The following is a 144,179-nucleotide window of genomic DNA, read 5'->3' on the forward strand; positions in this document are numbered from 1 at the left end:
TTCTGCATTAGAGCAAGGATTAGATGGCTTTATGTTTTTTCACTCTCTCGGAATGAATGGATATGGCTGAGCAGATGGACTGCTGGCTTCTGGATCAAACTGTTGATTTGCCTGGACAGCATGGGATGGATTGAAGGTTGAAAATGTGTGCATTGGCGTGAGCGCGTTAGGGTGTCTGCATTCCTGGTAAGAGAGTGTATCAGTGTGTTGAAGTGAAAAAAGTTGAAAGGCTTGTGGTGCAAAAATCCAATTCAAACAGGGGGGAATCAGAGATAGTGAGTGCAACAGATCGCAGTCGACTGGTGAGGAAGAGTGTAATGGGCACATTTGCCTTCCTTTACACACCCGTTACTCTGGCACCACACACTGGTCCTTCCAGACTGCCATCTATGGCTGAGGCTATGCTGCTCACAGCCATGTAACCTACCTCACTAGGCAGTGGATATAGAACAGCTCAGCCAGGGATTTCTGAAAACATGCACTCATCCGCCTGTGTGCCGTGTTTATATACAATCAAGACAAAGTTAATGGGAGAATCCTCTGTTGCAAAACAACAAAACACAATTTCATAGCTTTTTCACCCTCAGGGTTAATGGATGGCACATTTACACACCATATGACAGCACTCAGTTCAAGTTTTTCCACTCCAATTTTTTCATGCTGCACAAAGATAAAAAACATCTTACTGTAGATACAGAGCTTCCCCCTAATTCAGATTTTTTTCACAATTTGTTCAATCTATACTAGAGAGTAGCACATTTATATGTCTCCTCAGACCAAATGCTTTGATTCACATTCTTAACCTATATATATATACACTGTATATATATATTTCCGATGACTGTCATGAGGCATAAAAGAGTAACCTCCAAATCATATGACATTTATCCTTGGAATCATTGTTCTTTAGGTATAGCTTTTTTTGGGAAATATATGAGCATGTTCAGGATTCACTGAAACTATGAAAATGAAACATGTCATCGTCAATGAGCCGTGTAAGTACAGTCAGGTAGTTGTATAGCAGTGGTCTGCGGGTCTGATTTAACAGAGTGCTCCCTTATTCCCCACAGGCTGCAAAATTGCAGAGTGTCACAAAGTGGTTAACTGCTTAGCTGTCAAAACTGCTGAAAAAAATTGTGTTAGGTACGTGGATCACTGGGCGCTATGATTTAGAGGAGACGGTGCCTGGACTAATATGTACAGCTTAAGGTTATTGTTTTATTAATATTTGTGAAGCTAGAGGAATAATGTCCAAAACTCTTTATTTGTTCTTTGGTAGTTAATTGTATTGGTACCTTTATTGTGACATCCCCATCCAAAAACACAATTATGGTAAAAACAAAAACAAGAAAAAAAGGGCTATCCCTTTTAAATCTACAAATAGTTTTACATATTGGGAAGGTTTTAGGGTTTCATTAGTCTTTTAGAAAACCTTTACCATTTTGGTTTTATATATGTTTATTATAATGAGGTAATACATGTGAACTACTTCAAGCAGTCAACTTGAGCTGTGCTACTGACAGGCCCACCCTGATGAACTGGGTGGTCTATTTAAGTTGCAAAGCATCCTGCTGCACTTTGTATATCATGAGTTGTTGCTGGCTTTCTATTCACCTGCTGCTGCTAGGTTCTGCTGGTTTACCTGCAGCCTGTCCACCTTGCTGAACACCATGGCCAGTGAAACAATTTTTGTTTAAAAAGTAGCATATTTATATTCTACAGGTTGTTAAATTAATGGGAAACCATTTGTCCAAAGCATCAACGCAGCAAATTCTAACATTTATTTATTTTTCATTGTATCATTCATCATTTCCACAAAATAACAGAATGAAGCATAGAACTTATGCCTTTTAGAGGCCGCTTTTAAACTAAAGCAAAGCAAGTTTTTTTAATTTAGTAAAACTTCAATGCATTTCTGCAGCTTCTGAAAGGCAACACCATTGCCTTAAAGGAAAGCTTCAGTAGATCAAAACCCATGAGTCAAATCCAAAATCTATAACAAAGCACAAGAAGACATGGCTAAACCTTTCCCGCACCTCCACCCACACACTGAGAGCTACTTCAAAGAAATGTTTCTAAAGAAGTGCACAGTTTATTTGATTATGACGTACGAGTTCTTTTTCACAGTTATACAACAATCCCAGCATTTGCAATCTTGTCAACAACCCAGGCACTAGAAAAACCGTTTTTTCAGTGGCAAAGACATCTCTTCCAACATAAATCATGAGAATATGTGTTTAAGTCAAAGAAGTCAGAGTTTTCAACTGCATTTCTTTCTCAGTGTTGGAGCTGGGATTTTCACTTACACTTTCGAAACATGTCAGAACATTTGTCTCTGCATTTACGAAAGAAAATGTAAAAATCAAGCTTTGATCAATTGGAGAGATTAGACAATATCACTAAGTAATTAAGTGAATGACTTATCTACATGAATGGAAATAATAAAACTACAAAGTTATATAGTAATTAAGGAATACAATAAAAAAATTTGAACAAATTGGAAGGTTTATTGAGGGTTCATAGAAAACATATTCTGTGAAAAGTCTGATTAATCTGTTCCTTTGTTGATTCAAGTAGGCTTTATGTGTTTCCATCCATCCACCCATTTATTCATCCATCCGTCTTTTGTGCCCAAGTCTGTTTAAAGACTTGGTGCTATGCCAGTAATCAGCAGGCGAGAGGTCTATGTAAGTGAAACCAGATTTTATTATATAATTTCTTCATAGGAGATTAAGAGAGAAATTAAAAAAGACAACGCTGCAGCGTTTTAGAGCTGTTTGTAAGGGCAAGATCATTTAGAAGAAGCCAGTATGCCCATGATAGCTCTGAGCTGCAAAGATTCAAAGCTGAATCTGAAGAGGATTATTATTAGTACTGCATTCCACAAATCCTATCTTTTACCGGAGAAAGGCAAGAAGAAAAACATTTCTTAAAGAAACCCAGAAAAGGTGCAATGATTCAAACGGGAGGAGAAAAAGAAGATGAAATTAATGTTGAACTTTTGGGCTTGCATTCAAAATGCTACATGTTGTGAAAAACTCTTACTTTACACCATCTTGATCCCACCATGTTCACGGTGAAACATGCCTATGGCAGCAACATGCTCTGGATATGTTTTACTGTCAGCAGACACAGGAAAGATGCTGAAAATAATGGGATGGTAGGTAGAAATAAATACAGGAAATATATTCTTCCAAAATACATAAGACTGTACTTTAGTCTTGGAGCAGGACACCTGCAATAAGAAAAACACACAACAGTAATTATGAAGCCATTTTTGTGTGTGAGAATGTGTCCTTTCAAGTCCTTTGTGGTAAGAGTCGAAACATCATGTTAATTGATTTTATTTAACTGATCAGACTGAACTTGAGAAGTTTTGCAAAAAAGATTAAAACATTATTTTTGCCTCCAACAATTGTGAAAAACTGATATTGGCATATCTTGAAAAGACATGCAACTGTAATTGCAGTAGAAACTGTTCTGACTAATTATTTAGTGGGGAATGAGTACACCCCCGCACGCCTACACGCACATGCACACCATCGTTTTCTGATATTCATAAGTAAAATCTCTTTATTTCCCTTATATGTCACAATTATGTGCTACTTTGCGTCAGACTATTACATAAGCCTATTTTTTTTTTACCTGCACAAAATAATATAAAATGTTTTAATATTAAAGCTTGAAATTGAATATTAACTGTGTGAAAAAAAGTATCTAAACCATATACTTTCAAACCACATGCGGATTGTACAAATGTGGTGAACTAAAGTCGAGTGTGGGCAGATTTATCCCACACAGGTTCCTGTGTTCTCAATTTAGTAAATGTCACTGTCTTCTGAATCACATCTCTTCTGCAGTGAGCTCTTGAAGCAATTCTGTTACAAGAAGTTAACAGCCACTGCCACACATTTTGTAAGGCTTGTCGTGTGAAAATGTATTGTCCTTTAGGTCAAGCATGAGTTTCTTCCTTTTGATGATTTCAAAAGATGAAACTTGCCCATGGAAGTCAGAGGCCAGTTTTAGCATGAATATGGGTCATCTAATGTGACTATATGGCTGTAATAGCAGCCTTATACACATATATACGTATATATATGCTGTAATTATGAGTTTAACAAAGAGCCTCAACTTCAAAGGTTCTTCTGAGTTTATGATCTCATCATTTAAGGATGCAATGATCATAGTGCTTGGTAATCTCGTTAATAGGAGCTTCACTGCATTACAAGGTCAAACTTTAAAAAAAAGAAAAGAAAAAAAAACATTTCACCCTTGATTCTGGCAAATATTGGAACAGTTACTATTAGTATAACATCTTCTTACTGCACATGAGCAAGGTACACGGCACACTTCAGCTTAATCCATGGGGGTTTCATTAATTCTGTTCTGCAAAAAGCAGATCAAGCTAATTTGCCCCCAACGGTCCGACCTCACTGTTCATTAAGAGAAGCATCAGAGAGACCAATTAATCAGTGCTCCTTTAATCTGTCAAAAAAGGGCTAAAAAACGAAGGTGTTCTCCTCTTCATTGAGAAATACAGTCATCAGAGGATACAGCATGGTTTCTAGTCACTTTGGTCTATCCCTGAGAAAGCTAATGCTTCCACTTTAATGCTTTGAACAATATATGATACTGCATGTTTTTGAATATGCAGGACTCTGAAATACTGCATATTAATAGAGAGGAACATACGTTTTTTTTTTTTTTTTGTTTGTTTTCAGAATTAATGTATATACTCATAAATCACTTTGTGTTGGAAACAACCTCTTATCATACAAAGATATTTCAGTTGCAACAAAAAGTCTAGAGGGTAATTTATGCAATAAAATCAAATCATGTTGCAATATTTTAAAGATGCATCTCAGGTTTAGCTTATTTGTTTGCATAAGGTGACCATAGTATTTTAGTTACTCATTATGCTAATTGGCTAAAGATGACTCCAGTTACAAGCTACTCCTGCTGTGCCTGAATAAGTGTGACGAACAAACTGTGCACTGAGGTGTGCTGCTTAAAGTAGAGTCTTGAGGTGATGTTTTCAACTTTTGTCCTTTAGCTTTGCTAAAAAAATCTTCAGGACACCTAATTGGTCTATGGATTAATTTTTTGTCATTTCCCATGTTAGCTTCTTTTTAAGTTTTTAATATATTTGAAATAAAGCAGAAATTCACAAAGTCAATTTTTGTTTATTTATTTATTTAATGTCAAATGTGATGATAATGAATGACAATGTACATCCATGAGGTGAAATAGTCAAATGTCTCATTACTTGCTTTAAATGAGATTTGCACTGTGCTCATTCATCATTTTTGACTTCGTCTGCAACAGAGTAAGATCCCCCATTATTGCTGATCTGTTGTCAATTGTGAAGACATAAACCTGCCCTCAAACATTTATGTCTTGTTCCAGTAAACCATTTCTCATGAGATTGCCCTGATGGACCTTGTTAAGTCAGGCGACATGCTAAACAGCAAGGCATCATTAAACGTCTCTTGCAAGTTCAGTGGAAGTTGCTGTTAGCAGGGGTTGAACTCTGAACTATTTAATCCACAGTTAATGATTATAATCAGCAGATTTACATCTTAAATTGTTTTTACTCAGCTAACAAGTTTATTTCTGATGGAAAATGATACAAGAATCTCTCAAAGGATGACAGTTTGACAGCCACATAAAAGGAAGCACAAACACCCATAACCTTTGAAAACAGCTAAATTGAATAAAGCTAATTAGCATTCAACTGTTCGTGTAAGCCTCACTGAACCAGGGACTGTTTTATACAGGACATTTTAGAAAAGATTTAGAAAAGCAGGAAGGAGGTTGAAAAGAAGCAAGAAAACAACTGCAATTGGTTGTGACCCTTGCTTGGTAAATGCAGAGAATCAGTGCTGTCAATAAGAGGTTTGGTCAGGTCCAAGTCAGGCTGAGGCTTGTTGAATAAAAACCTCTTAGTATTTGAATGTTGTGCTCTGAAAATTCAGTGGGTTGCCCCAAACTTCAACCTGCTTTTCTCTGTCATCAATAGGTAAATAGACATGTTTTGTTGTTAGTTGAGAGGCCAAATAACAGTATACATTTGCTATCTACTAAAGCAGAGAAATGAATTGATTTCTGCAACTGACCTCCCAAACAGCTGCAAACAAAATGTATTTATTTGTTTTACATTTCTGCCATGATGGTTCAAGCTTGTTCAAAAGACATCAGCCTTCTTACAGAAAGAAAAGTGCATGGCCCCAGCAGGCGCTCTTGGAGACGATGTTCAAAAAAGAACAAATTAAAGACAAAGACGGAATAATTTATGCAACAGAATAATGAGTTTAAGCAGTGTTTCAGAAACTAATATTTTTATCATCTTATGCGGTTCAGAAGATAATTTTTGTTTAACTTAATGAAAACTTGCAGCGAGCATGTGTAAGAAAAAACAACACTACGTAAACGTCCATATTAAACGCTCCTTCCTTGAAAAACAGTCTGATTTTCAAATTTGACATTTTGACCAACACCTGTCATGTCGGAAGGCAATCTGTGTATTGTTTTCCCCTATTGTTCCAAACCATCAACCTCCGATCTTCAGAGCTGCAGTGAAATATTCACTAAATATGAGCCAAAACACACTGTAGTTCTCCGACGGAAACCCACACTTCCTGAGATATAATATATCAACCCAGTTAATTTGTTCCTCTTTGCAATTTATAATATTCATCCATGCGGATGACTAACTTCACAGAACTCTTCCATTTTTCCAAGAAGCAATTACCTGATGTCCTAGTATCTGTCATGTCTCTGGCAGTAACGCATTAAACTAATTTTGGAGCTGACCTTGATTGTAGGAGTCTCATGCATTTAGATGTTAAGAGACTGACTCTCTACCTATCTGTTAATGAGGTACCAACAGCTAATTATGCAAAACAGGCACCGTAGTGGGAGCCTTATCCACACATTACTTGCATTTCCTTCCTTTACTGTGATTTTCTGGATGGACCAATTTAAGGAAGGTGTATGCTCGTTGAGTTCCGGAGATACATTCCACTTTATTCCAAGAGCCAATGGTAATATAATTAGCCATGCATTATGCTTGTAAAATCATTGAAAACTGAAAATGTTCTACAGCATGTGGTAAACATCAACAAACTGTGCAAGTCTACTGCTGAACAACAGCTGCTTTATATAGAGATATGTGATGAGCAGCAGGTGTAAAATTGAGGCTCTGATCATAAGAAAACAAAATGCAGACATAAAAGAGATCATGAACAACAAAGTAGATTATATAAGTGTATCAGAGCACCGAGGTAGGAGAATAACTAACTTTAACAAGCAATATGAAATAAGGAGTTTTGGACAGCAACTTAAGCCAGTTTTATCATTAGGTCATCTCTAGTTACACAAATTTTCTCTACAAACAATAAAGTCATAGCAAAAACAAAATCATGGGCTCTTATGTAGCTTACACTTCCAGACTGTTGTGTTTTTATTTTTTGAGAGTTTTCCACTTTGACATTACTTGTAATCTATGACAATTGAGTTTGTCATGAAAACTGTTAGACCGAGACATTGTCTCAGTTAAATCTGAGATCCTAGTTTTATTGATCATCACAAGGAGAATCTTCTTTAGGGCAGCCCCGTATCTTTCAGAATGACTTAAATGACGGACAATAGCACTTTAACTTTGGACGTGCTGTGAAGAACATTGAGTGACAGACATGGTAGAGAAAAGGTTCAAAGCTTCAAGATCTCTTTGTCCAAACAAATCCAAAATGATCAGTCTGAGTGAGAGCAGAGGTCACAAAAAAAATTATCCAGTTGTGAGAGTCCAATGTTCAAACTCAGAGAGAAGAGAGGCCGAGGAAGGGGCAGAAAATAGTTAAAGTTCAATCACCAAAATGAAGGCAAAACACAAGGAAATGACAATCAGTCATAGAACTGGAGAAAACAGGTGACATTTATAGAACAGAACAGGTGCATACAATTCAGCAATCAAAGACGGGTTATTTGGAGGAGTCAGGGTTGACTGCAAAATCAGAACACAGTTATTGATGTCCGTTTTTGTTTGATATCAAATGCTGCATTCTTCTAATAAAAATACATTAAATTAAAATGACCTTAAAATTTGCATTTCCAAGAAATGCATGAATGCATACACATACCTGTCTAAAATTGTTACAGATTTATTTTACATTTTTTGATAATTGCTCCTTTTAGTTGAGCAATGAAAGTCTTATCTAATATATAAATACTAAATATATATGAGTTTCTAATGAATTTTACAGATTTACTTGATGACCGTTCAGTCTTTTAATAGTTACCCCAATTTCATGGTTTTGACAAATGATTGGGATTTTGACTCCTTTAGCCAAATACATATACATTTGGATAATTTTGTGAATGATCTCATGAAATGAGAATATAAATGTATGAAAAATAAATGTAATTTCTTTTCAGTCTGGCAAGGTCCAATAGGTCACCTCTAAATCTTATGTGGCCTAATCCCGGTACGCAGTACAAGCTCCCACCCTTTGAACAAGGTCATATTTTAATTTGCAAGAAAGTTTAAAGGATTCCTGGTCTTTAAAATGCATATGTGTTTAGCGGCTAAAAACAGAATATTACATCCAGAAATTTTAATTATAGGAACAAAGTAAAACCCTGAAGATGTGACCAAATTTTATCTTTAATCATAAATGTTTCATTTAGGACAACCAGTGCCCTCAGTCATACATGACATTAAAACGTTGTTGGTGCTTAGATGGTATCAACTGCTGAATTTGATATCAAGGCAGCATTGCTTGATGAGTTGCTTAATGTTTCTTTAGTACATATCATTGATGTGTTTAGATCTGAGCAAATGGCAGTACAGCAGTTAACAGAAATTGCATGAATCATCACACACTGAAAAATAACTCTTTGCATTAAATCCTCCAATAAAGCATTCAAGACTAGATTATCATCCCTGCAGTAGATATTTTATAGCTTTTAAATGTCAAAGCTTTACTCATTCTCTCTTGATACAAGTAAAAAAAAAAAAGCTCCATTGTTTCCAAATGCAACCTCGTACAGTCCTTGTTTCTGTTGTATAGTTGATCATTTGACAGGATTCATTAAAAATATTCAGATTTGACAAAGTAGAACAAGTATTGCTTCTAATCAATGCAAGGCAGTAAAGTGTTAAGTAATTGCTAATCCATGCAGTTTAAACCGTTAACTGGAACATCCTCTCTTTCCTTTTCTGTTAGTTAATTTGGTCACTGGGAATAGAGCCAGAGTCTATCAGTCTGGAACTGAGTGCACTCCATGAAAGATCAGACAACAGATCAATACTCAACATCCTTAAGGATGAAGCTGGTAAGACAAACTGAAAGAAAAAAGGAGTGCTTTGATACACAGGAAATGCAGGAATAACAAATCATGTCAGGCAAACAGACTAAAACGATCCCCATAAGTGTTGAGAGAAAGATCAATGTGGATAAGATAGATGGCAAAATATATTTTGAAACAAAATCCAGCAAGACCCAATGGTTTTAAAACCAGAAAGAATCATTGACAAAAAATGGGGAAGCAAGACATTCACCTTTCACACTGTTAAAAGTAGCATTTGCACTTCCTTAACACTTGTTTGGTGTTCATGTTTTTGTCATTTAGCCATTGTTCATGGGTCTGGGGAACTCACAACTTTTTAAAATGTTTAATTCACCACAATTTTAAACTTTTACATTAAAATGCTTAGCAGATATTAACTTCACTTGATTAGCAATCAATTTAAATAGAACACACGGTTTAATTTGTCTGCGACAGACTGGCGACCTGTCCAGGGTGACCCCGCCTCTCGCCCAAAATGTTCGCTGGAGATAGGCACCAGCACCTCTCCCAACCCCACTAGGGAGAACAGTGTAAATGGATGGATAACATTTTGTCTCACACCAGTTTATCCAACGGTAGAGGCAGAGTTTTCATGGTTTGGATTTCCAGAAAACTGCGAACATTGAGTTCATTTAAATAAAAGCTAAACCTCTATCTGTTTAGAGTTGCTTTTGAACCCTAATAATTGGAACATTGACCAACATATTTGAGGTGTTTTGATGATTTGATAGTACTTGACGAAATGTAATGTATGTTATTGTGTTTTTATTATGTAAAGCACTTTGAACTGCCTTGCTGTTGAATATATGAATAAACGTGATTGATTGAGTTAGAAGACAATAATGTATAATTTACATTTGAAGAATTGATAGAGTCTCACTATGCAGTACACAATGGTGACATATAGTAATCGCTGTCTTGTTTATTTAACTAACTGAATATGAGCAATCATCAACTCCTCAATTCATTTAATTTGTCTCATTTTAATGCTATGTTAGGTCAGTAGAGTGGACTGTTTGCATAAAATTTATTAGAAAATATATATTTCTCATGTTCAGTTTGGAAAGTTTGCGTTGCTGTTGCAACTTCACAAGGGCATGATTATCTCTGTTGTGGATATTAGATTTATGTGGTATTGTTCGAGGATTAATGTTCTGTTGTTTTGAGAAAATGCCTTAGGCTTTGTTTTGAAACGTAAACTGCATCCTGTGTAAATGGAGGGTATAGTGTGTGAATGGTTTGTTGCCCAAATCCTCAGTTAAAAGCAGTCCACCTAGATTTATACTGCAGTAAACAGAATGATTTAGCTCTTTGGTTACATAACAGATTTAAGAGTCAATATTTTTATTGTTTTATGATTTAAAGAATATTGGTTTTGTTTTGAAATGGAAAAAACACTACATTTTGCAACATCAGTGACTGCTGATAAGGCTGGGCTTAGACTATGCCATTTTTGGCCAATTTTGAGATGATTTTCCACTCGTCCAACAAATTTTTGGACCAGGACGAGTTTTGGCAAAATTGTGTGTCATGCTCTTTTCTGTAAAATACAGAAGGAAGCAAGAAGCAATTAACACCTTATGATAAGCCCCTGATTAGTAGTAATATAGACTCATGGAAGTCAAACCTTTTTTAAATTTTCTTCACCCTTTATGAGGACATTGCACTGTTGAAGCAGTACCACAAGCCAAATTTACTTTGGTACTGTGCACTGTGCAGGCACCAACATATGAAGAGATGTGATATAGTTGTTATTTTTATACTTTTTGAACATTTCTCTGCATAGAATGGCCAGGATTACTGTGGAAGCACAATTGCTTTTGATGAGCATTCTCTCCTTTGGTGAGCGTCTGCTCACTTCCAGGTTTCTCTGTTTCTTTCTTGCAGTTCCACATTCAAGAGTCTGAGTTTGCAAGTGAAAGGAGTTGGTGGCATCTGAGAACATCCGATTGTTTAGTGTGAGAACATGATTCATGAGCTGTGAATTACTGAACCCCGTGATATAGTCATACAGTTTGAGCCGGAGCTGAAATGACTACTAAAATTATTGTCCAGTGAATAATCTGCACTAACCTCGACCTGTAAATTTGCAGGTTCTGTGTGTTAAACATATAAAGTATACTTGTTTATTGATTATTATTTATTGCTTACTCATTATTCTCTAAAGATAAATTGGTTTCCTATCTTCTGATGAGTAAACTGTTTTTAAATTTAGTGAAACTAACTGTTTACTGTTGAAAATGGTTTAGGGTTTTAAAGACAACCATAGTTGACAACTGAGATCTATTTGTAACTGAAACATTTACTAAATGCTATAAATATCTTGACAGACATTAATTAACATTAAAATAATGAAAATATAAAACTATTTTGGCATGTATTTGTTCGTCAAGTTTTTCTTTGTTTTTTTTTTCCGGAAATAATTGCTAAAGTTAGCTCATGAAGTGGGTTGGCAATGTGTCCTCCTTGCCCTGGGTTGGTGTCTGCCTGTTGTGTTGGAGGTTCTGGGGGAGGCAGGGCTTTTCCTGATTTGTGCTGGGTGGTGTTACTTCTGGGGATTGGTGGAGCTCCTGGGTCCCCAGTGGACTGGTTCACAGGCTTAACCTGCATCACAGGAGATGGCATTGTGGTTAGATCTGGGGGGCTCAGCACTCTGCATCTCACCCGGTGCCTCTTTGGCCTGGGGGCTGCTGCTACTTTACCTCGTTGATGACCTACCACAGTGAAGGGCCGTTGGCTGCCCTGGGGTGGTGCTCTGTGTCTGTCTGCCGTTTGGCTCTTGCAGCCTCCCGGAGCCAGGTCCACCTGTCCTCTGCTGCTCTTGACTGCTGTGTGTTGCAGACCTTTCACTGTTAAACAGAGAACATTCATTTAGAAGTGTTTGATAAAGCTTGTCAAGAGATCATTTACATATAACTTTTGTTTTATTTCTTTATGAGCAAGAAACCGTTATTGATGTTACATGAATCTCAAAGGACATGTCCAGGATGTTTCAGTATCTGTGTCCCAAGCAAGGTAAACTAGAAGACATATTCAGAAAACTGTTTAGTAATTCTCCTCAACTTTTATTAGAGTTTTGATCCAGCTGAACTAATATGGATTAACCCATTTAAAGGAAATTGCCTCTGAATAGCTATGAATAATCCAGCGCATTTTTGAGTTTGTAATGACGGTCTTCTCAACTCGTACGCTCCAGACTCAGAAACTGAAACTCTCTGAGTCACTTTCTGTGTTTAAGTAATTTACTTTTAAACATGAAATTTTATTAATATTTGACATAAATGGACATAAACCTACATGTTTTGAGTTTATGTTACTGTACTGTTGTGTTCAAACTGACTTTCCCTGACATTAGTGTAAGATGACTAATTTACATTAACATACACTAGTTTTTATGAGGAAACACATGTTTATGTGAAAGTCATGGTTTCCAAAGAAACCAACAAAAAAGTTTAAAGTGTTTTAATAGAAGAAAATGTGGTGCACACATCAGTCTTGAACTTATGCAAACACTTCCAGACATTTGTTTATATTCTTTAGCTTTACAAAGTCATAATCACATTGTTTAGATTATAGAATGATCCTATTGACTGTAATTAAATTGAAACATTGATGCAACTTGATTTCTGTTTGTCAGTGTAACAGCATTCTTTTTTGTAAAAGTGATAACTATGTATCATTTTACCTCAAACCACGTTTATATTTAAAATCCAAAAATGCTAACATAGGTTTATTGAGCTCTATACCAAGACTAGGACTTTTGCCAAGAAGGGAGTCAGAACATATTTGGCAATGTAATAATTAACGTAATTATATTCACAGCAACAAGAGTCCTAAAGACAAATCGACTCTTCAATCTCTTTGAATAGTCCCATAGGAAGAATGCTATTCACTTAAAATCTAATAGGTTTAATTACTTATTATATCATTTTGTGATTGACTGTATTGAAACAGATATAATTATCATCTGCTATGAGACATTCATGCTAATACTGTAAGCACGGAGGTTCTTCAGGCATTGTTTGAATGAGTGTCTCAGATATTCCACAAGACAGGCACACATTTGTTGGAATATAAAACTATAAAACTTATGAGGTCTGCAGGAAACACTTCCTCAGGGAAATCAGGAGAACCAAGGTAAATGTTGGACACTGATCAGTTTAATCAGCAATTAAAAGTGGCTTAAAGATTTCCAATCACCACTTGAGACTCTGTCTTAACTATAACAGCAGTGTGCACACTGTTATGTGTTTATGGAAAAACAAAAGCAGTGATGAATATAGTCCATTTGCATTGGAAGGTGAATGAGTACATTTATGTCGTTCAACAAATGAGCTCACAGTGAACCTGCATTACAAATTTATGCAGGCTAATTTGAGTTTTGATGATTATTTCTTGAACAACCATTATGGTAAGTTAATTGTGCATGATGTTGATATAATCAGGCTTTAGTACATTAAGAAATGTTAGGTCAAACATCTGCAAAGTTATGGGACTGAAAAGGCAATTTTAAAAAACGGAGTTTTAAAATTTAAACCTACCTTGGTAAAACCAGCCCCTTGTTCTACGTTTTGCTTCCTACAGAGTGTATGGACCCTTGGCTATTGAGAAATAGTTTCTTGCTAGATGTTTATTACACAAATGCTAATGTTTGGTCATAGCTTATATATCCATCTCGACCGTGAAAGAAGCTATGCTATGAAGCTTACTGAAACGTATGTTCGCCGTAAACAACCACCCCCCACTGTGAAGAGTGACTGCAAACATAACATTTTCCAATGCTGAACTAAAACATGTGTTTATCAACATTCAACAGATGAATAGTCCCTAACAGTAAAGAATCAATTCTAAAAATACAAGTTTTAATTCTTAGTCTGTGATAGTATTCCGTTTACTAATTAGCTTATGTGAACTGCACAGAAATGTACTTTTGTGCAATCCTTTGTGACCACAATGATTAAACATGTATATGTCCTGCTATTAACTGTTGCTTAATCTGAGTTGGACTCTCTGTACTTTTTGAATAGCTATTTAAGGCTCTCTCCTCATACAGAATAAGTTAGAAAAATACATCTGGAAATTATCTAATTTGCTCTTGATACTACAATATTCATGCTATCTAATTTCCTGAGATATTATATATGGTTTGTGATGTATAAAGGCAATATTGGAGCAGTTAATTACTTTGCAAATCTTCACATGCCATTGTAGTTGCAAGACAGACATACAATTTTATGACATGACTACAGTATTTATGTTATCTTTCTTTCCGCTTGTCCAAATATGTTGTTAATCTATATTTGTTTGGTTGTGTAATTGACTGGCTCATCATCCTGGAAGGTAATCGGTATCCAACATCCCATCTGCTATGACTTGTTGTCCATTTTCTACAGACAGTAAACATCTAACAAAGTGTTTCTGCTTCTATCTCCATAAAGAACAACATTCTCAAGAATTATGCCCAATATATAATTTTGTTTTTACATTTGAAACAAAATTCAGGTTCCATTTAGATTTATCTGTTTAACTAAATTTCTGTTAAATATTTTAGTCTTTTAAGAAATAAATAGTCTACTTTCTTACATTTTGGGCAATATGTCGAACTGCATCTGAAACAAATTTCTTGGTGAAGTTAATTTTGTTCACAAAATGCTGTGCACAATAGTGTTGAACATCCCGTTGGGTTAAAACTCATTACTATTCCAGATTTAAAAAAAAAAATCTTTTGATGTAACTGCTGTGAAAAGGGTGTTCCACAAAGAAAACCTTCCGCCATCTTCATTGGAAACGGATGACACCCAGAATAGAATTTCTGGGTGAGGAGAAAATTATAAAATCTTCTCCTCACATATAAATCCCTTAATAACTAAGCACTATTGTGCCTTAAAGACCTCATAGTACCAGTTTATCCCTGTAGAGCTCTTTGTTTTTCTGCTGCAGGCTGACTTGTGGTATCTGGAGTTTCTAAAAGTAGATAGGGATTTAAAGCCTTGAGCAATCAGCCTCCATTCCTGTGTAACTACTTCCCGGTTGGAATTGGGGTGACACTAATTTCTAATTAGCCTTCAAACTTATGTCCTCCAATGTGGAAGAAAATTACATCATGTTCAACATTTGTTTTTATTCTGTTGTGATAAAGGAAAATGAACCCTTGCCTTTTAAAGTATCCACATATTGACAAAACTATTCATACTTTGTATAATCTCACTATTTACACAGTTGTGTTGTTGCTGGTGACATGTTTTAGCCTCATATGAGCGAAGACAGCTCAGTTCTCTTACTTCTGTTTGGTGATTGTTCCTGAACAAGGGGCAAGCAATTAAACTCCTTGTTGGAGTGAGGTTATCGCTCTGTGTCTGAAAGAAGCACAAGAGATAAAGACCAGCTGAGAGTCAACATAAACAAGACATGCCACAGGATGTTTGTTGCCCTTTAGGAGGCAGCTATCGGCACATGGAAGGGATCAGGAGAGACTAACCCAGTCCTACATCTGTATGAACAATACAGATTAACCTGAACCACACCCAGAGGTGATTAAGGAGGCTCTGGAGGACTGTGCTGCTGTTTTAGGGAACGACTGCTCTGGTAGAAGGCAAACAAAAGGGCAACACATTTAAATGTGGAAATAATGAAGAGTGAGCTTATGGCCCTTTTGTTACTGCTCCTGTGATTGTGTGAAGATGTCATGCAACACCCCAGCAGATACCCTCATCAGTTATCTAACGTGCAGAGTAGGACAATTTAGATCCAATCTCCCAGGCATGGCTTTGACTTATTCTTCTCTCGGCTGGGAGAGTTTTTTTTTTCTGCTAGGAGAAATGACTGCATTTCAGCTAGTTACTTGAAGCTGGGTGAACTAAGAAACAGATCTTTCATGTATTTCCCTCTAGGGAATGATTTTCTGTATTTTTATTTGTATTACTAGTTTATTTTCAATTTTGATGTGAGAGACAAAACATTTGTGTAATTGTTGATCAGAATTCTCTTTTTCTGAAATAATGTCAACTAATTTAAAAACAGAAAAAAAACATTTATGAAGGTATTGTTACTTGAAGATTAGGTACAGAAAAAAACATTACACAGTTTTCAAGCTGCAGGATGGCAAGTGTTAGCCTATAATTGATAATCTCATGTGTTGAAGATTTGTTGAGCCAAATCACAAAACTGGAGCATTTAAAGTTTTCCACAATTGCTGTTTGTGTCTCAGTAGTCTGTCTCATTACTGCATCAATACCCAGTTCTCTTTGTTTTTGAAACATAACATTTGTTTTTCAAAAATCATCATCCATTTACCACAAAAAGATGACTTTATTTTTTTAGAGATTATTAAAGTCTTGTTTAAATCAATGGAATGTTTACCTTGCATTTCATAAAGCTTTTCACAAAAAAACAAAACAAAACAAAACAAAAAAACATACAGTACAGACCAAAGGTTTGGACACACCTTTTAATTCAATGAGTTTCCTTTATTTTCATGACTATTGACATTGTAGATTCACACTGAAGGCATCAAAACTATGAATAACACATGTGGAAATATGCACTAAACAAAAAAGTGTAAAACAACTGAAAATGCCCCTTATATTCTAGTTTCTTCAAAGTAGCAACCTTTTGCTGTGATTACTGCTTTGCACACACTCTGCATTTTCTTGACGAGCTTCAAGAGGTAGTCACCTGAAATGGTTTTCACTTCATAGGTGTACCCTGTCAGGTTAATAAGTGGGATTTCTTGCCTTATAAATAGTCATGAAAATAAAGAAAACCCATTGAATTAGAAGGTGTGTCCAAACTTTTGGTCTGTACTGTATGTCATATAGTAAAAGGCAGGGCTTGTTTGTATTCATTTTGGAGGCTTTACACTTTTTCCAAATTAGTGTGGAATTGGTTGCACCTACTGGACGAGAAAAGGTGAGGTAGAGGGTACATTTGTAACAAGCAGTGGGATGGAAAATTATGCCAAGGGATTTGCACAATCTGTGCCATTGTTGCTCTCGCTTACACCAGTTGTCCTTGATGCGTCAAGCACTAAGTTTTAGGTATTCGCAACTGCTACACTCACATTTATTTATATATATATATATATATATATATATATATATATATATATATATATTCTCTCTTATTATATGTATTCTGTCAGATAAAGCTAAGTCAAAGCAAAATTTCCTCATCTGCAAATGTGTGACTTCACTCCATGGATTAGCTAGCAAGAGAAAAGGCCATTTTAATCTAGTGAATCAGAATAGTGATTTTCTGATTGTAATACAGCTAGCATAAACAAGATCAGCAACAAGAAATAACAAAGACACTTTGCAAGATCGTGAGTATTGTTCACCTCAAGTGTTCTAGTATTTTGTTCAAGTTTTTTGCAACCTTACAATACTGTTGAGATTTATTTTCTCAAGAAAGTGAAACACATAACAGAACTGTCTTAATTATTTGTGGATTTTACAAGGAGAGACTACTCAAATTTTGGGCTTATAACTCATGTGATAGCCAATAGAAGCTGCTGTAAAGTTGTTGGCTTCCCACCCAAGTTTGCAGCACTTGGGTGACACAAATTTCTCATTCCATCACATTCCAAAGTGCTCTTTTGGGAAGTTATCTGGTGACTCTACAATACATTGGAGTGCATTTTTTTTTTCATTAAGCATGAACTCTTAGATGATGATGTGCCATGTTATCCTGCTGGAGATATATGATTGCATTGTATTCTTGGTCAGAAAAGATACTGAAGTTTGTTATGGCATTTAACAGATACTCAAGTTGTAGTAAGGAGCCCAAAGTGTGTGAAGAAAATATCCAACTTGCCATTTCACCACTGCTATCCGGCAACAATGATACAAGGTGACACGGATCCATTTCTAGTTTGTTTACAAAAATCCAACCCTATCATCTGAAAGTCTGATTGACAGGAGTGGCCACCAATTAATGGATATTTGAGATATACCTTTGCCTTTCTATCATCTTAAACCCGAACCCCTTTGCCTCTGACTCTCGACAACAGAGACATTCAGGCCCATGCAGCTGCTACTCTCTCAATATTTTCTAGTTTTTTGATCAATTTTCTGTAAAGCACAAAGATATTTTTTAAATCAAAATTTTAGTAGATCTGCAGTTTCTAAAATCCTTAGACCTGCCTGGCAAAACCAACCATGTCAAGTTTAAAGTCAGATAAATCTACTTTATTTTCCTTTCTATTGTTCAGTTAGTAAGTTTTCTTTGCCACAATTAGGTGCCTAAATGCACTTGGTTTAGCATCTGTAAATTGTTGTAACTATGCTATATGTGTCAGAAAGGAATTGAGCAGGTTCCAAATAAAGTAGTTGATAAGGATATACATCAAGCTAGTTTTGTCAAAGTATGGGTCACAAAGTCATTGTAAGTCTTAAGTGTTTTTTCATTGTCCTTTGAACTAAAGACATCCACAGTGACTACATCCTAATGCAGATTGGAAATGACTCATATGTTATGTTTAGTAATTTCTGAAGGAGTCAGGGGACAAATCGCAAGGTGGTTTATTCAAAATTTACCACTGGAAATAAATTGGATCAACGAGAATAAATATTTAACAACACTGTTAAGTATCTTTTCACGCTGTTGGTTTAACCTTGTTTCTCTGCTGTGATGTTAGAGTAAGATTTTTGTGTTAAATTTAAAAAGAATAAAAACATCCTTGTTTGTATTTTTAAATAGGGACAAAATTCCCTTCATACACATAAATATTACAGGAAATTTTTGTACATGAACACAACCCCTAGTTCTGCAATGCATGCCACTTTTTTCACTTACACACACATTTACATTGACACCTCCTGCTGTAACACCACCTGGAGAGCACAAACAGAATATTCAGTTACATCGTCAGTCTTCTTCCTGCTGCAAGAACTTATCCCCCAAGGACATCAGGGTAATTTTCCCCCTCATTTCTAACCATCCAATAGGAATGTTTTATTTAGAAAATGAACATAATAGTTAGTGGTGCTTTTACAAGCCTGGAATACAATTCTAGCTCGTAATCTATTTCAAATAATGAAACTAATAATATGTTCTACATTGCTGTTGTGCTCTACTGGGAGTCCAGCTTCTACTGATGGCATTTGACCATCATCACATCGAGAAATAAATTGTTTATTTGTGAAGATGTGCAGTTGAATGTGTGCATTAGAAAAAGAGAAGCTGCCACAGCAGTCTCAGAGGAGACTGCTGTTGTAGAGAATGATTTATGAGAGTCAAGAAACATATCATGAAATGATGCATACATTCCTCAGTGAGAAAAAACAGGCCACGACCTACAGTGAGTCTTCCTTTTTACATTGTGCCATTTCACTTAAGACACGGTAACCCAAAGCCATGAAAATTGGTGAGCAAACTGCAGCAAGTTGTTTTTCTTGTCACTTTACATAATTTGGAATGCACAGTTGCATATTGCAACACATCCCAAATAACTGGTTCCTCTCTCTTGGGTTTCATTTGAAAAGAGAGTCACAACCACAACAAAAACGAAATCCCACCACCGAACGGCACACCACTGAAATAGAAAACATGATTATTGATGCTGTTTCATTCTCAGTACAAGGGTTGGCAGTACAGATGTTCCCATTACAGAAATTCCACTTATTTTTATAGAGATGCTGCTGCACTGTTGCTTGGGGGGAAATTCATTTTTGTCTTCTTTTTCAGCTGTCAAAATGCACCAGAGACAATAGAGAAATGAGCTGAGGAAAGGACAAGAGATCTATGCTGCAGCATTAAGATTTTAAAGAAGAGCTGTTAAAGTTCCTTGGTAGGGTCAGACTTTGCACTAAAAACTCTGTCAAATGTATTTTTCAAATATTTTATAATTGTTTGATAACAATTTATGAAAAATATATTTCCCAATGTTTTCCATGAGGAGGATATTTAAAATAGCAATGAGAATCAAAAATGAAGCAGGGATTCCAACGCTTACATTTCTATGTGAAATTATCACAAACATGTCTTTTCTTGGAAATATCGTCAAGTTTATTTAGAAATTTGATGAATTTGTTTTTGGACTAAAGCCGAGTTATTTTGTATTTTCATCCATTTGGAACATGATTGAAAAAATACTTTTCAAATTACCATTATTTTCTACTAACTAAGTAATTTTGAAACAAATTCATTTCTCTAACATTTTGAAAAAGAAAAAATATTAGGAGTAATTTTACTGCACCATAGTTTTATTTCTTCTTAAGTAATGTTATTTCGAAGCAACCTTACCCTTAGTGGACTAGAAAACAACCTTTCTACCAGCCTTGAATGACTTCACTAAAGAACAAAGATATGTCAACTAAACATGGTGAGGTCTCACCAGGCACTTGTCTGTGTGGTGAGACTGGGTTGCTTGTACACAAGCTTCATTGTTCTATTATTATTTTTAATCTGCTGAGCATGTTGTATCAGATCTCAGAGTTAGTATTTGACTCGGTTTCTGAGTCAAATAGAATGAATCAATTAGAATTATGTTTGTCGTATACAGAGAATATAATAGGTGACATAAGACAAAGCAAACAGGTTCTCTGATGTCTCTTGTAACACAAGAAGCAGAGGAAATTATTAAAGAAATCAGGATTCATTGGCTTAAAATGTCTCTTTCTATAGAGACGTTTTACAGAGACAAGCTGGCAGTGAGTGCAGTTAGATTGACAAGGGATGTTTTTCTGGAGCAAGAGTGGCCACTGCAGACAACCATTCCTGAACTGATGATCTAATTTAAGTTATTTACTTGTGTGGATTGAGCACATTGCATTTATTCCACATTTTTCCAACATTCCTGCTGTGGCTTATATGCATGCTCATTTATTTGGTGATTTTAAATTGACCTTGGGGGTGACTTGCTTGTCTCCTTTGTCTGGCAGCCCATTGAGTGTCAGCTCTACTGCAATCATGATGAGCAGATTCATAAACAGTCAGCAGTTGAGGAAACCTTTGCTCATACATTGGGTTTAACATAAGTACATAAGGAACATATATTTTCTCACTAGAGTAAACATTTCATTGTTATCAGTAACCCACGTAGTCAAAGTATCTGGTTTTACAAAGTTTTGTAAAATAGTTGTTTCTGTGAATGACAGCATGTGGTAAATACAGGGCCTGTCACCTGTTGAAAGAATTAACAACTAAAAAAAGTGTCTTTAATATTATGATAGAAGGACTCTAAGTAGAAGAATAATTGATTTTATACAATAAAATATAAATACAATAATATATAAATATAGATATAAATAAGTATATCTTCACTGGTGCTTCTAACTGTTTAGTATTCATCACATAAACATTAATACTTGAGTGTTTTGTTTTAGCTTATGCTAACTAACAGGATTTGTGAGCATTTAAATCTTGTTTACTCAATCTATCTTAATGGCTTTATTATTCAGTGGTCATTATTGTAAATCACCAAATAGCCACAAGATGTAGGTGTCTGAGATATTCAGCAATTTTAAACCACAACTAATCCAGGAACTTTGCCAGCAAATTTTCTTAATCAGTTTCCACTCTATTGCACCATCTGTTAAAGTCGACAGTAATTAGCTGTACAATTACCTGTGTATAAAATTCAGCACTCTTCATTTCAAGTCGCTATGTTTGCAACACAGTGTTATTATTCTTTAACGTTAGCAGTGAACATCTGTGGAGAATAGCCAGGGGACAAAAATATGAGGACTCAAGAGATACTTTTTGAAGACCAGTACATAATATTTAATGCATGTACAATCTCATTTACACTTTTATTTCAAAGTTTGTGAAAAACAACAAAACATAAGTATGTCTGTAATTTGAATCCAGATGAGCTCAAAGCCTCATATAACCCGTTTTTGATTAAGATGGATTTAAAGTTATTGTCAGGGAAAATACAGTTGTATTAAAGGCATTGAAATGTGGAGAACAGGGATTTTAGGATTTGTTTAGATATGTTAAAATGTGTGATTCTGAGTTGCACAGAAAAGCTTGCTGCTATGGTGTTCAATGTTGACATGTACTGAGTTTGCCGAGATGGAATTTATTGCAATATTTTCCTTTACTCTGACCACTTAGATTATAACACAAATACAAGACTGTGCACAACAAAGCATTGACAGATTGTGGGTGCAGTGTGTCCTTATTTTAGGTTTAGTGAAAGCAAAAACACTAACTGGTGGATATTGACTCAGTACACATAGCTTGTGTTTTTCAGAGAAAAACGTTTTAGCAAACTTTATTAATAACTTCCATTGAATATGATTTTGCCTTTAATGAATCAACATTCTTACCTCAATCTTTCATCAGTAATAAAGCTAAATTATTAGAGATGCACATCATTCAGAAGGCAAATTACAAGGTATGTAATTTGCCTTCATTCAAACCTATCATTCAACCAAACTTTTTAGCTTGGTTTGAATGATGGGTTGACAGATCAGCTATCTTTCCAACAGCCTTTATTTTGATAATTGGCAGGATAGTGGCATATTAACATATTTTATGCAGTTTATTTCAGTTTATGAACTTTGTTCCTAAAGATTTGTATTAAACAATTCTCCAACAGCTTCAGCAGTGCAGTCAGAAAAATAGTTTGATGTGACTTTTATTTCAATTTGTAATTTGATGAAAAGACGATAAACATTTATTGGAACATGACATCTGACGGATGTGTCAATCAATTTCAGGAAATATACAGACTCCTACTAATTCAGTTTAGCCTTTCATTTTTGTTCATATCTTTGCAGAAATTATTTAATTTGGTGAAGCTCAGATGACATCATTTCAATATCCTCTCACTATACTGTTGCTCATGCTGTAAATTCTAAACCGCGAATCTGCCAGAAAAGATGGACCCATTGAGAGTCAGCCGGTGTGCTTCGTGGTTGTGCTAGGTCTTGGCAGATGTATGAGATGGTGAAGGGCTCTCACTGAGGTGATTAATCAAGGCTGACATTTGGATGGAAATGAGCTAAGTTGGATGGCTTGTCTCAATAATAAAAGAGCTGGAGAGGAATTGTCCAGTGTAGAAAATTTTACTTGCATGACATATTACGGTGGAGCCATATACATTTTTTAAATTGCATTCAAATGAATGTAATGAAAACATGAGTCCAAATGGCCAATCTTTAAAATCATAATGTGTCCCTGGAATAAGCTAAATAATTACTAAGTAACAGATATTTCACTGATGTCTGCTTCATCTCTGACATCTAATTATTTGAGACCAATTGTGCAAGTTCCAATCTATTAAAGTGAAGTAATTAAAGTTTATCAAAAGCAATGAACATTATGTATGTAAGTTTATATCACATAAGATTTTGTCAGTCCTGTATTAGTGGTTTGTTTTTCCTGAAGTAGTCAGTTACAGTAAGTGTCAAATGTAACACAGTTTCCAATGCATCCTCCATAAAAGGTCAATTAATGGGGAGGGGAGGGCTGCCAAATAAATGTGATTGGACAGTTCATTGGATGTGAACTTTGACCTATCTGAACTGTTTTCCATATAACAAATATTCAAACCAAAACATATCCTTATCACACAGATGGCATCCAAAGGCCTTAAAAACATAAGGAATATACAACTTTGATGACGTTTTGTCTGACTCTATTTAACCAATTTAGAAATCCAGAAAGTTTAGAAGTCGTCAGGATCAGTTGTATCTTTAAAAAGTGATGGTGAATGCTTTGCTAATTCAGTGAATTTATTGTATGTTTGGATTACAAGTTAATAATGTCTATCATGAGAACCTTATTTGTTCTGTAAAAGTTGTTTTGGTGTCAATACTTAAGGTTTGTTCATATCTGTAGTAGATTAGTCTTTTTAAAAATATCTTTAGTGGTGCAGTTCCTGCATAATGACTAGATCAAAATCCAGAGTGGATATTTTTTTCTGGAAAAATAATAGTTTTAAAATAAAAATTAGTTTCTCTTTCCAAGTTCATTTGATTAATCACTAGCTTTTTTAAAACTTCCAAAATTATTAATCATGGAGGAATCAAGGTTAATTCTCATCACATGGGTCTTAATGACAGCCTATTTTAAATAGGGTTTAGGCATTAGGTCAAAGTCTAGGTCTTAATTAAGAAGTAACTCTGTTCAGCTTTTCAGCTTAAATAAAATAACAATATAACAACCTAATAAAAATTTATCTTAGGAAACAATATGTAATAATATTTCTGCCATCATTAAGCCAAATTATATCTAACTTTTTTCATTTTATTAATGAAAGTTGCTGGAAAATCTTCACTATTTGAGTTTGTGAAAATATTAGCAGCTATTGAGGGAGCTGCTAAAAGAACAATGACATTTCACTGAAGAGAGAAGATTGAGTCAAAAAGGGACATTAAAAGCTAGACATGGAGCAATATTTCTTAAAACTATATTTTATTATACAGAACTTTATTTGTAGTGCCAAGAAAGCATAATTACAGCTGACAGAGTATGCTGGACCAAAAAATATGATTAATTTTAAAATATATACTCTGTCTTATAAAATTCCTCCATGCTGTGTCCTTTAAGGTCAGTGTTATGGTTTTTATCAGACTGACATGGGTTGCTGAGGAAAAGGATTATGGGTTTGTTTTGCATGTACAGCAGTGGTTACCTGACATCAGCACCATCAAATTACAAATCAATTTAAAATCCCTGGGATCCAATTTGCTGAGACTAGATATGTGTAAACTCATGACCTATCAGAATGCTGATAAAGGACATTGGTACTCATTGGTACTATTATTATTTTCAATTTAACATACATTTTCCCTGCAATGTGACACTACTACCCAATACTAATACCCATTTATAGCAGTAGATAAAAACATTTTCATGGTTATAAACCATAAAATTGGAACTGAGTGCAGAGTTGGTTCGATTTATTTTTTTTCCATTCAATAAAGCAATGTAAACAGACTTAGCTAATTGGTGGATAGATGACACAACAATATAACCACTTGAAATCAATCACTGTAGAGACATGTAAACAGGACTGAGTCTACATTTGAGCATTTTTATATTTCAAAAATCTAGTGTGCCAGAAGCATGAATGCAGAGCTGTTCCAACTCATCAATGGCGATGCCCCTAATTTTTTATGTCTTCAGATGGAAATAAAGTTTGTACTGATTGGATGCCACTGTTAGCCCAGTTGGGACTTGGAATGATTTTTCTCCAGCATCTGTGATGCTTACAGTTGGCCGGAAGTTTTTTCAGGTGATTATTTATGGTAGAGAAAGCTACTTTACATACAGTATTGTTGCTGGAAAAACAATAGCCTAAGGTTTGGGTCTTGTCTTTTTCTACATTTTCATTGAAGCTGCACAAGAAACCTTAATTTTCCCTAATAGCGAAGTTAAGAGTTTAGCTATTTCCTTTGTTGTTACTTTTTAAAGTTGAACACCTCGTTGCACACCTGAACATGATTCATGTGATCAGACATAAAATTGTGCTGTAGTCATTTGGTACACAAGCAAACTGAATCAATGGGGCTGTACGGTTCTGATTCAGCTGTTTGTGTTTGAGAAATATTATATAAGTACAAAGTACAAAAGATCCAGTTAATACTGTATATTTGATTCAATCCCAGAATTAAACTGGGCTTCAGGCTGAAGCAGTCTGGATGGAGCTTTGTATTCCAGTATTAAAGTAATTTTCTCCATGTTAAAGCACCATGAAATTGGTTCTGTTTTTAAGCAGCTCCATGTGACAATATTTTGTAGAGAGAAATGCTAATCAGAAAACCCTTAAAAGTCCAGCCGCCATGGACCAGGAAGATGCATGACAAATTGAATCTCATCATGCTTCAAATTTGCTTGTCTTAAAGAATATGATATGCAAGTGTGTCATTACACATTTCCAATTTAAAATAAACAGTATTCCAAACAATGAGGCATCTCAGAAAGCTCTTTACTGCATTTTAAACATGTACAATGATGTTAGCAGCATTACAATGCACTCACCTTCTTTTAAATGGACATTAACAAAGGTAATGGGTGTACAGAGATGCACCACAAAGTCTTATTTCTTTATTTTAAGACAAATTTGTGCCTTAAAACACAACATTTTCCTTAAATTGGTTAAAAATATAATTGTGCTCCTTTAAAAGCTAAGAAATAATCCTCTCAAAAAGTGTTGACTTTGTTGACTAAAATAATGCAGAAAATATTTTGGCAATGGTCTTTTGGAATACTACACGTAAATTAAGTAAAAAACCTTTTTAGGATGATAAGTATGGTGAAAATGGTCAACATTTTCTTCAATAAAAAAGAGCCAAAATTACTGGAGGGAAATAAAATCATTCGATTGTCTTTACCTACTTATCAATACATTGGGTATTGATTGATCTATCTCTAGCACACTTTGAAGAACATAGTGTTAACCTCACAGATGTCCCCAATGAGATTTTGTCTTGTTCAATGATAGAAAATGAATGACTGCGTGGATTCAGCAAAGGAAGAAATGACGTGTCTCAAGAAGTGATTCTCCTGGCAGCCTGCAGCAATTCACTTCTGGAGAAATGTGAAAACAGGTGATGGGAGGCAGAAGAGAGCAGCCATATGGCACCATGTTACATGTTGAGCAACTACATCCAGTTACAGCCAAACAAACTTGAAAAGACATGAGGATGGAGCCCCTTCTGGAATCAATAAAGCTGTAGGTAGGTTTGCTTCACTTTTATATTTTACAATACACAGCATTGTAAAAGAAATTGTATGGTACAGTACATTTGACCTAAAATAACCACTCTTTTGTCTCTTGAGCTGCATGAAAATCATCCAAGTGGAAATAAAAATCTTAGTACAATTAAAAATGCCAAATCTTCCCAGGGCAATAGACCCCAGCTTTCTTTCATAACTACTCTTGTACGAAATGTTTAAAAATTAGGGTAAGTGGAAATATTGTCCCTCTCTCTGTCTAATCAGCCTCATAAAGTGTAGAGACAGTGACAGCAATTCAACAAATTATTTGAAGTTTCTGCAAAAGTTAGTTTAGGGAGTATCAAAAACCAAAGAAGAAGTTTCTGCTAAATGGACTGGAAGCAAATGATTATCTTTCACTGTGGTGAAGGTGAGGACGATTTTTGTGAAGGTCAGTGTCACAGGGAATACTAAACTATAGCGTCTGAATGATAAATGTTGTGAAACTGAAGTCCAACAATTTGACTTGCAAAGACTAAGTGTTTCTGTTTTTGCAATTTTTTGTGAAGTTGATACATTTTTGCACTGAAATATTTACAATTCCTACTTCTCACATGATCTGAGAAATGTTAATAGCAGATTATCTTTAGTATTATGAAATTTCTTTGTGAATATTCTGTCTAAATGTTCTATAGTTACATGATACTTGCATAAATAATAACATTTATGTATGTTTATTGTTCATATTGAACAGGAAGGATTGTAATGTTGCAGCTAAAATATGCTGTAAAATTTAAGACTGCTTACAAAGTCAGATTAAATTAGAAATGCAAGGAAATATTAATATTTATCTTGAAAATAGATAACAGAACAAAACTTGTTTTACCCATTTTTTGTGCAATATTTGTTCAACAGCTCTTTGAACTTCTGGAAAACTAAATGTTGTCTGATTCATGACATCATGCTGATAAGTTGATGCAAGTGTCGAGGAAGAGTTGCTTGTATTCAAAAGTACATTGTTCAGAATGTTCTGAAACCTTAAAGGTTTTGTGGTGTCTGAAACTTTTTCAATATGTCGTGATGGCTATCAAATATTCATGCGATTTGTTACTTCGCCACAGAATTTGGTATAGAACTTCAAAAATTATGACAAGGAAATACTAGATAATGTGTGGTGGATTTCCTCCTGAAATCCAGCACACTAAAGGGAGAAAGGTCTGGTACTTGTGTGCATGAGAGTCGCCATCCACGAAAGCACAAAAAAGATCCAGGAGTACATTAGGAACATGGCCTCAAGCATTGAATTGCCAAGTAAAAGCCTGAGGCAGCAAAAACAAACAAACAAACAAACAAAAAAAAACAACTGGAAAGGCAGCAGATATCATGGAAGGATAAGCTGCTCCTTGGTAGATGCCATAAGTGGATGATGTCAAGAATTTCTAGTAGATAGAAAAGGCTGGTCGGGAAAACTACTAGGGACTAACCACACACAAAAAGATTTGTCCTACCACAATGGATTCCAAGGTAAAGCTTACACAAAGATAAGACCTCACAGTAGCAGGAGAGGGACTAACCACACACAAAAAGGTATTTCCTACCACAATGGATTCCAAGGTAGAGCTTACACAAAGATAAAACCTCACAATAGCAGGATGTAAGATGCAAACCGTTAATGTACTACATGGACTTGCATCATATTCAATCAGTTATAAGTGGATGGAGTATACATAAAAAGTCCCAACGCCAAAAACCTCACAAAGATAGTAATTAAAGGAAGTTGTCATGATTCTGTCCCGTCTGCCTGCTTTGTTTTTCTCCTCAGCCTTCACCTCTCCAATCAAGCTCATCTGGTTCACCTGCATGCTGCTGCGCTGCAGCACAATCAGGCTCATGTCAGCCACCTGTTCACCAGCAGTTATAGTCAGCTCTACGGCAGGCAGACGGTGCCAGATATTTGAAAGCCTTCAGTGTGAGTAGATATCTGGTGTTGCATCCTTTGCCTAGCACGATCATGCCAATGTTTCATGTCTCCAGGCTTGCCCTGCCCTGCCCTGCCCTGCCTTGCCTAGTCCTTGTCGGATACTTCACTGGCTTCTGGTTTCTGGGCCAGACCCTTTTCCTACCTCTAGACCTCTGTCTTCTGCCTCACCCCTGGGTCTTCACATGCTTGACCTGTTTTTGTCCCCTGACCTCTGAATTCTGATTTCTCCTGAGTTCATAACTTGCTACCAGTGTTCAACCTCTTGCAGAGGTGTTCTGTTTTTTTTACAACCGAGCTCTGAGAAGATGGCTCACCACCACTTCCCTGAGAAACCAGGAATCTTACCCTGCTGGTGGCTTTCCCTATCACAAACCCTATTACACCCATGATTATAAGCCACTAACCTGGTTCTCTGCCCTCAAAGGTTCTTGTCCTAGTGCTGGTGGTCGCCTGTCCCATACCCCGACTATCAATAAACCCTTTGCTTTTCCATTTTGTGTCTGGCTGAAATTTTGGGTCCTGTTTTTTTTTTTTTTTTTTTTATTTAATCAGGTAAACCCCGTTGAGATCTAGATCTCATTTTGAAGAGGGACCTGAAACAAACTTCACTCCTTCGAACCCCGGTCTCCGACGTGACAGGCGGGGATACTCACCACTATACTAACGAGGAGATGTTCTGAACATTACAGAAATTGGGACTTCCAGAAAAACGGAACAAAAAAAAAAACAGATTATATATTCAAAATATTTTTGCAGCACTCCTTCACAGACCTGTGCAGTTCTGCTGCAGCTTCATGGATTAATGACATACATTTATATATTTAAATTTATGAAAAGTAGCCAAAATCTGGGTTGCTGGGAGACATTTGACTTTCAAAGCTGAAATGTGGATTTCAGGGGTGTCCCAACTGCAGTAACTGCATTTACAACTGGGATCCACAAGGTACAAATAGAAGTTACTACTTTTATAGTGAAATTTTATGTGACACAGGTGGTGCCTATCTCAGCTTTCTTTGAATGAGGGTGGTTGGGGTGGTGCACACTGCATAGACCCACCAGTCCAACACAAGGCAATAATTTCAAGAAACAAAATGTGATTTCTTTTTAGAAATGTGAACATCTGTTTATATAGTGGGCAATGTTACTCTTAAGACTTAGAAACAATGACTAGCACTTTGTCAATTAAGTAATTGCAGGGAAGATGCATTAAGAAGAATTTATGCATCTAATACTGGCAGTATTTGGGTTTGAAAGTACAGTAAACTTCTCAGTTAATTGTTACCACATAGACTCCACATTTAAAATGTAAAGCCAAAAAATACCTGTGGTAGAATGAGATATTCTGGCTAAGTTAGAGGGGGAAACAGTTTATATGCCAGCATGCTTTCAACTCAGAAAGCTTTTTTGATTTATTTAAATTGCCTTTTCTTTCAGGCTGTGGGTAAAATATTAGAAAAAATATTCCACGTGTGATGGAATTAAAAAATGCATTTTCACAAAAATGCAGTGACTGCAAAAAGTGACAGAGAGGTTGAGCATTTTTGAATATTGAACTAAATCCCAGAAACATCTTTCTATAAAACACCGAAGTCTTAAAACTGCTGGTTTACCAGTAATAAGATATTAGAAATGTAACTGAATATGGAGCTAGTAGGTTGAATGAAACACTGTATGAAAGCAAAGGCTCAACATTGCAGCTTCTACTAAATTGAGACAGTTTTGATGTACCACTATACTTTTTATCTCAAGTTACTGAATACCCAAAATTCATAGGGATTGAAAATTTTTGCTCACTTTGTCAAATTTTGCTGATTGATGCAACAAGAAAATATGATTGAACTCAAATTAACTAAAGTACCTGATTATTTGGATACCTTTTTTTAATTGCCCACCTCACTAGTAAACATAAAGCACTGTCAGTTTCCAAAGTGTACAAATTATATTTTTAAAATTAATTTATTATAGTATTAAGTAAAGAGAATTAAGTAAACATGAAAGTTATCTGTTGTTCTGCCAACTTTTACAATTTGCATACAAGTTGGTTCTTTGCTACTGTTTAAATATTAAGTGCTCAGTCACATTACAGGTTATGTCTTCCTATACCTGTTATGTTGAATCAATCCAAGTTTGCACTGCATTCCGATCTTTAGAAAGTCATTTACTTGGGCTTCCTCTCTCGTCCCTAAAGTGTGTCCTCTTTTTACCCACAGCCATTCTGTTCTGCTCTGATTCTGCAGGAGCAGAGGGGATGGCTTTAAAAGCAGCAGCATATGTCACCAGATGCCACTGGCAGTCCTGCAGAGTGCATATGAGCAGACTTACATTTTGACTAAAATCATGATAATTACTTAATTACTTAATATTAAAATTATTCCTTCCAGACATAACCTTTTTATGCTTACAATATTAAGAAAATCATGTTTTTTCTACACTGTCTTCTTCCATATGAATGTTTAATTTGATTACCAATAGAAGACCATCTCTGTATTTGTTGTGAAGAAATGCTCAATTTGGAAAATTACTTGAGGCAATGATGAAAATTGTGCATTAATCACAAACATTATTCAGTTTAAAACATGCTCCCTGCCTTTTATGTAATTATGTGTAACCATATTTCTGCTGTGGCATTTGGCAGTTTAAATTTTTGCATCTGTTTGCCTTTATATATCTTTTTTACAAAACAACTAAGTATTTATCATTTATCAGCAGTGTATTTTTTTTATCCTGTTTTTTTATTGTTTGGAAGTGCATAAGCTGAATGGGAGCACACAAATGCTTTTTTGAAAAGGGGTAGGTGTGTGGGTTTTTGAACATTTGCTGCTTGTGTGTGGGTGGATGCACTGTCAATACTGAATATTCCCAGTTGAAGGATTGTTGTGGATTCATAGTGTTATTTATTGGTGATATTATCTGGCTGTATCTTGAATTGTATCTAATTTTAAAACAATATGAAGTTAATGTAGGATATCTAGGTCGTATGTTGGCTTACCTTACTTTTACTCTGAATTCAGATTGTAATCAACATATATACAATACTTCTTTGTAAAATTTGTGTGAATATGTTTGTGTTTATTATGATTTTTCTAGAATATCAGTCAAAATATAATCAATATCCAAAGGATTTTATTCTGAAAAGTCTCCCGAGAAATACTTTTTCATTGTACAAATATTAAAATATGAGCTAAGAGAAAACAGAATGAAAAAACTTAAATTCTGATTCCTACTAAAATTGTGTGGTGGGCAGACTTTCCCATCCGTCTGCATGTGTGCTACATGTTTTCTGTCTGAACATTCTTCTTGTCTGATTACTATCAGTAAAAGGCACAAAAAATGTTGCTTGTTTTCATGTGTGCGACGTGCGTGTATATGGTTGTTTTAATACGGCAATGTTTGGGATGAAACCAGGTCTTTACAGAAGCAACCATAATGAATCCTGTTTTGATATTTTATTCAAGCACCAACAGCGGCTGTGGCAATGACGGCTTCTTCTGCCTGATCGCCTCATTAAAGAGCCATAAAGCAGTTTGACACTCACAGGATGCCAATCCATCACAGTCAGGCTACTTCTGATAGGGGGAAACCTCTGGGGGAGAAAGGATGCAATGGCTGGGAGAAAAAAAAAAGTCCATGTCAAACTGAGCTGTCGTCTGGCGAGCTGAGATGCCAACACCCTTGAGGCAGCAGGGCTGGATCCAGATCCAGTAACCGACTAACATGTCCCACTAACTCATGAGCGAGGCAATTAGTAGGCGCCCCTGTGGAGAGCACATTCCTCTCCCAGTGATTATTTCTCTCACCCCCAGCACTTCTTCCCATCTCCTCTATGTCTTTGCTTCTCTTATAATTCCACTGCTAACTCACTAGTGCAATGCCAACGATTCTGCTATGAACACGTTTCACCACAGAAGTCGCCTTCTGAAGCAAAGTTGCATTGCCGGTTCCTCCTAATTTGTTCACAATCACGCTACGCAGGACAATGAAAAAGATCAGTAGTGCAATAGGAAAAAGGCAATTTGAAGGAGCAACACAACTACTACTACTACTACTACTACCTAATACAACTATGATTACTACAGTTCCTACTATAACTGCCATCATTGGTGATCATAATAGTAGTAATAATAATAATAATAGTTGAAATGCACAAACTCAAAACTTGTCTAGAACTTGAGGTTTAGATTTTAGTCTTGTGAATAATGTTCTTTCATGTAACATGGGTTGAAAATCAGCCAGCAAGTGTAGACCATGTGAGTAAATGATCAATATTATCCCACCTAAGTTACCGTTGGATGTACAAATGACTGGTTCTTATAGTAACATTACAGACAGTACAGATGGTTTCACTGTAATGTTTCTTATTCTTTTTATTGCTACAAAAGAGCAAAAACTGACAATAAATAACTGATATGAGTGGATTTGATTTATTAACCCAAGATAGCCATCAGCCATAGGCTGCTATGTTATGTTAAACTTCAATATTGTTTTTACCTGCAGCTCATCAAATACTTTAAGCTATTTCAGACCTGTAAAGTCTCCAACAGTGAGGTTGGAGACTTTACTGGATTTTATGTCCAACTGATGAATGTGCAAAAGTATTAAAATCATATACTGCTGTTGAATATTTCTTTGAACGTTGCATTTTCAAAGAAATATAACTTACAATCAGTTTATCAGCCAACTTTGCTGATGAGACGTACGGATGTACGGATGTCTGACTAGCATGTAAGCTCTTCACCATTCCAAGGATATCTTTACTCTTCCAACAAGCTCTGATATGATATCTTTCTACTAGAGATATATAAACTTCTATTGATAACTTCAAAGATCCTAAAAAATATTAAAGTTTATCTTTTCATGTGAAGAAAAATCTTTGTTTTAGCTGTCTCACTTCTACCTGACGAAAATAAAATAAAACTCTTATCACCTGTGCACATTAAATGCAAACATTCTGAGTGTGAATTGCGCGCTATCAAGGATGAATCAACAATTGAAACTGGGCTGCTGAGAGTAAAATTATGGGCCACATATAATAAACAAATATTACAGAGCCTGCATGGGGGAAAAAAAGCTGTCCCTGCTTCTCCACACTGACACAACAGGATGTGATAAAAACAATGAGAGTCCTTTTTCCCCAGGCCTGAACATGCTGTGATATTAATAAGCGTCCTTCATCATTCCCCAGTGTGGGATCTTGTTAACCTATGTCCCATACTCTATCTAATGTTAGGAGAGAGAAAAACCTATATATATATATATATATATATATATATATATATATGGGGGGGGGATGCACGTGTGTGTGTATTTAGTGAGTGCAGAGGAGTCAGGGCCTTACACAATAAACATTTTAATTGAAACGTTTTTGTTCATGAGTGAAAAAAATAATTGAATTTTCTATTATCTGGCATCAGTTTAAATTTAATATTTTAATCATGACAAATACATCTGGAGACTTTTGATTTAATAGCTCATTCAATTATAAGTATCCAAGAACATGTGACCAAAACTGTCCCTCTTTTCATTTTGCCAATTTTACTGAAGTTGAGAATGGACCAAAACAATGTTAAGTTCTAAAGAAGGGACATTCTTTCTTTCAACATTTTTATTGAAGACTTAAAACATTTTAACCTTAACCAAAACAGTTTGGGAATAACTGTAAAAAGCTTCACATAATACTGTGCCTCTCCGTCACCAAGAAGCACACAGGCATCCACCTTTAAAGAGTTTTAGAACAACTTAAATAGTAATGGCGTTATATCAGTGTATTTAAAATAAGATGAAACACAATCTTGCCTTAGTGAGTTCTTCATTGACAACAATATTAGTGAAATTCCCAGTCAAGATGGAAGTAGGTAATGTCTCTAAGGAGCATGATGAAAGTTTAATTTTTCCAATACTTTTTACCCAGTCATTAAGTATATTTCTTAAAAAAGAAGTAAATGACTCCAGGCAATAAGAACCATTCTCCTGAGGAAAGGTATTAAGGGATATTATAGATTTTAAGTCCAGTACTTTATTCACAAAATGATTAAAAAATGTGTTGCAGTTATCCCTGGCATGTTGAGATGGAGGAAATACAATACTGCTGATACTAATACCCTAGGAAGTTTCCTATTATTTACAAGATTACTGAACTAAGACGATCTAACCCCCTTCACTGCCTTTGAAATACTCACATTGGACAACAAAACGCAAGGATTTCTGCCTTTCTGCTTGTCAAAAGAAATTTAGAAGATATCAAGTCTGACTGTTCAACCAGGGTGAGCCTAAGGAGCAACCTCACTGAGAATAACAGTGTTCATTAAAATAATTAATGAGGGGCTCAACATTATTATATGAAAAAGATGGAAAACAGAATCATCAATAATGTGGCTACGCTTAAAACAAACTTGAGAAGACGACTCCATTTAATAAAGGAGAATAACTTATGATCACTGAAGACAACTTAATTTTGGCCAAATGATTAAGAGTAATACCATTAGTGAAAAACAAATCTGAGGCGTGCCTCGCAGCAGAAATAGGGATCAAATACATGTTAACCAAAGTTAAAAGGGTCCATGATGCCAAGGAACTCGTTTGTGGAACTATTTTAATGAGTCTTTTGCATGAATATTAAAGTCTCTGAGAATTATTATTTGATCTAATTTAATAAAGAATGTTAAATGCCTTCAAGATCCAACAGAAAGGATGCAGCATAGGTGTACAATAAATACAATATATTAAGACAGAGATTGTCCAGTTTTGATCAAAGTCATTTTGGAAACTCTATCAGAGGTCAAAGAGTGCCTCTGGCAAAAAATAAATAAATAAATAAAAGTCTTCAGAAGTTACAGTTGCCCTGCTTCCCCAACAAAACAAATCTTAAGTGTAGACAAGAATGAGCAAGACAGTTTTAAAAGATGCAAGACTTGTTTTTCAGGCTGCCAAGTCTCATTGATAAACAAAGTCTAGCTCGTTGAATAAAAAATAGAAGCTATTTAAAAGGTCAGGCTTCTTATTTATAGAGTAGGCATTTATTACCATAATTTTGATGGAGAGATTAACTGAGACAGGTGCAGTGGTGACTGGACCAGAGTCTGCTTGGTAAAGTAAGCTTATTAGGTCAGTGGAGGAGAATTAAAACAAATCTATGAAGGAAAGTGGGCTCAGTTTTTTTTTTTTTCACATTAATGTGAAAGACTCATTAAGAGTTACACCAAACACTTGATGGCAGCAATTGCCACCAAGGGGCACACAACCAGATATTTGCATTAGGGGTCAATTATTTTTACACACGGGGTAATATTGGTTTGGAAAGCTTTTTTCTCTGGATAAACTGATGATTTTAAAACCTTTGTAGTTTTCCATGTTATGTTCATCTTAGGTTAAAATTTGGTTAATAATCTGAAACATTTAAGTAAAAAATATGTCAGGCAGAAGAATCTGTAAGGGTTTAATTACTTTGATTCTTGTAATTGCATCGAAAATAGAAATGGTTCAACACACAATGAGAGGGCCAAGTATATCCGCTCTGGAGAGAGAATATGAAGTTATTTGCAAAAGCATTGCAGTTGATAACCTCCTTAAGTAGGGAGACACAGCTTAGCAACAAAACACTGGGTCAGGGGTAGCTTCTGTAGCAGGGGTCTTCAAATCCAGACCTCCAGACAGTGTTCTGCAACTTTTAAATGTGTCTCTGTTTTAACACAGTCAAATAATGAGGTCATTACCAGGACTCTGGAGAACATGACTGTATCCTGAAGAATTTATTCTGCCATTTCATTTAGGTGTGTTGGACCAGAGACACATCTAAAGGTTCCAGGATGTCAACCCTTGAGGCCTAGATTTGAAGATAAAAAGAAACAAGAACAACATTCACCTGCATTAACGAGAAGGACTGGAGGGAAAAAGCAGCAAAAGTATCCTGTATGAGCAACAGAAGACAATCCAATAGCAGAATAACTACAAAGATAAACCCAAGTCACTGTAATCATAACTTGTATCAAATAGTGTTAAAAGTAGACAAGGGAATACCCACACAAAGATGCTTCCCTAATTTATCTAAACCCCTCTTCTCTGCCAACTTAATGCTTAGCAACAACCACTCTGTGTAGTGCATTACATAGAAATCATTTTTGTTTTTTTCCCTCTGATTAGTGAGTGTAATTCACCATTAACACCATTACCAGAGCACAGCTGGCTTGGTAGTCCATTTTTGCAGTAAGCAAGTACAAATCCTAATTCCAGAAAAACTATATGAAAACTATATTATTACCTTGACTTGAGCTAGTGCAAATAAGGTTGTAACTACACACAATGAATAACTCCTTCATGCAGCAACCAGTTAGCAGGGAAGTGTTTATACAGCACCATGGAAACTCTATCCTAAGCTCTCCAGCACACAGATGGTAACTCTTTTGAAGTGCAATCAGATTGAAGTGCCTACTTGAGAACTTGAGTTTGGTATGTCAGGTAATGTTGACATCAAGAAACACACACAGACGCACCCCACGCCCGCACACCTCAACACACACACAATCTCAACTAGAAGACAGCTGGTTTTCTAAAGTCTTCCAAAATTGCATTATTAATTCATTAGAGAACATCTCAAAAAGAACATCACAAAATGTTAAAGATTTAGAATATCAAAAATTAAAGTATATTGTCTTTTTACTCTCACAACTAAACATCTGACTATTTTTGAGGTCACATAAAATGACAGATTTATGTGAAAAGTCTATAACATCATGAGTAATATTTAGCAAATTCTGATTTAAATAAAAAAATAAAACATTGTTTTTTATTATTATTTTTTTAATTTAACCATGTAAAACCCCATTGAGATCCAGATATCGTTTGCAAGAGGGCTCTAGGAGTTCTTGAGAGTTTAAACATTTGTGCCATATGGTAAACAAGTCAATCTTCGAACTGTGGTGACTCTTATGACCTTAAACAGATTGGCCAAAATAAATGGATTTTGCTTTCAAAAGCATTTCTATTTAACAGCACAAAAAAGTGCTTTAAAAACATACAGCTTAGCTTGGCTCATTGCACCTAGCTCGATGGGAAAGAATCTAACCAAATCAGTGATAAAAAAAAGAGCAGAAAGAGGATTGGTTCTTTCTGACTGAACACACTCTGATATATTCATCAATACTGCTGAAACCATGCAAGAAGGGCCACGGATAACTGAACCAATTTTACTCACAAGCCAGATAGGGATCCTTTTGTAAAAATCATCTGCCAATGGCGTTAGAATGAAAAAAAGCGAGATGGAGTTACCTCCCACATGGAATCAGTCAGAGTAGTATTGATCACTCTTGCCTTTATTTCAGCTGGATAGTTAAAACTGATTAAGGCACCGGAACTGAAGTTAATTCTCAAGGATTGGCTTTCTATAGCAAGAGAGTGACATAATCAATGCAAATGATCTCACTTTCCTGTGCTACAAAATCCAGAACCCTTCATAGTCAGAGTTTATCAGTCACTGTGGATTGTACCGTAGATCTGCTTTACTATCTGTTTTTTTGGGCACCCACTGCCCTGTAAAATATCCAGTAACATTGTTGGTTGATTACAATATCACAGTGGTGTTTGTGTCTAAATGAATAAATGTCATATTTCAAATAGGCCAGCAGGGTGGCTGTTTATGTAAACAGAAAATGATAACCCAGAAAGTAGTTAAGGCAAGACAACTTAATTATGTTTGTAGTCATAGAGGTTCAGTAATGAAACTGGCATGAATGGTCTGCTGGAGATGTACAATGCAATACCATAATTTACAGTTTGTCCCATTAAGGAGAGAAATAACTACTTTTTCCACAATAATTCTGCTTGAATTAAATCTTAAAAGTGTAATATGTTTTTACTTTGATACCCTCTCCCACTCGCCAAAAAAATCTAGTGCAACCAATTGCCCTCAGAAGTCACCTAAATAGTATTAGTCAACCCGAGTGTGATTTTAATCTCAGTATAAATGCAAACATTCTGTTAAAAGTAAGATTAGTGGATATAATAGGACGGAGGCAATGAATAATTCTGCAAGAAACTCTATGTTGGTAACATTTTAGTGGATAACATGAGAAGATTGCCATCCAGGAAACAAATATATTCTTATCAGTTGGCAGCTGTGCAGCATGACTGTTTCATGTTCCTGTTAACAGCCTTTTTCAAAACGGTCAGAACCAAACACATGCCACACATCTTTAGTTGTTTTATTCAAAGCAACAAAAGCAGAGATATGTGCACCACTGAAACCACCAGTGACAAAGAACAAGAATTGTTGACCAATAAATATTTCTCTACATTTAGTGTTTTATTTTTGCAACACATGGCAGTAATATCTCACATATTTGCAGTTATTTTTTTTATGAAATATTTTTTCTTTAGTTTAACATTGGTATAAAACAGTACTCTATGAATACGCAGAGCTGAAGCAAAACTTTCTTCTCTTGAATAGAGCTACACAAAAATTTGATTCTGGAGCTCAATCTTTTGTTCAAATTTCCATGAAACAATTTCTATGACTTTTGCATAATGTTTTTGAAAAAAAAATAATAGATGGGTGGCTTACTGACCCAATGTGTCATGAACACTGGTGTGTTTCAGTAATCATTTAACATGCTCTGGTTCATTTCTCCTCAGCAATTGGTAAAATGAATAACTATAAGTCAGCCAAGTGTTTACAAGCAGAGAGGGATTGGATTAACTAAAGGAAGAACTTGACATGAAATTGGTTTCACTGAAAAAGAAACAAAAAATCAACTAATGGGTAAATAAATAAATGGGAAACCACTGCAAATGTGTTTGGCTTCTTGACCTCTAAAGTTTAGAGAAAGCTTTAGAAAACTTGAACTTACACTGCCATAATGGGCTCATGCAAGGACTTTAAAAAAAAAAACAAACTGCTGCCTCTGCCGTATTAAAAGTAACATTCAGAGATCTCTACAAAGAATCATGTTTTCTATATTTGTATAATCCTACTTCTATCTAACTGTGTATAATTTCACACTATTCTAATTTTGCTCAGTCAAACCATACTGTCACTTCTATCCAATGTTTTAACGCTTTCCTTCTGTACAGCTTCACTGGTGCTCTTAGTCAAAAGAGACTCCAGCATAGTGGTGAATGCAGACCCAGCCTTGGCACATTAGGGATAATGAGGCAGACTTTAATTAGAGACAGCAGAGACAGGGGTGAATAGAACTGGTTGCAGGGCAAAAAACAGTTGGTGAGTTGGGGACTTCTAGTTTTCACACTCACAGTGTGTTGCATTGAAATTCAAAGGCTTTTTACAGGTCATTTCACAATTCCCAGTTGTTAAATGGTGCATTCAAAATGTCCTTGTCAACACAGTGGACTCAGAAATTACTGCATGTTATGTTTATCTAGTGTCTGCATTTACATCAATAATTGATGAACGAGAAATAAATAATGTTTAAGCCAGTGAACAACAAAACCAAGCAATGAAAGAAAATGTGTGATATTGGTAGGTTATACATTATCTGCTAACATATATCTTCTCTTTGAAAGCCTTCCTTTTTCATGCTCTCAAATTATATTGATTTTTCCACAAAGTGGAATTAATACAATTTTTTAAAAAAAAGACCACACCAAACCACTTCTTCGCCAATCTTATGCTCAACTGAGCAATTAAAAGGCCGGAAATCAATACGTTTTGGTCTTGTCAGATTTTCAAGCATGTTGCCAACTTTCATTTTTATAAAAAAATAGTGTAATGTTCTGGAACAACCTGTTATTTTGTCAAAAGAACATTTATTTAGGAAGTGCTTATCTTCTAAAAGGAGGCAAAGAGTTTCAGGGAAAAACTTCACAAGGAGAGGTGAGAATAGTTATGGGCTCCTGGTATGTAATTGTATTTCTCCTAATGCATTACTATGTCAAGCTGTGCCACTGGTCTGCACTTTGCTTCTGTTCAGGAAGCATATCAAAATGCAGCATCTCTCCATTTGGCACTGTCAACTGTTTTTCATAATATCCAAAAAAAACATAAAAGCATAGTTCTTGTGAAATTCTAAACCGTGAGCCAATAGGCAATTTATTTCCAAAGAGCAGTCAGCAGAAGGAATTGGGACTGGAACTCAGTTACATTGTGCCCCTGAAATATTAGAAACATGTTGAGAAGGCATCTCTCATTTTGTAGTAGGGGATGCTACAAAATAATCTGAATAATTATTGTCTGCTGTAAAGATTCCTTCTATGTTTGGTTTTGGATAAATATCAGACAAATATGTACAAAAATAGTTTACAAACAATAATTTTATCCATCAAGTAAGAAACACTGTCAAATCACGAATTAACTATAATTAACATTTTTTTAGACAGTTAAGTTTAATTCCCCTGGTTACAGCCTGATTTCTGCTGGACTCTCAAACTCAATAGTTATCTCACTGGAACCTTTCTCACAAAATGATGATGGCTAAAAGATCATAAAAAGAAACAAATTATCTCTTGGCCTAAGGAATTTAACATCTGTCAGTCCAAAGTATTTCTAAGGTTTTGGGACTTCATCAAACTCTAGTGAAAACCGTTCATAAATGGGAAAAGCATGATGTAATGGTGAACCTTCCCAGCCTGCCAAAATTGCTTCAGGAGTGTTTTAACAACTCCTCGAGTAGGTGACAAAAAACCTAAAAACTATCTTATATACTGAATGCTTCACTTTTGGTTTTCAGTAATAAGAAAGAACAGGCAAAATGCCATCTATGGGAGAGATTCAAGACAAATGGAAACATTTTGAATGGCATATCTAAAACTTTGTTGTTTGCTGTGGTATAACAGCCCATTCAAGCTCAAAAATTCTATATTGTGACTGAATTAAAGCTACTCTGCACAATAGTGTGGGTCAAAATTTTCCTGATGTGCATTAAAGAAAGTGTAATATATATCACAGATACTTAATGGCAGTTATTGCCATTAAGCATCTGAACAGCCAGTTATTAGGAAACGGGGGCAATTATATTTTCACATAGGGGTCCCACTGGCTTTCATTTTTATTCAAACAAGGTGTTATGATGGACTGAGTTGACGTGGATCACCGTGGGCCCAAACTCTGAGCTAGATGAGCACACTATGAGTTGATATTCAAAGAGTGACAGTAAGAGAAACTACTGGAATCAGTACTTGAATCCCCCTTGGCTGTTTCAGGCTCAAATTGACACCCTGTTGATAATAGTGTCAGGCAGTGACTGACATTTGCTAATTTCTCATTTTGCATGTGAAGTTTAAGGACAGTTTAAGGCTCGAGGCTCTTAGCAAGAGTACGTGTTAATGACAGCTAAGACAAAACCAGCCTTCAAACAGTATGGGTAGGCTAAATGTGCATGATATTGTTTGCCACACTAAGTAGAACTGTATTAGTACATACAAAAGACAATGGCAAAAAATGTTACATTGTAAAAGAGAAAAACATATCCCAAATTAGCATTTTATGTATCTTTTTTTCATTGTACCCAAATTTAAAAGTTTCATTTTAAGACAAGTGAGTAAGAAGGATGCTTCTGAATGTTTCTCTACTTTCTGTTGTGGTCCATTTCCATAATGGTTGTAATCAGCATGGGTTCTTTGCACTGGCTAATTGGGATTAATTTGTTTTGAGAACACAAACCTCTTTTAGGCTTTTGAGTTCTCAACTTTTACGTTGAATGGAAACAAACTACACATTTTAAATCCTACTGGCATGATAAAATACACTAAACAAGAATTTTCTTTAAAAAAGAATATGTTTAATATTTAGGGCAGTGTTACATGTTTTTGGAATAAAATTAAAGCTAAACCACATCAAATTCTTGTGGTAGTAAGTTGCTTAACATTTGAAGCTCTTGATTTTGTTTTGTTGTTTTCTTCTTTAATCCCATTAGCACTCAGGCAGATCAAGTACATGTAGCCCCTAATTGTAATAGACAATTAGGGGCTACATGTTTAGGACCATTTTGTGACAAAATTATAATTGGCTAAATGTGACGTTTTCTCTTGCCATTTAAAATTATATGCTGATGGAAATGGTAAACAAAAAAACAAAAAAAAAAACTATCTATAATATGAAGCTAAAAGTCTACAACTAAATCACTGCTTTGAAGTCATGCAATGTTACAAAGACTTGAATAGTATTCAGCAGATGCATGATATCTGTAGTTGTAAAAAGTTTTAGTTTTCCAGATGTGGGCAAAAAAGGGAATCAGTGGGTATTCCCTCTTTCCCTGTAATAGATTGTTAGGAGCTGTTCTCTTGGGTCTTGGTTCCAACTTATTTTCCCCAAATGCTATTGGACAGACTTTTTCATGGCCGACATTTTGACTAAGAAAAATGTAGGAGCAGCAGTGGTGCATTAACAAGTGCTATATTTGTCTTATTCTCCTATTGTGACAAGTCAAAGTGTCTGCCTTAAAATGTGTCTAAAATACCACAGTTGGAGTTGGAGGAGAGTAAACAGAGCAGCCTCTTTAATATGTTCTGAAGATTGCTGAAAGCCATCAGTGTGTTACGAAGTTCTCTGCATATAGTGTGAGAGACTATTAACACCATTCATATGCACTGTTAAATCTTCTGCCTTAGGGAAAATATTCCTCTGTTGGATGAAGAATTGCCATATCTTTTCCAGACACAATATGACTGTTAACTCCCTTGCAGCAAGGATGTCACAGGTACTGGGGTTAAGCTTCCACAGTCCCAATCTCCTGAGTCACGGTGGGTTGAAAACAGGAGTAAACAGGTCTGTATCGTATTTTGCAAATGTGCAACACCAGATTCGCTCCAGCATTAGTAAATCATACAGCAGGATTGCTACAGCCAAACACATGCAATCATTCACTGAATTTGATTCAAGTGCAGCTTTAAAATTGAAATTAAGTCTATAGCTCACCAGCTTCCTTAGCATATGGATAGAATGACAAGAAAGCACCTGAAATGTGCAATGTACGGGGACACTAAGTGTTGCTGTATGATGGAAGTTTGAAAATAAAATCAGTATGTCTGATTACATGCAGATGTGAAGCGTTGCAAATAAATAACATTAAAATTATTTTGTTACTTTATGTGGGTTAGTCACACTTAGGCTAAAGTATGCCTTATTACTTTAGATTGGGAGCTGTACAAGCAAAATTAACAAGATGTGTTCACATTTAGAAAGCGCATGGAAGAGAAACATCAAAGTAAGTAGGAATAGAATATTTCTATTTTTTAGGCAGAACATCCAAAGTAATATTTCATACATCATATCAGTTTGTTTTATGAGATAGTGTCTGTCTTTCCCTCATCTTCATATGTAGGTTGAGCTGTAAATTATGTGCAGCAAACTCAACAAACTTCGTTTGGAGAACAAACTTATTATACATTTCTTATTATAAGAAACTTATACAGCAGGCCGACATTGCCGGCAATGTCGGCTAACAAATAAATTTATTAAAAGTTTCTTATAATAAACTTATTATGTGCATTATAAGAACTTATAATAAGTTTCTTATAATAACAAACTTATTGTAAGGTTTCATTTTATCATTTAATTTGATCATGTTTGTGTGCAAGTGTGTATTATTCATGTAGTAAGTTGTAAGTCTTTTAATGAGAAGCCGGAGAGACCTTGTGAAGATTCTGGCTAAAGCTGTCCAGAGTGTCATTGTCGGCAGGAAAACTGGTCTTCTAATGACATTTTTTGAAAAGCCACTAAGAAAAAAATCATTGGTCCAAAAATATGAAAACCTTAATTACAGTTTTGAATGCATACAAAGACAAATATTTTAATTTTGGAAGCTTGTCTTGTGGTCTAATAAAACTGAAATTGAAGTTACTGACCATGATGGTCTGTATGTTTTTTAATGTAATTGCGTGAATAATCTAAGCATTGTTTCAGATTGATTTATTATAGAAATAGTGATTGGCCAACAAATACAAGCATCACAGCATAAAATATGACAATTTAGTTTTATTTTTATCATGCCTGTTGTGTGCCAGCACATTACTGTTTGACAATCTACAGTTGTAGATCTTTTTCTTTTTTTGTCAGGACCTCTTCATTTCTTTATTAAGAGACAAAACAGAACAATTCCTTTCTGAAGCTTTTTTTTTGCAGCCTTTGAGACTAGGTATCATTTTACTTGACTAAAATACTAATTTAGTGGAATTAAGATAAAGGTCAAAAGGTAACTGCAAAACAATATATATATATATATATATATATATATATATATATATATATATATATATATATAATCATCTTTATATACTCACAAATAGTAATATATCCTACATATACAGATGTAGGATATACATATAGTTTACGATAAAATAAATAATCCATTTCAATGATGCTCTTTTGGCAGATTAAAAGTACTATTTTAAAAATAATCTTTAGACAGGTAGGGAACATACTTCTCATCAAACCCACATCTCTGAATTAAAATGCTTTCTTTTTATTGGTCTAATGCAACATTCTACTGTTCTAAAAATAAATTGTTGTTGTTGTTATTTTCATAGAGAACTTTTCATCGTAGAAAAAACCCTCATAGGGACACACGTTCTAATTTATTAAATATGAATGTGGCTAGATGACTCAGACTGTCAGCAACTAAGTATATCTCAGGAATAAAGATTTTCTGTGTTTTTTCAGTTCTATTTCAAATAAATACTCTCTGGTTTTGTTTCCTTGACAAGCCCAAAATCTCACAAATTATCTCAAAGAACACAACATTTCTCTAAAACTTGAAATGATTAATTGCTCACATAGTGACTCTGTTTTTATCAGAAACCACTTTAATCAATTCTGTTGTTTGAATTTGTTTTAGTAAGCCAGGCAATATTTGTACAAGGCTATATTAATGTTGTAAATGTGAGAAATACATTACATATTGTTTGCGCTGCACCTTACTGTGAAGAAAAGTGCTATGATTAAAAAGGCTGTGTGGAGAAAACATTTTGATTTGGATTTTGTTGCTGTTGTACTGTAGGGCTATTTAAAAAAACGGCTATGAATTTAAAGAAATCCCAGATATACTGTAGATAACAGAAAGGGTAATTTCAAAAATGTAACCGAGGTCAGAGTATTTCCATTGCCTAACCTGCATGGCTGCTAATACCTCAAGGAGGTGACGGGTGTGTAATAATCATTTGCGCAGAGGGAATATAAAAGTAAAGAAAAGCAAGAAAATGTTGGAAAGTGATGGGCAAATAGACAGTTTTTAATGCACTACAGAGGCCATACTGTGGGCTCAGTAGCAACTTTTGATAGATGATAATCTTTTGCAGAGCCACACATTTGAGATTTCCATGCCTATGGAGACAGCAGTTAAAAGATACAGAAACTCTTCAGAGAAGACATGTAGACAGTAGCAAAAACACATAAAGCCACAACTACAAAAAAAAAAAGCAAAAATTTGATTTCTTGTTAAAACTGTATCTGCAAAAATATTCCATCCATATGTATTCTGGGTTAATCAGTTAAATGTTGGTTTAGAAACACAGTAAGCTTTAATATGAATGATGTAGATGCATAATTATATCAAAAATTTGGCAGCTGTTACTGAACTTACATTGTCCTCTCACAAATTCAAAACAAAATTAAAGAGATCAATTTGTTGGGTTGCAGAGGAGACTGCCAGGAGCCTAATCATTCTTCAAAGACTATTATAAAACTATATAAGCCTGCTCAGATTTCACAAAGTCTTCCAAAATGTAAAATGGAAATGGTCATCACAAAAATAACATGAACAGGTGATATTTTATACAATATTAACACTGACTATTAAATATTGTACCAAGATTTAACACAAATATTGTAACAAGATTTTTAATCCCTCTTTGACATTAGGGATTTTAACACAGAATTTAAATGCATTAATGAATTAATTGAAAAATATATCAAAATAATGTAGGGGTGTGCATTGGTATAATTGTTAACAATGTTGCCCTGCACCAACAAGATCCAAAGTTTGACTTCCTGACAGAAAGTCTCTGTGTGGAGTTTGCATGTTCGACCTGGGGATGCATGCATTGATTTATTTCAAGGTCATCAAGCTTCCACTCAACATCTAAATATATGCATGGAAGTTTAATAGGCCACTCTAACTTGTCTTTTGTTGTGGGCATGTGCATGAATAGTTGTGCTTAAAGTCTCTGCGTTGCCACAGACTGGTGACCTGTCCAGAGTTAATCCATCATCTTTTTCATTGATTGTTGTAGCTAGCAAGACCCCAACCATAAAACTGGTATAAAAAATGCATACATATTATTTATTTTGGCCCAAATATTTCTTAATAGTAATCCAGACTACTGGTTATTTTGTTTAATCCTATTCATTAAAAGCAAAAAATATATAATACATTTTTGGGTAGAAACCCTGTTGTGTTAAATCCACCCAGAAAGGGTTATTTCTCATGCTGCACAGGGAGCAATCTGTCACAAGGCATTACAGATCAAGAAAAATAAATGTCTGAAAAAAATCAGACATGCACCTCTGCAGTGTCCAATCATTAATTAATTTAAGCTTTGAAAGAAAGCTTCACAATCAGAAGACTTGTGTTTGTCAGATCCCTTGCTGGTTCCTAAATCCATCATCGACTGACTCGTGTCAATGAAACACATAAAACAAAGCAGAAAGATAAAGAGATTATAGATTACTGTCCCTTTCTGTCTAGTCCCTCGGCAGCATCAAGCATGAGCGATGTTTTTCAGTAACTTAAGTGACGGTAGAGTTACTTGTGTGACTGACAGACCCCAAAGGGAATCAATAGCATGCATGCCTTAGTGGGGAAAATGCCTACATATTTCAGAGCCATTAAATGACCACAGTTACCACACTGAAGGCAATATTTCTCAATTTCACCTGCCTTTTCTTATCAGGACATTGGCCAGATATGAAAAATTGAAGAGTCACAAATCGCAAACCTGCACTGCTCTGCACTTTGCAGAGATCATCTGGGCTCTGCAGGAGGGCTGGCAGGCTGTTGGTGAACAGTGTCTGCTGGAAGTCTGCCATTCCTTTTAAGTAATAGTGTTTACAGACACATTAGATTATTTATGACCTTGACCCTAACAATCCAATTGCTCCATTTCTCAGGTACACATGTAAAGCGAAGTCAATTAAATGATTGGGTGACATACTGTTTAATCAGGCAGAGGTCTGTTGTAAATGGATGCACTGCTTTGGCCAGTTGTTTGACCTTTAATTATCTTCCCTCAAAACTGGATTAGATAAAGCTTTGTACTGAATGAAGGCATGGTGGTATCTATCTTTCAATTCCCCTTGGCATATATTGAAAGAGTGGATGAATTGCATGTTAAAAGAGCGAGAAAAAGATATTAGACTCTTTAAATGTGAAATCTACACAACATTAATGCTCATTATTGGCATTAATGTTGGTAATTCAGGGCTTTCAACTATAAATAGTTTTTATTAAGGAATGAAATTCATAAATTGAAATTAGACAGATTTTTAAGAAAGCACAAATTATTTTCTTTTTTCATTTGTTAATTTGAATTTTAAAAGTCTCGGGGTAATCCTGAGATTTTGACCACTCTTTTTATCACAAATGTTACAATTTATTATAATGTATTAGTTTTTCTTTCAACCATAGTTTTGTTTCTCATTTGTACTTTAATTGAGGTCAGAAACATTCAAAAACCACTTTGAAATTTTCTACAAAAAACTGTTTTCATGTCTGTTTAGGATTCTCATGAACATTATTTTTCACCCAGTGGCAAAACAGCTCTACCTTTGACTCATTTGTTCATAAAACATTTCACAATGAAACATTTAACTTGGTCTGCCAATCGTCGTCTCATTTAAAAGTGATATTTTGAGGAGTTAACTTTTTTAGGAGGTCTCAGTTCATGTTTATTTCAAACTGACTTCCCAGTGGACAGTAACACTTTTTTAAAGAACTTTTAAAAAAGTGTTTTAGATACTTGGTGGTTTCTGGGTTGCTCTTGAACATCAGATCTACTTTCTTTTCATCTCATGGTTGGGTTTTCAAAAATGTACTGAGCCAACAAGGGCAATGGCCAAAAACAGAATTCAAAACCAAGTATGTGTCAGAACACCAACATTTAAATTAGCTGTACCAATTTTGAGTGGTCAAACATTATGCCATGTGTGCTTTCTTTCCAACTTACCAAGGGACTCCTTTTTAAGTGTTATTGTAGAAATATCTAAACATTAGAACCTATAAGAAATCATTTGACCCTATCTCAATTATAGAAAATTAATTCTATAAATACATAACAATATTTCCACACCTGACAGATGCTTGTAAACTTACACTGATAGCTGTAAATGTAAAGTGTTTTCTAATAGAGTGGATCTAACGATTCCAGTTTTCTATTCCTATGCATTTTTCAACTTTTTGTAAAATATGGCTACTTGGAAGACCTATAAAAAAGAAAGTAGTGGTTGTCCAGTGTATACCTCACCTCTGGGATGTTGACCACTGGAGATTGGTACCAGCACCCCTTGCAATATCCATTAATAAATTTATTTTTGCATAATGTTCGGATTTTATTTAAACTAGTAGTTTGCCTGTCAAATAGAAAAGTGGACAAAAGAAGCGGCTGAAAAATTAAAGAGTTTAACGCAACTGGAATGCAATAACTTGTGTGCAGTGTGTGCTTCTCTTTTCATACCACATGTCCCTGTGTTACCTTGTGATGGACTGACAACCTGTCCAGGGTGTATCCAGCCTCTCTCCAATTGATTGCAAGAGATAGGCACCAGCTCCCCCATGACCCTGAAAAGGATTAAGCTGGTATAGAGAGTCGATGGATGATCTGGTTTTATGACAAATAATAGTCATAAAACACTTTGAATGTCATTGTTCATCTTTCATGTTTTCAAATTTCTTGTCAAAGGAATAAGTAATTGGATTAAGAAAAAATAGATCAATAAAAAATCTGTATGTATGTGTACAATAAATACTTCAAACCTCTGCTCAGATGAGATAACATATGGAAACCCTAGAGGCTTAAATCAAATTAATCACATCAATTTTAAAAAAGCCAAGGGTCCATAAGCAAAATTAACAAAGCAGATGAGCGGGCCAATAAGAGCATGTCCTGTTGGAAATGAGGCATTATTGTCAAAATAGACACACACAGAGAATGATATCACCTCTTTGGCATTGTATGTCTTTCTGAGACCCAAACAGCTGGAGTTATATTAATTAACTTGGCATTAGCAATGCTGGGCTTTTGTCAGCACCAAGTGCGCAAGGGTGTTTTAGGACTATTAAATTAGTGCTGGAACAAGGGAATGCCTGCACCAGTTTCAGGGAAAATTACAGCCAGGCAAATCCACGAGGGAGGAGGCCTCCTCTGGTAGCTCTCAGTAATTTAACACGACTGTCAATCACTGTTTGCAAAGGGCCCCTAAATCCCTTGTCTGGTGTGTGGATAAAACAACAATGGCATGGTCTGGCCACAGCGCTGTTTTTCTGTAAATATTCACCAAAAACCCTAAAAGACATTTAAACTATAAATAAATCTTAATGGATGATAATGTGCCTTGAGAGAAATTCAAATGGTAATTATGCAGAATTTTAATTAAGCATATGAAACACATGGACTTATTATGAAACTCCTGCAAAGACATTCTTCTACTAATGACTATTTACAATGCGATTATGTATTTTAACATATCTTTACTTGATTAAGCACAAGTCAGCTCAGTATCTTCACTAACTATACAGTAACATATGTTTATTCTACAGTCATTCTATTCTCTGCCGCTTTCAAAGATTCGGGCCCAGCAAGTCCCTTTAAGTGTATAGCATGCAACACTAAACAGACTTGTGGTGCATAAAAGCCTGTGTTTACAATCTAAAGAGTTTGATACCTGTCTTTAGAGCTACATTTAAAGTGCTATGAACAGACCTAAAAGCTAAGATTTAACACCATTTAAGGATAAAACAAACAGCTAGAAAAAGATCAAGCAGACATAAAAAGTCAACACACCCCTGGTAAAATGCCAGGGCTTTGTGACTAAAAATCACCATTGAGAAAAATATTACAAAATGTTGTCAACCTCTAAAGTGACAGTTTTGTATATCTCAGCTGAAATCAAAAATGCCTTAGGACACAATAAAAAAGTTGCAACACATTGGTTGCATAAGTTTGAACATGGTTAAACTACTAATATACTTTTTTTTTAAAAAAACCTTTTGACTCAGTTTGAAATTATGTGTTTTGGTATTAGTCTGTTAGCATCGCATATCTTGATTTCTCAATGTTTCTGCATTCTGCCTCAAAAAAGGTCATCTGAATGTCTTAGATTGTGAGCACATTTCTTCTCCAAAGGGCTCTTCAGATGCCCACGACTATGGTTTGATTATTCAGAAACTTTAATCTTCTTCAGGTGAAAGCATGACTATGTATTGATTTGGATATCACTTACACTAACCAATAAAAGAAACATAATCCTTCTTTATTTTTTATCTTTTGAGCAAGGAACTGTAGTTTTAGGATATTTTGGCCACAAGTTTGAAATTGTAGCCAACAGTTAAATTTTAGTTTCATTAGTCCATGATGACAGAATCTATAAGGTTTTGGGAGCTTTCAGCCATGGCTGGATGTTTTCAGTGGAAGAAAAAGTTCTTTTATCTTTTAATCCTGCTTCTTAATCCTGGCATTTGGAGGATGCAGTAGATTGCTGTCATGTGTAGAACGCTGTTGATCTCTTGGCAGCCTGCGTGACTATCTAATCAATTTTTATCACCTATCCAGAAATGACCAAGACACTGTCATCTTTTTTTTTCCAATTACAGATGACTGTCTTTTTTTCTGCCGTGAAATACAGCTTTGAATTATGTGGTATTCTCCTTACTGATACCTTCGTAGAATGAGATCATTTTGATCATTTGCAATCTCTCTCTGTATTTATGGCTCATCAGATTCTTTATAACTGATGGAAGGCATGTGTCCAAGCAGACCAAATGATTATATTAATTCAAAAGTTGCTTGAGCAAATTATTATTTTGCAGGTTATTACAGCCTTATATTTTTTGTAATGTTCTTTCTTTTGTGGTTTTGCAAACAGAACTGCATTATAGCAGTGCGATAGTAATAATAATGCCTCTCTGTACAATCTTCTGTATGGCCACTATTCAGTGATAAAAATACAACTTTATGATTTTAATTTGTTTGCTTAATCAAGAGTTATGAGGAAAAGACACGTTATTTGTTGATGTTATTTTTCTTCTGTTTGTCAGCTCTGGGTTTATCCTTGAATTGAATCAATAACAAAATCTTATCTATGCAATGTAATATGACTGAGGTAAAATTCATCTTGAGCCCCAGCTGTGATATCGATCATTTATATCACTACACATATAAATGTCATGCTTAAGCCTGCACACTCTTGGCAACCTCCTCCTCTAGCTGGTTATTTTGACATCTTTAATGATGGAGGTGGACTCAGCAGCAGACCGGACAGATCCTGCAGCATCATGCTCGTCTTTGATAAATTAACTGTGGACAACCCAGTGCCAAACTCATCACATCTCAGACAGCCTAAGTAGTCGTAGGTGTAATGAATGATTCAGTAGACCCCAAAAAATAGTGTCAATTTGTAATGTCCTCCAAATGTCCAATCACCTCAGCCTGCAGCCACGGAGCTTACCGATTTGTCTGAAACCAACTGTAAATTAAATTTTATTGTTGGGAGCCCTTACGCTGACTCATGCACTTTCCTCCCATTTTTGCTTTCCCCCACTTCACTCTTCTTATCCCAGTGCTGTCACAAAATGGTCTTTCTTGCTGCTTTTATATTATCTCTGTCAGCAGAGGGCCCATGGATCTATCAAGCCAAGCTGGGAAATACAGATAGTGACAGGGGTAATGTGGACCGGGTCACTTCACATGCCTTAACTTGTCCGTTTCTCCAGCACTCAATCCCCCACAAAGCACAGGTTGAAAATTTATCTCTATGACTTCCTCTTACCTTTATGTTGTTTGTTTTCTTTCCTAGCTAAACCAACAGGAAGGACAGAAAGAAATGAACTGAAATACAATCCCTTTCAAAAAAGATTCTGGCCCTCAAATGTCTTTAAATTTTGTCACATTCCAAACATAAACGTGTATTTTTATGGGGATTTTATGTGATAAACCAAGAAAGCTCAGTCAAATTTAATGCATTGTGTTTTGGGAATGTCATTACAAGGATTGACCTGTATTATATTTAATTTCCTATTAAGTACCTGCTGAAGAAAAGCATCCACCATTTGGCTGGTGGAGGGGCAGTGTTAGTGTTTGTTTAAAGTCAGTACATCAGTAAATGGACGTTAGAAGTGAAGTTTTTTATTATTATTATTTTTTAATGTAGCACCTTTCACAATTCTTTATAATGAGAGTCTAAACATTTGAACAGAAGTAAATTACACCATAAATTTAATCTTCATGTTTAAATTAATGTCAAATATCAAATTAAAATATACAATTAAGAATAAATTATATACAGTAAAAATCTTACAGTGGAAAAACATGAACAACTAAATAAGACCAACATAGTTTGGACCAACATAAACATGGGATTTCATTTCATTAGCTATACCCAGCATAGTTTACTGCCAGAATTATAGAATCCAGAATTTATCTAAGTGGTACTTGTGTGACATCATAAAATTCATTAAAAGTTCTCAAGAGAAACATATTATGCCCCAATCCAAAGAAATTCAAGAAGAGATGAACGATAAGGTCATTGGCACCTATAATCCTTAAAAGGTTTAAGAAGCCATTTCTAAGAATCTGTCTCCAATAAAAAACAGAGAGACAAATTATCTACAGAGAAAATACAGAACAGTGAAAAATCTCTAAGAACACATCATGTTCTTGTTCACATATTTACATACATGGGAAAGGCTCAAGGCAGAAACCAGAGCAAAATGCTAATTCACTCGCTTTGCATCCATGAGACATAAGAGGACCTTTTCTGAAGGTTTCTACTCTGTTACATCTCTTATAAAACTAACATAGCAGCACTTGAAAAAGGATATCGCACTGGCAGTCAAACATGGCTGGCCTAGTGTGAAGGGGGAGTGGCTTTCCTTCTTTAGGTCCTAGATGACTTGCTTTGAGTGATGGAACTATGGATTTGCTCTCTACTTGAATCTACTAAGTGAAAATGCCCAACCATCTGTTTGTAACATTATCCTCAAGTGTGCTTGGGTTATTATGTTTAAGAGGTACTTTCTATTTCACGTAGGTCACATTTGGTTGGGATAGTTTTTCTCCCTTAATAACTAAAATTACAAATTTCTGCTAACTCTGGTTATTATGCCAGTGGTAGAGCAAACACACAAAAAACAGAGGCTACAGTCCTTAATTCCTTAACATTTACTGAATGTCTTCCTCTTCTCTCTCTGTCGACCTTTATGTCAAGTTGCCGATGAATAAAAGACACAAAAACCTGAGTATTACAAAACACACTGATAAAACTGTGAGGGGGCAGATGCTTTTACATAAATTGGATTGAGTTGGACCAGCTGTAACTGGATCTGAATTTAACTATGCATAGCAACTGTTGTATGATATTTAGTTTTGAAATACATTAAAATGATTTGAATTCAATAAATTGTCAGGGAAATTTTGTATTCTTAAATTCTGTTATATTAGGTTTCCTGGTATCTTAAAAAGCTTCAACAATGTTTGTATTTATGTTAAAGTGTGAAGGGTTAAAATATGACCTCATATTCATGCTTTGGTCAGTTGTTTTTAGTATATTATGTAAACGTTATTGCTTAGATTCACATTTTTAAACATTTGAAGAAATTGTGGCACACCTTTTTAATGAAGAATTTTAAGAGATCACGCATACACCATTTAAATTACACAAGCATTTATTAAAGACTTATTGGGTTTTATTTGTCTAAAAAAGTCTTCTCATTAATGCCTGTGTGAAATCGAACCAGGTGCTGCTTTTAGAAGATAAAAGTGGAGATGCACCTCAGCTGGAGTATGAGATTGGCCTTTTGACTTCACCCTCAAGCTACTGCGAAGGGACTCTCCAACCCATGTGGAGACAAATTGTGTGTTTTTTCTTTCCTGTCGGAGCATATACACACCACCCCCAACAAGTAATAGTGTTGATATGAGTTCCCTAGTACACAGACAAGGGTTGCCTGTTGTATTGAAAAGAGGGGTCTCTGTGTACTCTGATGGCCGTGGGGGAGTTTTTGCTTTCATCAACGAGGTCAGCCTCTCAGCAAGAACTTGTTGCTGCCTTGTCATTTATCTACAGTACATTAGATGTGATGGATGGGCATTGAAGAAGCCATAGCCTTCTTATTCACTGCTGTATATCGTTTAGATAAATCTTTGAGCTATACATTTTTTTTCCATATAATGAGAAGCTTGCACTGTTGTAAAATAGATTGTCTGTGTGTGACGGGATGTGTCTGTGTGGCCTCCTAGAATAATAATACAACACACAACTAAAATGTTTTATTTTGTTTGTTTGTTTGTTTTAAAAGAATTAGATTCCCAAATTTGACATTTTTGGGAATTTTCTCTCATTGGCTCTGGGGAGAGTTATCCATTCAGAGGAAAACACCTACAATCATAGTTGGAAAAATGTGTACCCCTCACTCTCCTTCCTCTGGGAGGAGATCAAGAGGAAAACCCTAGACATGCTGGAGGGACTACATTTCTCATCTGGCCTGGGAATGCTTTGGAATCGCTCCCAAAGGATGCTGCCCAAGTGGATGTGGACATTGAAGACTAGGGCCAATCTGATGCATGGATGTAGATTTAGAATACACTTTAAGAATCTGGAGGTATACGATTTACTTTCTGTGATCCACCTCTACCACTGCCAATGAGACAGCCTCACCAATGGTTTTTATACATTGCACTCATGATTTACAGTTGGCAAACTGTATTAGATTTACAACCACTGCCTTGGCTCATCCAAACATACTACTTGTCATTGAATTTCAATTTCTGTCTTGTCTGACCATAAAAATTTCCTAAAGAAGGTATTTGGATTGCGCATGTGTGGCAGGTGTCAACTTCAGTCATGCTTGAAGGTGTCAATCTTGGAGCAGGTGCTGCTTTCTTGCTCTGTACCTCTCAGTCCTTATTGATGTATAAACTTGCTTCACTGTGGCCAGTGACACTTGTGTTCCAGCATTTCGCCCCCTTGTCAAGCTTTAGATTTGTTGTTTGTTTTTTTTTTGGCTGGGTCTGCACAAGCTAATCAATTTTCTTTTTATGCGAGTGTGACAGTTTTATCCTGGAAATGACTGGGAGTTCCAACAGGATAAATATCACAAATACAAACTAAGCTTGTTTTGAAATAGAAAAGAACATTGACCATATAGTTTTAGAAAGACTCCCCAAACCCTGACTTCAAACCTATTGCAATATGGGACAATGGTTTGAGTGGATCATTACCGGGAAATAAAAGTCTTCTTTCACAAATCAAACACAAATGATCAGGCAAAGAAATTGAATGAGATACTGCTTAAGTATGTCATAAACATATTAAGTTTGATAATAAAACTGTCCATCCCTACAATTTATTTAAATGGTGTGGATGGAGAAAACCTAATTTCCTAACACAGAGATGTACTGAGGGGTTGTGATTTTTTTCCATATGATTTTTAGACTGTTTTTGCTTTGTTGTTCTTGCTGCAAGGCAACAGTGCTACCAATGTCTCCACTGTGCAGCCCAGAAAATAGTTTGAATGGATCAAAAAAGTGGAAACTTGTGACATGAGCATATGACTGCAACAGCAGGGAATTTGGTGCTTAGTTTTCTTGCAGTAAAGCTTTAGATACGTTTAAGAAGGTTGCAGCCTTTTACTTTGAAAAACACTGGTTTAAAGGATCAACTTTGAAAAAACAGCAAGTCTCATTTAGTTTTTGTCTTTGAAAAGGAATAAATAGAAAAAGGTTAACTTTTGTCAAACACAACCTACATGACAATTGTAAAGACAAAAATACCACACCAGAGTTTTTTTTTGGGGTGGGGGGGCAGAAAAGTTGAATGACCTCTCTGAGGAGTTTAAAAACTTCCTTCTGTTCATAAACCATTTGTCCCAGGATTGCAGAGATAAGCACATACCATAATAAACAGGGCAAGATACTGCTGCCTCTGGTTGATATTCTAATACCGAATCTGTGCTGCTGCAATAGAAATAGGGGGAACTTGAGATAGCTTGAGGTAATCTGTATGAAGTATGGGGTATATTCATCCCAAGCACCAAATAATCCTACCTGTTTTAAATATAGAATAGATAACTGCTGGTGCAATGGTATTCTGGGGGAGATGATAGACGGTGAAATGGAGTCAAAATGAATGGGCCCTTAGTTGAACAGACCTAAATTCATTCCACGGGCCCAGTGGAATAGAGTTATCTGAATCAACTGTCCTCGATGGCTGCCTGAGGGATATTGAAGACAGCTAAGGTCAAATTACAGGGAAAGTCAGCTTGTGTGTGACTGTGGTGAAATTACCTTAAGAGTTTACCAGAGCCTGACAGTCAGCCAGTCTGCTACGTGATGATCTACAAAGAAATGAGCCAGATTGCTACAAAAAGAACGATGAAAATAATCTTCTTCTGAATAAAAGCCACAGTATTAACAAAAACACCATCACACTTGGTACATGAACAAATACTTTTCCAAAATAAATAAATAAATAAATGTTTCCGGATGTCACTCATCACTGACATGGAAGAGAATTTCTTCCTAAACAAAACACTGACATTAGAAATTAAAGCTAAAAAAAGACACCGACATGTGAGAATACGTTTACTGGGAAATTGTCTCTACTCATCCACAGAGTTGCGAAGCTTAAATGGCCATGATTCTCTGCAGACACTCCCAGGTCCTCTAAAGAGGCTGTGCTGAAGGTGTAAATTAGTTACACATCCTTGCTCATTAAAGACACCAGAGCAGCAAATCCACTAGGTTGCTCCACTTCCACTATAAATGATGGGGATCCATTTGGGGAACATCATCACTCATTATTATGTTAATATATATCATTAAGGCTTCATAGTGAAATTGATACAATTACACTACTTAGTGGGTCACAGCCAAGAAAATAATGTAGGAGTGAAGATGGTTTCCAACATTAAGCCATAAAACATTTTCTGGGCAAATTTGTTAAAGAAAAAGTATTAATTGAATTTACAAACACTAAAGTGAATCTCAAAACTATTCATGCCTCTTGAACTTTTCTGTGTTTTACTAATTTTCCTCCATGAACTTTTAGTGGTCTTTAAAGTGGTATACTAACATGAATAAGATTTAAAAATGTGAAGTTAAAAATTTGAAAACTGTGGTGTATATTTGTATTTGGACACTCTGAGATAGTGCTGTGTAAAATTACCTTTCATTGAAATTATAGCTGCTACCAGCTTTGTTCACTTGCAAAACTTTTTGTTTGTTTGTTTTTTTTTGGTTTTTTTACAAATTTTCTTTGTAAAATACTCCAGATCTGTCAGATTGGAAGAATAGCATCAGTGTACAGTACATAACATTCAAGTAATGTCACTGATCCTCAAGTGATTTTAGCTTTGGCCTTTGACTAGGCCATTCTAACACATAAATACATTCCATTGTCTCTTACTGTGTTGCGGTCTTTACTGAGTTTTCTTACAGCATTTCCTCGTATTTTGCTACATCTGTCTTACAATCACTCCTTCTGTTCTTTCTAAAGAAAGAACATCATGATGCTCCCTCCACCATGAAACATCACAAGTGGTGTGTTCTGGGTCATGGGCTTAGTTACTTGCATAGGTAAAATGCAATTTGCATTTTAATCTCATATGAACAGAAAATGTTGTGGTACACGTTAAGGATGATTTATTGTAGCTTTCTTCTTTTTTGCTCTTCCATGAGGGAAGACTTGGGAAGTCCACTTCAGATTGTCCCACTTGGCTACAGAGCACTGCAGCTCCTCCAGTGTGACTGAAGGTCTCTCGGCTACTCTCCTCACACAGCCTGTCAGTTTAAGTGGATGGCCATGTCTTGGTGAGTTTGTAATTTCCCCATGCATTTTTAAATGATGGATTTAACAGTTTTCTGTAATATATCAAAGTTTAGGAAAATGTTGTATAATTTAACCCTGCTTAAACTTATCGACATCATGATGCATCATGATGCTGTTTGTTCATTAACAATCTCAATAGGAGCTCATTGGCCTTCACAGAACAACAGCATCCATAAATAGATTAATGTTCACTTGTATAATTTTTAAAATTACACAGGTGAACTCCACTTTGTAATTAGGTGACTTCTGAAGTTTGTGCGTTGCACTGCCTGAAAGATGTTTGATGCAAATGCATCATGCCGCAATTTTCCAATTTGTATTTTCGAATTTAAAAAAACAAACAAACAAACAAACAAAAAACGAGTGGCGTAAATGCAAAGTGCTGTGAATATAGCTATCTCATATTTTCAACCTTTCTGGTTGTCTTCCACATACTGATTAGCGCTCATAATCAAGCACCGACCTGGAATGGCTTAAAATGAAAGATAAATGGTCCGTGATAGGGATAGTAGTGCCATTTTTTCTAATGTGGCAAACAGATGGATGGGGTCACTTGAGAAAATAGTTGAATTAACGATATATTGTCAACTTTTTTTTTAGATTGTCACTGTTTGCCCCTCCGTTCTGATCAGAACTGGCACTTAGGAGAATAAAACGGAGACTGTGTCACGCCGGATCAGACACAAACCTCAGCAGGGACGCGACATAAATCAACTTCAGGACCACGGACAGCTCCAGTCCGCCACAGCATACTAAACGTCCGCTGAAACACACCGGGAAGTGGGTTAATTAGCACCACACTGAGGCCGCAGCGCCTATAGAAGAACTCCACTATCGGATAGCTCTCACAGATTAATTTTAGTCGTTTCAGGGCAGATTTAGTCCATTTCCTTCCGGCTCAGCAAAATAACCAGGTGAACCTTCGACAGTACCACTGTGATATATATGCGTATGAGAAACTCACTAAGTTTCTCTACAGCACTTTTAATTCGTCCACGGCTATTCATAATTAGCCTAGTGATAAACATCTTGGATGTATTTCAAGCACGCGGTCCTGAAATGTACCTGTGAAGACAAAGTGTCCGTCACTGAAGGATGCACAGACTTTCAGCTGTAATTCTAACACAACACTTTCCTCGGATCTAACGGCACATTAATTATTCCTCTGAAAGGCTTTAGTGGGGGAAAAAAAGGCTCTAGAAAGGCAACAGTGTCCATCCCTGACCAGTCAGCATGCTACATTCTCTGGAGGTGATTTTGATCAACGCAATCTAAAATGAAATCATGTGCCTGGTTACAGCGCTGATCCCAGCCGCTATAATGTGTACTGTCATGCTCATTATGAAAATGCCAGCCCCCATTCGTTCACTCTGTGGCCATATTGCCGCTGCATGATGGTTTGAACAGGGCTGCCTTTGGAGTGCCACTTAATGACTCACGGTTCATGCATAGGTGTGATCGGAGAGGATTAGACGTTATGCTCAACACCTTTTCTCTCTTCAAACTAATGTGACAGCTCAAACAGATAAGGACTTAAATGTTGACATCTTCTCGGGAGAGGGCGGGGGCGAAACTGTTCAAGAGGGGAATTCATTTAATTTCATTGCTCAAATCTTCAGAAGCAAATGCTGCATTAAAAGAGGCAGATTAAACTTAAAGTCAATGTCATTTTCCTCGCAGGTCAGCGTTTCAGCTAACGTGAGGAATGGAAATGACTTTTCACAAAGCGCTTATTATTATTCAAGCCACGTCGCCTACCTCTGTCCACCCTCCTTTGGCAGCTATTACAGAGAGCTACTTGTGTTTTAAACATGTGACAAAGTGAGAGAGGGGCGCAGGGGGAGAGCTGAGGCGCTCATGCCTGCTCTGTGCCGAGCGCCTGATGACAGTTCCTACAGGATCCGGATCCTGCGCTCCTCCACACGGCGATGCGGAGTAGGCGAATCAAGTAGCACAATACGCGGGGAGCAGACCGAATCCGCAACGGGATATTTCACAGTCTTCTTCTTGTTTGAGTGTCTTTCCACGTCCTTGCATTCCATCACATCTGTCCGACGCTGGACCCCACCGATTCCTGACCGCAAAAACTACACTTAGGGGTCCCTCTAATCTAATCGTAAGGTCCTTTGCGCGCCTGGTGGCTCGCTCTTCCTCCCTTCTCTCCTCCTCTTCCTCCTCTTCCTCCTCCTGCTACTCGTGTCTTCTCTTGACTCCATCTCCTGCTGGACGATTTCATTCTGTAAAGTCATTATCCCCAGAAAGGTCAAAGCCTCCGCTTCCTGGCACCTCGTTTTGCTCTGGGATAAGCTTGAGAGTCGCCGTGCTTTCTGAAAGTTTGTCATTGGTATAGAACCGCAAAGGCTGCTTCGGCTGTTCCGTGTTGCTGCCTTTCTTTGCAAATCACTTTTACCTGTTTTCGGAGCCCTGCACGTGCATTGTATTTTTTTTCATTTTTTTTTTTTTCATTCTTCTCTGTGGAGTGGCTGTTGACCAGCAAACTGTGAAATGAGTTTCGTTGCCATTCTGACTACTGATAACGTTGAGATTCTGCAAGAGTATGGGACATACTGAGTTGAACTTTAAGTGTTGTTCCAAACCTTGGTAAGTAACTGGTAATTATGCTTCTATTTGTTGAATTTAACTGTCTAAGCAGCATTTTTTTTATTTGTATAATTGCTCTTTAGTTTTCTGAAGTTTAGCCTTATGCATGAGAGACTGTGTTCGTGATCACAAAATAAGCAGGGACTCTAGAATGCTGTCCACATTTGCTCCACTACAGTCTTACACATGTGCACAAAGTTCTGTATTTTCTGAGGTTCTTTGGAAATGCATACACACAAGCTTTGCTTGCCTGATCTGTATGAGCACACTCTTTCTCCTTCCCCCTTCCTACCTATTCCCGCCCCCACCCCACCCCTCATCAACACTGCCAGCCTTTATCTGCCTTTCCAAGAAACATCTCTAATCTATATTACTTAGGGTGTATTGGTATTCTCAACCCAAGGAGAATCAGATCTCCAACACTGATGTGTGGACACAAATGGGGTTGCACAGCATCAACAGTGAAGAGGAACCAGCCTACTGTTGTTCCAAAAAAAAAAAAAGCTCCAACTGATTTGATAATTATACATTTCACCCTTAAGCGTCCCCCTCAAAGGAGGATTCTGAGTCAGAGTAACCTCATGAGATCATCAGTGGAGGCTGTGATAGCGAGCCAAAAGCCCTCAAAGAAAGCAAACAGGATTTTTAAATGTAATCATTCTGGCAAAACTGCAGTTTGGCTTGGGTGTTGTTGGTAGTGTTTTAAACTTGACTTCACATTAAACCCATATTTTGGAGACACGTTATGACACTGGGGAAAAGTGGGTTGTTGTTTTTGTAGAGCTTTGTAACAAAAAAAACAGGGGCTTGCAGCAGCTCTGTATGCCACTGGCTGAGTTTGCACCGAAGTGCCAAAGCTGGTTCTTTGTTCTCAAGTGTCCCTTATTTATCCCTGGAGACCAGTGAACCTTACCACATCCAGGCCTGAAAGGCAAACTGTCTCCTTCAGTGCCGAGGCAGATTTCTCTCCTATGTGTCAGTCAGCAAGACCACAGTCAGCACACGTCCTGAGTATCAAATAACTAATTCCTAAGATACGAGTTTGGGTTGCATATGTTTGTGTCCTATCTTTTGTGTCAGTTCATTTGTTTACCAGGGCGACAAATAGAACCATCTGTTTTTGAAGTTAATATACTGTACACATGAGAGAAGACCAACTGAGTTAGCAAACTGCTTTTACATGAAACCTGTGCCTGAGTTGGAGCACATGTATACTTGAGAATAATGCCTGAGGCAGGAATTACATCCTTTAAAGGGCTCCTTGTTCTTACAGCTTAGTGTTGGAAGGCTGATAGGGCCGAATGCAGCATCATTTGTATGTTTGATGGCTGGCAAAAGAAGGGAAGAAATGGGAGTAAACAAAAAGGAGCTTTGCCAACCTCCTCCCACAGACTACGCAAGTAATTGCAAATAATGCTCTGCAAGAGGGTTCTCCAGCTTATTTTTGGATAGACAGGCCAATACGTTTTTTTTTTCTCTTCAGTGCGGTGAATAACAGCCCCTGCTGAATGCTTCGAATTAAACTTAACCATGACTGATGTCTAATTGTAGGTGGGAGTATGAAGATTGAGGTAAAATCTGAGCTTAAAATAGATGTTAAAGGGGAGAATATTGGAGTCATAAAAGCTTTGGGGTTTGGGGTCTATTTCAGGGTCAAGTTTAGTAAGGATATGCTGAATGTCCACGGCCCATTATTTTATGATAATGAGCAAGCCAACGTGTTTAACTTCAATGTAAAATTGAAAAGAGTGGCTGCAAGGAGAGAGAGATGAAGATATGAGTGTAAAGGAAGGAAGGGAGAACATCATAAAGAGGTGAAAGAAAAAATCTCATTGAGGTACTTGAGATAGACTGGGCATTAAAATAGATTAGTTCGCATTAAGAACAGCTGTGGTATTAAACTAAAATGTCTTTCTGACTAAGACAACTGGTAATTACTTGTAGAGACATATTTTGGAGATTGGCAGACGCAAAAACAACAGTGTTTTTACAGCAAATTACCTGTTTTATTTAGTGAAATATGCTTAAGTAGACATCATTTAAAATGAAATTATACAAAAAAAAAAAATAACAGGAAGGTTATGTGGTTATTTATGTCTGGTGGTTTCTGGTGACCACCAGGGAATAACACCAGCAAAACAGAAAAGCAAGCAACGAGCAGAGAGAAAGGAATGGGTCCCTGTAATTTAAGATGGACCTTTGTCCCTGTTCACACAAGGCCACCACTAGAAGAGATCTATTTGGGATTCACTGTGATTTATAGAAGTGTCACTCTCTGTATATGTTCTCTGCCGCTCAGTTATATGCAACTATAAAAAAAAAAAAAGGACGCAAGTGAGAAGTTTACACTCTGAGTTGCAATTATTAAAGTTACCTTTTCCCCTTTTAGCTTTTGACTGAAGCTTTTATGTACCACATCCCTAAGATTTAAGAAACCAAATAAATACAAATATGGAAGATTCTCCATTAGATCACACAAAAGCATTTTTTATTATTTTTTTTTTTAACAATAAAATTGAGTTGCTATTTTCTTTGTTAGATTTCCGATTTTTCCGGTCAGGTCTCCATTTGATGTGCAAAGAGCTTTTTTATTTATTATTTGAACCATGTTTCTCTGTTGGCCTGGGAGTTGTCTGCTGTCAAGTTTCTAGCTCTTAAAAGGAAATTCTGACATTTTCAAGATCAGATTAGATTTTTTTTTTTGAAAAGCACAGGGTGATATGCTCCTTAAACACAATGACAGTGTGCCACAGCAGAGTTGCACTGTGGACTGACGAAAATGACGCTCGCTTTTGGTTTTTCTGCTATCTGATTCCATTTCTTATGCAGAACTGAGAGTAGATATGGCAGCCACATGAACGAACAGCACATGACATTACCCTTTACTTGTACCTCACCCCGATATTGGTACCACAGCTACACTCAAGAACAAATACTTAAATGTGCTTTGTCAGTTGCCAATTAGTTAATCTCCAAATAATTATTTTCATCTGTGTAAAGCAATTGTTTCCTTATCAGGAAAGAAAGTCTTATTATTGCAGCTCATGTCATAATTCCATTCCCTCTGTTCTACAGTGTGGCAGCCAGGCTGACTGCTTGTTCATTTTAATGCGGCTCTCTGTGTCTTCAAATATTGCTTTGGGTGGTTAGTGTGAGAGAGCAGTGGGTCTGACTGTGTGTTTTGGTGAAATTTTCTCTAACACTAGAAGGGATGAGACGTTATCATTCTGAGATGAAAGTGTTAAATGCGTTTGGAAAAGCTTATTGGTGTTATTGTTATTGCTAAAGCTTATTAGAGTTGTGAGTGAGAATTAGGGTTGTGCGGAATTACATTCATTGGGCCTTGTATTAATTACAGGTGGTAAATTGTTTATTAACCAAAATAGTGAATTACTCAATGACATGACAGCAGTAAATTGCAGCTATGTAGATGTGGTGAAAATGAAATGGGAGATAAATCAGAATGCAAAAAAGGGCATTGAGGTGATTTAAAATGTGTCGCGGTATTTGTTGGTACCAGTCAAGCTAGGCAGAAAATTTCTGAAATCGCTATTCCTCTGTTTTTGTATGCTCATCCATCTCCTCATGCTTACAGAGAATGGCTAAAAAAATAACATAAAATGTCCATTGAGCAGCAGTGGCTTGCATGAAAATGCATTGTTGATATCAGAGATCAAATAAAAATTTGTCCAAACCCATTCAATACATTAGATTTTTCAAAAACGCCAATTTATGCCAGGCGCTTTATCACAAATTGAAACACATTATATAGATTGATTACACACGGGTGGATGCTTGAAAGCCTTTATTGATGTTAATAATGATGGTTTTCTATTCACAGCTAATGAAAACATGACATTTAAAATTAGAATGTTACAATGGACCTATTAAGAATTATTTAAAAAACAGAATTCTGGGATTAAATTAAAAGAGTGTTTAATACCTGCTTAAAGGTTATTTTCATGAGGTACTTTTAGTCTTGCAAACAACCTATGGGGAAAAATATTCTAATTGACTGAATATGACTGTAGACTGGATCGAGTTGATATGGCAACATGTAGTTTAAAATATACCACTATTTACAACCAATGTACACAGGGCCACCTCCAGCATTTCAAATCTAAAAGTAGATGGACTAATGCAGCAGAAGACCATGTTGCATTTCAGTCTTTGGTGCTTTTAACAGGAAACTGCCCAGATTTTACACAGCTTCACCAAAATGAAAACTTTGTTGCTGTCTTGTATCAGCAGTTCAACCTTGTGGGAGTGGTGTAAATGATGTGAGGATATTTTTGGCATACTTTAGGCTGTCTCTTGCTAACTGAATGTAGTCAACAGAGATCTGCAATGATTTAGGATTTGAAAACGATTCTTCTTGAAGTGTTGTCATTAAAAAAATTCAAAAAGCCTCTTCAGAAAAAATGCTATTGCTTGCATGTTATAACATTGTAATTATAACGAGTTCCCACACACAGATAATACTCTATACAATTTGATCATGACATAAGCCAGCCTCCAACAGGTTGTTTTGAATTTGTCAAAAATTGGAACATAGCTCTTGCATCTAATGTATACAGCCTATGTACAACCCTGCTAGAGATTCTGTTGTAACATTTGAATCACAAAAATGACCCAGTAATAACGTAATTCATTCTCCCATGACCCAATGTAGATTTATTTACCTGTGGTGACATGGAATAGTTGTAGCTAGAAAGAAAATGTATAGGAATCCCTTCATCTTGATAAAAACTGTTACAATGTGCTCGTTTTAAACATAATGTAACTCAGACAAATTAAAATACAAAAATTTAAACTGTTTACAACAAAGGTTAATTTGCTATACCTGATCATAAAGAAGGAGAAAGAAAACAACACACTACTCCAAAGAAATAACAGGTCTTTATGTTTGCTAAATCTCCTTCATTTTGTCTTGTTTAGACCTCAGTGGCACTTGCTCTACAAAACACCAGCATATATAACATGTGAGTAAAGATGATTTACCAAGCACCTTTTCAGACAGATGTCACAACCTGCTTCACAGAAAGGGTAACCCAACAAAATACACAATAAGGCACAATACAGAGAACAGAACACAAACACAATCATACAAGATAGGAAACAGTGTTTTATGAGCTTTAAAGATCACTGTACATCATTCTTACAGAACTGGTCTTCATCTTTTCTGTTGCTAATTGGATCTACAGAAACTCAAGATGTCAAAATAATCAATTAGGAGGCACATTCATTCCCTCACAACTGCTTTTGCAAAGGTCCCATCCTCCCACAGCTACATCGCGCACATTACACTTCAAACTTTCATTTGACCTTCCACTGATCCACATATCTCTGATTCATATCTTCTTGCTCCGGGCTTTAGTGTATAATGATTATAAATGCATGTTTGCAGCTTTGTAAATGTGTGTTTTTATCAGCCTGCATGTGAGCACTTTTAATGGTGACATTTCTTGCCTTTGAAGTCTTCCTCCTAGGACACCACAGCAGCTCATCCTTTGTATTTTTTGTATGACAGCCGGATGAGTGCAACTGGCAGTCGTATTAGAATTTCACAAAGGCTGTGTTTTACCCCTGGTGCTGGTATGAGAGGTATTGTTGACAGTTGTAGAAGAGAAGATAACTGGGTTAATTAGGGCCAAAAACCTCATTAGTCAGCACGGAAGGGAAGTTTTAAAGTTTATCAGTTCCTGTTTCCTTATTTTGAGGATGGTTTAAGGGCTGGCTTGCAGACAAGTTACGAAGCGGATCCTGTTGGAAAAAAAACATTGAGATGAAATATTTTAATCAAACCCCCTCCTGCAAAGCGCTCGCCTCACAGCCATCTCATCCTCCATCACTGTTTTCGTTTTAATGTGTTCCAACTGTGAGATATTATAAAGAGTGGCTCATTTCAATTTGCACATATTCATGCGAACAAAGGCGATCTGCGGTGGGGAGTGTTCCAGTCATGGATATGGACACAGAGAAACCACGCAGCCAGGTAGATTCACACACAAACAAGGCTCTGGTAGGTGACCATCGCTGCGCTGGCATCCTCCAGTAAGTGAGCAGATGTTCAGGGGCTGAATGCTCTTTTTTGTTCCAGTCTCTAAAGAAAACGGCTGGTGAAATCTTCAAAAAAAAAGATTGAGCTTGGGAGTTCCCTCATCTCATCAAGCTTACTGTAACCTCTTGAAGACAGACTGAGAGTCAGGGTCTGACAATCCAGTCAGTAGTCAAGCCTTTATCTCTAGAGGAAACATGTAATTTTCTCTACTTGCTTTGAAATTTGGCCAACACATGCAAATTCATTGATTATAATGAACATAAACTCATTTTTATAAGTTAAAAAAACACCCAGCAGGTGAAATTTTAGGATAATCCTTCTGTCAAACTGACAACATTGTTAAATGAGTTGAAGAAGTCAGAATCAATTAAAGGTTTTTGGGATAAGCCCTAAATGTCAGGTATTATGATTCACTCAGAAAAGTTGAATTGTATTAAATGAAAAGGCTTTTTTTATCACAAGATGCTGGAAAAAACAATTCAGATGCAGCCTGTGAACTCAACCTGGAACATGTATTAATGCATTCGTCTTGATCATTTGGAAGGAAAATGTTACATCAACAAAGAAACTGATTTTTATACAGATGTTTCAGATTGCCGGAGGACATGCCAACCTGATACAATGCACGTCAAACCCATGTGTAACTACCAGCACAGCTTGTAATGAAAAGTGCCTTTGGCTCAACATCTCATCATTTTATTGACTTCATTTTAAAACATTTTGCCTCAAGGAAAACCATTTTCTTTAGATCATTCATGGACACGTTTTATTATTTCTGTTCTTCACTTTAAAGAATGTGCTATACATATTTTATATATTATTAAAAAAACAATATGTTTTATTCTAATTCTTGTTAAACACTGTATTAGCACTTCTACTACAGGAGGTACCTGTATCATTTCAAATCACAAAGAAAACCACAGAGTTGATGACAGTAACATGTAACAGTACATAACACTCAAACTTCTGTTCAAGCTTCAGTTAATAAATAATTTTATGTATATATAAATATACATAAAATAAATATAAATACACTATATACAGTATATATATAAGTGTCAGACCTTTCTGACATTTACTTGATTATATGTTCTACAATGTAAAAAACTGGAAAGAAACTGACATACATAAGATTTGGCTGAATTTGTTCAGTGTTAAATAAACACCTCAGAGTTAATTTGATATTTTTACAGCCTAGTGTCCCAGTGCAGCATGTGCAGCTGTTGGGAAAACCCCCTCTCCTCAATCAACATTCCTCTGACTGGCATTTTATATGTTCACAAAGTTTGGGCTGACTGAATGCGCCAGACTGCCATTTGGACTTGAGTTGACTTTTCTCCAGTATTTTTGATGTTTACGTTCGACTTGATGTTGTTTCAGGTGAGTAATTCGTTTAAGTGCAGATTGAGCCTAATAAGCTGCTCTGCCTTAGCAGAGTGCTATTATTTGACTCCATTTTCAGAATACACAAGTAGCGGATTGAACATTTTTCAGGTTTACTGTTTCTGATAAAACACTGTGAGCTGTAGCAAATGCTCAGTCTCTGGTGGTTGATTACGTTGTTTTTGAGTTGGACAAACATTGTTATTGATATGTGCAAAATTATTTTAATGGTTGCAACGTGATAATCAGGTTGTCTTTGAGGAAGGTTAAGCAGTATTTAATCTGACAGCAATTAGCCATCAATATACTGCTGTTGTTTAGATATTGTTTTGTCCATAAATGTAAAATTCAACTATTACTTAAAAAATGGCTGTTTTTGTAGCAATTGTATAGTCCTGTCCGTCATAAAAAACCCCAGCAAAACAGTTTTTTTTTTTGGTGGGCCCTTGATCTGCTGGGACTTTAGGTCGAATGAAGAGAAAGCATTGTAATTAATACAAGGAAGTGGGGATTTTTTATTAAGTAAATATTTATTTAGATCAATACCTACTCATCAATGAATCATCTTGTTATGGTGGGTGGTGGGTGTAAGGAGTTGTAGAATTAGATAGATTTTTGGCAGTCACTTAAATGTCCTTTTGTTTCACACCACCTCTTCGGTTTCATGTCGTTTCATGTCGGAACAAGAAAGACCTCCACATAGATATTTCTTTCCTGTTGGAATATATAAGACCTTGTCACAGGTGTTGTTTGAAGGATAATTTACACAGGACAAACCATCAATTCATCAGATAACAAGTCTGAACATGGTGTGCATGGGGACACATGCTGACTCTCAATTTAGAAAGATAATTGCTGGACATTTTTGTAACTTAAATCCTGATGTCAGCTTGAAAGCATGATATATAACGATGGATGCACATATCTGAAAAAAATAAAGTGCACAAGAAACCAACACTTAAGCCCATCTTCAGGCTTAATGTGGTGAAAGGGTGACTGTTCAGGCTTGAGGTCCTCATCAGTATTTGTGTAGGATAGACCGTATTAAAAACTACATACACATAAGTTACATAGTTAGTGTATTCAAAATCATATAGACATATTTAATTCAACAATTAATCCTGTCCATAATATTAATAATAATAAAAATGTTTCTAACGATATAGAAAAGCATTACCCCTACTCATAGTTCTGCATGGATCCCATCTTAAATATGGGACAATTACCTCCAGTGAGACAAAAATGCTCAGGTGGAAGAGTGTGACAATCGGCCAAAGCTAGTAAATCTTCCAAATTTCCGACTTGCTGTAAAACACCAACCTTCTATCCTGTTATCATGATCAATTTAAAGTCACTCCTAGCTCAATTCAATGTAATTTTGTTTATTGTCAGCTGATTCACAATAAACATCTCATGGTAATTTAGAAAATAAACAAATAAAATAAATATACAGAAATATATAATCGGTTCAATCAACCATGTAGATAAATTCAAAAACACGCATCACAATTTGATTCAGGTTAAAAAACAATGCATTGAAGTTTAGCTTTTTATGTCAGTTGATAAAAGGTTTTCTGAAAACATTGGCTGCATCAAGTCACAGATTTTGCAGTGAACCCTCATACTGAGTAGGCGTGTTATTATAGATTGAAGGAACAACTTTTAAGTTAGATTTTTCTCGAGGAGAAATGCAGCTAGCCTATAAGAATTGAGCCAGTAGTAAAAATGTGGTGTGAAAAGGAGATTACAAAAGGAGTACCTCCTATTATTAATAATTTGAGTGAAATGTTTGAATACTGTTTGTAGAATAATTGTGATAATGTTTTCACAACTGCCAAACTGAAAACAAAGCAGCATAGCCCTTTTATGGTTTGGTAAACAAAACCCAGCTGCTTTTACTGCAGCTCATCCTATTTTGCTTTTTACTGAAAATAGAACTGGCATCTGCATACTTAGGGGATGCAAATCTTCATTATATTTGTGTCTGGGAAATCTCTTTCTCATCATTTGCACTGTTGTCATAACTCCATTGAGAGGGCCTTGCACCATCAAAAAATGGCTTTCATTTTTATTCAGCATATCTGAACAGCCTTGGGCTATTGCTGGCACGCATTGTGCAAAATTATATTTGAGTGGCTTTACAGGAGCCCCAGTGCTTGTGCTGTGCATCAAATGAAATTTCCATCCTGTTCTATCCTCCAACCTTTTGATATGTTTTTTTTTAGATTAAGGGTTTTCTTGCCTAAAGAAAGATAGATGGAAAGCAGTGTTTGCGTAAGATTAGAAATTTGACATAATTCTCTTTCAAAATCCAAACATCCAATAGTACAGAGTCTGCTGATAAAGGCTTAGTAGATAACTTTATTTGATTAATAATGTAATACTGTACCTACCTACACCCACCTGAATGTTCGCTGGGAAAACTGTCACAGTAAGCGTGTAAAATGTGGTGAATGTGAATCAAAACTGGGTTTCAGGGGTATTTGAGATTGCAGAGGAGGAATGTGGGCTGTTTGAGGGAAGAAGAAATAACCAGAAAAAAAAAAACAAAGACTATAAAAAGTCGGAAGAAGGTGTTGATGAGAATAGACATGGCAGAATTTTCCTGCATCAGCTTTTGGATAGCTGCCTGGGGGCTGATCGGATTAAAGAGTGTTTTAATGTGACCTTTGTGCTGTGTTTTGATATTATCATGCTACACATTTCCCTTTGTGCAAGGTCACATTTTCTACACAATATGCACAATGTAGACTAAGGAAGTTTCTACCTATGATACAGAAAATTGAATATATGCAGCTACACTGTCTCATTGATTCATTATCATACATTTTGATAGAGCAACCTAGTCTTAAAACAAACACTGTAAGGCTGTTGCCCATAACCTTGTCAGATTTTGACAATACACACAAAGGCTGGCTCTTTACTGCTAAAGAAACATATGCTGAAAAAGAGGCAGATACTTGAGCTCAAACAGAGAGCATGGCAGAAGACAACAGAAATGCTGGGAAGACAGATCTCCCTCTGTCTCAGTGCGAATAAACTATTCAGTACCGCTAGTATGAGAACAGAAGCTGTTAAAGTAGTCACTCACTCTTTTACTTCTCCCACAAAAAAATGCAGCTAAGGAGACGTTGCAGAGAATACTGTTGTTTTTTATAGAGAAAAGCATTTTTCTTTCCACTGTACTATTAAAATTCTATGCTGTGCTTAATTGCCTAGACTGTATTTAATATTATATGTATAAGTAAAGCAAAATTCAAAATTTCAAAAGTAAAAAAATAACTATGCAGACTTGTTTCCAAATGTGTCTTCCTTATGTATTTTCTCATTGACTGTAAGCTATTTCCAATTTGATTTTACATATGCAATCAAGATAAGTGGGGGGCAATAAGCCAAGTAAAAATTAAATTATAGTGAGTTATTTTTTGATCCACTTCATAAGACCGATGTATAACACCATGGACAGGCAGGACTTTCTTAGTGCTCAGAAAACACTGACTGACTCTGAATAAAATAATCTAATTTTCTGCCAGTATTCACCAAATTAAGTTTTAACTTTTTTGTGTAATCTAGCCAATGAACTATGCCACAAAACAAAGGAAGGAATGTCATGGATTATTTTCTAATTATATGTTTTGTGGATTTAGGGACATAATTTGTTCTTATATTTGGGACTATTCTAAGTTGCAACCAATGCTGTGAAAATCTCAAAAGCTTTTTGTATAAATGAGAAAAAAATCTGTTACATTTTTACAACAGAAAGTTCAGTATTGTACTCTCATAAGGGGTACAATACCAATGGATCCATTGACTAGCATGTAAGAGTTTTGAGAATTAGCATTAAGTGTTTTAACCAGTTATTTACTGTGACAGTGTTTCAGGTCAGTTAGAATTTAAATATTATTATTATTATTATTATTATTATTATTATTATTATTATTATTATTATTATTATTATTATTATTATTATCATTATTATTATTATTATTATTATTATTATCAAAATGTCAAGTAATTGATTGCAAAACTTTAGAGATTTTGGATTTTCGAGTCACTAGAGAGAACTGATCGATTCTACAGTCAGGCCTGCAAGCTGCCTTTCTTTCAAGTCTGCCTGCAATTTTTTTTGTGCAGCTGAGAACAGGGCTTTTTGAAGATCACTCCAAAACTTGTCTTCATACAGCCACTTAACAAATTTGCTTGTATGCTTTAAGGAGCAAAGACACGTTACTGCTGGTGTCTTGAGTTGTTGCTTAAACAATTCCATGCAATGTTATTTTTCTGACACAGTGTATCTTGTGAAATGCAGCCGTCCTTTTCTGCAGCAAAGCAATTCCAAAACATTTTGCTGTAACTCTCATACATCACTGTTGGCGCGGTGTTCCTGGACAGTCAGGAATCATTTTGGAGCTCTTACTGATGTAATGTGAGAAAAAGAAAAGGTTTATTTTCATTTAATTTTCAACAGCGAGAAGGAAAATATTATAATATGTAATGCTTGTCCTTCTTTTAAAGTGCCTTTAAATATCTAGTTATGTGAAAGTTAATGATTCATCCCCCTTACAAATACAGTCTATTTATAAGCTGAGTGTACCACTATATAAAAGATAATGGGATATTTTAGGTTTTCATAGAATTGCCAGCTTGTTTCATTCTGTAGTAAAGATGATGTTGCTTCTTATCTGTACACAGGGTAAATAAAAAAAATAAAAATACATCTAAAAATAAAAAATCTAACTAAATAAACCTATCAAGTCATTAACTTTGCAATCTCTGATACACAAGATCATGTGCTGACAGTGAAGAGAAAAGATTCCCTTTTAAACCTGCTGAACCTAGTTTTGTGTAAGCAGCTATTTGCTTCAACTGACTGAGAGTTTGAGAAGACTGAGCACACACACCAAGCACACAGACGCTGTGGTCCAGCAGCCCTTTATATGTTAAGGAAAAAATAAAGATGTAGTGGCTTTGTTTAGGAGAGAAACACAGCTAAGCAGATATGCTCTGAGTCATTAGTGAAATGAATAGGATAAAAAACAGAAGGCATGAAGTTAGTAGCACCATTTGTTCCTTTAATTATTTTGTCTATAAAAGAGATAAAATGGAAGCATATTCTAAACATATCCAACTGAGAACAATAACAATCTTTGTTTTGCACACAAACGGTGAAATAAATCAGGCTGTGCATTAAGGGGATTCTTTCTTCTCACAGCTTCCTGCCTGCACTCTCAAAGTATGAAACAAAAACTTTCCTATAACCAAAAGGATGAAATGAAATTTGTTTCATGGCATTAAAATTCAAAAAAACATTCAAGTGAACAGCAGTGCATGACATGATCCAATAGTTGGTTTTTTTAACAAATAGAGAAGCGTCTGTCATTTCATTGTTTCTGATACTATAATTTAATGACTATAGTTTTAGTATGGTTGTAATTTTGATATGCAGAGTGAGAGCTGACAGTCAGTTTTTCAGCCAAGGATATTTAAATAAACCAAGTGTTAAATTCTACTTCACTCATAGCTAAGTTAAGCTTAAAGTCAGTGTTGCCAGCAAACATAGGCTGTTCTACTATTTTTAACAGATAAAGGTAAAAGTAAAGGTACTGTAATTTTATTTATATAGCACATTTTCAGCAACAAGGCAATACAAAGTGCTTTACAGGAATTAAAAGGAAATACAAACAAAATAACAAACCGAAGGAAAGAGGGAAAAAAAGAGAAAAATAATCTAATGTTGATCTAAAGGATGTAAGCTAGGTGCCCCTGTACAGGGCTGCTAAGTATCCTCTGGTCTAATTCCATTTCAGATGTGCAAAGTGGTGGAATATTTAAGCAGAATATGGAATAAATGCCAATTAAAATTAATAGAAGTTTTTAAAATAAATATGCTGTTACGGGAAGTTGTATGACTTCTATGGGCTCGGTTATTTAACATGCAGTCTTCTGCTTAACAGACCTGCTGCTCTTGTTCCTTAGCTTGGCAACTGTGCTTTTAAATAGAATCAGGCAGTGTTTGGTGGAGCTCTTTTAGTGTTCACACCATGACTTTCCAAAGAGCAAACCGTCTGCCTTGGAAACAAGAGGGATGTGTAGAATTATGTCCAAACAGATAAGGGAAAGTTGGTTGTTTCAAATCATGGAAAATTGCTCTCACTTTAAAACTTTCCAGACTTAAGGATGAGCGATGGCAGCTTACCAAAGCGACCTGAAGCTATACAAACACTACATTTGAGCAGTAAAACTTCATTTTTTTTAAAATAGCAATTTTCTTTGAGATTGGAAAATGATTAATGCTCCCTAGTGTGTACACTTGTTTCTAAACATATAAGCAGGATTCTATAAAACAGGCATCAGAAGAAATGCAAAATAAATAAATAAATAACTTGACTGTAAATGAGGCAGGGCAGTTCCCTAATAATAAATGGTAAGTGATGCACTTGCCAGGAAGTTGGATTATGACATTTTTGCTGTGACCTTTAACATTTTAGGCACTGTCATCTGTGTCAGGTGTGAGGAGCTTCAGTAAAACTCCATCCAGCAGGCTGATTATCTTATGGGCATGCAAAATGTGCTTTCTTGATAAATTTGAACATTACAAACAAATTATTTTCTTAACAGTAATTCATTTAGTGATGATGATGGATAATGTACCTCTTAACAAGAGGTCAGCTCACACATTTCATCCTATGCATGCAATGAGTTGCCTTTAAAATAGTTTTTTTCAGCTTTTCATTTGTTGTATTGCTTGCATTGTGTCTTTTCTGGTTGCCGTGTTGCTTTTGTTGGTAACTGTGTGTTTATATTTTTTCTAGGCGTTTGGGGTGCATTGAGGTGATGCAGGTCCCTCGGTTATCCCAGTGGACGAGCCAGCTAATGACGGGTGCATTTGTCTGCTGAACGTCCCCCATCACCACCAGCCTCCATCCCTCCTTCCCTCCCACCCGCCCTCTATCGCTGATGGCTCTATGGGGCATCATCAGCCTCAGCCTTCATTGCTGGGTGTGTTTACGACCCTGCGCGACAGCAACAGCTGCTCCAGCCAGCCTCCCTAATGACAAACCCGGGGGACCTCTCGACTGGCTCCTTTCAGATAAGGGGCCCTTCCACCACTCCCCAGAGTACATCGACTTTGTGGAGAAGAACCGGCAGGGCTTCTCCACCAGATACAAAATATACAGGTGAGCTGTGCTCATGTGATGAAATGCCTCTTTAAATATATCTACACCTTCACATATTTCATCACTCATTTTTTAGACATTAAGCAAATCTCTCTTTAGTTTCACATAATAAATTTTGAAGTTGCCTTTAAAAATGATCTTATGCCTGTAAGAATATTTCAAAATCAGTATATCAGTAAGCATTGGTATTCATACAAGTTTTTCTTAATCACAGTCTTTGCAGGAAATATGAAATCAGAGCAACTTATTCATCTCTGAAACCCTCCAGCTATTTTATTTGATTAATAAAAATGTGAAAATGACAGCTAGGAGACTTTCTTTTAAAACATTTATGTTTTTGAATTAATGAAGTTATTATCACAAAAAATTTACAGGCACCAAAGACAAAGACTCTAAATTAAAATATCTTTGAAGGTGGCTTAATGTAGTAATATGGAGTGAGAGCCATTCTGCATCATTCCACTGGGTGCATTGATGACAGCCCTGCTTTAGTCCACTTTAATAAAACACTAGTTCATTTGCCTAGAAAGTCTACTTTGTTTGTTTGAATGAACAACTGAACTCTGATGTAGACCAAAAGAGCAAACCCTGGTCCACCTAAAAATCTAGGTTTTGATTTTTAGGTGGAAAAATCAAAACCTAGATTTTTGATTTATCAAAAATCTAGGTTGAACTCTGCTGTGGTTTGAATGCATATTCAAACCACTGAACTCTGCTGTGGTTTGAATGCATATTCAAACCACTGAACTCTGCTGTGGTTTGAATGCATATGCAAATACCAAGTGGACTCATGACTGCTCCAAAAACAGAAAATGAACTATGGCACAGGGCATTATGTGTCCGTAGAACCAAACACTGAATAATCTCACTGATGCATATTTTGAAAAGTGTAACAAAGGAAAATGCCCTTCAATGGACCCCAATCTTTCCAATGTGTACTCTTCATTTTGTCTAGTGACCTATTTCTCTCACAACGCCGTACAGTATGACACGGTAGCAAATGAATCAATGAATGTTTGTTGCAAGACTATTTAGATTTTTTATGAGTGCCTTGCTGAAGTATTAATACCCTTTGACTTTTATTATAAAACAAAATTAATCTAAAAATCCAAAAACAGTGGCTTACATGCAAATGCAGACCCTTTACTCTCGTACCCTAGCTAAATTCAAAACAACCGTTTTCCAGATTTTCAGAAGTATCACAAGTCACAAATACTAGATTTTGTTAATTTGTATGAGTTAGTAGTGTAAATACAGCTGTTCTGTGAAGGCCTTAGAAGTTTATTAGAGAATATTTATGACAAAAAAGAGCATCGTAAAGACCAAGGAAGACACCAGGCAAGTCAGAGATAAAGTTGTGGAAAACATGTAAGTTAGGGTTAGGTTAACAAACAAAATCTAAAGCACTGCGATAGTACATGGTGTAGAAGTGGCGAGGCAGCCCCAAACACGATCTTGATGCAGCTGCTCAGGGTTTGATTCCAGAATCTGAGATTTTGCCTCCCCCATTATCTCTGTCTTCATTTTCTTTAAAACATAGAATTTAGTTTAATTTTATTTGTCTTCTGAGTCTTTTGATTTTAATTTTGAGCTCATTGAAGCCCTTTAAATATCTTCCATGTATTTGAACTTATTTATTTGAACTGCTGCAAATAAAGGCCACAAGTGGCAATAAAAAAACAAAAAATAAAAAAATTTAAAAAAGCATTGGACCGCTCATGGAAAGCTATTTTTATTACATTATCAAACAATGGAAAGAAAAGGCTACGACTGCAAACATACCAGGACTTGGCGATGCTCCCAAAGCGATGGACCAGGCAAAGAAAACATTAATCAGAAAAACATCTAAGAGCGCCAAAGCAACTCTATAGAGCTTCTGCAGTTAGGGTGGAGAAACCTGTTAACATTATTATCTGTTGATAATTATTAGTTTCGCAATTCACAAATCTGATCTTTATGGAACAGCAACCACAAGAAAGCTATTGTTGAAAGAAACAAGAAGTAACATTTTGTCACCCTAATAGCATAACTGCCTAAGTGCTATGCAGCTTGCATCAAAACATATAGCAGACAAAACAAATATTATGTAGGAAAGTGCCCTGATTAAATGATATCAGTATATAACTTTTTGGTATTATTGCAAAATGAAGTGTGTAGCAGAAAGCTAATACTGATTCCATACTTGTCACCCTTTCACCACAGTGGACTGTGATGGTGTGAACACCATGTCACAGGGATGCTTTCCTCTTTTCATAAGCAGGGACAGATAAATTAGGCAGTTAATGGGAAGAAAGGTTGGTCAAAATAAAGAGCAGACCCGTGAGAAATTATTTAATAATAGAAAAGAAAGGTAGGACCTGGGAGGAAAATGCAATTTAGTTAGTAAGTAACCATGTGTTCACAGCACCCTTAACACTATGTGCTTATCAGTTTGTGTTAAGATTTTGTAAAAATTAAGCTAAGTAAAAATGACAATTTAGGAACAAACAGAGGGAATCCAAAACTGATGGGTATAAAACATTGTAAAAGTATTTTAATCTGTTAATTTATATTAATTTGTGTGTTGTCAGAGAAAATTACTTTAAAAAGAGTATGAATGAGAAGTAGTGACAGATTTATCAAAATCTTGCAAGGTGAGAGGAATTATACAGTCAAGGGAGTCTGTCAAGTCTGTCTTTTATAGGTTGTAGTCAGATCTTGTGACAGGAGGTTGTCATTTTTTGTGGGTATTTCCCGACAAAGAAAAGAGAGGCTTGATTGAACTAAAGGCGTGAAGTGGTGGATTGTTATGCACCATGTGCTTTATGGACCTTAACAAATCTCCATAAAGCTCAACTGTTTGCCTTTTGTTAAGAAAAGAGGGTTGTCTCTATTTGATGGTAAAGAGGATAGCTTTGATTCTGATAAGTTCAGGAAGGTAACACAATGTTTTTCTCAAGCATGAAGGATCAATTCCCTGTTTTATGACACAGATGAGAGAGCATTTGAGCAATCTTATAAGACTACAGCATTCAACTATTCTAGAATAAAGTAGGGATGAGGAGCACATTATAACATTTTCTATTACAGTGTGGATGTATATAAATCTCTGATATGTATGTGATAAGAGAGTGTATTCGCATCTTTACGGATGCAGATACACATACAGGGAGGTGTTATGTAAAAATATATATATATTTTAGCTTTACTTGATGCTGTAATGATACTCCTCTTAACCTCAAAACTTTTATTTATTGTACTGTATTTAAATTATTGGCTTTTAATATTTTTAATTCAACTGAAGACATGGTTTTCTTCTTTACAACTATGCACTACTTCTGAGTATGCCATATAATAATACTTCGGAATACATTTATTTTTATGGTTGTAACATGGCAAAATGAGAAAAGGTTCATGACATATGATTACTTTTGGAAGTCATTGAGCAGTGTGTGTTCTCCATATTTAATGATTTCTTTTCCCAAAAGATTTAGCCTGGCCATTACCTTCCTGAAGATTTTCCCTCAATTCGCATTCTTCATTGCTCTGTCTGGCCTTTCTCCCATTCAAGTGAATTTCTCATAATTTCAACCAGTCCAATCAGCGAATAGAAGGAGAAGTTGTGAATGATGATGTCTATTTCCTGTTGTATTTTAAAATTGTAGTCTTTCTGTAGCTTTAGTCATGGCAGAGGTGGAAGTGAACAAAGTCATTCACTCTGGGTTGGCTGAGCTTCTGAATATTGAGTTTCCGTCAATGGCCATCTCGTTTAGCTCAGGACCGCTCTTTTTGCAGTGCAGGATGATTGTTTACAGTGCAGGTATTTTCCAGTGAGCCACGCTCCCAGCAATAGGTAAGGGTCCAGACCAGCTGTACGAAGCAAGGCATAGTACAAAGAGCTGTTTCTTTTTTTGTTTTACCAGGCTTCTAACACTTACGTAGCAGAGAAAATATTAAATTTCTTAACTGCGACAAAGCTTCCAAATGGGTAGGTAGGTATTTAATGAAATGATAGAGACGAAATGGAAAAGAAGTATATTTTATTTAGCCTGATTGAATTAGATGCAAATTTACCAAATGTGAGTCCAAGGACAAAGATTAAACTATAATTACGTACATGTTTTGTTTTGCTGTGTTAGTTTCAGTACACATACTTTGCACTACACTACGCTGATGCACATTTAGTTCTCCCCTATGTATTTTGAAATATTTTAATTACTCATATGTTTGCTTTTAGAGACCTCCTGTATTAAGCTAAAACCAATAGAAGGAAAAGAAAATGCAGCTGATATTGCACAGTGGTCAGAGTACTTTATGAAAAACCCTTTTATGGATGGGTTGATGGCAGGCGGGATTATTTGGCTTGGGTTGTCATGCTGAAAAGATTTCTCACAGTCAGGCTTTAAACAATCTGCCGTATGCAGACAGAATCACGATGTGCTACATGCTTGCATGAAGTTATCAGATGACTGTATATCACATTCCTCTGGCTTCCAGAGCCTCAGGGGTTCACCTGATCATGTGGTCAAATGAGATATGTTGATTAGTGGTGTAAAAGAAAAAACGATTTGTCATGACAGCAACACAGTCTTAGGTGTTGGAACACAAGGGTATTAGTACAGATTGTGTCATGAATCACATCCATCGTCACTAAAAAGGATGTTGTCCGGGCTCCTGGAAATGGATAGACAGGGTTCTTGACATCTATGGATCGCTGTAGGGATGCTTTATAGCTTATGTGATCAGTTGCCGTGTTTAAGCTTTTTAATATTTCCTTCTCTGGCAAATGGCAGTGGTCCATTGGAGCTAAGCTGCATGGGCGGCAAGATTAATAGTCTTATCATGTGGCCAAGTGATTAGTGAGCTCTTAGTACTTATTACTCTGCATTATCACAGAATCCCCTGAGAGGTTTCTGTCAGCTGCAAGGTTGTGTTTGAAGCCCTCTAGATTACCACAATGCGGCACTGATTAATAGTGTTGATATTAAAAGGAAAAACTAACCTAAAAAGTAAATAGCCTGTAAATCTCCCCAAATTGAATTCACTTGGATTCAGTCCCATTCGATCTCGTAAACCGAACCAGACAGCTGTGGGATTGTTTCTGTTTTGGCAAATAATAGCTTTCTTTTAGTGCACGTGTGGGTGAACTGGTGATGATTTTTGAGTTGGCTTTCAAATAAAATAATCAGTAATATTTTTTTATAAAAAAACTAGTACACTGATTTTTTTTTCTCAAGGGATAGTGCTGTTCTTAACTAGTAATACTGGTCCTTATTTGCAGTTAAATTATGTAATTAAGTTAAAGAATGCATTGTGACTTAAACTTGGATTTGTCAAATATTGTTTCTTATTTAATAATCAATCAATATAAAGCTAATTAGTACAAACTGAACTCCTAAGCATCAGACATACAGTATATGCATAATGTAAAAAGCTGCATTTTTTTCTGACCTGCTATGTAACAGATCTCCCTCAGTCCAACCCTCTGATTAAATGAGTGAGTTGCTACATATTATGTTTATTGAGTAATTCACTAGATTTACTCAACAAGTGTTTTACCTGGGCTTTAGTTTGGCTCAAGAGTGCAAGCATGGCTCTTTTTTAGCAGTGAAATTTGCCATGGGAGCTTATACTGCAGCAAGGTCTTTTGTGATATGTAACACCTGGCATTCCCTACAACCAAGACCATTAAAATCACTACCTATAGTGATTACCATCTCTCTCTGAGTTGAACGGAAATGCTGACAGCATACTTTTATAATTCTTGGCTGACTAGACAATCTTGTTGTGTTTCTTGAATTTGGTTTAGATAAAAATATTATGTTTTATCATAATATTACATATACAATATACATATATATTGCATATACACATACATATACAATACATACTGTATATACATATACAATATTTAACACAGGGTTTGCACACTATATTGTTTGTCTAGTTTGGGCTCTCCATAAGTTTATTAGTCAATATGTCTGATTTCAGAGTTAGGTAGCTGCTTACTTGAGTCTTTCTCCACCATGTCACAAAATGCCTTCTACACCACACACAAAATATTGCCCCTCAAACCAGATTTTCAAATGTTGTCACGTTGTACTAAATAATAACCAGGAATTCAAAATGTGTGTACCCATTGAGCAAAATACTTATCCTACCTGCACATAGGCTCAACATTAAAAAACAAAGTTAGATATATTCTGCTCTTCATTTTATAAATCAAATGTATAAGAATATTTTTCACAGATGCCATTAGAATGTTTAAAGATATTTAAAAATGTTAAATGTATACATAAAATTTTACTCGACAAACGCTCTTTTGAAGGAATCATTTCTTAGTTATTCAGAATGCACTGCAGAGGCACTGCTTCTCAAGAAAGATCTCAAGGCATACGTCAATTGCAATGCGTTTCCACAAAAAAATATTGTTTTTGGCTTGCAGAACATGAACTTTGATGTACCTCCTCAGGTTTTAACAAGGTGTTGTGTCCTTTTTCAGAAGCGTTACCTGTACATCAATAAATAATGAGCTATAACAGCGGGATTCCAATAATTCACCAGACACAATTTATTTAACGAACCAGGGCACATATGGTACGCCCTCCCTTAGAGGTTGATGAGATCAAAATAAAAGTAACTTTCTGTTTGATACAGGAAGCACTTCAAATACAGGGAACAACAGCAGATTTTTTAAGCCTGCAGAGTCTGCAGAAGCTCTGAACAGAGTTTAGGTGAGAGTTATAAGGCAAACTCTCCCTATGGTGCTTCTTAAACTCCCAGTGCTACAATTTTGCTCATGTTTGTCACCTCATTTCTTTTCCTAAATTCTTCTTTAAGGGTTTAAGTTGTTACTTGTGGCAACATGTGCTCCTAAGGGTTCCTTAAAAACAAATTTGACGGCAACCTTAAGAGCAATTTTCACCCCCTTTTATCATTTCGTGGAACTGGATAAACTTAATCAATTCTGTATATCATAGTCTACCTCATTAATTTGGTTTATTGCTATAGGCTATGAAAGATCAATATTTCTCTTGAAGATTACAAAGGCCAATGATGACATTATTACTTATACTATTTTTAGTGGTGGGGGTTTTAGACTCCCCATAGGTCTATGGTTATGGGTGACAGGCAACGGTGCAGGACCACACACAGCTCCTACAGACTGCAGAATATTTCAAACAAAAATAATGAAATGGACTGAATTTAGTATAGACATTTCTTGTCCCTAGGCAAATAAAACCTTGTCCTTACTTTGGGGATTCATTAACTTTCCCCCCTAGAGGGGGAAAGCTTTCATTCAAAAGCACTTGGCATTTTGAATGAAACCTCTCCACAGCTTGAGATTACATTTTCTTAAAATCTCTAGGACCTTCTTTGGGGTGAATGGTAAGTTCAGAAAATACTCCTTTTAAAAAAGTTCATCCTAAGACACCACAATGCCATCAGTCTTGGAAATTGCTGTGTTTTCTGCAAACTAAACCATAAAGTACACAAATTGTGTATTACATATTTTGGTCATAGTTTCACTGAGCTTACATGTTTACGATTTGTATAGCCTTCAATATACATCAACTGTTTATACCATGACAAACTTTCAAATATCCCCTTAGTTTTAGAATTGCTTTGACAGTATGGAGAGTGCTCTCAAATTAAAATAACCTAAACTATGAAGCTATAATTTAGACTGTGTGAGATACACTGGGTTAGTTTGACATTCCGATAAAAATATTTGCCATATTTTATATGCAACGTCTGGCTAAGTAGAAATGCAAACTTGATAAAACAATTAACTCTGGAAAATTAGCTAACATTTGTTAAAAACAAGACTTTGTAAAAAGACACAATTTGTCAAATTAACACTTTTGGCAACCTGTGTATTTTGCTCTCTCTCTCTCACTCCCTTTCTCTTTCTCTCTCTCTTTCCCACTCTTTGCATATTGTTGTAGTCATATTCACTAGACAAGGACCCTTAGGCATCATGTAGCACAGAGCTCTTGGCTAAAAAAAAGTGGAGGAGGCAGAATCTGTCCCTACAGAAATTAGGCTGATGTACTAATTTCACAGTGTTATATAAGAGCAGGATCTGTTACCTGGATTCATTTTTATGATCTGTAAATCTGTTTTGGCGATGCCTATGTCTTCTACAACTCTACACACAAGAGGCTGAAAAACAGCTTGTTGACCTTGTAGCAAACTTGAAGACAAAACCCTCTCATCATTGTTCTTGTTAATTTAAACCCAGCAAAACTATCCCAAGAAATTTCCAAGGTACAGTCAACAATAAAGGGTATCACAGTGTATAAAAATAAACTGGATCATTGCTACACAGCTTTAAAACATACATATTCTACGGCCACTTTGGGAGTTTGGGAGTATCTGCTCCTTCACATTCCAGCCTACAGGCAGAAATAAAAAAATAAAATAAAATAAACTTCTTTGCCTCTGATTTAGATTTTTAGAAACCAGACTGGGCAGTCAAAGCCAGAACTTCAGACTTGCTTTAACTCCACATATTGGAGTCCTAGCTCATTCTAGTTACCTGAATGAGCTGACAGACGCTAAAAACATGCATTGGGTTTTCTGAGGACATCTATGTGCAGTTTGCTTTCTGGGCACACAGTTCTGGCAGATGTTGTATAGTCAACCTGGAATTGCCCTTCATCCTGCACAATCTCAACCACCTAAGGAGATACGGCAGAATCCTGTTCCTGGATTTCACCTCAACCTTCATCATCACCAACACAAACATGCTCCACCATAAGCCAGAGTGTCGCCTTCTACCTGACAGCGTCTTGACTGACTGGCAGCAGCAGCTGAAACTGCGGAGCATTATCTCCCACACAAGAACACTCCTCACTCTCCCCACTCCGCTTTTCTCTTTACTCAGATGATCGCACCTCAGCGAACCTATCTGTGAAACTCTTGAAGTTCACATAGGACATTACTGTATTGGTCTGATCCATGACAAGTCAGCATAAAGACAGGAGGTGGATCAACTGATCCACTGGTGCAGTCAGAATCACATGGAGCTTAACTCGCTCAAAACAGTGGAGATGATGATGCTCTTCCAGAGAACATCACAATCAATAGTAAACAATACACATACTTCATAGAAAAGACAGGACATGATGTTTTATTTCTATTCCAAGGTTTTTTTACCCACACTGTGGCAGTTTACTGATGCACAAATGAAGATAAAAAACACAGTAAAATTATGTCACCTGGCATCAAAGATTTCAAATGGTATTTTATACCAGGTGGCGTATTTGTAAAATGGTATCCATTTTATCACGGGTGTTATATATGGTACTTGGCTTTTGTTACATGTTTCATGTTAAAATATTATGAGCTGTCTTAAGAGACATCAGGGCTGGCTCATTATCATATTTCACCATAAAAAATTAATACATTAAGAATTCCATTTTTCCTCCCAGATAAATCTGTAGAATTAATGCCACAACTTAGTTTTACAATGTTTTTATCTTGTGTTTTTTTTTTTTTTGGAAGGTCTATCCTTTTGTGCAGATCAAAGAGCAGTAGTGATTGGAAGTGACAATATTATTTTCTGCTCTGGTCTTCCTCATGCATATCTCTGCTAAATTTTAATAAATGCTCAATGACAGGAGAAGATGAATTACCAGAATCAGTCCTACGAGCCACCTCAGCAGTGATAGAGTAATAAATTCGCACCACGTTATGCAGGTAATCAATTCCCTGCTTTTCTTACTGATTGAATATGAAAGAAGTTTAACAAGTGCATTGAACTAAATGAAGGAAGGTTTGTGTTTTTGAGCATGCATGAGCATATTTGAGTTTGTGTGCTTTGTAAATTCACTGGAAAGCATCCCCATGGCTTGGAATACAAACACAAAGTGGGCCTTCCGCCTGAGCCACCTGTTCATAGCAACTGTTGCCAAAGGAAAGCTGCCATGTTCACCAGGGTGAAGGTAGGAGGGATGACATAGGTTTGGCCCTTTTCTAAGCATATTGTATTAGGATAATCTCTTTGATTACTTCATTGGGATATAATATGATTACATATAATGTTTCAGACTGGAATAAACTGTATGGGTAGTTTTCAAGCCTAAAAATAGAATAAAATAAAAGAAAACACTGATATTAACTGTTATTATGTACTGCTTAAATGCAAACCCACCATTCTAAAAACATTTAATAGACACTTGAGCCTTAACCCTGTTTTAAGCATATTTCTACCAAATAGCATTAACCCTGCTCCCTATCTCACACTACGTATCTGCTACTAAAGCCCCTTTTACACTGCAGTGCCTGGCCCAGCCTGGCTTCCGACCCAGGCCCGCCAATGTTTCTCGCAGTATCTGTTGGAACCAAATCTCCAGTGAGGGGGGTCACTGCATTGAGTTCTCCAATGACCACGGGTACTGTTGTTACCTTCACCTGCCTTGCTCTCTCTCTCTCTTCCGTGAGCCGATGATATTTGTTGACTTTCCATTTTCCTGCTGCTTCTATTGTTTAGGACGCCCAGTTCAATCACTATGACTATCCTCAGCTGTTTATAAATGTTCAAAATGCTATTTTCCACTCCCTTGGAAAGTGATCTCCCCTTTGACCTCAAGGTCTCCAGTTCTTATATGTTTTATCATAAAACCTTTATGTGTACACTTTCTCTTTCCTAAAAAATAACATTCATACAACCTCTTCTTTGCATGCAAGTTCACACAAATTGCAAAGAATTAGTGCTTTTGTCTTATTCTTGAGTACACTTTACTTTTTGAGAAACGTGGAAGCTCTCGTTTCCCATAAATAATTTTTAAAAATCATCAATTCTAAGAACTCTTCAGTGAGATAGTGCTTTGAGAATTAAACTTGTGAAACTGATGTGCCAGTGCAAACAAGAGCAATAAAATTGATAATAATAATGACTTAGGTGGTTGTAGGAGGGATTGGAGACCCTAAAATCAACTCTGTGGTGAAACCCATTTCATTTCATCCTCTTCCTGCAGGATGAACCATTTGGCCTATCGGGGTTTTAAGATAAGACAGGGCTAGCTTATCACAGTCAGCGATAACGGAAGAAACGAACGACGGCAGGGATTTGCGAATACGTTTTCTGTACCTGTATCACCCCCAGCTGCCCCCCCCTCCTCTCCCTATGTATTCCTCTTCTTTTTTTTTTCTTGCACAGAACATGCTGCACCTTTAAACTTCTGCTTCCATGCTGCAAAGTGGAACTCATGAGACACTGTGTCCCATTTGAAGAGGTCATTTATTTGTATAGCATGAAATGAGGTGGAGATTTATAGCTACACTAGATATGTCTGAGCAAGAAATTAGTCAGTGGCTTTGTCTGAATACTACAGTGTCAGCAAAAAGGTCAACGAGCACCACTTCTCCATTTAACATCGTTATGTTTACTTCCCACACTGCTTATAGCTCCCATTTAACAATGCGTGCAACGGTCTCCGACTTTCTTAATATGTAATAATAAATTAAAACTAAATGTGAAGCAAATCTGTGCTACCTGCTCTTTAGGTTTTCTGTGCTCCTTTGTTTGAATTCCTAGTGATTTACACCTTGTATCATTTAAACATCTGTGTGTTCGAGCTTTCCTCATTACTCCTGGTTTAATGTGATATATACCCTTTCAAAAGGCCACACTCCTTCCATCCATCATCTGCAGTCAAGGTTGCCCAACCCTTTCTGATTACAGCAGTCAAGCTTTTACGGTGACAAGAGAGAAGTGCAACATTTGACTGATTGGACAATGCAGTTCATATAAATTTACTAAAGGTTTATTTCCGGCCGCACAGTGAAGTATGACCAAAACCAATCAATCACTCAAGACAGCATTTGATTTTCAGGAAGCATCCAGATGTAGCCCTTCAAAAATGAATTTCTTTAATAAATAAAAAATGTTGTCTAATATGACTAATGGTTCTCAAAGAAACATCTTCTCTTTCATCTCATATTCACTTGATTATCTGCACTAAGCAGCTACTGAGTGTAGCTGCTTAATGCCAGGCTGACAGGAAGACCTAATACCACATTTTACATCTATACGATACATTTCTCAGCTTTTTTAACAAGCCTTGTGATTTCCACTAGTGACTTCTTTCTTGAAATTCAAAACTTTGTAGAAATCCATGAAGTGCATTTGTGAAAAGAGAATTTGTGAAATTTGTGCATTTGTGAAAACTGTAGGTCCTACAGGTTGAGAGTAGGACCTCAAACTGTTGCTCTTCTATGGCTAAAGCTTTACATTTGAAAGCTTTAGCCATAGAAGAAAGCTTTAGCTAATTAGCTGCAATTAAAGTTGGTGAACTAAGTTATTTGTTAGTTTGGTTGCAAAATACTTGCATTTCATCCTCGATTCTGGTCCCACATCACATGGATGCTGTTTTACATAAAATGTAAGTGAACATTGGTTTTAAAGTTGTATATTTTTTTTGTTCATTTCTTATCTTGGTTCTTTGATGTTCTGGCTTTGTTTCCCGTCATTCTGCTGTCCACACTAAATACAACAATTAACTTAGAAATATGAAAGACACATTTTTGGATTTACTGTGCAATTAATTATCATGCAAAAACATTGAACTAAAATTAAAAATGAAGAGAGAAACATTTCAATAATATTACTCGAGTGACAAACTGACTTGGCATATAATCTGTATAAGCTGTAAATCTGTAGAAACAGATAATAGAGACAGACTCAGAGCTGAATGTTTCAGAAAACTTTTAAAATAAGCTCCTGAATTGTTCCCCCATTCAAAGTGCTTGAAGTAAAGATAACAAACATGGATATACATTTATGGCAGATATGTCTCTGACCTTGACTGGTTTTGTGCCAACATTGATAATACCGAAGCTAAAGTTAAATGGAAAACGGACAAATTCCCCCTGTCATATTCAACTGAGCCGTTTCCTGGGTAACAGCTGTAATTGAAAAGGACTTTGCAAACAATACCGGACCACTTCTAAAATTGTAGCTCACATTTGCCTCGGAGACTAAGTTTGTTCATCTGTCATGGAAAAATAGAGCTTCATCATTTTTTATGTTGGTTCCAAATATGAAAAAATAAAGGCCATGTTTTTCCATGAAAACATAAAAATGTGCATAATTTATGTGGTAGTAGATTTATAATTCTATTTAAAGGCCAATATTTTGATGAGTGCGTATACAATAATAATTTTCTTTTTAACATTAGAAAGATGATTTTAAAAGTATAGTAAAAGTCATGGCAAAAGCAGTTGAACATCTTGGAAATTCTGGGGCATTGCATTTATGTTTGAAAGATTATTTTTATTAGAACAACTTTGGCTTTTCTTATCCAGTTTCATAGTAAATGGAGCTATATTGAAAGGAAAACGTCTTGTATGCTTGGACATGTAGGTCAGATTTCATTGGTTTCAGGTGAAAACTCCTTTTGGAAGCAGTTAAACAACCTAATACTGAGGCCCAGAGGCAGTTCATGTATAAATGGTGCCCTGGGCTTACCCATCTCTCTGTGCCTGATTCTTTCTCTCTTTTTTTTTCTTATCTTCATAAATTGAATTAAGCTTTCAAAAGAATCTAAGCTGGGTTCTAACGAACCAGTAACCAGTTCAAAATATTTAATTTAGGTTTGACTAATCCGAATATTTGCTGCATATTTAGTATTCATTGCTGTCCCAATCTAAGTTGTCTTGAAAGAATAAAAGCTTTATGAAAATAAAACGAGGTTTGAAATAATCTTAAGTTCTGTGCAGAATAGTGCGGTTATTTGATTGATTATAATACAAACCTCTAAGGTACGTTCTTTTTGCCCATTGCCATTACCAATTAAAATAAATCATTGAACAAACTTGGAATATTTTGTTTTACTACATACCAGGACGTTCGGTTGTTTGAGTTTGTTTTGGGTTTTGTCATTTGTGTTCCTTTCTTATTTCTATTAGTTCTGCCTTGTTTCTATTTTTATTTCAGTTCCTCCTTAGTGATTCTAGTTATATTAATTCATTGTGTCTAGTTCTTTCTTAGTTACCTTTTATTATGTTTCTTAGTTATGTTGTGAGATAAATTTCCTAGTCCTCGGTGTGCTCTCCCTAACCCCCTGTGTCAGTTCATCTTTCTATCTCTCTCTCTTTCTTTATCTTTCTCTCTCTCTTTCTTTCCTCAGCCGGATTTCTTCTCTTTCGCCACACCTGCAACCCATTAGCTCATCAGCCTGGGATTTTTGTTCATCATTCAACCTCCCAGTACTTAACCAACTCATTCTCAGTCACGCTTTGCTGGTTCCTTCTGTTTAATCCTGAGAAGTCAGGACTTCCTGGTTATGTTATTTTTGTTTTGCTCTGGCTCCCTGTGTTCTCTATGGCTTTTTGTTGTAAGTTTTTTTTCTTTTTTCATTCTTTATTAACTCTTTGAAATCAACTCAAAGTTTCAGCCTGTTGCATTTGAGTCCAACACCAACACACATCATGACACTTCAACTTCCGTTTTGGTTATGGCTTATTGAACTGATCTTAATAGGATGTATGCTTGGTCAGTCTAATTGTTTATTTTTGAGAGAATATGTAAGTTAGGCCTTTGCAATGTATTTATATTATAATACAATGCTAAACAAATGGGTATAAACTTGCTATTGATGGAAAAATGCTAGATTTGTGATATAAAAGTTTAACTCACTCTGTAGTCTTTCAATTGTTTTGATTTTAATAGAATTTGTATCTGAGCAGTCTAATTATTTTTATTTGAGCTAGAGAGAATAGATCATTTAGGCCATTGTAATGTATGTAAGGAGCATGGCAGTCACTCTAAAATAATGTAATATTTCTATGTACAATTTTATGGCAGATAATGTTGTTTGTTTGTCTTAACTGAGGGATTAACAAATTAGGCAACTAAAATAAATTTCTGGGGTAATTAATTGAACAGATTAAATAGTTTATCTAAAAAAATGTCCATGATAAGTTCTATTTCTATAAATAATTTCAGGTTTAATTACATTTTAAGATCAGCTTGTTTACATCTTGTTTTCTTAACTCCTGTTTTTGGTCAGTCATTTTATATGTTACTTTTAACTTTAAATCAATAGGCACATAACCAAAATAAACAACCTTGTGTAGAAAAACAGCTTGTGGGTTCTAGAAGTCTGGTCTCCCTGGAGAATATTAAAAAGTCATCACAATGCTTTTTATTTTTTAGCAGTTTATATAAAAATACATTTGACTTCAGCAACTCGCATGTAAATCTTTGTATTTTTTTTGTTTTACTTTATTTTTTGTTCTTGTGTGACTATTCTTAACAGGGAGTTTGGGCGATGGAAGGTGAACAACCTTGCAGTGGAGAGAAGAGATTTCCTGGAGTCACAGTTACCCTTAACCCCAGAGTTCATCAGAAACATTCGACTTCTGGGTCGCAGACCTACTACCCAAATGATCACTGACAATCTGATCAAAAAGTATGGGACTCACTTCTTATTAACAGCAACACTTGGAGGTAAAAGAAACTATTACTGCCTTTCTCTGCATTATTATTTTTGTTTTTAACATCAAGAATGAATTAGACAAGAATGCAATATTTTTGTTGAATGCTGCAATGATGTCAGCTGTGGTATATCCACATGTTCATGAATTTTCTTTTTTTGTTTGACATTAATACACTTCCAACACCTACCTGAGCTAGTCAGCCTCTGATATTTTCAACAGCATCTGGTGTGGGAATCTATTGCAGTAAATCTACTTCCAACATACTGAATTTTTAATGGAATGCAAAGTGTGAATGATTAATAAAAAATAGCTAACACATTTAATATTCTGAAAAGTCCCCTGCTATGTTAATAGTGCATACTAAGATACTGTAAAGACAAGGCAATATTGTGCAGTCATATATTCTGCGTGGATTCACCAGTCGAATTGAAATTTATTCCTTTTAAATTAACAAGGAATAAATAAACAACATTCACTTCAAAAGTGTTTTTGTTCAGAGACTTTTTGAAGTCAGTTGTGCAACATTTTCTTGAAGAACTCTACAGAAGTTTGCTTTTTTATAGTAAGACTCTGAACCTTATGAGGTTCCTGGTGTGAGACAAGACCATTATAGACTGTAACAGCCCTACAGCCATTATTGTGTGATTTATGAATGCGAGTGTGAGTAGGTCAGAAAGAGATTCGATAAACTGTCACAGAAAGGGAAGCTATTTAAATACCTTCTTCTTTGGTATTTGTTATTTTTTATATATATATCTATGTTTCATTGAACATCCAACAGTAATGCAAAGTGGAATGACAATAGATGTTGTATGTAATGTATGCTATATATGCACATCAGATGCAGCTACAGAGTTAATCAGATTTTTTTTTTTATGCCATTGGGTTAAGTCAAAGTAATAAAGCCACAGAAATGCACCTTCTTGTCTTTTCTTTTAATTATTATTTTAATTTTTCACACTACAAGCATTTAGCTTATAAAATATGGTATTGTCCAGGGGGAAATGTTAGTGAATGAATTATTTTTCTCAATGATGATCTTGGCTTCACTAAGCTGTGCAACTTGAAATAATAAAATCTTCCAGGTGTTCTGTTTGGACAGCAGATGGTGATTCACATTACTGGAGTTTACTTACCAAAACACATCTCAATATAATTTAATATATTGGTTTAATATGTAGATTGCCAGGTTGAACCCCTGTACTCCTGTACCCCCATCTATCTCAATCGTGTTTTTCGGCAAGACATTTTCCTTCCTTGCCTGCTGATGGTGGTCAGAGGGAACAACCCATTCCCACTCCCGACTCTTCATATATTTACGAGTCGGGACGATTTCTGACAATGCGTCAATATATGACGAGTTGGGAGTGAGAATGGGTTGGAAGGAATGACTGACTGTAGTTTGTAGCTTTCTGTCATCCTCTGACTTGATAAAGCACTACACAAACGTAGACCATTTACTATTTATTCGTAAATACGTGTGCAGGTTATGGTCATCCAAAGCTCGAATATCTTTTCTTCACAGACTGTTGAATGGTCATGGACTAATGGCTCACTGACTTTCCTAAAAAAGAAAAGGAATAAAAGGAAAACTTTTTAAGATGCCAAAGAGGTCGAGGTTTCTCTCAAAGAGATTTGCTTTTACAAAGCAACACTTGTCAATTACTTCAGCCCTAACTCCAAGCTTTGAAAAGGTTGCTGTTGTGAGTGGCTGTACATAATGCAACCATCTCAGGCATCCTGAGCTGATGTTGCCTCACACTCTGGCTCTCAGCCAGTGTGTTAGTGTCGTAGACAGAGGAGAATGAGAAGTTTGCTTTGGATCTTTGCCCGAGAAACGTCTCTGCGGTTCCGTATGGATTGCCTCTGTGTTCAGAAACATATGGACTTAATGAAATTAATAAATAGATTGTGATATTAGGAGTGTGCCCTTCAGCAGTTGAGTAAGAAAGGCAGTTGGCAGAAAAATGACTCAGAAGCATTAACACTGCATTATAATGAGAAAGATGATGTGCAGTGTCTGAGGAACTCTTAAAGCATAGACCGTCTGCTGCACCCCAGCCCTTAAACTTATGAAGAGGCGATTGCTATGATCAGTGGCTTTAGATGCTGGGTGGCACAGTCTATTCTAGCTATGATCAAGAATCCTTATTCTGTGGAGGTGCTTATGAAGGCTGTGCTGGTGTTTCGTGAAGCTTATAATTATCTGTATTTTTGAGTGGCTCTCCTGGAGCAAAACTAATTTTGTTTTAAGGTTAAGCCACTGTTAAGCTATAGATTAATTTATGAAAATTGCACATGAATGTTTTAGTGCTGCAAATGTTTCTTGTTTAAAAATGTGTTAAATGACATAAAGTATAAATCTTGCAAACCAAAGTAGAAATCATGCTTACTTCAAGTAAGCGAAGAGGACTGAAGAACCTAATCAAAAAAATTCCACATGTAGATTACAAAAAACTTTGTCATCTTGGTAATGTGACCATCAGTCATCGTTTCCCTCTAATGTTTATAAAATAGTATCTGTTGACAAAGCACCTATTATACATCTAAATTGAATAAAACTTTTTAGAAAACCCCAATTTGTAAAATGAACACTTTGGGTACGTGGTTTAAAATACCAGTTTTCAAGAAGTGTGCAGGGAAATAGACAGATTTACTGTTTCACATGGCTTTCTGGGGGTGTAGCTAATAAAATTCCACAAGGTTGCCTACAACATTTAATAGGAATCCAAGGTTGTTGTTATTATCAGGTACATCCTTTTACTGTGAACTATCCATTGTTCATTACAACCTGTTCATGTACATTGAAGCTTCATAATCATAATGATGATGAGATATATATCCTTCAAACTTAACTCTTAGATGATATTTTTTGGCATTTCAGAACAAAACAAATAAAGCAAAAAATAAACTTTTTTTCCCCTCAGGATAGATTCATTACAAAAGAAAAAAACAAACAAGAACACTTGCTATTTAGCATTCTTTTTGTTCACTGACTACAGTGCATCCTTTCGCCCTTTTATTTTGTAACTTATTTCATATTGGAACATATGTACAGCTTCAGTATTGAATTATTTCAGGACCAAAGGTAACTAATCTAATAATTCATCTTAGTTCATAAATACTTTACTTATCCAAAACGGACATGCAATTTTGTAATAACTCATATAATCCAAATATCTTTAAATATTTAAATCGTCATTGTGAATGTTGATGCTGTGGGCAGGAAGAATCTCCAGTAGAATTCAGTTTTGCAGCAAATATACCTGTATATATATAAAATAATGACGATATTTTGTATATTCTGGATGAAACCATCAGTTGTTAGCAAGCACTCCTAATCCACCTCATGTACTCTATAAGTCCTAGTCTGGTTATATGGCTGGAAAGCCAGGCTAAGAAATGCTGGTTTTGGGAATATGATCAGTGGAAAAGATGGTTTGAACTTCCTCCTTTTCTCTCTGTACTTTGGTTCTGCTCTGCATCTGTGAAGCCTCCTTTTCAATTCCTCTGGGATTTGGGGTTGTAATTCAGGTACTAGTTGAGCTTTTGAAACGCTAATCAGCTGCTCCCAGTTGTAATCTAAAACACTTGTTGCAGTGGTTATGAATCTTAACAATAGCCCCGAAAGTAAAAAAAAAAAAAGGGGGCAAAAATCCTTCCAGCTGCACAGTATCAAAGACCAAAGGGAGCAACTGTCTAAAAAAGCAATCCCTAATCCAAAAAAATATGAACAAAAGTCTGCAAAATGAACAAATCAGAACAAACATAATAGAACTACTCCAACATGCTGTCACAATGACAAATGTGATTCTACAAATATTAGCAATAGTCTTTCAATCAGAAGTCACTTGACAAGCATGTACATAATAACACTGGAGTTTTCTGGGACTATTCATATTACTTCTGGTGCCAGAAATAGACAATGTAAAGCTGCCCTCCTATTCAAACAATTGGAAAGCATGACACTTTGTCACATTTAGATAAACAGTTCATTTTAATGTGTTCTGGGTGTTAAAGCCAGAGAAAAAGTCTGAAATCACACAGATCACTCTTAATTTTTAAACATGCCACTGCAGAATATTCTCTAGAAAGCTCAAGAAAGAGAAAGGTTATTCTTGCAAGGCTTTAATACACCTCTGATCCACTTAAAAAAACATTGAGATGAATTCTGTTTCTTTTCCATGCAGGGGAAGAAGCCCTTACAATATTTGTGGACAAAAGGAAGCTGAGTAAGAAAGCAGAGGTGAGCGATTTCTCTGGTAACTCCTCTACTGTGAGTCTGGAAGCTCTGCACCAGCTCGCCGCTTCTTACTTCATTGACAGGGAGAGCACCCTGCGCAAACTGCACCACATCCAGATTGCCTCCACTGCCATAAAGGTAATGACTTTTTATTAAGATTTTTTTAAGATATTATTTACGACAGTAAATGTACATACTATCACTTTCCATCCACATTAACTTTCATATAAAACAATGACACATTAAAGAAAAACGGCTTCACTGACAAATTGACAAAAGGCTGCAAAGGTAACTAGCAACTAATCCAAATTCTCTATCTCACATCTGACAATTTCCTGTTTTCCCTCCTAGCCTATATTCTCATTTATAAATTACATTTATTAATTTTTGCTATCTTGAAGCATTCTCTCAAACTAAAAATTCTTCTTTATCATGAACAAATGTTTTAGACTATTTTAAATCATATTATTTCATATTGTATAATGCAAAAAGCACAGAAGAAAAAAACATAGCTCTGGAAATTTACAGTAAAATGTTGAGTTAAATTTAAAATAAAAGCTTTTTATCTTGAAGCTGTGTATGGTCCAGAGGCAATTAGCCCATTTCCTGTCTGACTGAAGTCAATAAAGGGCGCTAGTAACATATAAAAGAAAAAAAAAAAAACAACAGAAAACCAACTGTTGGCTATGAGAATCAACAATTATTGTTGACAGTTATTCTATACATATAATAGAGGTATAGATCTATACATCTATTTGTATAGATCCAAATCCTTCCAGGGATCAATAATTTCACCAAGCATTTGAGAAAGAACAGATACTGCAACCAAAATGTCTAACAAGCTAAATTCCTCAACTCTGACAGTCAAATCCCCAGCATGGTGTAACTGTAGTTGTCAGATAAAAGGTTTGCATGTCAGCATGTTGGAAAAGGTTTGTCATAATCTAAAACCAAGGTGTGTAGATTTATTAATAATCGGTTTTATTTTCTCTCACTTATTATCTTTTAGCTGTCAGTCTTGGCGCAATTTTAAAAAGAAATATTGATTCAAATTTACACAGATAAAATGTGTGCACATCTTTTATACATGTCTTCTTGTTTAAATTGGGTTAATTTCAAACAGTTTAAAGACATTTTAAGCAATCAACTCTCAAGCTCACACATTTGAATTTCAGATTCAAATTTAACATCAGAAAGGTGGCTAGTTGTGCACAGTTGTCATAGTTAATGTCCTTAGTAAAACGCCATTAGAACATCAATGAGAACTAAAAAGAGAAATATTCTTTTTATTCGCCTGCTTGTGATGAAATATGATCATCAGCTGCTTTGAGCACATTGAGTCTGCAGGAAGCACCATGATGAGCACATATGGTGAGGGGGAAGATAAATGAGTCCTGTGAAACACGGCTGGGGAGAAGTCACAAGCTCCAGTTGTCACCTTCAGGTAGCATGGGGTTAATAGGGTGACAGAGGGAAGGGCGTCCCTTTTCTCTGCCATTTTCTGTTCTCCGGGCACAGCGGGAGCTGGCTGTGGTAGCTCCTTTTCCAGCAGAATATGAGTCAGATTCTCTACACTTATGTCAAAGCTCTGTGGCTGCTGCAATAATTTGTTCAGAGAACGATGAGTTTTTGCAGTTGAAGTGCACTGTAAAAAAAGTCAGTAAATTTACGGTACAAAACTGTAAAAAACCAACAGTTTTTGACCGTCGTATCCAAAAACATTGCATTACCGTAGAAATTACATGGAACTACCGTAAGTCGAAACTGCAAAGAAAGTCAGTAAATTTACGGTAAGAAATGGTAAAAGACCAACAGTTTTTGACCGTCGTACCCAAAAACATTGCATTACCGTAGAAATTACATGGAACTACCGTAAGTCGAAACTGCAAAGAAAGGCAGTAAATTTACGGTAAAAAAGTGTAAAATGCCAGCAGTTACTGACCAGAATATTCACAGCATTATACTGCCGTAGAAAATACATGGCATTATCATAACTGAATAAACATATATCCTAAATAATTGTGACAGTCACGAATGTAGAAAATACAGAAATATAGTGTAAAAATATAAGTAATTGTAAAGTTCTTAAAAAATTGTAATATTGCCAGCAGTTAATTACCCTAAACTTAACAGTAGCAATCAGCCAAAATTACAAATTTTGCTGATGTTTAGATCTACAATGTAAAAGCGTAAACAAGACTGCAAAATAATTTTTTACAAAGAACAGAATGCTGGTGTGATATTTTGGTTTCTTTTTTAATAATGCCTTTAATACACCAAACTGAAATCTCAGCAGTAGACCAGGCATCGATCTGGCGATCCACCGATTGCAAAGCAAACTCCTACAGCCAACGCCACCATCATTTATGAGAGCATTTGATCATTAACATTAAGAGAACTGTATGTTAGCCCCTCTTGCTTGAATGAAGCTGAAGTTGGTTTCCAATTGCTGCTTCCAATTTGGGAAATGGCTAAAGGGCAATTCCACCTAATTTTTCACTGCAATCAGCATCTTTAATTTACTCTAGCTAAAAAACTACAACACCTAGACTCTTCAAATCTGGACTAGATTATTCTCAACTCATATCAGAATATTTAAAACCAAGTGTGGGATTTGTAAAACCTTTATCTGATTTGTGAAACTTCAATAAAGAACAATTCTAGTGTTATCCAAAATCATACAAGTTGTAAAGTCACCCATCATTGAAGTTTCACAAATCCCACACTTGGTTTTGAATATTGTGCTATTAGTAGAGAATAGTCTAGAGCAGGGGTCCCCAAACTTTTTCCTGCGAGGGCCACATAGCTGTTCCTTTCTCTGCTCGGGGGCCGGTCTTAGTTTTTGGAGAAAGATACCTTAGAAACTTATTGTCGGCGGGGGGGGGGGGGGGGCTGTTCTGTCTTTGAAACTGTCGACGGGGGGGGGGGGGGGGGGGGGGGGGGGGGTTGCTGACTACGACACATTCGCGGTCGCTTTTAGATAGATTTTTACCCAGAATGGAAATGGAAAAAACCGTGAGTGAAACGGTGACTGGGACTGACTAGTATATATTTGAGGGAAAGTTAGTTTAACATCTGCTCAAGAGCCCCCTGGTGGTTGAAGAGAAATCCACAAACCAGAAAATACAATATATGAAAAAATACACTGAATGCTCTCTGGTATGAGGAGGCGGGCCAGATCCGGCATTGCCAGACCAAATGACGCAGGCCGTAGTTTGGGGACCCCTGGTCTAGAGAGTTTTTCATTTTGTAATTGTGATAAATAGTAGGGTTTACAGTAAATGGAGACTGTTATTTGTCATGTAAACAAATAATTATCTAGTTTGCATTGCTGCTTGATCCTTCAGCATCAGCAGCAAGATTCTTTTAACTCTGTTCCTGTAGTGGTGTCCTGAACTCAACACAGTAAAGTCACTGTGCTAACTAAGGTTGCTAACTAGGGTGCTGAGAGCCCAGTAGGCCTGGTCCTTGTCAAGATGCTGCTACTGTCTTTGAAATCAAATTTCTGCTATTTTTGCACGTTCAGGAGGAGAAGGGCAACACATCACAGGTGAGTCCCTTTCACGGTTTCAACTGAAGTTAGCTAACTTTAACCAACTGACAAAGAAATGTGTAGTTTCTGAGCCATGCTGTTTATGTACATGCACTGCAGCTAGATATTTTTACTATATGGAACATTTAATCTTCACAGATGCAACACTTCCATTAATGTTTCTGTAGGAACGGCTGCATAGATTATATTTCTGGTCTACTTCAGACTACATGTGCTTAAAGTTATTGTTAATGGCAGAAGCAACTTTTTCCAAGTTTGGTTCAATAATTAATTTGAATTACTTTGAGTGTGAAATGTTCATGCATGCAAGTTAAATCTCTGAAGAACATGTTAGCTTTTGTTTCAATACTTTGGTAATACTTAGAAGTATAAAGCTTGGCATCAGAGATATTATTTAATATTTTCCTTTGACCTCTTGACTCTCACACCCAAAATACTTGCACTAAAGTCACTGGGTCCATGACAGTTGAAGGATTTGAAGATAAGAGAATTTAAATATTAATATTTTACAGCTTTTCTCAGTTTGGGTGCATCTCTCAGAACAGAATTGAAATTCTTAAAACTACCTGTTCAATCTTCAAATTACTGTGTCACTTCTGCACATCAAAAAAATTAGTTTTGCAAGTTTTGCTTTTGTACATCATGTAGCTGGTTATGTACACTTCTATGCTTTTATAATTGTAATTTGCTTTTATCGTCTTGATCAAAATATGTTAACCCTCCTGTTGTCCTCGGGTCAAAATGACCCGCCACTGTGTTAAACCCCCCCCCCCCCAAACAATCCCCTAAATGTAATTTTTTTAACTTGAGATTTTAAGACTTTTCCTAGATTGGCCCAGACAATAGAAAAAGTTCAGTGTTGCTTTTATTCTCATTTCCATGTAAGCTGTACAAAAAAAGGTACAAAGATGGTCTTCAGGTCAAAATGACCCGTGAGGCAAATGGAGTTGAAATCAAGGTCACAGAGTTATTTACAAACCATAAAATGTTACAAAGTTTTAGTTGTGTCTCAGATCAATCAGTAGCAGAAGTGAGCAGAGAGTGGAAGGCCAATTTTCCGAGCCACAATGCCAGTCAAACTCTTTCACACCTACTCAAGACTGATGCGATTTGATGACCGTGAATCAAGACCAGCAAGACGTATGACAGACAAACTTGCAGCCATAAGAGAGGTATGGGACAAGTGGGTGGAGCGGTTGCCCTACCTCTACAATCCAGAGCCTGATGTAACAGTGGATGAGCAACTGGTTCCATTTAGAGGTAATCTGTTTTCATATTTGTAATAAAAGTGATTTTCACTATTGATTTCTTTGACTGTTTTCTGTGACACTGATACTAATCACTGATGCTAATGTCTTTTGTCCAAAGGTTGTTGTCCTTTCCGGCAGTATATGCCCAGCAAGCCAGCAAAATATGGGATCAAGTCATGGGTGGCTTCTGAATCAAGCTATGCTTGGAAAATGCAAGTCTATACTGGGAAGTCAACCAGTGGATGCCCAGAGAAGAACCAGGGGTTGCGAGTTGTGCTTGATGTGACAGAGGGACTGAGGGGTCACAATGTGACATGTGACAATTTCTTCAACTCTTATGAACTCGGACAGCAGCTCCTGAAGAGGAAGATCACCATGGTTGGTACAGTTCAAAAGAACAAGCCTGAGCTCCCACCTGCACTGCTTGGGTCAAAGGAGAGAGAGGTCTTCTCCTCAAAGTTTGCCTTCACACCCACCACCACTCTAGTTTCCTACCTCCCAAAGAAAAACAAGAATGTAGTTCTTCTGAGCACACTGCACAAAGACGGCGACATTAGTGACCGTGAGGACAGGAAGCCAATCATCATCCTGGAATAAAACCGAAACAAAGGAGGTGTGGACAACCTAGATAAGGTGATTGGAGCATATAGCTGCAGAAGAATGACTGCCCGCTGGCCCCTGGTCATCTTCCACAACATCATTGATGTGTCCTCCTACAATGCCTTTGTGATTTGGATAGAGATCAACCCAACCTGGATGTCTCATAAGCACAACAAGAAGAGGGTGTTCCTGGAGCAGCTAGGAAAGGCACTTGTAACTCCACTCATTGAAAGAAGGAAGCATGTCCCCCACACAGAAGCCTCAGCAGCAGTTGTGAAAGCTATTCAGAGTGCAGCAGCTCCTGATCAACCTGAGGATCCATCTACCACAGCCACTTCCTCAGCTAAGCCAAGTAAGAGGAAGAGATGTCAGTTCTGCCCTCAGACTGTAAAACACATACTGTGTGCTGCAGGTGTAAGAAATATATCTGCAAAGGCTGTGCACTTGCATACTGCCCTACATGTGCCAATTAGTTGAATGGGTTATGTTATTTGTCATATTTTTGTATTGTACATCCTCTTGTTCACTGGAGAAAAGTAAAAGAAAATTAGTCACTGTGATGAATAAAAATGCATTCGAAACTCATTTTGCACATTTTTTTTCTTAAGCTATAGAAATTCAAGTGGAGAGGGAAAAGTCAAGTATTCACACATTTTGTGGTGAGTGACAATATACAAGATAGAATTTGGTGTTTAAAATTCAATTAAGCTGCTTATATTGGGGGTTTATTGAAGACGGGTCATTTTGACCCGGAGGATAAAGGGTGTATACAGAAAATGAGGACAACAGGACAACAACGTGTCTGTGTTGAATTCTCAACTTCCAAAATAGCATCAGTTCATTGTGTAAGTCTTAACATGCATAAGTCTTAAAGTTGTCATAATGTGAATCATATATTAATTAATTTATATTCTATTATTTTCTAAATCTGTCCTGAATTGGTAAATTGCTCCCAAGTGAGTCCTGAGTTTCTCTAACAGGTCAGTGTATGAACCATTAGCTCAACCAACGATCAACCAGTTTTCTGAAACAGATTGGAGGTGCATCTTGTGAACCATCAGTTGGCAACATTATGCTCTATATAGTCAGAACACAACACAATGTTACATGTCTGAGAACTGATGAACAAGTATCTGGGCAGAGTGAACAGCCAGAGAGAAGAAGAGGAGTGAGGCTGAGGAGGAAATAGTTGGGAGGAAAGCAGAAGAAGAGTCAGAAGAGGCTGAGGACATCTGCCAGTTTCCATCAGTCCAACATCAGGACATGGCTGAGACCCACAACATGATGCTGATGGAGGTCCTCCCACCCTACTGTTCATTCCTTAACCCCACTGAGGAAAAAAGATTCCTCAGTGGAGTTAAGGAACAAAGTGACTATGGAAATTAAAATGTAATGTAATTTCTACAGCACTGTACAGTTTTCCTTGAGGAGATTGTCCTGTGGCTCCTTTTCTACTTTTTTTGTTCTCTGCATTTCTGTCTTTTTCTTTCTGAATCACCATGGCATGGTCCATGAATAAATTATAGCAAAAGCGTAAATCAGTGTTTCTCAATCCTGGTCTTCAGCGTCACCCTGTCCTGCAGGTTTAGGTATTTCCCTTCTGCCACACACCTGAATTGTATCTCTGGATGATTAACAAGCTTCTGCAGTACTTGATTGTCATCCAATCATTTGAATCAGCTGTTCTGGAGTAGAGGCACATCTAAAACATGCAGAGCAGGGGGGCGTTGAGGACCAGGGTTGAGAAACACTGGCGTAAATGATCCTTTTGTAGTCTCTTCTCATGACTAATCGATTTGACTGTCTTATCTGTACATAGAGAGACTATAACTTATTATTTTGAGTCACTGATATGTTAACAGACAGGATTTTAAGAGCTGAACTAAGGATTTTGAAAGCAAACAAATGCTATTTTTCCTGTTTCTACAAATTGTTTTGAGAAATGCGCTTACTGTTTTGTAAATGCCAACAATGACTCGAGAAATGCACCAAAAGTGACTGAGAAAAACTAACCTAGCATAAATTGTCTCAGCTGTATCAATTTGTTTGCCTGTATGAAAAGTGTTCACATTTACAGCTTTGTTTCTGCTAGCTTGCAGGAAATGTAACTTACATAAATGGTTGAAGACAGCCTATTGGCCTTCATGAGACTCAGATAAATGGTGAGTATCTATTTCATAAATTGCCTAAAACAGTTATATTTGTTTTTATTTGTTTTTTGTTTGTGTATTTTGTCTGGTTGCAGACCAGAGGATCACACCTGTTGACAACAAACAAAGGTTTAACTACTGAATTTTCAGTCAGAAATGATCACACCACCTGGTTGAAGTACCTGTGTCCATATGCAAGTCAACAAAGGTGAAACAAACATTTAAGCGAATAAGATGTTCATGTAGTGCATCTTTCTAACTTTTTCTTTTTGTTTTCCAGCAGAGAGGAAACACCCGATTGACAACATGCGAGTCTCAATTTCAACCTGTGACTGGGAAGACTACAACCATCCTGAGCAACGTCTGATCTCAGCGACTTGTGACTCTCAACCCAGAACAAGAATCCTTTTATCACCATTTTGTCTTCTACAATATGTTATCTCTTATGTGGACACATACTGTTTGTTTTGTTTTTGTTTTCCAGATCTCAGTAATACCGTGAGGAAACTGGACATAAAATAGAATCAGTTCTTTTTTTAACTTGACTTTTTAAATAGAAATTGTTTCTTTAAGTGGATTACTCGTAATCTGTATTTTTGTTTAATTAGAAATTATTTTCTTTATAACTTTCTGTATAGAAATGCTTGACAAGTTACACTTCCTTGGTTGTTGTACTATAATTTGTATGGTAAAATTCTGGTAGGAACAGAGACCAGTAATTTACCATAAGTTTTTTTTGGGGGGGAGGGTTTACAATAAAATGTCAATATATCATACAGTCTGGATGTGTTTTTCACTCATGTAGATATTATGCCTCAGTCAGCATGACCGTATTTACTACGGCAAAACCACATTTTATTTTTTTTAAAATATTTTAGGAAGTACGGTATTTTACCGTATATTAAAAATACGGTAAAATCCTGCATGTACAAAATACGGTGAAAAACTGGCAGCTGTGGTTGCCAGAATTTTACCGTATATTAAAATTACGGTAAAATCCTGCATTTACAAAATACGGTGACAAACTGGCAGCTGTGGTTGCCAGAAATTTACCGTATATTAAAAATACGGTAAAATCCTGCATTTACAAAATACGGTGACAAACTGGCAGCTGTGGTTGCCAGAATTTTACCGTATTTTAAAAATACGGTAAAATCCTGCATTTAGCAAATACGGTAAAAAACTGGCAGCTGTGGTTGCCAGAATTTTACCGTATTTCAAGAATACGGTAAAATCATGCATTTAGCAAATACGGTAAAAAACTGGCAGCTGTGGTTGCCAGAATTTTACCGTATTTTAGAAATACGGTAAAAAACTGGCAGCTTTGGTTGCCAGAATTTTACCGTATTTTAGAAATACGGTAAAAAACTGGCAGTTTTGGTTGCCAGACTTTTACCGTATAAAGACGGTAAACTTCTGGCAACTCAGCTGCCAGTTTTTTACCGTAAAATGAGGCCGTTTTTTTTTACAGTGTGGGCACAGCAGAGGAGTTACGGCAAATGCTATTGTCTGTTTTATTTCTGGGAGTCAAGGATTCCTTCTGTAGTTACAGCGGGAAAGAGAGTTTGTGAGGTTGTGCTTTAATAGTCCAAATGCAGTCATCTGGTGTGACTGACAGGTGGGAAGTGGAAAAAGCACAGATTCACCTTTATAATCAGTGGAAAGTGAGTCAAAGGGGTGACAGATTCTTCCACACTTGTGCATCCTTTCCAGAAGGCGTTGACCCACAAGATAGCAGAACAGATTGGAGCTCTCTGCATAAATCTAAAATCTAGCAAGCTGAGGAATGAATGAGAGAAGGCCGATGAGGCATTGCCTGCATGCTTCAGCCATGAAAATTGCAAATTGAAGCTCATTTTTGAGGAGTATAAATGCATCACGATGCCTTTGAAATGTGGAATTTCTTCAGGACGTGTTGGTACAGGGTGAAGTTTTCTGATTGGATCTGCTTGTTTGTACAAAGAGTAATGACTTCATAGATATCCAAGCGCAAAGGGATGTATTTTTGTTGCACCTTGCAATTTTTGTGAATCGAATCAATATAGATACCTCTGCCTTACTCAAATGCTGTTTGCCAGTCAGTCTACGCAAAGTGATAAACAAGGCTTCAGTCTTGACCAAGAGAACAGCAGGGACCTTTAATTTTATCCTGCCATCCGATGGATTGCCTCTGGATTTATTGCACTCTTGTAATGACAAACACATTTCTGTGTACCCAGTCTCTCACTATTGATCGTTGTCTGTTCCATGACCAAGTGGATTGTCTATGGTGGGAAAATACCAAAGTATGTTCATAAAGAACTTCATACTTATTGCGAATTGACTGTGTTAATGACTTCACATTTCTGCTCTCAGTAATACTATTCCAATATAGAAAAAGCAGTCTCGTTCTGAAATGTGCAGTTTGGTGCCTGGACAGTACCATGCAGCTGGATCTATGCAGCACACACTAACAATTTTTAAATTTGTAGGAAGATCAAATCATGTAAAAAAAAATAACTAAAATTATAAACCAAAACTATAAGTCTGCTTTATATTTGTGGGATGATCAAATTTAGACAGATGAAATAATTTACTCTCTATTCAGCTGTGTTATTCTGTTACCACATGAAAATCTACTTATGCTTAAATTTACAAAGCTGTGCATTTTTCCATTTCTAGCATATTTTGTTTGTACTGTTTTAAGTGTTCAGCCTGAATTCATTCTCAAACCCACATAGAACTTAAACAGTTGTCTGTCCATACGATTGATTTATAAGTATCACTAGAGATCACATTTATTTAACATTGAAACATGTTGGGTCAAATGGATTAAGGTATCAAGAAAACAAAACAAAACAAAAACAAAAAGCAACCACAAGCTTTTTATCCATGTATATGGAATGTATTAATGTGGACAGACCATACAGATATGCTTTATAGGTTGATGGGCTAACATATTGTTTCAGGTTTCACATGAAAAAGATTTTTTTTTAAAAAGAAAAACTGAAACAGTTTCAGTCACACTTATTAAGTTTGCATAACTGTTTTATAGTTTTACTAAAAGACTCATTTCCAAATTAGCTAACATCCTACACTTTTACTAAGCTACCAATAAATTGGCACGTGAATAAACATATGATGTATAAACATACTTAAATAATATAGACAATATGTCAGTATTTAATGCTGTGGATAATAATTGAACATGGTGATGGCTTCTGCTGTCATATTTGAAACCTCCTGATGTTTTATATGCTTTATAAAACATCAGAAATAAAACTTAAGTTTTTTTTCTCTATTTTTGTTTGTTCTAAATTTCTCAATTGAGATACCCTAGTAAAAAACATTATCTTTACCTAATAAAGAAAGTTGTATTTTTTTATTAAAAATAATTATAAAAATATATGGCATATTTATGCCTCAGTGTACACAGAGCATCAAGTGCCCACATCATGAGAGACACTGCTAAACACAGAGGAGAGCAGTCTACAACAGTATTCCTCCATCCACAGTACTTCCAAATTTTATCATATGCCTACATACAGGTGGCTAATAATGTCCTATTACGCTTTTTGTAATAAACCAGAATGTATCAGCAGTGAAAGGCAGCTGCTAAGCAAAGCGGAAATTGAATGTTCTGCTCATCATTCAATGTTTTTCCATATGGCATGTCATATGGCTTATCAAATAATTCATTTTAAGGACTAAATATGCATGTGGTTTAGAATCTAGCATTGTCTCTTTTCCTCGCATTCATATAAGCATTAAAACCCCACATAATTCAGGAAAAGATTAATAAAGTGATATTTAAGTGTCTTTTAAGACATTCAGTTTGAAGAAAGGATGTTTATTCATTCTACTTGTCTTTTTGTTCCTATGTTTTATGTTGTTTTATAAGAAGGCAGAATACTGAGTTTGTACATACTTGCAACAGCAGTTTTTTATTCAACCCTTCATGATGATCTTACTGATCATCTTAGCCCAATTGTCTCGCCTCATCCATCTGTCACTGTACAAGAACTGTCTCCTTACAAGCCAGAGTTGGAGAAATTGCTAAGCAAAATACAAAGTCAAAAAACCACAAAGAGAGAAAAACGAGATCTACTTAGATGCACATCACTGTCACCGTAAGAGAATAGGAAAAGGTAAAATAGGCTTTTGCAGATGAAGTGAAGAAAGGGGCTTTGTGGCAAGAGTCATTTGGAATGTCCTTAATTAGGGGTTTAGACAAAAAATAAATAAGTAGTATGGAACCATTCTTGCCTTAAAATGAGAACAGCAAAGTGCTCCTCCAGCTCCTTTCAGCAGAAAGGAGCTTACTTATTTTACATTCAAATGTACAATTGATTATGTTAAAATGGCTTTATTTTAAGAGAACAGGAATACCAATTTACGTTACCCATTTACATTACCCTAGAAACATTTTCCTTTTCTCATCAAGTAAGAGTACTCTTTAGGTTAGCGAAGCACTTTGCTAAAATGAATAAATTGGAGTAGTTATAAATTACATTTTGTTGTTGTTGTTGCCCAGGTGACAGAGACGCGAACAGGCCCTCTCGGGTGTAGTAACTATGACAACCTTGACTCCGTCAGTTCTGTCCTCGTTCAGAGTCCTGAAAATAAAGTCCAGCTGCAAGGTTTGTAAAATTTTAACCTGTTTTTTTCTCTCTCTCACTTTTTTTTGTATGTTTCCAAATATATCTGTTTGACATACAGATTTATAGATTTATAGATTTTATTAAGTAAGTTATCAGCTCAGCCAGCATTTTATGGCCCCCACACTTTCACTGTCACTCCCTCCGTGCACATCTTCATGACGGTACTAAAACCAGCTTGATTTTACAGGCTTGCAAGTGATCCTACCAGACTACCTAAGAGAAAGTTTTGTGCAGGCTGCTCTCAGCTACATAGCCTGCAATGGAGAGGGTGAGTTTGTCTGCAAGGACAATGATTGCTGGTGCAACTGTGATCCCAAGTTTCCAGAGTGCAACTGCCCCTACATGGATATCCAAGCCATGGAGGAGAGCCTGGAGAGAATAACAGAGACATGGGGATTGCTTTATAAAGAATTTGAAGAATCAGGTGAGAAAGTCCTCATAAAAAATAAGGAATTATTGCTTCCTCTCAACTTGTTTGCCTCATCATACTTGTAGAAAATACGACTTTTGCATATAAATCATTTATATGAGAGAGGGTGGGCATGAATTCAGGTATTTTATCCGCACCATTAAACCTGATTGAGAATCCTATTCATATATCTCTCCCTACTCTGATTTAGGGTTGGACAATAATAGCTGAGTAAGAGTATTGAATTCTGGCTTGCTATATGCATATAGAAAATTAAAAACATGACATGAATAGAATAGAATAAGATAAGAAATGTAAAAAAAAAGAAACAACTTTCAGCTTGGGCAGTTTACAGTAAGTATGCAGAAGATTAATCAGCTATAAAACCCATTTATTGCTAGTCCAGCTTTTCCAATCACCAGGGAAACAGAGGTTGAATAGAAGCTCTTAGCACAATGTTTAGTTATTATTGCTGTGCTCGGTCACCCTGCCCTGACCATTATTACTCAGGTGAAATCAAAATTGATGTCTTTTTATCCAGATTTGCATTATTCTGAAATATTACTCACTGCAATTACCTTCAAACTTTATGTTTTAATTGCTGGCTGTAAAGTGAGGGCAGAAGTGTGTCCAGAATGCAGACACCTAAAAGTGCCATAAAATTGTCCTTCAATAAGAGATATCACAGTGCAGTGCTTTATCGACTAAAGATGCAAATAAGTCCTAGCACTAAAGCAGAGAGAGTATAGGGCTAAGGAATTTTATCACGTGCCAAAAATATAACATAGCACCTTTAGTAATAAATTAGTGATGTAATGTTGCCTGAGATGTACCAGCTCCTCTGGATGTACAAGTATGTCTCCAATTATGTTTTTCTAAATCAGAATAGAATAGAACAAAACGGAAACTACCTTTGCTATGTGTTTGTGTATTTTCTTATTAAAATGCAAATATGTCACATTAAGTACGTTAACACAACCTACACAATATACTGTATCTAATTTACTGTCATGGTATTTAAAATTTCAACACTTTTGTTTGCTTATATAAAGATGTGGGTGTTATAACAGCTGGTCAGCAATGCAAGAATGTTCTGCATGTTAGCCCCATAGGTCTCTGTAAAATAAAAATAAAAAAGATGGTAAATTGTATGGCAATTAGTTTCCAAAGTCACTAGATACTGCCTGTCAGGAGAATCTGGTGATTACGCCCAGTTTTGGGCTTATAGATAAACATTGGATTTTAAGGTCTAAATTCAGATTTCATATTCTTTGTCAAAATAGAAAGGATTTGAACATTGTCTTCAGAGCTGAATGAGAAATGGGGTCTCTACTTGTAAGACATAAAGGGTGCATCCAGTATGTTTTTTAGCATACTTGGCTGCATGCCAATCTGTTGTTCAAGAAGTGATTCTTGTCATTTATAGAGGCCCGTGCTACATGAACAAGCAACAAAAAAGCTATTGCTGAATTTATGTGACGGAAACAAGCCGTAAACATGAATGCAGTCTTGTTGGCAAGCTTCTCATGACAGGGAAATCTAAGTAAGAACTGTGTGGTGTGTTTCAATGTTTTTCATCTGTTCAGATGTAAATTCTTTCAGCTCACACTACAAACTTCTCTCTTGTCCTACTTTCCCAACCCTGGTAAACTAAACTTTGGCTTCTGAAAAATATAAGTTTCCAAAAGACTTGTTTATGCAAGGCTCATAAAAAACATGGACGGGATGACTTCTAAATGAATATGATTTCCTCCATTCTTGTAACTGCTGTTTGTATTGGTACAGCAAAAGGTCAGGTAAATTCCTATCACATTCATGTGTATACTAAAATTCAGTATTACTTTTTTTTTTGTAAATATAAACTTCAAATCCAGTTTCTCACACTTAACTACTTTTGAAACTGCCAACCTAAATATGTTAATGAGTGCTGTACTACAGGTACAGGTACAATATAATGTTGATAGTGGACAGAGTTATGCAGATAGTGCTAAACCGCACTTATCGCACTCCTCATTAAATAGGTTTTCTAAAAATATCAGGAATAGGCTTCTTTCTGTTTTGAAATATATTTTCTAAAATTAATTTTGATGTTTCTGTCTGTCTATAATTTTTTACACAATTTTGTCCTTTACATCTAAGTCCCTGTCTTGCTGTGCTGGATGCTGTGTTTCAGAACATAAACACTGTGATGATGTTGGCCCTGATTATTGTTGTTACAGATGAATTTAAAGCCTTCTACACCAGACTTCCCCAGAGCTACTTCCTGAATGTGTCATCTATTCAACACTTGTGGTCCTTGGACAACATGTTTCAGTGGCGGTATGAGCAGCTTCAGAACAGCATGCGGGTCCTCTCCAGACGAGCCCAAAGAGTTATTTTCAAGCTCTTCAGTCTCAGTAAAAGATGTCACAGGCAACCTCAAATTCGGATACCAAGAGAGCGGTGAGGACACATTTATATTCTTTCTTTATATGTTAAATGTTTGCTTAAGTCAGGGCTTTTTAAAGAGTAACTAAAAAAAGTAACTGTGAACATTTAGCCAACTTTACCAAGTCTTTCCCAGCAATAAAATTGAGTTTTTTTCTACCATATAAACATATGGTGAGCAAGGAAACCTGGACCAAACAAAATAAAAAAGAAGGAAATACGACCACAATTATTTAAATTTTAAATTTCCATTGGCTGGATCTGAAGATGCTCCACTGCCACAGTGTTGTCTACTAAGCCAAGGGAGGTTTTTGACTGGAGGTTAAATGAACTGCAGTCACAGCAAAAAAGTAGTTTATACTTTTGTCACTGTATATAACAAGGCAACGCAAGCATCATTTCGCATTGCAATATCCACAGCTTAAGCAGGTAAATCCCACAATATCAGTGAAATATTTGAATGGGATAATAAGTATAACAACAGTAAAAAGTTTACAGAATGAAAACCCCTGCTTTAAGTTACTCTACTTTATGCATCCCGGATTTACAATTATGATTTCATATGCTTTTGTCACATTATTCTTATTCAGTTTAAACTATATACAGTGATGATTTTCAGTCTTTTTCTCACATCTTTTTATAAGGTAAGCACCAATCTCCCTGAGAGGTTGGATGGCTTGGTCATTTTTTTGTCATTAGTATGAAGTTACATTTTTAAAATCTTTCATAATTACTTTTTTGTCATTGGCCTCACAGCTTAGCATAGGTGTTTTATTTTTAGAAATAACACCCAAGTCTATATCAAGGGCTTCATTTTTTTCACATAAACAGCAATGGTTTATTTATGGCATTTTTACATTCACTAAGATAATCAAATGACCAATTAAAAGTTTTCAGAAAAATAAAGAAAACACCAATATTAAAGTTGAACTGTTATATCTCCACGCCCCTCCAACCACCTTCATAGCGATGTGGTGTGTTATAGCAATGCTTGGCTCCTTCGATGTTTACTGCCGAGGAAAGACAGTCATTATTTCTGTACCAGAAAACAGTCACTTGTCAGTAAAACCTAGACATGCCAATGCGAGGGTGCAGAAGGGGTGTTTGCAAAAGGTGATGCTTCTAGCCATCACTGTCAGTCATGCTACATCAGTTCAGCTCAGCTACCACAGTAATGGCAGCAGCGATGGTGGCAACAACACATAGATCAACTGCCAGATTAATCTATAGAGGGTACTTGACATACAGTTTCGGTCTCTTTTCTCTCTCAGCATCCTTACTTCTGAACTGCTCTGGTTTCTCCACCACAATATCAAACTCACATTAATCGCTTATCTATGTGGCTGATATTGCCTTCCACAGCAGGACGTTTTGTCACCAGCTCCTAAACCTTGCTTATCTCAGTTTTTACAACCACATCATCTTTAAATTGTCTCTTAGGTTTTCTTTCTTTACACTGTGAAATTAATTCTCTGTGGAAAGCCATTTTGAGCTGAATATTTGCACCTTTGAGAGAGAAGAGGAAGGTCTCTCGTTGACATCCTGTTTTCTACACCTGAGATTAACAAATGATTTGTGATTGATTTTTGCCTCCCTTAGATTGCTTCTTCACTGTGCTGACAGTTACAAGCAAAGAGAGCCAAAGCAAGTCTTATGTTAGAGGCACACCACATTTTTGCTCAAAGTTTGACTATTTGCATTAATGATTTATGTCATCGTTGAAATGATGGACTCAGATCTTTTTCTCTTTTTTTTTCTGTAAGCTTCTCAGAAAGCGTTTTCCTCATATGCATCTTCCAGAGTGTTTGAAAGCTTTCATGAAGGGGTCCTGTAATCATCCAAATACTTGTTGAATGCTATTAGGAATTCACTCTAAAATTATTTCATAGATTTTTAATAATCCTTAAGGCTAAATTTCCTATAAATGTTGTCTTTAGATCTACGGTCATGTCTCATGCAATTTAATCTCGCATAAAGGGCAAACTGGATTTATAGTTATAACATCTTTTACTCTGATTCTATGTAAATTTACTTCATGATTGATTTTGTTTTCTTATCTGTCATGGGTTGAAAAACTGGTTGATTTTGCATGCAGTGCCTTGCAAAAGGTATTCATAAGCATTTAGCTATTTTACTTTTAGTCATATTACAACCACACATTTTAGTGATTTTATTGGAATTTTATTTGATTGACCTATAATGAGTGACTTGTAAAGTGAAAATGAAGCATTTTTACAAATAAAAATCTGAAAAGCATGCCTTTTATATTTATTAATAACCATCCCATTGCAGTTCTGGATATTAGGTTTAGGGTCACAAACCTTGTGGAATATCAAACTGTATTCATGTCTTAAGTCTTTTGCTGCCTTAAATAGGTTTTCCTCAAAGATCTCTTTGTATTAAGCTTCATTCATCTTCTTCTCAACTCTGACCAGCTTCCCTGTTTCCACTAATGAAAAGCATCCCTACAGTATAATTCTGCCACCCACTGAGGTAGCGTCATATTGGTGGGCATAGTGTTTCTATGGTGGCATGCAATTTTCTACAACACATTACATTTTGTATGAAGGGAAAAAAACTATAAAAAAAAAATTTAACATCACATCTTGTTTCCTGTATTTGACTTGCAAACTGTAAACATGACTTCTTGGAGCTTTCCATTTTCACTAGTACTTCATAAAGGTCTGATTAGTAAACTGTACTACCAAGAGTTGTTATGTGTATCAACTCTTATCGTATACGTGGATATCTGCTGCTCCTCCAGAGTTGCCATGGGCCTTTTTGCTGCTTCTTTGTAAAATTCTTTGTTTGGATCACAATTCAATTTAGGTAGGTTGCCAAGTAGTTGTATAAAATGCTGAAAACCATGAAATAGTTTCATTCAACTTCATAACTATGTGTGTCTGTTTTATAAAGTCCCTGTTAAAAACATTAAAGTTCAGAGATGTAACATGACAAAATATGAAAGAGTATGTGTAATAGAAAATATAATATAGAACAGGTGATCTGGAAGAAACAGCACAATGCCTCCCTGTGTGTCATTGCTGCAGATATAACAGTGAAGATGCTGGTAGTAGTTAAATAGCAATTTGTCTAGTAATAGGGGGCACATAAGTAATGACTAAAAAATATAATTTTCTTTGTAGCAATCTTTCTGTGACTTAGACACATTATTTAGTGGTTGCATAAAAACTTTGTCTAAAGAAAGTCAATAAGCTGTTTAATTGTAATGACTACACAAATTCTCATGTTCACTTGGGGAAGTATAATGACCCTTAACAGTCTAGCCTTCAGGCAAGGAAACTAACAGTGTGCAATCTACATACTGGTTTAGTTCCTAAGTGGCAAATTAACTTTCCCTGTGATTTGTTGTGTGGTAGCCTGTTGTCATAATTCTCAGTCATAGTATGAATAGGCTGGTTCAAAAAGATTCTATTTTTACTTCAAATCTGTTTGATACAGTGATGTTCTAAGTGTGCATGAAGCAGGGTCTCGTCCCCATGGTAACTAAACACACTGATTAGAAAAGACTTTAATGGAATGAAAAGCAAGATCTTCACTTATAACAGAAAGTACTTTCAAACATCCCCTTCATTATATGTTTCTAATTGTAATTTCAATTATGTTTACATTTTTTACTTTGTTTTTCATAAAGCATGAGGCATGTGGAAATTCATTTCATGAGAGAAATGCTGTCTATCCTTTTTTTTCTCAGAGATCAACATTTAAAGCAGCAAACTGAAATACAAACGTAGACATAAATGATAGTCAGATGAAAAGAAAAAAATTATAAGCAGGCAAGAAACTCCTGAGCTCAGACAGAACTCCTATCTGAAATCATATTCATCATCTAACAAAGGAGTGGCAAGAGAAACCAAAAACAAGGACACAAGCAAAATGGGCATAAATGCAGCCGTAGACTCCAGCAAGAGAATACTGACAAGCTGACAACTGAAAAAGAGGAAGATGTGATTATAATTGCATGGAGAACTAACTGGAAAACAAGATGCAAGTGAAACAGGAGACAGAGAAAATGCAGTTATTTAAGATTAAACGTGTCTCACCAGGAGAGCGGAGTCTAACAGGCAGCAGCAGCGGGCAGAGACGGAGAGCTGCAGTAAAGATCTGAAGTCTCCAGCAGTCTTCATTTTGTATAAGAAGTCATAATTCTCTCAGACCTATACATGAGCTTCTGCACAGATATATGATTTATACATTTAAGATGATAGTCAGGATATTTTGAAGTGATGTTCTGAGATGTTATGACCAATAATAGCTTTCTCACATTGACAAGATACAAAGCTGTATAAGCCATCCACTCACAAAGGATCTTTGTTGTATTTTATTGCTGTTTTCTCAGTCAAACAATGTTTGTATTAAGCTAAAGTTACTTTGGTTCACAGTGTTGGCTCTTGTCAGTCTGATTCAGTAGATGTGATTTCTCAGTCCACTCTTGCGAAGAGTAGAAAAAAACTTTTGGATTTTGCGACAGGCTGTCAATTGTGTGAAAGCAGCAGAGATAGCATCTGTCCACAGTTAGTTGTGACGACCTTGTCAGGTGACAATTTGCCGAGTTATTGCAGGAGCAGATCCACTGGCTCCATCGGCCAATGGATCTCCAGGGTCAGCTGGAAAATTACAAACTTAGTTTAAGAATAGAATAGAATAGAATTCAACTTTATTGTCATTGCACTGTCACAAGTACAAGCAACGGAATGTAGTTTGCATCTATCCAGAAGTGCTCTACGAGATATAAATATTTATTTACAGATGTACAAGATTATGTATGTATGGACTATAAGGGGTTATAGCAACTAGAAACTAGATGATACATATTCATTACTGTCTCATTACATCCTAGAGATATGCGCCTTTTCAGATGGCTTTAAATTGCAAAATAATCTACAGGAACTAATATCTTAAAATAAAGTTGGGTATGTTTTCTTCTTCACACACTAATGGCAATGTAAACTGTGTACTGCAGGACAATTAACACTTTTAAACAAACTTTTAAATTATGTTTTATTCAAATTCCCATTTTAAAAGTTTTGCTTCCTTAAAAAATATTTTGTAAGTTCTTATGGAGAAGATTCTTATCTTTTAGGATGTTCACTGCCTTTTTTAAAAATTAAATTCAGCAATAGCCCTTAGAGGCAACAGTTTCTTAAAAGTTTTTTTTTTCTTTTTTTTTCAGGCATACAAGATCACAACAGGAAACTATCAGAACCATCGCTGTCTTGTCTTTACTGTTAAAGTTGTTGGCTTACCCACAGTCCTCTGTGAAGTAGAGAAAATGTGCTTTTAGTTCATTTCCCAGAAGTTGCATTTTATTTTACTATTAAAATCTGCAAATTTCTAAACTTTGCTTAACGTCTCAATGAAATTTAATTAATTCTCCAAAAGTAATCCAACAAACACTTTAAATTTAGCATAAAGTTTTCCTCAATATAAACTCATAAACAATGCTTTTTTTCCAAACAAAAATGCAGCTTTTACATGCTGACCATTCTCTTCTGTAAGCAAAGATGGTAAGAGGCATAAAGGGATCATGGTGGAAAAATCGCAGTACCATGGAATGAAACTCCAATTCACATTGGGGAATTGTGTGCATGTCTGAAATTAAGTCACCCTCCGGCTACAGTGCACTTCTAATATTTATGACATAAATTGATCAAAGATAACGCTCTCTGCTCTTCTGTATGTCTGTCATTTTCTTTAATAATCATCAAGCATGGCAGGAGTTCAAATTCATAAACATTCATGAGAATCTCAGTCAGAGAGGAGAATATAGACTGATATTCCTGGTAAACAACACATCATGATAAAACGATGTTAAACGTTGGACAAATTTTCTAGATACACCTCTTTTAATCTGCAAATGACCTTAACCAGGATTAGTTAAATTCTCTCTGGCTTGTATATTTAAAACTTATAATGAGCCAGCTGTCTGGTGGCTCATTATAAGACAGGAGTCTTATAAAGCTTTTCCCCAGTTAACCAGCTCATGTTGAAAGTGTATTTTGATCTCTTTATATCTTTTATTGTTATTCCTGCAGGCCTCACTCCTACTGGCTAGGACACATCCAGTCTCTCCTGTACTGTTCAGAGAACAACCAACTTGGAACATTCTCCGAGGAGCTTCACAGCTGCAGCTGCCGATATGAACACAGCCCCTGTCAGTTGCCCCCACCCTGCTCTGTTGGCGAAGGCTCAGCCTGTGCAGTGTGTGCACCAGACAACCACACCCGATGTGGAAGCTGTAACCCAGGATTTGCCTTGATGCAGGGGGCTTGCAGACCTATGGTGGCAGACTCTACAGAGAACTACCTGGGCTTTGAGACGGACCTCCAAGATTTGGAGTTAGGCTACCTACTGCAGAGAGCAGACCGCAGGCTTGAGGTATCTCTTTGTTCACTTTTGTTTAATGATGTCAGGTTCACCGCTAGTTGAGCTGTGCCTAAAAAAACGACACATGGACTCCTGGGATTGCATTGTATCGTGGCCAGCTTCTGGCAAAGGGAAGCTTTATAGTTTCTCCACATTTCTGTTTAACAATTTGTCAGACTGTGTTTTAATGGAACCTATTTGTTGTTTTTGTCAAACTTAGCTATGTAATATCTGTGTGTTTAATTTATTTGTTTGACCTTGCCAGATATTGAATACATAAATATTGTTGCACTTTAAGTATGACTGTCTGTGCAGATCTTCTAAGTGGTTGCCACAGCACATTAAAAACAGTGACGGTACATTTGACAAGTTGCATTTTTAGGTTAATGAAATCAATTTCTCTAAACAAAATAACTTCAAATACATGAAACTTCACATAAAGAAGAACACAACATTCTGAAATGTTTCTTTTTTTTTACCCCTTCAGGGGGTCTTTTGTGGGCTCTAGTGTCCTTTATATGAAAGCAGGCTGACAGAAAAGAGGGAAGGAGAGGGGAGAAGACATGCAGCAAATATCTTCGGGTCCAGGAGTCGAACCCGCGACAGCCGCGTCAAGGACTCAGGCCCTCCAAACATGCGTCGCGTTATCCCCTACACCACTATGGCATGCCCCCTCTGAAATGTTTCTTAATTTATAAAATGAAAACTTACTCGTAAAGCAAATTACACTTTTTGAGTATCTGGTATCTGGATTCAACTCCCTAAAAAGACATGCTTACTGTTTGAAAAGAAATCAAGACAGTGAAATCAACCCAGTGATAGATTAATTTGATTTGCGAATCTTCTGCAAAGGTTCCAGTGCCAATAGACTAACATGTTTAGGCAGTTTCGTGGTTTGCACCATTTATTAACTGTATTGGTAAGAAAGGCTTTTGCAGAGGTCTTAGAGCAGAAAATGCTGGTGTTCAATTATTCATCAAGACATTTTACTAGTGGATGAAAATCAAGACAGCAACCGATATTGCCAGAAGTGGATGTGTTCCGCTAGTTTACTCCAAAGTCTGACCATACAACAACAAAACAAAAGGTTATTAGCTATTTCCCCACTCTTGTGGCCAGTTAGATTTTTTTTATGTTAAACATCAACAAATCTAAATAAAGAACCAAAACCAAACAACTTAAAGATCTACCTGATTCTTGCAGTAGTAAAAGCAGGATCTTTCACTAATGCCAATGCTGGTGCAGGTACATATCTTATGTCCCTGAACCTCTCAGATGTCCCTGACATCTGTGTCGAGGACACAGATGTCACAGGTTCGAGTCTCAGCCTGACAACATTTGCTGCATGTCTTCTCTCTTTGTTAAAAGTACTTGTGTACTGGAAGCAAAAGGCTTGGTCACCACTTCTTCAACTCATTCATGTTCACAACAGTCTTTAGAGAAAGGAGGTGCAAATCCTAACTTCAAAGATATATATTACATTTTCAAACCTTTTTTACAACAAAAAATAAAATACAAAATTGACTGGACATATAAAGCTGTTTTTAGGGATTAAATGCCTTGTCTAGAGGCACATCCACAGGAAGAACCTGAGCTCAACTTGTAAGACAATTACTCCCTTTGAGCTACAATCGACCAAATGACCAGCACGGCCCCATGGATTGCTAACAGGTTTTTAACAGTGTTTGCTCTCCTATGCTTCTTTCATTAAATATCTGTTAATGTTAGAAAATTCCTCTGATACAGAAGAAATCTGTATACGTTTCACAGTATAACTGTTGTACAATGCTCATACATTTATGTCTAAAACTGAGTTTTATCACCAACATTTCTCTTCTCTCCTAATGTCACACCAAGAGCATTAAAACACCAAAGTTTATGTTAACAAATAATGGATAGGGTACTTTTGCTTCTTTAGAACCTCAAGATTTTGCATTGTAAATTAATGATTTACATCTGTTTATGTATATATATATATATATATATATATATATATATATATATATATATACTGCTCAAAAAATAAAGGGAACACTTTAATGTTAAACACCTGTTTAAGTGTTCCCTTTATTTTTTTGAGCAGTGTATATATATATATATATATATATATAATCAAAATCAAAGGTTTAGTCGTCAGTTTTAGAAATAAATTGAGCTGGAAGTGACTTAACTAACAGTAGAAGATCTAAATAAACACTCCAAATCTATAACAAAAAGGATGAAAGAAAAAAAATGTAATGCTTTAATTACTAAGAAAATCTCTAGATGAAATTAAAATGTATGGTTCAAACGGGAAGTTGTTAAAAATAAATGCTCTCGTATAAAAAAAAAAGTCTTTGTTACCATTTATAAAAATAAATTCTAAGAGACTTGTTAGATATAGTGAAGAAAAAATGAAAAAACAATGCTTTGGATTGGTTCATTTGTTGTCCCTGACAAATAAAATCTGCTTCTTATCTTAAGAAAATTTAAGGTCTTGAACTTCTATGACAAAGAGGTGTGAAGTGTGTCTGCTGCTCTTTTTTTCCAGGCTGGCTTTCCTCTTCCTTTTCAGAAACTAAATCTAATAACAGCAGCAATAATGGCTAGGCTTGCTGTTCATTCAATATTGTACATATCCTATATCTACATATACATCTAGCATTTTATGGAATCTTACAGTGTTACATACACTCAAATGAGGATTTTGAAAATTATGGAGCTTGCGCTATATAACTATACAACTCTGTACAAAACAATTTCGTCATATTTTTTCAGTGATGTTGCATTGCAAGGATAATATCATAAATATAAAGCTTTCTAAAAATTGCACGCATTCAATATACAGTACATCATGTTTTTTAACTGAACTAATTAGATTTTTTTGTGTGTGTTTTCGGTCACACAGGTTCATGCTATTTTCATCAGCAATGACATGAGACTGAACAGCTGGTTTGACCCATCGTGGAGGAAGAGGATGCTGTTGACGCTAAAGAGCAACAAATATAAAACCAACATGGTTCATATGCTGCTTGGAATATCCCTTCAAGTTTGCCTTACAAAGAACAGTACGCTGGAGCCTGCCCTCACTCTTTATATCAACCCTTTTGGTGGGAGCCACTCAGAGAGCTGGTACATCCCCGTCAATGAAAATGGTTTTCCAGATTGGAAGGCCACCAAGTTGGACCTACCCTTCGAGTGTTACAACTGGACTTTGACATTGGGTAACAAGTGGAAGACATTCTTTGAAACTATCCACATCTATCTTCGTAGCCGGATAAAGACTCAGGACGGAGCAAATGACAGCGTTTATTATGAACCTGCCGAAATTACCGATCCTGCTCAGAGCCTGGGTTACATGAAGATAAACAGTATCCAAGTGTTTGGCTACAGTATGCACTTTGACCCAGAGGCAATTCGTGACTTGATCCTCCAACTGGACTACCCTTACACACAGGGCTCCCAGGACACGGCCATCCTTCAACTCTTGGAAATACGAGATCGTGTGAATCGCCTTTCCCCTGCAGGCCAACAAAAGATGGACCTGTTCGCCTGTCTCCTCCGCCACAGGCTCAAACTCACTCCCAGTGAGGTGGTTCGCATTTTTGCCTCCTTGCAGGCCTTCAGTGCACGTTTACCTAATTCAGTGGATTATGAGACCACCAAGCTGTGCAGTTAACAGCTGGTTGAAGACTCAATTGTAAATTGTGCACAAGGAAAACTTTTTGAGTCCTTGATACAGATGCATACACATGTGCTTTGTCTCTATTAATTATCAAACTCTATGGTTAATCATGAGGCAACCAGCCATGGACAGCTGAAGAATGTACTGGACGATGCCCATTTCAGTGCCATGTAAAAAAAAATGGGCTGGATCTTTGAGGAAATGCACAACTGTTTCTCAAAATAATATTTCTGCTGTAGAAACTCAGAAACCACTGCATACAGCTGAACCATCCTGTTTCAATATGATTCTGCTCATTTATACTGTAAGTACCAATGCTAAATGAATAGACATTTTATGGTTAAAATGGTACTCTCTGTTTGTTTGTATTTTTTATATGTTTCTTTGCTTTAGTGACTGTGCACTTTCCATGACTTGAAGATTGCAGTGGTGTAAAACAAGATTTTGTAGATAAATTGATATTAAAGACATCATGTTATAACAGAGTTGATCCACTAAAAAGTTGTATTTTAAACCCACTAGAGTGAAGGGAATTTATTTGAAAGCCACAAAACAAATATCATTTCCTCTTGTCTGATTAACCATGGCTTTTCTAAGCGAGCGGTATAAATAAATGCCTCTACAACAGAAAAAACCACACTGAACAAGAAGATAAATTTACTGACCTCTTTATCAGGTACACATTGCTAGTACTTTTTTCCCATATGGCAAGCTGTTGAAAACATTCCTCAGATTTGGGTTCATATCAACATAGTGGTGCAGCACAGTTACTGTGCCATCTTCACATACAGGATGCAAATCTTCCATTCCATTACATCCCAGAAGTGTTCTGTTGGATTGGGATTTAGTATCTTTTTAGAGTTCTGAAGAATAATGAATACACAGAAAAAAAACTGTTTCAGATTTCTTAGTTGAGCTTTTCCATTCGGTGTGTTGTCCTACTGTTAGTAGCCAAAAGAAGACGGGTCCAGTATGAGCATAACATGGTCAGCACCAATACCCAGCTAAGCTGTAATATTTTAACCGGGGACCCCCAACCGCCAGACCCCAGGCATATATGGTATATATGCATATATACTATATGTATGGTATATATGCACAGTATATACCATACATATATTGATACCTGAGTCCAGATTAATGAATGTGTAGTAATCTTTGTGTCCCATCTTCCATCTTATTCTGCCCCAATGGTACACTACAATATTTGGGAGGAAAAGTATGATGCATGGCAAGCAAAAAGTGAACAATGCTCTCCTCTGAATGATGCTCACTGACACCTCTAAGCCAAAATCAGACTCAACCATCTGAATGTTGCAGCTTACATTGAGACTCATTGGACCAGGCAACATCCAGTTTTTTTTATATTATATGTTTTAGATGATCGACTGAATTGTTGCCTTGGTTTCTTTTCTTTGGCTTCCGTAGTAGCACCCTGTGAGGTCTTCTGTTGTAGTTTGAAGTCTGCTTCATGGTTTGATGTGTTGCACAACTGAAGATGATGCTCTAAAAATCTCAGTTGTCAAGAGTGCTTTATTTTTTACTTTTTGGGCCTTTCTATCTTAACACAAGAGATGGTTGAGTGTCAAAATCAAAGTATACATCTTCACTATACATCAGTGTTATTTGTTCTACACTCTGATTCAAGATTACAATTTAGAGGTAGATATCCCTTTCTAGGAAATGTTCTTTTTCTTCATCATAAAGGCTTGATGATGCCTTTATGTGCTCATAATTATAAGCCGCTTGAACAGCACTGACTTGAACAAGCCCATATTTATGGTATTTTTAATTAATTTTAATTATGTTTCCCAGTGATTTAAGCTTTTCAATACAACCTTGCAGGGGTTAATAATGCAGTGGTTTTTACATTGTCTATTCTGAAGGAAGGAACTGAAAAAAAAATATTTTCTGTAGGCTCGCTTTCCAGTCGAGTATACAGTGGAATGGGCTGTATGTTATGAATAAGGCCTGACTGAATGTGTTTTTGTTCAGTTTTCCATTTTTCTTATCTTCTCTGTTATTGAAGAAGTACACAGAATTTGCAATAATGCAGTGTTTTTTTTCTGCTTTGCACACATTGCAGCAACATGAAGCTGTTGCGAACATTTTTAACTCCCTTATACAAACACATACGGTTGGGTAGTGAGCTGTGAGCTCTGTCAAGCAGCCACGAGTGCACAGCACTGAGCTGTGGTTAAACAGATCCAGTATAGACACTGACAGAGGACAGTAGCTGCTGCTATTGTACTGCTGACATGCAACTTCAGCAGTGTGTCCACTTTTAGAACAAATACAAATTAGCTCAGACAGCATGCTGCATTTCTGCTCCACTCAAATGCAAAGCAAACCATTACCAAACCATGCCTGCACAAAATGTCTTTATGTGGCTGTGTCACCTTGTCAAAGCATTCTGAGAAGAAGGAGCAAAGTAAAGTGCTCTATTTTTAATCAGTGTCATTATCCTGCACTCAATGTTGTTTGTTTGTGTAATTATATTCATTCATGGCCACAAAATTTCCATAACCTGGATGTTTTTTTAAAAGCATATTTAAAATAAGTGCTACCCCTTTCAACAATGTAAATATGAAGTGGAGTTATTTCCTATACCTCTTGTATTTTGCAGAACTCTGCAGGTTTTTTGTACAGTTTTCACATAATCAGTTTTGCCACTTGTCAAGTTCCAAGCTGTTTGGTCAAAGCCTTTTCAACTTTGGTACTATCATCTCATATGTATCTCATATGTGAGAGGGATGATTTTTATCATAAAATCCCGTATGATGTTTTATTTCTTTTTCTTTCTGACAGTCAATTCTAAATAGCATAGCAGACAGACTGCAATAGTGTTCTTTTAGCTTTGTCTTTAGTAATCTGAAAAAATAACTTTATTTCCAGGTTTCACAAAGTAATCCCTTACTCACATAGAGGGTAAACACTGTTTGACATTTTGCTGCAGCAAGACTTTATTAATTTTGAATGCCGAAAAGTCACAGGTTTAAAATGAAATTTTACAGCCCCATGTTTATTTATGTAAGTTTGCTTTTGAATGCTCAGTTTTCTCTTTGCATTCAATCTTATCGCCACTGTTTCCAGTTTAAAAGTAATTTAATAAAGCTAAAGAGATAAAAACAACCTGGAGGGCTTTTCAGTCCCTGATCAAATGCTTTGCTTCTGCACTGTAGGTGAAAGATTCTATCAGCTTTATTAATGTCAGGTGCAACATGCCATCTCTAATCAGGGAGCCTGTATGAGCTTCGGTGACACTATGGACCAAAGGGAAGTCAAGCGCCTGTGAAGGTTAACAGTCGTCACCTCAATTTGTCTACTCCTCCCATCAACTCCAACTCATGTCAAAAGCTACATTGGACGGGGGCTGTTTATGGATGAGTAGTGTTTGATGAAATGTAAGTGGTGGAATGCATTACAAAATGTCAGCATGTCTATTCCCTGAAAGAAGTAGTGTCAATTACACAGAGGAAATGAGTCCTGCACCGTAGCATAGGAAGAGCAGGCATGGAATATTTAGGGACACATGCTCTGGTTGCGTTTGTGGGTCCTTTGTGATTTTGTGTCAACCTGGGGGCTATTAAGTGTCCAAAAGTGTTTTTGGTTGGTTTGAAAAGAACTGCGGAGGAAAGATTATTTGAGACAAAAAATCTGTTTGAATATTCCCCCACATCTTTATGAAAAATACTTTAAAAACTCCACAGTCTGAGCAATTAGGGAGTTGAATGGTCTTTTTTTTTTTTCTTTTAAGAAAAAAAGATGTTCGGGACTTAAACATATCTATGTATTTATTCACGCCTCTAAAGAGTGTGTGTGCCTCCTCCAGCAAAGTAAAAAATCCCTAGGTAGTTTGCCCATAATTACAATGTTTAACAGCACTCTGCTCATAGCGCAATTACCAGACTGGTCCCTAAAAACCCTTCCTGTCGAGGCAGCTCACTATAATTTATTGCTGCTTGTAAGCTGCTTTTTCCCAGCAGTTCCCCTAGTCTTTCTTGTGACAGTATGATTCCAGAGGAAAATATTGATTAGAAAATCTCTGACTTTTTGTTGTTTGTCAGTTTACGATAGCCTAGAACTACAAATCCAGCTAACAGTATTCTCCTCAATCTGCATTATGAACAAGACCTTTCCTTCTCTATACTTTCTGTTTGACTGAACCTGGAAGAAACGTTTACCTAAAATCTAAAACTTTTATACACAAGTGTTGATCTTGGACAGGTAAATGCCTAACTTTAATCTGAAAAGCAGGCAGGCAAAGAGAATAGATTTAATACAGCGGAAAAAATGCATTTTCAAAATGACTTCGAGCACCGATACAAGTTTTCAGTATGCTATATCTAAATTTGTAAATATTAACAATAACCCGTTTAATTTGAACTAATATCCCAAACACAATATCTTACTATATTTGATAATACAGGACATATAGTTTTTGCTACCAGTCTTCCTCATTACTCTTTGCCCTATTTCCTGTCAATGTACTTTTCAATAAAGGCCACTAGAGCTTGAAAGATTAAATACAAAACTATTTTTCTTCCATGTTTTTCTTTGAAGGTAAATGTGAAGTATCATTAATTATTTCTCACTTAAATAATAAAAGTGGTAATAGTCTTTCAGAAGTACAATACCAAGTGTTTTATCACAATTAATTTGATGTATAAATGTGTCTAATATATATATTTTTAAATTTGTGCATTTAATATAACAAATCCCCAGAGATCAAGATGCCTTACAAGAGTTTTCATATTTTAACATTCACTTTGAAATAAAACTGAAACAGAATATGTCTTATTTATAACTGTAACTTATCTGGTCTGTTTTGTAAGGCACTCAGATGGATCTCAGCTCTTCCTCCGAGCGACAACCGTATAACAGAGACCTAAAACACCATTGCACTGTTCATTAATAACAATTATTTGCAAAGCGAAGTACTTCATTTATGAAGCAAGAAAACAGCTCTGTTAGTAAGTTTTAGCTGCTGTGTTGGAGCAAAGCAAACTCTCCAGAAACAATAGAAATGTAAAGCTCAAGTTGGAACACAAAACTATTGTGAATCATTTTATACCAGAAGTGTGGAATTTAAAATCTGAATAATTGTCATTTCAGAAAAAATGACATGTTTACTGCCATTTAATAATAAAATTACCCAAGAGACAGCTTAGCTTTAGCTTTAAAACAATATTAAGATCCTTCTCCAAAACAGGGAAATTTCTCATTGTTGAAATGTATGAATTATTTTTAAAGGTCAAAGAATGTGTTTTCTTTGTAAAGCATGGAATCATGAAAAATAAAAATGTCACTTGGGAAATAAAAATTAATATGGAAAAAAAACAACATATGAACTAACTTCATAGGTTCCAGGTTTAAGTATATCATTGAAAGGAGAAACATTTTCCACATGAATTTATTTTCTATCTTTAAGATTAAACTCAATGTTTTGCAGAACTTTAAGTTCAGTTTACTTATTTATGTGTGTAAAGTAACAAGATATGAAATGTGATTAAATTGGCAGAATAAAAGTACAAAATTCCCATAAGTTTAATGAATTTTACTGTCAGAAATGACAGGAGATTAGTCACAAATAAACAGTTGTACACATAAAGTGAACTTTTGCTAATTTCTGGACCTTCTCCCAAAATTACATTCAGACTTCTCAGCACATAGTTTGGGAACCTCTTGGCATTCACCATAATCTCATACAAGCTCACTTAGTAAGAGTAAAGTATAGGAAAATGTTACAACTTAGCACGTAAATGAAGGCTCCCACAGACTCGGGCATACTGTCCGTGGACGGTTGAAACTTCACACTCGAGCTTACTGGGAAAAGAATACAGCAGCTGTGTGTAATCATCAGCTTTAATTCCTAAAATATGACACCCTGATGGAAATACAGTTTTACTCCAAGGCAGCAAGAGTGAGAAAGCTCCAAAATAACTTTTAAAGCCACATTTTTATCAAACTCTGTGACTCACATGGTAGATGAAAGTGTTTTATCATATTCAAAATTAGGCACATCTGAACATTTTAGTTACTCTGCATTGTAATGCATAGATAGGGCCAAGGTTGAAATTTTCAGTAACAAATGCTGCAAGGGGAGATTTTTTGTAAAAGATTTAGACATAGAAAATCACCTCATGTCCACTGCAAAGTATAAACAGAGAATCTGTGACACTGTAGGCCAGTTTCTCTTCCAAACACCCAGTGGATCTTGTTAAGAGTGCAGGGCATCATGGACTCTCTGAAAATCCAGTCTTTGTAAATGACTGGTGGCGCCTATCACTGGGCCGTTTAACAGGACAATGATCTGAAACATTTGGGTAAGTCAACGCAGAAATGGTTCATTGAACACAAAATCAAACTTCCACCAACTGTGTCAGGAGACCTAAATCCTTAAGAGAACTTGTGTGGACAGCAGATAGGAAAAGTTCATAAGAGAAGACCAGGGATGCTGCAGGATCAAAAGAGATTGTGCAAAGAAAATTGTTCAAATTTCTCTCTGTATGTTCTATAAGTTGCCAGTTTTACCATTTGTGATACTGAAAAAATAAATCGGCACATTTGTGAATAATGACAAAGTCCCCTCCTCTGAGAAACATCCATTTCACAGATATGTGCTTGTCCTGATCAATACCTCCTGCAGTAGTTTTGCAGAGAGTCTAAATCTCAATGTCAGAATGGATGTGCTTTTACTTAAAGTGTAGTGCTTCGGCTTTTGTACAGACCAAACTTTTCCTCTCTGGAGACCCGACAAGGGAATGAAACACAGAACAGGAGGAGAAGGCAAAAGGTAACTGTCGCCCGCCAATAAATCAATACGCTGCTTTATTACTTCAGAGAACAAAAGGCTCTGCACCAAGATCGATTACTGAGCTGAGGAGCCTCCAATATGAAAAAAAATATAAATAAATAAAACTCTGCTGGCATTTGGCTGCTCCATCCCCACGACCAGATCAGCATCAATTTATTACTGATGTGATGGTTTCCGCCTGATGTGTTTTTGTATAAGCACAAATCAATCCTGAGTTTATTAGCTGCTATGATGCATTGTAAAATGACATTACTTGTGGTGCTAGATGAATGCCATTCATTAGAAGGGCAGACTGGATCGACTGATGTGCTGAGAATAACAGACAGAGAGTAAAAGAGGTAATAAAAGCGGCACATTCGGGTGTTTTGGATGAACATAGCGATGACTGGATATTATAATCTTCTCTGTGAACTTTAAGATTTAATAGTACGTGTAATACAATCAATAGTATACTTTCCACATGCAAGAAAAACAACTACCCGCTAAAGTAAATGAAGCAAAATCTGCTAAATAGAATAACATTTAACTCTATATTTATGGATATAACTTTTAAAAAAATAAGTCAAGTTAAATGTCTGCATTTAATCAATTACCCAGTTTTAAAAAGTTGGACAATTCCATTTAGTAAGTACCATAATTCAAAAGAAAATCAGCTTAAAGTGTAAAAATGCAGTTTTACTGTTTACCATTAGTTTTCTTTTAATTTATTTGACAACTTGTTTTTTTGAACTGGGATTCTAAAAAGCTGGTTGAGTGCAACAACCACTAGATTCAGAGATATGTGAAAGAGAAGCTACTTTAAATCATAAAAAAGTAGCCCTCCAGGATTTGTTTTGCTTTCATGGATGTCTGTAATGTATGAGTCAGTTTTCAATTTGGGAAAAAAATCAAGTACTTAAGGCTCCTTTTAGTGCCTGAGTGAAGACAATCAGCCAGGAACAGGAGGAACCTCCAGTGCCAATCACTGCCCCTTGAGCTGTTGCTGTGGTTACCTCTCAGTGCACAGATGACAGCCATCCTCTGCAAGGAGAACCTTTGGAAGCTGACGACAAGCAATGTTTCTTGATGTTTTATTGTTAATTATCTGGCATAAACAACGTATTGCAGACCTATGCCATCTATGATAGAATTATGTATTTCACAACCAGTTTGCAGGTAAAGCTGAACTGACTTGCAAATATTTTTTATTGATTAAACAATCAAACATTCCTTTCAAAAGTTAAAATCTCACCATCTTCAGCCAGTTTAGTTTTTCATGTTCCATTATATTGCATCTTAAAAAAAAAACAACAAAAAGAAATTCCTTTGGAAAATGTAAGAATATGGTGTCCTTGTAAATTATCTCACACAGAGAAGAGAAAACAGCATGAAACAATCAGCAGAGAGAATGGCAGAATGAGTCGGACACTGGCTCTACTTTCATTATGGAAATATTCTTTCAAAAGTCCTCACACAACATGGTGGTAATAAGACTGCTCAGACGTCCCTGCAGAACACAAATGTTCCACGCTTCAATGAAAGTGCAGCTCATAAACCACCAAAAGCACACTGTGAGCTCACTTTAGAGTGATACTCCACTCACATTCAAGGACCACTGATTTATGTGGGGTAACAGTTGCTGGATATATACTGTATTACTTCAGCTATGCCACCGCCTTAAACACGTAGTGCAGAAAAGAAAATAAGTGACATGTAAAAATGGTTTCACTAAACTAGTGTTGGTGCTTGTTTCAGCTCCAGTTTTTTGTGTTTCCACCATAACATGTATGTGATACAGGTTCTGTGTTAGTGCCAACTAGGAGCTTCACCAGGGCAAATTCTTGCTTTAACAAGGACCAAGAGACTGGCCCATGGAAATCAAAAATTGAGCTAATGTTTTAAGCACCATATTTAACACTCAGGAGTTGCTTTGTGCTTTGCCAAACACCAAACAGAAAATATAAAAGAAACACAAAACTTTAAGTAAATTGATGTCTTAGCAGAGGAATAACAAAACAATCATTATGTCTTCTGTTTACTGTTTACCTTTATTAATGATGGTCAATTCTTGGTCTTCAAAATACCCTTCAGGTTGGCAGCCACACATTTACAGATTAGTTGAAAGACAAATGACAGTACATGCAGGAATCTTATCAGCCATAATGGGATAATTGGATGTGAAACTGTCATTTTACCTGGTGAGTGACTGGAAGGCAAAGGAGTGTGGGTGTGGGGAGTAATAGTGAAAAGAAAACAACCAGCAAAAAAAAAAAAGCAACCTAATCAGCTGTCCCCATCGAGAGCCATTTTATGCTGCAACATCAATTACTAAAGAATTGCTTTAGGGAGACTGTGGCCAGGCTTTCCATTGCTTCCCTTATTAGTCTCTCCTTTGCTGTGACATGTACTCATCAGAGGATTCTGGCACAGCCATGAGACAAGGTCAGTTATGAATTATTGGGATTGTGTCAGATTTTAGCAAATATACAGCTTCACAGTCAATGTCTGGGTCTGTGTATGTTGACAATAGAGTGGATTGTAAAATCAGCATTATTAGTTCTCTGGACAAAAGAGGCCTAAGGCATATCAAAGTAGTAACTCCAAAAGGATTTTTCTAAAATATTTTCACCTTGAGGGTTTTTTAAGTGGCTGATCGGAAAGATTGCCTCTATTTCTAATGAAATATCTCTTCAAAAGAACAAGTTTTGTCAGGGTTTAGATCTCTATTTTATCCTTTTGGATTATATTATATGTATATACAGTACAGACCAAAAGTTTGGACACACCTTCTAATTCAATGGGTTTTCTTTATTTTATTTTCATGACTATTTATAAGGCAAGAAATCCCACTTTTTAACCTGACAGGGCACACCTATGAAGTGAAAACCATTTCAGGTGACGACCTCTTGAAGCTCATCAAGAAAATGCAGAGTGTGCAAAGCAGTAATCACAGCAAAAGGTTGCTACTTTGAAGAAACTAATATAAGGGGTATTTTCAGTAGTTTTACACTTTTTTGTTTAGTGCATATTTCCACATGTGTTATTCATAGTTTTGATGCCTTCAGTGTGAATCTACAATGTCAATAGTCATGAAAATAAAGGAAACTCATTGAATTAAAACGTGTGTCCAAACTTTTGGTCTGTACTGTATATATGTATATATAAAATAATTCTTATGATTAGTTTGCCACATGGCATATGTTTTTTTTTCATTGTATATAACTCATATAGTCTTCACTCACTGGTCAAGACAAATGCATAAAGACAAGGATCAATGCATATCTGCATGCTGGGGTGTGTTTGTGTGCAGCCTATAGGGAGCAAAGGCTTCACACAGTCCAACTTTAACTCAATAGCTCAACAAAAGGTTCATCCAAATCTGTTTTGTGGAAATCTACAGTACAGACCAAAGGTTTGGACACACTTTCTCATTTAATGAGACAAACTTTTGGTCTGTACTGTATTTTAGCCTAAAGTTAATAACAGCACATATAAAATCATCTGTGGAGTGTGTGAATACTCCACAGATGGGCGTGAACACCCCTTCACACACTATGCTTAGCAGAAATTATAATTCCTTTAAAACTGCTACCCACCTCATTTATCAAACATACATTTTCATGCTCATTTGAGGATTTAGCAATTTGGACATGAACGCAGAGCACACTTAAATTCTACATCGGGTTTCACATTGTGCTTGTTAGACTGTCAGTATGGTCTTATAGCGTAGCAGAGAAAATTAAGCTGTGTCAGAGATATATACTTGCCCAAAATAAGGTTCAAGATTTAATAACATGCCAAAGGCTTCATCAAGTTATGTTGTTTCAGTAGCCTAAATATTACAGGAGATGTAAGAAAAAATAAAATTGTACACTTGCCTATTCAATTGACAAGATGGACACTAATGGGTAAAAAGGGAAAACTAATTTTTAGCCACTGGAATAGAACATGTTTTCAATTAGCAGTGATTCCTAAAGAAGATTATTATTTTTCTTAAAACAATGTTACTGAATGAATCTGAACTATGAGTGAAAATTATTGCTCAATGCGTAACACTGAAAAGTCTTTCAAGAGATCATATCTAACCACCATGAAAGGTGATTTAAACGGTCTGTTGCTGTTGATCTCTCTTGCGTAACTGCATACAGGAGTGAGGGTTCTGTGGATGAAAAATATTTCTTATCTACAATGACAGGAGTCTATCACCAGCATGGCATTATGAAATTCTTTTAAAATATAGAGGCACAATATATGAAACCCAATACTTCAAAGCCATATCAGTGCTATTGGTCTCCAAAGTCAGGTTTTGGGACTTTGGACATTTTAGCAGAAAATTGGGAAAGTGTGTCTTCATACACTTACCACAGTACTGAAGGCATATGTGGAAGGAGAGATGTACTGATCAGGTCTGGATTAACTGGAAGAACTTTGCTGTACATGGCCAATAAAATTTTTAACATCCTTCTTTGCTTGTGTAGTTCTGTGCAAAAATTGGTTTAATTTGGTTCTTCATAACATAATAAACTAATGTGTGTCAGACAGCATCTCTGTCATCACTAATATGAAATAGTTTTGAGTAGTCACATCCAGCTTTTTCATCACCAGATTTTTCTCGGACACCAAACAGATATATTCCAAATCTTTGCTGGGCAGGTAAATATCCTGATATTCTACGGGTGCAATCAGATTTTTACATACACTGTAAAAAAAGACACTGTGACATCGTGGTAAAATTAAGGGGAAAAAACAGCCAATATGTCAGGAAGGAAACCTCTTCCACAACCTCCTAGAGACCTCCACAGATCTACAAATGTTTTGACATGTTATCATCACAATGGTTTGACAGGACATTTTTATTTCTCTAACAGTTTCAAGTTTGTTTGAATGAATGATACATTTTCGTCACACTCCAAGATTACTTGGGTAGTACCACAGGATTCTGTTCTTGAACCTCTTCTGTTTGGATATGAAAAATATAAATATTTTCTTAAGGCAATTATTAATAAAACTAATGAATTAGATCAAAATTACCAAGTCAGTGAACCACCTAAATTTCATAAAATTAAATAGAAACGTTATTGAAGTAATTTGAATAATGAAAGTGTGCTGTTTGATGAGCAGAATCAATTGTAATGCATGTGTGACTGAATTAAAATGTTTTTTGAAATGTTGTGAATTGATGCTAGAAAGGTAAACTGAATTGAATTAAACTGATTTCTGAAGGGGCCTCTTTCAGTTGTAAACTGCCTGCAATGCTGGTGGGAATGTACTGCCGAAGGAGGAGGCAGGATCTGAGCAGTTTTTTTTGTGTCTAAGATTTGTATGTTCCAGAAAAGACATTTTATTTCTATAAGGAATCAAGGTTGAACACCGCATAACTGTTAAAATCAAAATTAACTAAGTATTCCTGTGACAGCGAGAATCAAAGACAGTACTTATGTAAATAAATGATGGAAAATGGCTAGTTCAATCACTTCAAAACACAAAAAGCCTTCTTAAAAAGGAATGATTGAAGATTTGGAAAGTTCATCCGAAGAAACTACTTGTAAGCTTTTATCAATAAAGCTTCCATTACAGACACACACAACATATCAAACCCTGACCAGCCCTAAGTGTTAAGAAATGATCATTAAGAGCCTCAATGCTACTCCAAATGTTGCAGAGGATGCTTGTACTTACAACCTTACGGTGATGTATGTCGGTAATCAGCAGAAGATGTTGACTGAACGACTGGGATAATTAAGGTTGAACCAGCAAACATAATCAAAGTCCAATCAGGCTGCATTGTGGCAAACCACTTTGCCTGAAGAAGCCCATGTTAATTTATGTCCCAATAAAGTGTTTGGCGAGGGGAGAAGAAGTTGTTTGTGTTTAAGTAAGCATTTAATCTGAACAAAATAAATGTTTGTAGATTATGATAGAAACCTAGTCACAAGTGGCAGCATAGATTTACACAGCACTTATGTAAAGGTTTTGGATTGTTATAAATTCCATAAAAAAAGAAGATTGTCATGAAGTGGTGCGGTGAAGGGTGGTGAGGCAGACGCAGCGGACCCAGGTAAGATGAATAATGAAATTTAATGAAGAAAAGCACAGTCCAAACAACTGGCAGCGCGCACATGGACACATTGACAACGAATTGACACTGAACTGACAAGACATTGACAAGGACCCAATGAGGAACACAGGTGGAGTTAAATACACAGTGGGTAATCACAGAACGAGACACACCTGGGAACAATCAAGGGGAGGACAGGACAACGAAGAGACTCAAGGACACAGAAAACTCGAAATTAACACACAGAAAACACAGAACACGACAAAGATATTAAAAATTAGGTTTTATATTCCACCTTGATGACTTTTGCTTCTCCAAACATCATTTAGCATCCTGCCTCAGACTGAGGAGAAAATGCAGTATAATAGCTGGGATTTTGTCAAACAATTTGACCTCTAACTTTCATATATCTTCTCTTTTACATTCAACAAATCACAGCTGTTTTTATTTGGTTTGGCAAGCATTTTTACAAATGATCATAGTCTTTGCAAACTAAATTGAATATAACATTTGTCAACAAACATATTTAATTCAGGTTCAGTTACTGTTGGTATAACCCTCCCACGGTCTTAGCGCAACACTCAGGAAGAGGGTAGCAGATGTCACAATAGGACAAAGGTGAGTGTGGAGGGTGTCTCATCAGACTGTCAGTTGCAGAAACCACACACACACACACACACCCACACCCACACAAAAAACTTGGAAAAGCCCTCCCAGGGTCAGTGAGGTCCCAGTGGACAGCACAAGGGGTGAAAAACTTGTGGCGTCCCAATGATCCTGTTTCTTAAAACTCCAAGAGGGTTAATGGAAAATAAAATGTTCAGCTATATAAACTTTTGCCAAATTGAAAAACCCTTTAAGTGACTGCTGCAACCTGGGTGTCACAGACCCTTCCTCCTAGAAAGTGAAAGGCGTTTTAACCACGTCTACGTCGTCTACAAAGTAAGGTAAGCTACAAATTAAACCCCACAGGAGGATGATCATTCCATTTTTAGAACAGAAAACATTCAATGTCAGACTCCCACTGTGATTGACATTGCCAGTCAAATAGGATAGCCTGATACATCTTCTATTGTGTTTTGCTAGGTTTGAACTGTCACTGAATCAAGCAAATAAAAGCAGTTTGATCCAGCAGTACATAAATGGCACCATGGCAACTTAATTTTCTTGTTTTGTTTTTCATATATATTTCTACATATGTTTACAAGTAAATACAATCTAATCAAATATGGGAAGAAATCAATTATTATACTTACGACAACTTGTTTCTACTCATATAGGAAGGAATTGAATAATTGAGGATTGAAGGCATTATGTTTTTTGTGCCTTGCTTTTTTTAATGAAATAAAATCACTTCAGTCTTTCTGTATGAACCTCCTTAAAAATGATCAGTTGAAGTGGAAGAAAAATCCAATCATTAATGTTTGCATTTAAAGAAGAAACAAAGGTCTATTGGATAGCATCACTATACCTGCACACTCACAACTTCAATGTGAATGTTTGCATTAACATTTTCATTTTAAAATCCTAACTATAGGATTTTAAAATGAAAATGTTAATGCAAACATATAAATCTGTGGATTTCTCCAAATATTTCTTTTCATTTAGCAGATGTGTTGTGTAATAGATGTGGGCAATGCACTAAAATAATGATGAGGCAGAGAAGCCTAGTTTTTAATAAAGGAATTTTATCATTGTCATCATTGTATTCATAAACAAGGGTTAAAAGCTGTAAAACTGCTTTAGCAGGAGAGATATATTATTGATTGAAAGGGTAGATTAGAAATTAATGACTCATGTGGTCCACATTGAATAATCAATTTCAATTAATATCAATTTCACAGTGCAGCTGCTCTGTAACAGATACCCAATATCAGTGTTGGTGGCATTAATTTTTCAACTTTTTGGAGAGAATATGCATATACATTGAAGGGGTGCAAGCAAAGTGTAGTCCAGGGTACAAAAAAACATGATCTCTGTTGCTCTTCTACAACAGGTGGTCAATCTCAGTGTAACTTTAGTACCTTTTTGTCATCAACACAAGCAGATCCTCAATTTCTCCCCTTCAGGGCAAAGCAAAGTGCAAGAATTTGGAGAGAGGAAGTGAGATCATATCTCTGTTTTCCCACTTGGCCCTGAAAAGCATCCATCACGCAAGTCTGATTTAAAATGACATTGATGAGGTGCTTTAATGTGTGTGTCTGTGTGCATCTGTGCATGTAACTACATGTGGTTGAGAGGGAAGCATCTCCCCTGAGGGGTGCAAGTAATATTTTAAATCCAAATTGCTTGGATCGGGTGATTGCTCCACGCAAACAGAATAGTGACATCTCAATAGGCATGCCCTTATCAGAAAAATAATAAGGCTAGTTTCATGACCAAAACTAGATATGCAGACTGTCAAATGAGAGGAAAAAAGGTCCAAAACAATTGAACCAAAGATGATGCTTATTAGAGAAGTTCAATTTGCATAAATTGTGTGTCAGACATATTGGCTAAAATGTCAAAAACTAAATGAAAAAAAAAAGCTTTTCTAATGTCACTGCTAAAATTGCTTCTTGATCAGTGTGAATGAATTTGACAAAGCAGTGACATTATGGCTGTCTGGTGGAAATAAATTGTTGCTGAGACATATATCAAACATAGCAGCAATCTGCCTACCAAACCAAACAAAAACTTGGCTACAGACATTCAAAATTCTTTCTCAGATTATGGTTACATCTTTAAATGGAATTTCTGATAAAAGTCATATTTAATTATTTTTATGACTTTTCTTATTCACTTCTGTTCAGGCGTGCAGCTCATGAATGGTAATCATTGCCACATCTGAAGTTGAGAAATATGTAAAACAATATAAAAGGAAAAAAAAAAACACAGCCAATCTATGTTAAGGATGACAATTATGGAACATCAAATCATCAATACAATGTAAAAAAAATAACAAGCCTCCTCATAGGGCAAAACATTAGAGGTTGGTTTGTCTAGTCAGATGGATAAAGCCAGTAGATGTGGTGTCTGAAAGCAGTAGCTTAGAAACCAAACAAGGTTTAAAAGCACTCTGTGCTTAGCCCAATATACCTACAGTGATGAATGACAACTTATGGCAAGGATATAAAAATCTGAAAGGTCTAATAAAATTTAGGTTGACAACATTTCTGGTTCTGATAGAATTTTAACACAAATAATAGTTTTTTTTTTACATACAAAAGTTCTGAGCCTGAACATTTGTATTATGTTTCTGGTTCTTACAACAATATCTACATACAACAGCAATGGATGTCAAAGCTGCTTTTTTTTTTCTTTTGGCCTACTGAGGGTTAACTTTTACTTTAAAAAATTATCCTTTCTAATGTGATGCAGTTGAAAGACTTTCCTATTTGCAACACCTGAATATCATTTCAGTAAGTCCCATTTAAAAGCACACAAGAAGAAGACTTCTAATGGATCAGCTCCATCTCAGACACGTTCAAATCATCCTGCAGATCGCTGGTAGAATTTTTCTGAGAATCAAGCCAGAGGGCCTGTAGTGTCACGCACTTCTATGACAAATGAAGTTTTCAGCCTATGCTTGAGAATATAAGTACTCTGCATGTGTATGGCAGAGTGGTTCCAACTAAATAGAGCTGTTATGATTGTCATAATCATCATTAAGTTTGCATGTGTTGTTTTCAAAAAGCAAGTGTGGTAGTTAGTGAAGCTGATCATTTATGCAGGAACTGCCACCTTTTAGAACTTACAAGCAGTAATTAGACATCCATTATGAACCCAAATCCATCAGAAATGTGGACATTATGCCGAGTGGCACCTCATTATTTGGGGCCTACGTTGTATTTTATATGCAAGGGTTGTTACAATTTCTTAAGCTTTGTGTAAAAAATGAGTAGCAAAGCCATCTGTTTCCAGTGGTTCAAGATGCAGTCGGAATATTGATAAGGACTCTGGTGTTTCTTGTTACATGTGCCAGTTTGGCTATCTATCAGATAAGTCTGGGCAGCAGGTTATCAAGCAACTTACATCAATCCTATCAATCAGTTCCACGTGCAAAAGTAACATTTCCACTTGACTTACTTGACACACTAAAAGGATCAAATTAAAAATCATAGAATCATTATTTTTATAACAGTTAAGCGCAAGACTATTTCTGCTCTTACAAGCTAAATCTTTCTTCACATTTGGTTGGAATATTGTTGATAATCAAGTATCAGTGATTAAAATATTGAAGTCAAGATATGTACTGTGACATTAACATCTGTGGAGAGACTAGCTCTTTTTATTCCTCTTCTCATTTCGAGATTATCATGTGCTCTTCCCCTCACTCATGAGATCTACACTTTAACCAGAAGAAGAGTATTTACACATGTGAAAATAGAAAACATTTATAGGAAGACTTGAAATTTGTCCAGATTGTCTTATTTTAACCATCAATTTTATAGGTGTTGATCTATATTAAACCTTTTCTTTAGCCTCTCCTTTAAGAAATTTGGTTCAGTTTTTCACTCAGCCAGCAAGTTAAATAACTTCCAAGAGGGGATGCGTGTTCCCTACAAGCTAAACACTGGGTAGAAGATGTGAGGTAATTTCTCTACCATTGACTTTTATAAACATCAGTGGAATCCCTTGTGCTACAACAAATGCTGGAAAATACAGTTTGGTCAGTCTTCCTTTTCAGGGAGTTGGAGCGTACCTGCTACACACCACATCAGCACAATTAAATGTGAAACATGGTCTAGTTTATTCAGCATGGCTGTATCGTATGGTGGAAGGGGGGTAACATGGATATGTCTCCCAAACGTCCTGTATCTGTGCACTGTGTTGTTGCTGGTGCAACTGCTTTATTTGTTGTTTTTCTGAACTGGTTTTAAATGTACCATGACTGTATACATGCCGGTTTTACATGGCAGTGTTTGTTAAAATCATGGCAGTGTCTGAGAAAGATGGTTTTATAATGTGGGGGTGTAACGTAGACATCAACCAAACTATAACCTGGTAACCAATGGGAAAATCTGACAAAAGTAGCCACAGTTCAACCCAACAATGGCAGCACTATGACAGGTTTAGGCAAATTATTGTAGAATTAAACAAATTTGCACAAAATTGTCATGTTTTGCACAGACACATACAGATAGCACTTTAAAAAAATTTAAACAGTTTATCTGCAAAAAAGTTGATTTGGGATTAAATGATCTTTAAAAGGTTGCTTATTTTTGTTTGGGATAAATTTGTGCTTATGATTTTCACTTTTCTATTGACTTTAGTGGTTACTTCATCACAGTAAATGTGTTCATTAGAAATTGATAATAAACAAACTCAACTGTTAATTTTACAATGTAAATTAAATCTGTTGATGTCTATCATAAAAAATGTTTTTAACCTAGCTCAGTTTCAACGTGCTAGGTGTCAACACATCTAAGGAGTATTGATTGCTTTTGAAATTACTAACCCAGTGTAAGCCTGTTTAAACTTAATTGCTCCCCAGTGTGTTGTGAGAAACCATGACAGTTTGCATGATTATGTACTCTACATTCACATTTCCACCCACACAGCCAAGTGTAAACGAATGTTTCTGTGGGTGCTGCCAGGAAGAATTGTGGAGGTTGAGTAATGTGAAAGCTATCCATCATGTTTTGATCACTATGTTTTTGAGCTCAGTGTAATTTGATGATAAACTGCCACATAAGTGGTTGTTAAGTGAACGAGCATTACATTGTTTCCTTTTTTTTTCCTTATATGAGCAATATAATTTAATGTTTACAGTAATCACCTGACAACAAGGTGAATGTTGAGTCAGCTACCCTGTTATTTATGTGCATCTCACACGGTTGGAGCCAGTTCCTTCTTTGATGGGCAGAAACATTTGCAGCTTGTTTCTGACGAATGGTGCAGATACTGAATATGAGTTCCCTTGACTGGTGTAACAGAACCAAATTATGCATAAACTGTGTGAGAGAGTGTGAAATGTGAAGCCGATCCTATGATTACACTTGGGTAATGTGACAATTATCAAATATTTAAAAAACAGTCTCATATCTATGAATAACTAAACTCATGTGAACATTCTCAGCTTAGAATTATGAAAACATTCAATTTAAATCTTGATACTTGGATCATAGTTGCATTGAACATTCACTCACTTAAAATGAAAAAAAATTCCATCTATTATCTGTCTGTCTGTCTGTCTGCCTATTTATTTATTTTTCAAACTTAAATAATAAAATTTTTTAGTGTAAAAACTGAGTTAATAACTAAAAGAATGATAGGCCTGCATTATTCATCATTTTTATTTTTTTGCTAAATATGATATAACCATTGTTACAAATGTTTTAGCCAACAAAGCGAAAGTGGAAAATGATTACACTTACACTGAATGGAAGATGTCCGTTACGCTGGGCTGTTTACTACATCCAACACTGCAAACAGTACAAACTTTACATAATCCCATTTAGTGTTAGAGTAATGACACTTGCAGGGTTAAAAAACATTTTCTTTTCATTGTTGTTATATCACTTATTGTGCTACAATTATATTTGAAATGTTTGGATCGTTATAGGGTTTAATATGTAGGAGTGGAACAACTAAAAGCTTTAGAAACTTCTTTTATACCAATCCCAGTATTAAAGAAATGTATGTACCCTTTAGCAGATTTTTCATGATATTAAGTACGAATCATAAACCAGAGAATCAATAGGAAAAGAAAAAGATGGAAGTGATATAATGAGAACTGTATAAGCACCACGTTGAACTCTGTGCTCTTTAGTTGGCTATTAGAGGGCGAAATGCTCAGCCATCAAAGTTATTCTAAACTTGTTAATTGCAGAATTTGATGAAACCTGCATTTAAGCGTTGCACCTGCTCATGCACACATCCATGTAATATAGAGGTTGAGCTGATGTTCCCATGGAAGCATCCAGTCTGGCTGAATTTTCTGAGTCATTAACGTTGCGCTTCTTCAGAGTGGGTCACTGGTTTCTGACAGTGGGAGCAACCAGAAACACAGTGAAATGAGGTATTCTCAGTCACAAATAACGACATAATGAAGGATATTACTTTTTTTTTCAATTTCTGTCATTTTTTCCCCAAAAAGTTATAGATTTTCTTCCCTTTCCAATTTAACCGAGGTGCAAAAATCTGAAACAAGGAATTTGAAGTAATTATTTTAATTTTAATTAGACTAACAATAAAATGTGTAATATAAACTGACTTATTTTTGAGAGTACCTTTGACATATGGATAAAAAATGTTTTTAATGAAAATTAAATGTTACATTCATCATTGCTCAATTATGACAAGTGTGCAATTATGCACGGAGTCTGTTGAACAGTAACATTTGCTTGGTGTTATTAATGATAGCCTGCCAACATTGCTTGTTTTTTTTTCCATTTACACCAAGTCTGTTTTGTCAGACTGTTCCTATCCTTAGCAACCCAACAAAAATCTGCAATCATGGCAGAGACAGGAGATATTTTTTTCTCCCTAACACCAGAGAAAAAATAATTTAAGTTCAAAGACAAGTATTAGCAGATGCATCAAATTTATGTAAAAGAAATAGTAATTTTAGAGTGGGTTTTAATTTTTCAGCACTTACAGTGGCACCCTTTAATTTAGCATCTGGTTAAAATTCTAGCTTACTGTGATCCATACTTATCTTGTTAGAGCTTAGAGTTGTTAACACTTTGTTTGAAGTTGTCCCACAACCAAAGCCTCTTAGTGACTCTTGGCTATGTGTTCTAATTTTAGGATCAATAAGATGGTTTATTAGCACTTTTTCTTCATGATAGCACTCCAGCATGCTGAAATGTCTGCAGATATTCACCTGAACTGTGTGTGAATGTTTGAAGAAGTTACCCAATGTTCTTTGGCAGAATTGTGAGTAAGTCTGCTCTCAAGGATAATAAGCAGCCCCTCATGTAGCTCAGAATGCCTCTTAGCTGGTTTGATACAGGACTTATGTTGTGTCTCACCTTCGAGACATGATTTACTAGAAGTTTCAAACAGTAGGAGGGATAGTCCTTGAAAAAAATAAACAAAAAAACAACTTTGTAGCCATTTTTCATAGTTCAGTAATCGTTTTTTAGACAAATCTGGTTTACTTGCTGACCTTTTTGTTACAAGTCTGATTTCTAAAGATTTTTTTTGACCCTACTGTGTAAATATACCCACAGCCATCTGCTGCTCACGTTGAGCAAGCTGGTGGCTGTACAATTTTACAGAACACTCTTCTATATGAAGCTCTCCTGTCACTTGCTGGATAATCTTGGACATCTTAAATATGTGAACACTGTCAAAACCTTTGACTATGTCGGTATGTCGTACAAATAGATTAATGAGATGGGTTCTCCTGAGATTATAGATACTGTACACTTAATAAGCATGTGATCACTTGGTCTGTTTTATTTTATGCTATCAAGAAAACATTTCTGGGGGCGAACATGATGCTGGAGTGCCCTATATATTGGAGGCCATTAGTCCTGGACACAGTTTCAGCACTTGAGACCATTGCTGTCTGATGGTCCCATCTGATCCCATCTCATCCCCCTCTGATAATATTAATGATTACAATTCTAACATTTCTGGGTAGGAATATTATCATGTCCTGACCTCTATGGAGTGATTTACACTGACATCTGAAATGTGAGACAAATAATCAAGTTTCAGTTCATCAGCTCTGCTTTGCATCTCATAAAACAATTGTAAAGGGCTTGTATACAGATTGCAAAAAAACAATTCAGAGGGATTTTAAAATACGGGGCTTTTCTTTTGAAAAATAGATAATCATATGTTTTAGAGTGAATTTGGATTGCCTCATTTAAAGAGCAAAATAGTTACACTTAAACATAACTTTATTTCCCTTTTGAAATTGCCCAGAGAGACACTGCTGTATTCATCAACTTGAAAAAAACGTGCATGACAATAATTCCTTTATTAACACAAAACTGCATTATAAGATGTAAGATAGCAGTGTTTGCATAGAAAATGTATAAAGACTTATGATTTTATGGAAGTGTATGTGAGGAAATATTGCAAAATACCAATTTCTTAAATAGTGTTTTTGGATGTTGCTAGGGAACATTCTTCCCTTAGCAACTACTGTGGCATTTAGTAACTGTTAGATGCCAAATGCTTTGAACACAAATCAGATCATTTGTTTAATAAACTATTGTTCATTTCTTTAGATTATTGCAGATAAAGATCGATTAAACACTTTTGAAGTGATTTGTGATCTGCAGATTTTTTTAAAAGAAATAAACAGTGTTGGTAACACCATCAAAATGTTTTACAGTGTTTGCTCCTGGACTGTTTGCCAGATCACCAGAAGTTTAACATGGCTGTGACCAGTCTTCATCAACTCCCATTCCAACACCTCTCAGCTGTGAGTGTTTTCTCACCTTTCACAAAATAATAATTAGTTTGGCTGGGAGCTTCCTCTTGTGCTGGCACAGCATCCCAGTGTAGCAGAGATTGGAGAGGGAGAAGCAAGACTGTTCATCTAGATAAAACAGGTTTATATTTTCTCCCTGGTGCATGTTTAAAAAGCAAGAAAAATATGCATAATAAAAAAGATAATCACTAAACATTCAAAACATTGACTTTATTCCACTGAATTACTGAACACCCTAATGAATACTGTTACCCAACATTTATCCTCTTGTTCATTTGGAGAATTGAAAGTTTTCATGAATCTCACCAGCTTCCAAAATGTGACCTACTTATTCACTGTGTCTTTAATAAGGACTGACTGAGGGCTGAAGCGGCCTTAGCGTATTTGTGCCTAATGCCGGGTATGGCAGAGAACTGGACACTGGTGGGATCAGCTCTGGTTCCCTCTGCCTTGAAATATTGCTCTGACCTCTGCAGTCGGCATCCCAAGATTACCTTGACATCTGCTGGGTGGGTTTCTAAAAGCTAATTAATCCCTCCTGACCTTAGGTTTGGCTGTCTGTTCTAAAATCAAGTCTAGTCTTGGGGTAAAGATGCACTGAAGGTCAACTCACATCTGTCCTATGACATATTCAGGGAAAATGATGTGAGGCTTTTCTTGGACAGCTCTTTAGGAAGCCAAGGATTAAATTTGAAAGTTTAATGGCTGTCAAAAACGTCAAGATTTCATTTTAAATATGCATTTACATACATAAAGAAATTGAATAACATTTTTTCAGTAAATAATCTAGTCTGTAAATCTCACAACCCACACTTCATATTTTTAATGACTGCATTGTTTTTTGGCCTCCTTCGGCATACTGAATATTGCATACAGTTTCTACTATGAGGCAACATTATTATTCATGAATAATATTATGCAAAAAATATGAATTAGTAAAGATGATGCCAATATATTTGGCAGTGTGCTACAGGACTGTTGATAGTGCTTGCTATTTTTCTTCTATTTCTATCATCCTTAAGTCGGGAAAAAAAATAATAAATAAATCAATGATTATT

The 144,179-nt window shown here is 36.1% G+C and overlaps 2 protein-coding genes and 1 long non-coding RNA gene across 3 annotated transcripts; all 3 read left to right on the plus strand.

Moving 5' to 3' along the window:
- The first annotated feature begins 60,682 nt into the window (after positions 1-60,682).
- On the plus strand, positions 60,683-121,409 carry LOC102227256 (BMP/retinoic acid-inducible neural-specific protein 3-like). Its single transcript, XM_005800889.2, has 9 exons — positions 60,683-61,517; positions 75,774-76,139; positions 91,388-91,578; positions 95,759-95,949; positions 107,878-107,983; positions 108,192-108,428; positions 110,633-110,855; positions 116,897-117,239; positions 120,115-121,409. Exons 2-9 carry the CDS (start codon positions 75,919-75,921, stop codon positions 120,883-120,885), a joined length of 2,283 nt encoding a protein of 760 aa, XP_005800946.1. The 5' UTR covers positions 60,683-61,517; positions 75,774-75,918; the 3' UTR covers positions 120,886-121,409.
- Positions 100,286-101,771, plus strand: LOC111609705 (piggyBac transposable element-derived protein 3-like). Its single transcript, XM_023339560.1, has 2 exons — positions 100,286-100,624; positions 100,733-101,771. Exons 1-2 carry the CDS (start codon positions 100,432-100,434, stop codon positions 101,209-101,211), a joined length of 672 nt encoding a protein of 223 aa, XP_023195328.1. The 5' UTR covers positions 100,286-100,431; the 3' UTR covers positions 101,212-101,771.
- On the plus strand, positions 103,227-103,827 carry LOC111609706. The gene is made up of 3 exons (XR_002753276.1): positions 103,227-103,376; positions 103,460-103,572; positions 103,645-103,827. It is a non-coding gene; the product is annotated as an uncharacterized LOC111609706 (long non-coding RNA).
- Positions 121,410-144,179: the final 22,770 nt, after the last annotated feature.

Source organism: Xiphophorus maculatus, chromosome 9 (genome assembly GCF_002775205.1).
Source record: "Xiphophorus maculatus strain JP 163 A chromosome 9, X_maculatus-5.0-male, whole genome shotgun sequence".
NCBI classification, from domain to species: domain Eukaryota; kingdom Metazoa; phylum Chordata; class Actinopteri; order Cyprinodontiformes; family Poeciliidae; genus Xiphophorus; species Xiphophorus maculatus.

Excerpts from the sequence above, each read along its gene's own strand:
- LOC102227256 (XM_005800889.2), top strand. The coding sequence starts at position 75,919 with ATGGCTCTATGGGGCATCATCAGCCTCAGCCTTCATTGCTGGGTGTGT. Across the intron at positions 110,856-116,896 it reads ATTCGGATACCAAGAGAGCG|GCCTCACTCCTACTGGCTAG; the intron begins GTGAGGACACAT and ends TTATTCCTGCAG. Across the intron at positions 117,240-120,114 it reads GAGCAGACCGCAGGCTTGAG|GTTCATGCTATTTTCATCAG; the intron begins GTATCTCTTTGT and ends TCGGTCACACAG.
- LOC111609705 (XM_023339560.1), top strand. The coding sequence starts at position 100,432 with ATGCCAGTCAAACTCTTTCACACCTACTCAAGACTGATGCGATTTGAT. Across the intron at positions 100,625-100,732 it reads GCAACTGGTTCCATTTAGAG|GTTGTTGTCCTTTCCGGCAG; the intron begins GTAATCTGTTTT and ends TTTTGTCCAAAG.